This window comes from Ictidomys tridecemlineatus, unplaced genomic scaffold, assembly GCF_052094955.1.
Source record: "Ictidomys tridecemlineatus isolate mIctTri1 unplaced genomic scaffold, mIctTri1.hap1 Scaffold_630, whole genome shotgun sequence".
In the NCBI taxonomy this organism is placed as follows: domain Eukaryota; kingdom Metazoa; phylum Chordata; class Mammalia; order Rodentia; family Sciuridae; genus Ictidomys; species Ictidomys tridecemlineatus.
The window spans coordinates 5,598-149,776 of NW_027524349.1; the positions used below are offsets into that span (position 1 = coordinate 5,598).

The 144,179-nt window shown below is 37.5% G+C and overlaps 1 protein-coding gene, 1 long non-coding RNA gene and 1 other non-coding gene across 7 annotated transcripts; all 3 read left to right on the top strand.

The window, feature by feature from the left end:
* Positions 1-5,693: 5,693 nt before the first annotated feature.
* Positions 5,694-5,800, top strand: LOC144374252 (U6 spliceosomal RNA). The gene has a single exon (XR_013433700.1). It is a non-coding gene; the product is annotated as a U6 spliceosomal RNA (small nuclear RNA).
* An 11,833-nt stretch (positions 5,801-17,633) lies between these two features.
* Positions 17,634-34,397, top strand: LOC144374250 (TATA box-binding protein-associated factor RNA polymerase I subunit A-like). Of its 4 annotated transcripts, none has more exons than XM_078037171.1 (5): positions 17,634-17,775; positions 19,666-19,798; positions 22,810-22,979; positions 27,177-27,290; positions 34,322-34,397. In XM_078037171.1, the coding sequence occupies exons 2-5, from the start codon at positions 19,678-19,680 to the stop codon at positions 34,388-34,390; spliced, it is 474 nt and encodes a 157-aa protein (XP_077893297.1). In that variant the 5' UTR covers positions 17,634-17,775; positions 19,666-19,677; the 3' UTR covers positions 34,391-34,397. The 4 variants fall into 4 exon arrangements, with proteins under 4 accessions (XP_077893297.1, XP_077893293.1, XP_077893294.1 ...); XM_078037167.1 differs by lacking the exon at positions 34,322-34,397 and adding an exon at positions 28,796-29,037; XM_078037168.1 differs by lacking the exons at positions 17,634-17,775; positions 34,322-34,397 and adding exons at positions 17,996-18,132; positions 28,796-29,037.
* A 9-nt stretch (positions 34,398-34,406) lies between these two features.
* On the top strand, positions 34,407-77,384 carry LOC120888252 (uncharacterized). Of its 2 annotated transcripts, XR_013433698.1 has the most exons (5): positions 34,407-34,452; positions 37,512-37,550; positions 67,100-69,273; positions 72,800-73,542; positions 77,114-77,384. It is a non-coding gene; the product is annotated as an uncharacterized LOC120888252 (long non-coding RNA). The 2 variants fall into 2 exon arrangements; XR_013433697.1 differs by lacking the exon at positions 77,114-77,384 and having other exon boundaries at positions 72,800-76,396.
* Positions 77,385-144,179: the final 66,795 nt, after the last annotated feature.

Genomic DNA, 144,179 nt, shown 5'->3' on the forward strand with positions numbered 1-144,179 from the left:
ATTTACAGTGTTACTCCCTTAGACATCTATTTGGGTCTTGCTTCTTTAGGCAATATGACAATCTCTGTTTTTAATTGATGTATTTAGATACTTTCCACTTAATAGGATTACTGCTGTGCATAGGTGTAAGCTTAATATAATCTTCTATTTGTTCCTTCTGTTCTTTGTTCTTTTTCTTTTCTTTCTGTCTTCTTTTGCAGAAATACCACTATCGGTATTTTTAGTGATTCCTCTATTGGCTTATTAAGCTATAACTCTGTTTTCTAATCTTAGTGCTTCAGGGTTTAGAATGTACATCTTTAATTTGTCACAATATACCTTCAGATGATACTGTATTACTTCACATATTCAATAAGAACGTTACAATAATTACTACCCTTCTGAGATTTATACTGTTGTCATGTATTTTACTTTACATGTTTTCTAAATCCCATACTACACTAATGTTTGTCTTTAAACAGTCAATGACTTTTTAAAATGTTCAAATAAGAAAAATTATTTTAAATATTTATGCACACAGTTACCATTTTCAGTGTTCTTTACTCCTTTATTCCATTATTTCCATCTGCTGTCTTGGTGCAAGTGTAGGGTGAATTCTTTCAGCTTGTATGTCAGTACAAGTCTTCATTTTAGAAAGATATTATCGGCCAACATTATTACTCTTCAAATATATTAAAGGTATCACTCCACTATATTCTCTTATGCCTAATTTCTGACAAGAAATCTGATGTCATCCTTAGTTCTTCTCTACATAAATGTTTTCTCTAACTGCTAAGATTGCTCTTTATCACTGGTTTTGAGCAATTTATTTATGATATAATATACCTTGATATAGCTTTATTCATGCTTTTTGTACTCTAGTTCCTTTTAATATCTTGGATCTGCAGATGTACAGTTTTCACAAATTTTTGAAAATTTTTGGCCATCATTTCTTAAAATATTTTTCTGAATACCTCTCAACGCTCAACTTGAAACTGTCCCACAGCTCACTGATGCTCTGGTTCACTTTTCTTTAACAGAAGAAATTTTCCCTGTGTTTCATTTGGGGTACTTCTCCTGTTATGTCCTCAAGTTCACTAACAATTTCATCACAAATGCTTATTCTGACATTAATCCCATCCACTGTGTTTATCATATATTTTCAACTCTAGAAGTCTGATTTTCTTAAAATGTATCTTCTATATCTCTTTTTACCTTTTTAACACACGAAATATTGTAGTAATAACTTTTTAAAAAATGCCATTACCTCATTCTAACATCTCCGGCAGTTCTCGGTTGGCTTTGATTGGATGATTCTTCTCCTCATCATTGTGGATTGTATTTTTCTTGCTTCTTTGCATGCCTGGTAAGCTTTGATTCGATGCCATACATTACAAATTACTATTCTTAATATTTTGTATACAATTAAATTACTGGAAACAATTTGATTCTCTTGGGTCTGAATATTTGCTAGGTATTACATAAATTGTAATAGTCAGTCCGAGGTAACGCCCTTCTGATTATTCTACCCAACTTCCTTAGATAGTTTTTTCCAGGTGCTATTCTGGTCCCTGTGTTAGGACCTGTTCCTTCTAATCACTTAAGATTGTTTCTCTGACTTGCTAAGCAGTTTCATCACACTTATGTGCAGATCAATACCCTGCTGAACACTCAGAGAGCCTTTCACAGATTTCCAGAATTGTCTCTCAATGTAGCAACCTTCTTTTGGTACTCCACCCTGTGAATTCTAGTCACTTCGGTTTTCCTGGAATCTCAGCACCATCTCTCAATTCATGGTATCCTCTGGTTCTGCCTGACTTCCCCTTCTTTGTCATGGCTTGGGAATCTCTTAACATAGTAAAAGCTGGGACAACTAAAGAGCTCACAGCATTTGTTCCTTATGTTTCCAGAATCATTCTTTGTTGCTTGATCTTCAATGTTGCTGGATCTTCAAATTTTATCTGTTTGTGGGTTTTTTTTTCATATTTATTTTAATTGTTTCAGTTGGGAAGGTGAAGCCAGTACCTATATAAAGCTATCATAGCTAGATGTAAAAATCATTTGCTTTTCTTTTTCTTTTTATGGTGCTGGGGATTGAACACATGGCCTCATGTATGGTAGGCAAGTGCTCTACCACTGAGCTACATATCCCTTTTCTCATTTGCTTATTTTTTTAATAACAGAATACATAATGAAATAAATTTTAAAAGTTAACTATAAAAGAGAGTAACATCAGGGTAGACAGAACTGGGACAAAAGCTAGAATTCTTTCAAAATCAGGCAGGAGAATCACAAGTTCAAAGCTAGCCTCAGCAACTTAGCAAGTCCCTACGCAATTTAGTGAGAACTATCTCTAATTAAAAAATAAAGAGGCTAGGTATGTGGCTCAGTGGATAGGAGCCCTGGGTTCAATCACCAGTACTAGAAAACAGAAACAACTTATTTTTACAAATTAACTTTGGCTCTTCTAAATATTTAAATAATTGTAAAATAAACAAAAAAATCTTTATAAAGTAATACCTAAATATTGAAAGCAAAAATGAAACAACCTGTGACATCAAGTTGGTGACAAACCACAGAAATGAATTAGTTCAAACATACCTTAGTGGGATATAGCTTAAAGACAAGAGAATTTCATTTCAGGAATACATTCCTGAAAGTATTTTAAATAACATAAATATAGTCTTGTGTTGCTTAATGATGGGAATAAATTCTGAGAAACACATCTTAGGCAATTTCAGCATGTAAACATCATTGAGCATACTTATACAAACCTAGAAAATATAGCCATTTCCACACGTAGGTATTCATATATGGTATATCATCGCTTTGGGGATAAAAACCTATAAGATATTATTATACTGAATTCTGTAGACAATTGTAACATTGTAAATGTTTATATATCTAAACATATCAAAACACAAAAAAGATATTAAAAATACTAGGTGACAAGAATTTTTTAGCTCCATTATTATGCACTAATGACCAAAATGTCATTAAGTGGCACAAGACTGTAAACAATTATACTGATGTCATTGAAAACTGGAACTCCAACATCAGAGAAAGAAAACACAAATCTAAGATAGATGAAGTGAAGTAAAATCTCTCCTGAATTTTCATGGGAATTATCTAAATGACATGATGAAAAATCCCCACATATTTCTGAGCTTTGTTCACTAAAAAGGCCTACAAATGACAGTCAATTTGAGCAATAAGCAATCCTAGTACTTGGAATGTAGCCTCTAAATATCATTTCCTATTGAAAGGAACCAAAGTTCTTTTAGAGAAATAGTTCCTTCAAGGTCTGGACAGGGAATGTTTAAGATGAACTTGGAATATCTCATAGTTCAAAAGCAAGGGAAATAGGTAACAATGACCACTAGGTGGTGGCAAAGGGTCCCAGGAGCCAAGATAAAGAGGCTTCTACAAGGCAAAAGGGGGAGAAATTGAGCATCAGGTAAGAACAATTACTATTCCTAACTGGATTAAACACACCAAATATTTTTAAATGCATGACGTCATATTGACTCTTAAATAAAAGTTAAAAAGATTTCAAAAGCCCCTTTGGGTATCATTTGATAATGCTAGAATACCACCTTACTATTCTGAAAAGTAATGAAGAAAAGGAATCAAATGTTTATCTCCTGCCTTAACTATACAAACCAAATATCTGTGTAAAGAATAATCAATCATAGCCAGGCGTCGTGGCACACACTTGTAATCCCAGTAGTTCGGGAGGCTGAGGAGGGAAGATAGCAAGTTCAAAGTCAGCCTCAGCAAAAGCGAATTGCTAAGCAACTCAGTGAGACCCTGTATATAAATAAAATACAAAATAAGGCTGGGGATATGGCTCACTAGCCAAGTGCCCCTGAGTTTAATCCCCAGTACAAAAAAAAAAAAAAGAAAGAAAGAAAGAATAATCAATCATAATTTTTTATTTGTATAGGCATCCCAGCCTTTAAATGAAGAAAGAAAAATCCCAGCAACTCAGACCATTGCTATTTTGCAACCTGTAATATATTAGCAAATCTCACCAAGGTCACTGTTGACTAGTAGTCAACATCAAAGGAGAGGACATGCAGATGTCAATGCAATATTTTATTAAGTTTTCATAAGAAACAGAATTGAACCTAAACCTGACTACCAATTTCCAAGAAATATAAAGCAACAGAGAAAGGCTGAGGTTGTTAGCTCAGCACTTGCCTAGAATGCATGGAGCCCGAGGTTCAATCCCCAACACCACCAAACAAACAAACAAAAAAAAAAAGGCAATAGAGAAAACAGGTTAAATTGTTGTACCAGGGGGATGTCATTTATTCACCAAAGCTACAATATATCCTAGAAGTCCCACAAACATATTTTTTCAATTATCGCAAAAAGTTACAACAAAAGGATAAATCAATAGAGAGTAACTTATATGAGACTTGTTCTCCCACTGAAAGCAACCAGAAAGTTGGAATATATATATATATATATATATATATATATATATATATATATTGTTTTTTGGTATCAGGGATTAAACTCAGAAGCACTTGATCACTGAGCCACATCCCCAGTCTCAGCCCCATTTTGTATTTTATTTAGAGACAGGGTCTCACTGAGTTACTTAGCACCTCACTTTTGGCTTTGAACTCATGATCCTCCTGTCTCAGCCTCCTGAGCCACTAGGATTAAGGCATGTGCCACCATGCCCAGTCAAAATATATTTTTAAAGAGCTATTTTTCAGATAGAAAGCCACAAGGGACATGCAACTGTCACCCCTAAGAGCAGGAGAACAAATAGATGAGCATTTCACCTGGAGGCAACCTCTAGACCTCAGTTTGGGAAGGGGAACCCAAATAGGGCATAACAGTCTCACTGAGGAGAGAGAGACCAGAGTTCCAGGAGATTAAGCAGCCAAAAATATGTAGAGAAAACTACCAGAAAGATGGGAGCCACAAAGAAAGAGAGTTCCAGAAATCTGCATGGAGGTGGTCTTCAGTTTGGGGCTACATTCTAAGCAGTACCTGCGAGGGCCAAGAACAACTATAAGCTAACCAATCCCACAGTTGGCACTGAGCTGGGAGAAGTCTGGATTCCAGCTAGCCAGAGAGAGTTGACATACAAAAACAGTATGGTCAACAAGCTCATGAAGAAGTATTTGATCCAGGCATCATGGCACATGTCTGTAATCCCAGCAACTCAGAAGGTTGAGGCAGGAGGATCCCAAGTTTGAGGCTGGCAACTTATCAAGGGCCTAAGCAAGTTAGTGAGACCCTATCTCAAAAGAAAAAAAAAGTTCACTCAATATCATTAATTATCAGGAAATAAACTCACAAAGACATACCCACTAGAATGGCCCAAGTGCTAGTGAAGATGAAGTCAAGTGGAAGTCTCCTAAATTGCTGGTGGAAGTATAAAATGATTGTGGTCATTTTTTAGCATGGCTTGACAGTATCACATAAGATAAAAACATACATTAAACGTAGGAGGCAATTGCACTCCTAGATATAAATGAGTCCATTTATAGTGGCATATATATGAAATAGTACTGTAGGAAAAATGAATCTATAGTTTAAAAAAAAAAGTTATCAGTGGTTGCCTGGAACAGGTGGTGAAGGAACTCACTGGGAAGGATCCCAAGGAAACCCCTTTTCTAGTGAAAAAACTGTTCTATATCTTGATTATGGTAGTTTTTACATGGGTATCTACATTTGTTAAAACTCAGAGTGTGCTTGCTTTGGCAGCACATATACTAAAATTGGAACAATACAGAAAAAATTAGCATGGTCCCTGAGCAAGGATGACACCCACATTTGTGAAGCATTCCATAGTTTTGTGGAACCAACCCTTCAACAGATGAATGGATAAAGAAACTGTGGTACATATATGAAATGGAATATTACTTATAGCCTTAAAAGAGAAAAAAATTACGGCATCTGCGGGTGAATGGGAATATCAGGTTAAGGGAAGTAAGCCAATCCCAAAAACCAAAAGCTGTATGTTCTCTCTGAAAGTGGATGCTGACCCATAATGGGGGTAAGGTGGGTGGTAAGAGGCATGGAAAGAATGGAGGAACTTTGACTGGGCAAAGGGGAGGTAGGACAGGTGACGGGGCATAGGGATAGGAAAGATGGTGGAATGAGATGAACCTTATTACCCGAGGTACATGTAGGAATACAAATGTGTTGTGTACAACTAGGAAAAGTTTTGTTCCATTTATATACAATGAATCGAAATGCATTCTGCTATCATGTATAACCAATTAGAACAAATTAAAAAAAAACTCACTGATATTAGCTATCAAGGAATTACTGTTAAGTTGGGTGATGGCCCGTGGGTTCATTATACTACTCTCTGTGCTTTTCTTTAAAGCTTTTCTAATTAAATTTATTTTTTAACTAGTACATAGAAACAAACATTATAATTATTGAAGTAGGTAACATGACATTTTGATGCATGATTACACTATGTAACATTTAAATCAGTTAAATATATCTACCTCGTCAAACATCATTTCTCTATGGTAAAACTTTCACAACCTTTTCTTCTAGTATTCTAAAATGTACAGTATGTTATGGTTACCTATAGTCCCCTACTATTCTCTCTGCTCTTATTTGAAAGTTTCCATGATAAAAATACTAAAAATAATTTTTAAATTAAGATATAACTTCAAATATTTAAAGGATTTCTATATAGAAAAGAATTCAGTTTTATAGAGGAAATCATGTGGAGGAAAATTTGGAGTCAATACAAGGATGAACTAGACAACAGAAGAACATATAGCCTTGTAAGAGAGTGACTCATGCTAGGAAATACTGGTGTACAGGCCTCATAACTACTCGTCAGGGCCACAGTAAAGAAAATAACAGCAATGAGTGAGAAACTAGACTAACAGCCTTCCAAGGTTTCTTCTAACACTAAGATTCTACTAAGATTCCATTGATCAATGAACCTGATTGGTGCACATCTCCCAAACACATCAGAGCCTATTACTCTCCAGTCCTATCAGATATCATACTACTTGTTTAAGATTTTACATTGATTTGTTCATAATTTTTGCATATATTTGTTAAGTCCTTTTCTTAAGGCTTTCAAAAATCACAATCATGCCTTACACCTGTTAGACTCTTTTAGTCCTCACACAATGTCCTGTACATACTGGGCCATCAAAATGCCTTTTTGAAATCTCCTTTCAAATCAGTCTTTTAACATTGTGCCTCTTCTTTGCCACTCACGTCTATGTCTTACCTATCACCGTACAATCACTGACACACCTGCACCACATTCGTGTCCCCTGACCTAGACCTAGAGGAGGGCTCTGTGCATACCTAAAAATATGAATAAAGAAATCCTTTCCATATCGTGAGGCTGTTAACTTTCCAAGTGATGCTGATTCATTCTGATAATCAAATTATGACTGTGGAAGACTGCTTTAATCACTGGAAATATCATTATTCTAACTGCCTGGCTTGTACATACTCCTTACCCAGGTGGCTGCCACCATCATGAACAAACATGGAGCCAACTGAAAAATGATTTGTTTCTCCCCACCACATCTTTTCCACCCTGGTGGTCTTTCCTCCCCAGGTATTCATTGATTTATACCACCTTCTGACTGCCTACATGAGAATTAGGGGGTGCGTAGGGGTAAAACCCTTCAAAATGCCAGACACCTCACCAGACATTTTACCTTGTCAAATCATTTAATTCTTATGATTGGAGTAAGCATTATCTACATTTTTCAGATGAGGAAAACTTTTTTCAAAAGTTTACTTATTTGCCCAAACTTCTAAATGATAACCTTGGGATTTGAAACCACATCTACCTGGCTTCAAAATCTATACATTTTACAAGGAAAACAACAACATCATCTTTCATACACAAGCCTTGAAATAACACAATCTACAGGAAACAACTTCAGTTGAGGAGGATTACTGTCACAAAGGCCCTAGGACCTCCAACCTCTAAAAGCTTTCTCATTCCTATAATTAAATTCTAAAAGTCCAATATCAACAAACACCAATGGGGGGGAGGTAAGTCCTAAAATGCTTAGATAAGCTTCTAGACAGATTAAATGTCTTGTTTGAATCATGATTTTCTTTAGAAAGATCAGCCTTAAGTGACTCTAAGAAACAGATCTAACCTAATTCCTTTTCATTCTTAAAACTTTCTAAGGATCCCCACTATTAATGGTCTAATGCTACTTTGGCTCATGACTTCAGTTAAGATTTGCTGGCCTCTCCAACAGGCCCATCCCCCTCCAACTTCACACTTTACAACACCAACTATTCACATTCTCCTGCCCTCCCCAAATATCCTTTCTTCATGTTTCCATTTCTCTGAACACATTTCTTCTGACTGCCAGCTTCCCCCACCACCCCAGCCTGTCTAATCAACAACAAACCACATGTCGGACTCCTGTTTGCCCTTTGCCTGTGCTTCAAACACATCTCAACCACTTTCTGACCTTATTGATCACCCTTCCAACCATAATAAATGCATTTATGGACAATAATGTTCTACCATCGAATAAATACCTCTCTTTCTGTCATTATCTTACTGTGTTTCAAGTGAATGCTGTTATCTCCCTGCCAGAATGAAAGGTTCTGAGGGGAAGAACCAAGTTTTTATAGGTGTGCAAATGTCCAGCCTTGGTAGACAGCAAATCTTCCTCATGTGCTAAACCAAGTAGCCATTAAAGCCACACCCCTATGGCTTTTGTTTCAGGAGCTATCTACTCAAAGGATCAGGAGTAATTTTCATAAAGACATTTTAAGTTCTTCACTTCATGACCAGAAGCCACTTAAAAACTAATAAATAATCAACATTCTAATTGAAGAAACTATGTCAAACTTACCATCTTAGACAAATAAAGCAAGAATGAATGTAACAAGAAAAGTATGGTGGTGGCATCTTCTGGCTCTTCCACCTTTATCTCTAGTTGGTTTTCTGTATCAGCAGCATCAACAGGAGTACCTTCTGTTATAAGTAGCTCTAAAATTGAAAGGGGAAATGGCTATTTTATTTTATGCTATAGAATAAGAATTGTCTCTCTTCAGTTTCAATATTCATCGAGTGTTTCACTAAATATATGAGTCACAGTGCCTGGAATATTTGGCTCTCCTAAAGACAATTAACACAGAGAAGAAAACTTCATAATCCTAATTAGAGCTATTAGACCCTTCAATTATAAAATGAACAATCTCTAGTCTACTCTCCACTACTTCAATGGCCATAGAACTGCTACCAGAACAATATTCACTCAAGGGAAAATTTAAAACCAGAGATATATAGACCAGGGTCACATTCAACAAACATGGATTTAGTGCTGGTGAAACCTTGTGTTTAAAACTTTAGGAAAGCTGAAATAGAGGGAGTCTTGGTTTGCAGATTTGCAGGTGGAATGAGCCAAGGCTTAACACAGTATCTGGCACCTGGCAGAGATACTCAACAATTATTTATTGAATGCACAGATGACAGCTATTTAAAAAGAACACAGTAATATCAAGAGAGACTAAAGGGAATTGGATACAGACCTGCATTGAGGCTCTGTGAATGAGGTAGAATTCCAGTAAGAACTGAGAGCTTGTAGGGGTGGAATTTCAGTATGAGTTACAGCCTGGGGTACGTTTGATTAAACAGCAGGAGTCCAACATGCAGTTATTAAGAAGTTGGACCAGTTGCTTCTAAGGTCTTTCTCAACCCTGAGATTCCCATTCACTACTATTTTTTTAAGCTTTTGCCTAATTTTTTTTAGTTTAGTTTTTGATGGACCTTTATTTTATTTATTTGTATGCAGTTCTGAGAATCAAACCCAGTGCCTCACATGTTAGACAAGCGCTCTACCACTGAGCTACAACCCCAGGCCCTCCATTCACTATTGGTCTATGAATTTGACTGCTGGTGAAGTCTGCACCATAGGCTCAGCATCTCAGCAACCTGAGCGGGCTGGCTGAGGCGCCGGCAGAGCCGGAGGGGACACACGCAGGGTACTGAGGCTCTGTCACTCCTGCGCCCCACCCGTCATCCTACGACCCCCTAGCCCAGCCCACGGGGCAGGGGACCGGGGGATCAGAGCCCCATGTGGCCCCAAAGAGCCACCACGGAGACCCTGGGCTGCCCGCCCACCTGTGGACTCACTGCTGCATTCGTCGTCTGCACAGAGTTTGTGCTTCCACAAGGGCCAGCCGGTGCTTGGGTCCAGTTGGCCCGGCACTCGCCAGGTCAGCCACAGCACGAACAGCAAGAAGAGCAGCACTGGCGCCGCAGCCATGTTGTGGTCACCTTGGGGAGTCGGTGACAGGGTGGAGTAGGCTGTGGCGGGCGTCAGGGGGCGGAGGCGGGGCTCAGGGGGGCGGGTGGGGTGGGTAGCAAAGCACAGAGGGGTGGCGCCCGGGAAGGCTTAAGCCTTTCCCGGGTGACACCTCAGCAGGGATATCTGGGGGTCAATCCACAGACTCTACTGGAGAACACACGGAGCTGGAGCTCCATCCTTCTCTAGTCAAGACCTTCTCATGGACTGAAGACCTTCTCCTCTAGTCGCTGCCTTGGCAACTAGAACTCTCCTTCTCGTCCAATCACCTGCCTTTGCTCCTGTGACCTCACAAGCGACCCTCCACATGATTCTAGTAGTCACCCACCCATCCCCCCCCCCCTGCCAACTGGTCCTTTCTGGCTTTCCTTAATGTCTCATTTCTGGTCCATCCTAAACTAGCCCACTCCACTTCACCATCACTCCCATCCCCCATTCCTGGTCTGGTACCTCCTTTTCTGAACTACCAAATCCCACCCATGTCTTGTCACAGCTAGTCTATGGTTCCAGGCTCCCTCCCCTTCAATCTCTTTGAGGTTCCTTGAAGCCCCACCCCAAGATCCCTCTGATTAGGAAAGGGGAAGGTGAATAGAACTGTGAGTGAGGGTGTAAACTGGAGACAGTGGCCTGCTTTTTTTTTTAAGGCGGGGACAGGTGGGGGCAGAGAGATGGACATTAGTCTTCAGGCTAAGATCTTGAGATTCTTATCTTTATCCGTAAGGGAAGAAATTATTTAATTCAAAAGCATATTTTTAATTCTCATTTTGTGCTACCAAAGCCCTAGCATGGTGTGGGAGTGGATGAAAATCAAAAGACAAGATATCTGGTCCTGGTCAGAAAAAGTGCACAACTTAGTGGGAACCAACTGACAAAACCGATTGTCAGAGAAGAAAGCTAGTAGCTAACATTTCTTGAAAGCTTTATGTCCAGTTGTTATTCTGAAGGAAATTTTATTTTATTTTTTCTGACCTCTAAGAGGGATCTTACATTTTTCTACTTCCCTTTCCAAGACTATTCCCTCTTTTGCACTGTGTAATCTTGAATTTAAATCTGAATTAGTTGCATTGATTTTCCCTTGTGTTAATAGTCAAATTATGATACAATTTGAATTATTGAAATGCATATGGAGGGGTTTCTTTTCTTATTTTTAATGAAAACTCACGTTTTTTAAAATTAGCACCTAGGGGACTATAGGTGGAGACTTAATATGTAGAGTCATCAGCATGATAATTGTGATTAAATAAACACAAATCAGTTCATGACAGATGATTTCACTTACTATTATAATCAGCTTTCTCCTCTATAAAACAGCACAATTAGTCCTAAATTGACATTCACTAATTGTATATTAGAGTTTCAAGGAAAACAATGAAGAGTTGGTAACTAGCATAATGATTGAGATGTGTTTTGACATCAGTAATTATTATTATTTTTAAGATGGGGGTCTTGCTATGTTGCCTAACCTGATCTCCAACACCTGGACTCAAGCAATCCTCCTGGCTTGGCCTTCTGAGTAGTTAGGACTACAAGTCACCAAACCAGCCCAGTAATTATTGTTTAGTAGATCTCTTTTTGGACACTAAAATCACTACTAATATGATTGTATATGTTTGAAATTGGTTTTAGGAGCAACATACAGATTTGATGCAATTCCCATCAAAATACCCATGAATTGGTGTGAATATACTTAGTATACAATGAGAGATATGAAAAATTGTGCTCTATATATGTAATATGAATTGTAAAGCATTCTGTTGTCATATATAAATTTAAAATAATAATAATAATAATAAATGTCATTTTTCCAGAACTAGAACAAACAGTCCTGAAATCCATTTGGAAGAATAAAATATTCAGAATAGCCAAAACAATTCTAAGTCAATAAAGCAAGCTGGAGGCATCATCACAATACCTGACTTCAAATTGTACTACAAAGCTATGGAAATAACCACTGCATGGCTCTGTCATAAAACCAGATACATAGACCAATGGGAAAGAAGAGAAGACACAGAAAAAGATCCAACACAGTTAACACTCATCTGATTCTTGACAAAGATGCCAAAAACATATTGGGAGAAAAGACAGGCTTTAAACAAGTGGTGCCAGGAAAATTGGTTATCCATATGTAGACAAATAAGATTAGACCCTGTACAAACTTGAAAGAGATCAAAAGCCCAGGAATTAGACCAGAAACTATGCAAATCCTTGGAAGAAAATATACATTTGAGACTCCAGCATATAGGTACAGGCAATGACTTTCTTATTAGAACTCCTAAAGCTCAGAAAATAATGACAAAAGTTAATAAACAGAATGGCATCAAATTAAAAAGCTTCTGCACAGCAAAGGAAACAATTAGTAACATGAAGAAAGAACCTAAGGAATTGGAGAAAATATATTTGCTAACTACTCTTTTTTTTTAAGAGAGTGAGAGAGAATTTTTTAATATTTATTTTTTAGTTTTTGGCGGACACAACATCTTTGTTTGTATGTGATGCTGAGGATCGAACCTGCACTGCATGCATGCCAGGCGAGCGTGCTACCGCTTGAGCCACATCCCCAACCCTGCTAACTACTCTTTGACACAGGATTAATATCCAAACTATATAAGAAACTTTTAAAAACTTAACACCAAAACCTCAAATAACCTAGCTTAATTGGGCAAATGAATTAAACAGATACTTCTCAAAAGAAGAAATAAAAATGGACAACAAATCTATAAAAATGTTCAACATCATTAGCAATTAGGGAAATGCAAATCAAAACTACAGTGAGCTTTCATCTCACTTTAGTCAGAATAGCAGCCATCAAGAATATGAACGATATGGGGCTGGGGTTGTGGCTCAACAGCACATTGCTTGTCTAGCACGTGCAAGGCCCTGGGTTCGATCCTCAGCACCACATTAAAAATAAATAAATAAAAATAAAGGTATTGTGTCCAACTACTTAAAAAAAAGAATATGCACAATAATAAATGCTAGAGAGAATGTGGAGAAGAAGGGACACTTTTTTCTCTGTTGATAGGATTATAAATGAATATAACCACTATTGAAATCAGTATGGAGGTTCCTCAAAAGACTAGGCAGGAGACCAGCATATAACCCAGCTATACAACTACTCAATGTTTATCCTAATGAATTAAAGTCATAATACTAGAGTAGTACATGCATACCCATGTTTATAGCAGCACAATTCACAGTTGCCAAACTATGGAACCAAACTAGGTGCTTATCAAGGATGAATAAATAAAGAAAATGTGGCATATACACACAATGGAGCTTTATTCAGCCATAAAGGTGAATTATGTCATTTGCTGGAAAATGGATGAAACTTGAGAACATTCTGTTACACAAAATAAGCTAAACTCATAAGATCAAGGGAGCCTATGTTTTCTCTCGGATGTGGAAGCAAGAGAGGAAAAAGGAAAAAAAAGTGAAAATCAAATGGAGATCAGTAGAGTGTAGGAAAGAGACCAGGAGAGGGAGGAGTGAAGGGAAAATACTGGGGAATGATATTGGCCAAACTGTAGTGTTATATTGTGCATGTGGAAATATGTAACGAGAAATACTGCCATGATTTACGACTATAATGTATCAACAAAAAAAATGGAAAAAATAAAAGAAAGCAAACAAAAGAACAAAATTGCTTTCATGTATATATGTATGTATGTATGTATGTATGTATGTATGTATGTATGTATGTATACAGCCTAGCCAAACATCTATTGTGAGCATAACATTAATACTCTGGAACAGTGTTGAGCAAATCATAGCTGTAAGCCTGACACTGTTTTTTTAAATTGTTCCCTTTATTCCTTTTTTTCTCTTTCTTTCTTTCTTTCTTTCTTTCTTTCTTTCTTTCTTTCTTTCTTTCTTTCTTTCTTTCTTTCTTTCTTTCTTTCATTCATTCCTCTCTCTCTTCCTTCCCTCCTTCCCTCCCTCCCTCCCTCTCCCTCTCTCCCCCTCTCTCTCTCTCTCTCTCTCTCTCTCTCTCTCTCTCTCTCTCTTTCTTATTTCCCAGGCTGGCCTGAACTCCTAGGCTCAAGTAATCTTCCTGCCTCTGCTTTCTGAGTAGTTGTGACTGTTGGAGCACACCACGGTGTCCAACAATGACACTTGCTTTTGTAAACAAAGTTTTATTAGAACACAGAAGCTTATATTATTTACCCATAGTCTAGGCTGTTTTTGTGCTACACTGGCATTTGAGTGGCAATTAAGACTTGCCTACAAAGTCTAATATGTTTATTATCAGTCTCTTTTCAGAAAAAGTTTGTTGATCCATGATTAGATTATAGACTAAAGTCAGCAGAATGAATACATAAACATTTCTTTTCTTACGACTAAAATTGGCTGTATGAAATGAGATAAATGATCTATTAATTGCCAAGATATATGTCTCTTCCCTATAGAAAGTGTGTATTCAGGACTAGAAATCTTGGCACTGTGTCATGTCAAATGTAGGAAAAAACCTGGCAGTTCATTTTGATGAGACTTAAGAAATTTCTTTTCCAGGGCATTTTGAGGTGTATCTAAAATTTGTAGATAATACAGGGAAGAACATTTTAATCTGCAAATAGATTATGTTCATTATTAGTTTGTAATCATTTCACAACTATCATATAATATTAAAGCATCATAAGAGACTGCCTATCATAATAGAAACTTTTATGACTCTAGCCATTAACTTGTATTTTTCTACTTATTGTAGACCCATACTTTTAAGCTAGTGCTATTGGTAAAATATATGATTATTTAACTCTGATTGCCTTACTAATTTTGACCAGTTTATTTTTCAGATATCCATTTTGGGGTTTACTCTTTCAATTAATTTTGGGTTCCATGGGCAATGAAATTGTTGTTGAGTATGTAAGATGTTGCAGTTTCTATGTAAGTTCACCTAAGTGCTTCTACCACTATTGATGGGCAAGGATATAACTAATTTAGTACTTTTACTTGAAACTGTTATAGTTCTACTGTACGGGATTTGTTTTCCTGACACAAAAGAGTATAAAACTAGAAAAACTAAACATTTTCAGGTATTAATTTCAGAGAGATGAAGCTCAAGTAAAATGGTGGTCATACTGAGTTAAGAAGAAAATTATCAAAGTGCAAGATTATCATAGTGGTTGGAATTTTGTGGACAAGAATGTCTGAGCTATTTATGGTGGGTGCAATGTGATTATGTGTGTGTGTTAGAGAGAGAGAATACTAAAAGCCTGGAGGAAATTTATTTTTGATATGAATGTACCAGATAAGACTCTTTAAGGCTTAGCAGAGTTTGACTGCTATAAAGGAGACTGAAGATGATGCTAAATGGCAATGTTGGAAGAAATTAGGTTTTCAGCAGAGTCAGGTTGCAGCAGCTTCACTAATATATCAGGTACTTAATTAAGAGTTCATAAATAAGCCTTAGCAAAAAAGAACCACACAAAAAAGAGTAAAGGGAAAATGGTAGACCTAAATTTGAAACCAAAATTTATTCATGCTGAAAATGTATGAGGCAGCCAGAAAGGAAAAAGGAAAAGAAAGGTGTGTGTGTGTGAAAGGAATCTGAGGGCAATCAAAGGGAGATCAGTAGAATAGAGGAAAGGGATCAGGGGAGAAAGGAAAGCAGGTAAAAGAGAAATACTCAAGAATGATATTGGCTAAGTTTTATCACTATATTGTACATATGTATGAAAACATAACAACAAATCCCACCATTATGTACAAGTATAATGCACCATGAAATATGGAAATAAAGAAAAATACCAAACCTAGTGAGGCACAGAATATGCTTATAATCCCAGTGACTCAGGTGGATGAAGCAAGAGGATCACGAGCTCAAAGCCAGCCTTAGTAAATAGAGGTGCTAAAGCAGCTCAGCAAGACCCTGTCTCTCAATAAAATACAAAATAGGTCTGGGGATGTGGCTCAGTAATTGAGTACCCTGAGTTCAATCTCTGGAACCAAATAATAATAATAATAATAATAATAATAATAAAAATAATAATACCAAATCTAATATGATCAAAACAATTCACCAGTAATTAGCCTGCATGACACATAAAACAGAATATCCTTTATAGGAAGAAAACATAATCCAGACTTCCTATGATGTATCATCTATAAATGACCAGAATATAATTAAAAATTTTTTTTTGGTACCAGGGATTGAACCCAGGGGTGCTTAACCATTGAGCCACAACCTCAGCCCTTTTTTGCATTTTATTTAGATACAGGGTCTCATTGAGTTGCTAAGTGCATCCCTTAGTTGCGGAGGCTAACTTTGAACTCTTGATCCTCCTGCCTTAGCCTCCTGAGTCGCTGGGATTATAGGCATGTAGAATATCATTAAATTTTGCCAGAATGCAAAGAAGATAGAAAAATGAGAACCACAAGAGAAAATATCACATATAAAAAAAGTTCCGTGAGCTGACCCAGATGTTAGGATTAGCAGAAAAAATTTAAATAGTTTTTATAACTAATTTCAAGGAGTTAAAGAAAAGCTTAATCATAATGAATATGTAGATATGGGTGTCAACATATAAATGAAAAATTTCTTTTAAAAGAAATAAAAAGTACGGTATTGGAAACGAAAAATTCATGAAACAAATCTATCATCAGATTGTATAGTGCAAAAAGAGCAAAAAGTTAACTTGGAGATAGACCAATAAAAATTATCTGGTCTAAAAATTAGAAAGAAAAAAATAGAGACTTGGTTACTATCAGTACAAAGTGACCTAACATACATATAATTACATTTCTAGAAGAATAGAGGCATAAATTGTACAGAAAAAAAAATATTTAAGACAATGATGACTAAAATTATCCCAAATTAACAAAAAAGATGTCAAGAGATTTAGGAAACTCAGTGAATACTAAGGTTAGTTACAAAGCAAATCACATCTAGATGCATCAGAGTCAACTGTAAATGATCAATTAGAAGGAAAAAGGTCTTGAAGGCAATTAGAAAAAAGTGGTGTGTTATGCATTGGTAAAAATGACTAAAATGATAGCTGGCTTCTTATCAGAAATGAGAGGTTAAAGTTAATGGAAAGGTTTAAGGTGCTAGAAGACAAAAACTGCTAATCCAGGATAAATCTCTTCAAAACTGAAAGCAAAATAGACATTTTAAAATAAATAAAAAGTAAGAAAATTCAATACCAATAGATCTCTACTATTAACAATGCTAAAAGAACCTCTTCAGGATAAAAGGAGATGATCCATCAGGTAGAAACAGATGCACTGTGTGTTTTAGTTAACTGTGTAATAAACTTAATGGTTTAAAATAAAAATTCTTTGTTATTTTTTCCTTATTCTATGATTTGGCTTTACATAACCTGATGAGTCCTTTGCTCTAGGTATTTATTACTGCTTACGTGGTTTCCTTTCGCAGGGATTGTTTAACCAAAGGTAGAACTGACAAAATCCTCCTACCTCAGCCTCCTGAGCTACTGGAATTACAGGTGTGCACCACCACTCCCGTCGGAAAGCGAAGCAAAATCCAAAGGACCACCAGGTAAAGTGACATCTTACTCCCCTAGTCCAGCTGCCGTCCCCTCTCCACAATCTCTATTTGCAATGGAAATCTTACACCTTCTGGATGGGACAGAATGATGCAAATCTCTGGCCAAACAAATGGGAAGGCAGCAGCCTATAGTCAGTTCTTGGTTCACTTCCATTAGCCGGTACCGGCTCAAGGGGCGGGCAACTTCGTTCCAACCTTCAAAGGAGGAGTTGGGGCGGGGCTAGGTTTTGCGCATGCTCCCAAGGCAGGTTTTTGGGGCATGCTCAGAGCAAGCGCACGCTAACAATTTCCGGTGAGAGCTTTCTTCTGGAGTGGAGGCGGTTTCCTGCGGAGCCCCGCCGTAGGTGGGTGAGTGCTGCGAGTATAATTGCGAGCTTACTTGTTTAGAAGACAAAAAGGGTGTGCTTGGATTTACTCGTGTTTTCCTTCCGAGTTTTTTCCCCTTATGCTCTAAAACCTTGGGTTCTGGGAAATGAGAGCCAGCTGGAGAAGCTTTGGTTACTGTGGCAACCATGTGTTACTGATTCTGGTTTTTGAGGATTTGAAAAGAGAATTTGTGTTATAACTCCTCAAAGTACATTCTGGGTCGCATTCAGAGTCACATATTATTTCAAACGTAGGTGTTTAACCCCGGAAATTGACTTTAAAGGATTTAATTCTGGTAATAATGTGGAAAAGCAGTATTTTAGGCAGGGTAACTAGTTAGAAAGCTAATGCAGTGATTAACACAATTTCAGGGTGTTGTAGAATTCCAGAGAAGAGGAAATATTGTAGAAATTCTAGGTGGTAGGATCAGAAGCTTTAATGCTTGGGTCGATGTGGGAAATGAGGGAGAGAGACACTGAGCCTCTTGAGGATTAATTCCAAACTCGCTTTTGCATTTGTATTTCTAGTTTCGTTTGCCACCTGCAATATCATTGCCTCCTACCTATCTCTTGTCCTAGTTCTAGTCATGCCTAGTAGTTTTATGTTCTCTGAATTTCCTTGTCCTCATTTTGTGTGTGTGTATGTGACCTTGGACAAGTTTCATAATTTCACTCCCTTAGTTTTTTTCAACATAATGTGGAAGAAATCAATTAGTATGTAGTGTGAGTGTGTGTGATGCTGTGTGGGAGGGATAGAACCCAGGGCCTCATGCATACTAGTCAGGCACTTTACCACTGAGTTACATCCCTAGCCCCAAATTAAATAATAGACCAGGTATGTAGTAAAGATCCAATAAATATTGGCTACTACTATTTGTACTGTATTTGTTATTTGCATTTTGTTGTTTCTTTCTCTAGGCTTGAATTTTTTAAAATTAAGGGGAAATATCTTTATGTGCTTGAAACATAGTAATAGTTGAGTAATGGATTATTTATTTTGGCTGCTTCTGACATAATTAAATGCTTTTTGGGTGTGTGGGGGGTACCAGGTGTTGAACCCAGGGGCACTTAACCACTGAGCCACTTCCCCCAGCCTTATTTTGTATTTTATTTAGAGACAGGGTCTTACTGAGTTGCGTAGGGCCCTGCTAAGTTGCTGAGGTTAGCTCTGAACTGTGATCCACCTGGCTTTAGCCTACTGAGCTGAACAGATTACAGGCCTTGGCAAATTTATTCTTTACTTTAAAAGAACTGCCAGTTGCAGGTTGGAGTTGTTAAATGGGTAGAGTGCTTGCTTAGCATGTGTGAGGCACTGGGTTCAATCCTTAGCATCACATAAAAATAAATTAATTAATAAAGGTATTGTGTCCATCTACAACTAAAATATATATATAATTTTAAAAAACCTACAATGCAATGGATCTTGCTGCTCAAGTCATATTTATTATTGGCTGTTTTTCTGTACAATTCAGAAACTTGTGGATTAAGATATACCAAAAGTAACTGATATTCTCAGTTTGTAATAGGTATGAGTGATTTCAGTGAAGAATTGACAAAGACCATTTCAGAGGATGACCAGGTGGAAACATCTGTGCTCACTGGTACAGGAATGTATTTTCCTTGGCTTCAGAAGCATTTAGAAACTGTAGGTAAGTAAAATAACAGAACCATTTTAACTTTAGTGCAAGGAAGTAGTAGATTCAATATGTATACAAAATGAACGATGCTGGTTTAGTTTTTAAGAATATATAAGTTGTTTTCTTGTTCTGACTATAAGCAGAAAGGGAAGCATAAGAAATACTCTTTTTTGTTCTGGAATCCTTTTCTTTTGAATTAATATACAGTCTATATTATGTTGCAGCCACATTTTTTTCAGCAGTGCTTTCTGAGCACTAATATCTAATATATAAGTCTAAAATATTGGGGACTTATACATGAAAAAGATATAGTCTCTTCTTTTGAGAAGCACATAGCTTTCAAAAAAATAATATTTTTCCTTATTTTTATCTAATGTAAATACAAGCAAAATTTTCTATAGGATACATTTCTTAAAGATATATACAAGAATCAGTTATTTGTACATTGCCATGTTGGGTGGTATAGCCCCAGGAATACGTTTGAATCAACACTTTCTTTATTGCATCAAAATGTCTCTCTTATCCCAGCCTTCTTTCCCCTTTGACAGTGATTCCTTGGATCCTAGGATTAATTCCAAATTCACTTTGGCATTTGTCTTTCTTGTTTAGTTTGCCACCCGACATATCACTGCAATGAATCTTGCTGGTCAAGTGATATTAATCAGATGAAAAGGTGGCTGTTTTTCTGTACAATCCAGAAATTTTTAGATTAAGATAAAAAGTAACTAATATTCTCAGTTTAGAATAGGTATGAGTTATTTCAATGAAGAATCCTAAAGTTTAGCTCCCATTAAAAAAAATTTTACTCTTTTTATTTGATGATCTCAGTTAATCCTCAGTAAATTTATGTGCTAGGCATTTTAGTATGAAGAAACTGAGTTTCTCAAACTTATACTCTTAAGTATTGCTATTAGGAATCATGTGTATCTGATTTTAGAGCATTCACTTCTAACCACTGAGATGAAGGGAACTTAACCTGAGTATAATATTCTTTTAGATGAACAAAGAATATTTCAAGGAAAGTGTGTTTTGTTAGTTTTCTGGGCTAGTTGCCAGAGATTGTTGCTGATTAAACAGCTTGAGTATAGATGTTGTTAAATGAAGTCTCTGATTTGGAGATCTGGATGGGGCATATTAGTCTGCATTTCTAATTAGCTTCTAGGTGATTCTAATGTTGCTAGTTTCAGAACCACATACAGTAGCCAGGCTCAAGATCCCAAGGTGATTTATATGTACCTTATTAGTGATTTATATGTACCTAGATCAATATAGTCTTTGACCTTTTCCACTGTAATATTTCTTTTTTTTTAATCTGTGTCCTACTTTGCACAATTTAAAAATTTAAAAATTTGTCTTCTAAAAAGTTTATCAGTTGCAAGAGATAAATTTCCAGCACATGATGGTGTTTTAATTACATTAAATTAAATTACTTTAAAAAGTAGATCTGGTAGAATCTAAATAGCAGAGATGTAATGTCCTTCCATTGCCAACCTTAAAACATTCAATGAAAAAACTTTTTATAAATGGAAATTTTGTATTGTTCCTGTTTTTGTAGTACATTTTACAGTAAAAGTATGTCTGTATTTGCACTTAATTTTAACGTCCTATAATTTTTTTAAGTTTTAAAATTTCTTGTGGGTTGAGATATGTGTTTTAAGTATTCAAGTAAATTTTAATTTTTTAATCTTAGCCCAGTTACTTCATGTATCATTAAGAATGTTAACTTTAGAATGAGAAAACATCTGGCATTAATTCTATATTTTAATGATGTAAACTCTGAGAAACTTTAGTCACATAGGGAAGTAGAATGGAGTTTAGTTAAGCAAGTATCAGATCTTCGACTCATGAGTTACTCACAAAAAATTACATGTTCTATTTAAAATTATTAGAACATTCTACAGTTTTGATAAAAGAATTGGGAATCACTTGACTTGCAAAAGTAAATATTAGAATCATTCAGTTTTCATCATGTGTTGAAAATACCTTCAGGTAATATGTAATGATTTTGATTGTGAGACCTTGATTATGGGCATAGCACTCTAGGAGATTAATTTCAGGAAACAATATACAAGGAAGTAGAATCTGCAGATTGATTGCTTTAAGAGGATCTTTGCTTTAAGAGGACCTATTGGTCTATTGTATTTGCAGGGCTAAGGGTACCCAGCTAGAAGACTGCTAGCCTAGAGGGATCTGGTAGTTGTATAGGAAGGAAAGCATAGTAACCAGTCACTTATATAATGAGGTTGTTAACTAAGTCCAGATATCCTTAAGGGAATTGCTAATACTTAAGGGATACAAATGCTAATGTCTATAGCTGTTTTAATTTCTTGTGCATTTAATATCATTGTGTTACTGGGAATTGGTACTTAAAATATAAAAGCCTAGCTAGGTGAGGTGGCACATGCCTGTATTCTCAGATAGTTAGGAGCTGAGGCAAGAGGAGGGCAAGTTTGAGATTCAGCCTAGGCAAGTAAATTAGCAAGACCTGTCTAACAAAAAAAAAAGAAAGAAAGAAGGAAAGACTATAACTGCTCAGCAGTGGTAGAATACTCCTGGTTCAATCCCTAGTACTGTAAAAATAAACAAGTTTATTTGGAATTTTCAGAATATTGGTGGATAATAAAGACTGTGCTTGCATAGGGTGACTGGTGATTTTTACCTATTCTAATTACCAGGGCTTGTGCTTTGGGGGATCTTATTGAGAGATTCTCCTCATTTCCTCCATGGGTTGTGTACTTGTTTTCTACTCTTTTGTTCAAAAAATTGCTTAATGCCAAGACAAAAAGATTATTGAATGAGATTTGAAGGATCTGGTGATTGTAGTAGCCCAAGAATGTAATTTAGATTTTTAGAAATTTGCTAAAAAACAGTATGTGTGTAAGAGTTTGTTTCAAATGAAGTTGACTTTGATACTTGGGGATGGACTGGGTCAAGTAATACCTACTGTTCTATTTATCAGAACTTAAGTTTTTGTAATAGTTGAATTGGAGTCACTGGGTGACCCTTATCCTTCATCTTTACAGTGACAGGAGGGAAAAAGAAGAAAGATTTTGCTCAGACAACAAGTGCTTGTTTAAATTTTATCCAAGAAGCCCTTCTGAAGCACAAGTGGCAGCAAGCTGCAGAGTATATGAACAGCTGTTTGCAGATCTTGAAAGATTCAGACACCTACAAAAAGCATGCTGCACCAGAGGTAAACAAAGTGTGAGTCTGCTGAAAGAAACAGCAGATTTCTGAAAGATTTTGCCTCTAGCTCCATTCACAAAGCTTTAGGGGGATTTCAAACTGAATTTACTAAAAGCTGCTAAAAGTAATGTTGGATGTAGAAATTATATCAAGACTAAAAATAGTCTTGAGTTGTGCATTCTCAAATTTCCCAGTATTCATTCATTCCAATAATAATTCCTTCTTACCTTGTATTATTTTACCCTCGGTATAGGGTAAAATTAACACCTTTGTAGATGAGGTTAAGAAAAGATCAAATGGGAAAGGGTGAGCACATCACACAGGAACCCTGATTACAGTGTTTTTTAGCAGAGGAGTGAATGAGGACTTAAGGTTTTAAAAGGTTCACTCTACATCATTAGACATTAGGAAAACAAAAATTTTAAAACCACGATAAGATATCACTTTAAAACCACCAGGATGACTAAAATCAAAAAGAGACAATAAGGCAAGGGTGTAGAGAAGCTGGAACCCTCAACACCTTTCATCTACAAAGGTGTTAATTCTTTTTTTTTATTAGAAATCATTTTAATTTTCACTTACTCCACAGGTTGTGCACCTGTTTTGTACTCTCGTTCAACAAAACTTGAAAGTTTTTTTCTCCAACCAGAGTGTTCTTTTTGTCTTTTTTTAAAATAGCTTTATGGAGACATTAGAAAACCATACAATTCACTGACTTGTACAATTTAATATTTTAAATATTTTCACAGAGTTGTGCAAACATTAGCCACAATTTAAATTTAGGATAGTTTCATTTTCTACAAAAAGAAAACCTGTACCTATTTGCAGTCTTTCCTCATTGCTTCTCTACTGACTCATAGCCCCTGGAAGCTACTAATCTACTATTTTCTATGGTGGCCATTTTATATAAATGGAATCTTATAATGTAATGGTCATTTGTGAATGATTTCTTTTACTCTGTAAAATGTTCTCAAGGTTCATTTATGTTGTAGTAAAAATATTCGTGCTTTTTCCTTTTTATTGGCAAATATTTTATATGGACATACCACATTTTATATATCTATTCATCAGTTTGTTAGACATTTGGGTTGATTATACTTTTTGGTTATTGTGAATAATGCTTCTATAAATATTCATGCACAAGTGTTTGTATGTGGATGTTTGTTTTGACTTTTCTTGGGTATATTCCTAGAGTAGAAATTTAGATCATGTGGTAATTGTATTTAACTTCTCAAGAAACTACCAGACTATTTTCAAAAGTGACTCCACCATTTTATATTTCCATCAGTAATATTTGAAAGTTCCAGCTTCTCTACACCTGTGCCTTGTTGTCTCTCTTTGATTTTAGTCATCCTGGTGGTTTTAAAGTGATATCTTATCATGGTTTTAAAATGATTTTTGTTTTCCTAATGTCTAATGATGTAGAGTGAACCTTTTAAAACTTTAAGACCTCATTCACTCCTCTGCTGAAAACACTGTAATCAGGGTTCCTGTGTGATGTGCTCACCCATTCCCATTTGACCTTTTGTTTTCTTAATCTCATTTCCTGTTACTTGCTCACCTGTATTTTCTTTTCCAGTCTTACTAGCCTTGCTCTTATTAGAATAAGCCAGGCATATTCTGCCTCAATCTTTACCTTATTTATTTATTTATTTTACTTGGAAAGATCTTTCTTCAGCTATCATCATGTCTGCCCTTCTGTATGACCACTTTTCTTTGACTTCTGTGAGGTCTACCTTGATTATTTAAAATTACAACTGCATTTCTTGCTTTCTTATTCCTACTTTGTACTGGCACTCTTGAACTCCATGTCCTTCTCACGCTCTTCCAGTAATATTTGTCAATATAATTATTTTTCTTGTGTCTTGTGTGTCTCTCCATATCAAATGTACATTTCTGAGGGAAGGGGTAAAACAGTGCCTGAAAGGTTGCCTGGCATATACTGCTAAATTTGTTTAGTAAAAAGCAGTTTCTCCACAAATAACTTTACTTGACTATTTCAGGTGCTTTTACTAATATAGTAACCAGTGCATCAATCTAATGGAGCCAAAACCAAAAATACCAAATAGTACATACATGCTACTTGGTGTGTGTGTGTGTGTGTGTGTGTGTGTGTGTGTATGTGTGTGTGTGTGTGTATGTGTGTAAAAAGAAAATATAATTATTGACAAATTTTAATTTAGGGACTAAAGTTACATATATCTGTAAATCATTAGTAATGATTTACATTACAGAGAGACTTTTTTTTTTAAAGAGAGAGTGAGAGAGGAGAGAGAGAGAGAATTTTTAATATTTATTTTTTAGTTCTCGGCGGACACAACATCTTTGTTGGTATGTGGTGCTGAGGATCGAACCCGGGCCACACGCATGCCAGGCAAGCGCGCTACCACTTGAGCCAAATCCCCAGCCCCTACAGAGAGACATTATATACCTCTCTTTTGTCCAGATTTTGTTTTATAAAATGAAGAAATTAAATGAGTGGCTTCCAGATACTTGTTTGAATCCTTTTGAACTACCTAGGGCATGTATTGAAAAATACAGATTCCATCAGTCACTGTGGAGTACAGCTGAAATCCCAAGCAGCTCGAGGCTGAGACAGGAGGATTGCAAGTTCAAGACCAACCTCAGCAACTTAGTGAAACCCTGTCTATCTATTGCATGCGCGCGCGCGTGCTCTCTCTCTCTCTCTCTCTATACACACACACACACACACACATACACATATACATACATATGTACGCATGTATATTTTATTTTTGGTACTGTACTCCTGGGGCTTTTAACCACTGGCTTAGCCATTTTTATGTTTTATTTTGAGACAAGGTCTCACTAAGTTGCTTAGGGCCTTGCCGAATGGCTGAGGCTGGCTTTGAACTCATGATCTCCTGCCTCAGCATCCCAAGCTGCTAGGATTATGGGCATGGTGGCTTAGAATATTTATTTTTAATAGGTGCCCCAGGTAATTCTTATGACTGGGTTTAAGAACAACTGTAGATAACTATAGATAATGGATAATCTTTAAGTTTTTGTTTTGGTGATGCTGGGGATGAAACCTAGTACCTGCCTTGCTAGGCATGCTTTTACCACTGTGCTACTCCCCAGCCCTCTACAAGTTTCTTTAAGCTCCTCAATGCTACTTTTGATATTCTACAATGAAGTCGTGATCTTTTTTTTTTTTTTGTAGTTGCAGATGGACAGAATGCCTTTATTTGTTTATTTTTTATGTGGTGCTGAAGATTGAACCCTGTGCATCATGCATGGAAGGCAAGCGCTCTACCACTGAGCTGTAGCCCCAGCCCTGTTGTGTTGTTTTTTTTTTAATTTATTTTTATTATTTTTTTAAGAGAGAGAGAGAGAGAGAGAGAGAGAGAATTTTTTTAATATTTATTTTTTAGTTCTTGGCAGACACAACATCTTTGTTGGTATGTGGTGCTGAGGATCGAACCCGGGCCGCATGCATGCCAGGCGAGCGCACTACCGCTTGAGCCACATCCCCAGCCCTTGTGTTGTTTTTTTTTTAATTGGAAATATGAAGTTATTGTACCAAACAACCAATGTGTGCCTTCTAGAACTAATTGACTTTGAAGTTCACTTTAAAGTTGGTATGGTTGAAGTACTTTAAATGGGGGTAAGAGAAATGGACATTTGCTTCCATGAAAAAAGAACTCCCAAGTTCTTTCACCAGGATTGGTGATCTGAAGAGAAAATATTTTTTATTAAAATTTGTTTATATTTGATGACAGTTCTTAAATTTGTGTTGTAAATATTGGAATAAATATACTCAATATTGATAAGATCTTAAGAAACTAGTCTGTTGCACTCATTTTGCTGAGAATAAAGATGAGGTTGAGACCAGTTAAGAAGCCAATATTACCAAAACCTAGTTTCTGACTTATTCTTCCTATACTAATTAATTTTTATACTTAATAATATCTTAACTGCCTCTTCCTCTTTTAGACTGCTAATCTAATAATGGCACTGTTATACTTACCTAGAATTTAAAAACTAGTATTGAAAAGATTTTGTTATGCAAGATCTAACTTTATTTTTACTGGGTAAAGTACGATAACATAGACAATTATGATATCTAGGGAAAGGAATTTTAGGTTGTTTTTATATGTAACCAGAAAAACAAAACTTACAGGAAAAATAGAATAAAAGCAGGGTTGGACTTTACATTGGGTAATAATTTCTGCTTTGACAGGTTATTTGGAGACTTGGAAGTGAAATTCTCTTTTATCATCCCAAAAGCAATGTGGAGACTTTCAATACCTTTGCTGACCGGATGAAAAATATTGGTGTCCTGAATTATGTAAAGGTAAGAATATAGACTTTGTGAACTTATATTTCCAGTGTTCATATTGTTTTCTGAATTGTTTGTATCAGTGTAAAGTAAACAATAATGAAGAAAGGGTAAGATACTGGGATAAATAAGAAAGAAAGCAGTGTTGTGCCAGCCATTCCTTAGTTTCTGATCACCTTCCATGTTGTCTGATGGGAAATACCTCCTCTTTGTTTATCTCTGGTTGCCAAAACCAGTCCATCAGATGTTGAAGTTGTGCTTCTACTGTTTGCCCAAGTTATTTGTGCTGAGTTGGTATTTTTGGAAAAAGCGAAACAAGTGGGGAATTTGAATGTGTAAAAACATTTTAATTCCTATTTGCATTGAACCTTGTCTCCAAGTTAATGTTTTATTAAAAGTATTACCAAAAGGGCTGAGACATTTTCAAGATTATCTCTCTCTCTCTTTCTCTCTCTCTTTAACTAACAGAACACTTTTCAATAAAATTTTATAATTTGCTTTTAATTATTTTTCAAGGCCATAAGGTTTTACTGGAATACAGCCACACACATTCATTTCCATATTGTCAATAGCTGTTTTTTAATGAAAATGAGTAATTATGAAGAAGTCATGTGCCATGCAAAGCCTAAAATATTTACTTTGTAGCTAGTTTTAAATTTTGTTTTGTTTTTACTTTTCCTGTTTTCTGGAATTTTAAATTGTGGTTGTATATAATGGACCATGCTATCTTAACCATTTTAAGTATACAGTTCTGTGGTATTAACTATATTCACTATGTTGTAAACTATCACCACTATTTCTAAAACATTTCCATCACTCCAAATAGAATCTTTATATTTATTAAGCAATAGTTTCCCATTTTCTCCTCCTCCCCATGCTACTGACAGTCTCTAATATCTTTTCTGTTTTTATGAATATGCCCATTCTAGATGTTTTAGATAAGTGGAAGCATGCACTTTCCTTTCCATTGGAATTGACATCATTCTCCAACACTCCCTGTTAAGGTGTTTTCTTTTGAGCTGATTTAATATATTTAAAATAGTTATATTATTGGTTGTCTACTGTAGCCCAAACTAGGAATTAGTAGTATGCAAAAGTTAAATCTCATTTAATTTTTTAAATTAATATTAAATCTCATTTAATCCTAACAACACCCTTCTGAAGGATTAAGAATTGCCTCATAAAACAGGTCAGACAAAAGGACGAATTAGTTATTCAGATTTATTTAGCATTTAATTGGCATATGAGCCAGGTCACTGTCTTCAAAACCCCTGTTTTTTATTGTTGTTTTTTCACTATTGTACTGTTTTCTGTTTGTAAGTTTACATAGCTTTCATTTACATAGTGTCATTTCATCTGTCTGTCTTCTTTGTTAGGTTGAAATTGTTGATGACAGGGACAGTGTCTTATCTTTCATATCCAATCAAGGACTTAGTCCATCATATATTTACTGTGTTTTTTGAGTAATAGTTATCTTAATGACTTCAGTGACAGTGGGCTTTTTCTTATTACTGGTGCAGATCTCCTTACAACATGCATTGTACCTTATGCATCATGGAATGCTTGAGGATGCAAACAGAAATCTAAGTCAGGCAGAGACATGGAGATATGGTGAAAAATTGTCTTCCCAGGAAATATTAATCAACCTTGTTCAGGCCTACAAAGGGCTTTTGCAGTATTATACATGGTCCAAAAAGAAAGCTGAATTGTCAAAGCTTGGTGAGTGAATATGAATAAATTATTTTCTTATGGTGAAGAGACTGAAGAGCAGAAGGGATCTTAAGGAGTAATCTAGTAATCTATCTACTGACTTCATTCAGATAAATTCTTGATCATCCTTTATGATATTTCTGATATATCATAAAACTTCTAGGTCATAAATGAGATGATTTATTGCTAAATTCATGACCATTTTAATGATTTTTAAAATTTTGGTCACAGGTAAACAGCTGGACCTCAGTGGTGAAAACACATTCAGTAGGTTAGGAGCTAAGCTCCATTGCAGTTTGTATAGAGGTGATTCAGTGTCTTAAATAGAAAAGTTGGGGGGATGACAGTGCCTTGAGTAGAGTAAGAAAAGTGAAAAATTCTAAAGAAGGGCAGTCCATGTGAAACCCATCTGGATTTACTAACTGGGTTTATGCAAGTGAGGCATATACTCTCCCACAGAGAGTCAGGAGCCCTATCTTTAGAAGTGTTGGCTAGAACAAACTAAATTCTTTAGGCAGCCTTGAGTATACCCTTTAAGGAGCCCTAAGGTTATCCTAGGGATATAGCCTCGCATTAGAAATTATCTTAGTGTTTCTTGGGGCTGGGGTTGTGGCTCAGTGGCAGAGCACTTGCCTCACACATGTGAGACACTGGGTTCAATCCTCAGCACCACATAAAAATAAATAAAATGAAATAAAGATATTGCATCCATCTATAACTAAAAAATATTTTTTAAAAAAGAAGAAATAGTGTTTCTTAAAGTCTTTATAGGTAGGCCAGGATTGGGGCATAGTCCAAAGAGGGACTAGGCTTAGAGGAGCTGGTTGGAGTTTGATCTAGGAGAGAGTCTTTGAATTTATGAGAAAGGTTATAAATTTTCTTTAGCAGCCATTATTGCATGTAATAAACTCTTCTTCTTGTGTGTTTAGAGTAGAGTTTAGTGTGTTCCATATTATTGTTCCCCAGAATAACGTTTAAAGAATACGGCAAGATAAAAAGTAATTTCTGTACAAAGGTTAAAATGCAATTTTTTTGATTTACTGGCCATACCAAAAATTGAGCACTCAGTTCTCAGGCTGAGTTCCCCTTCTCTTAACCTTCTTCGGTGATATCATCCTCTCCTACTCCCAGGTATACATTCTTTGAAGCTACATGATTCTCTGCACTTTTCTTTCCCTTGTGTAGTTTTCCTCCATAGCTTCTCTAGAATTAAGTATTTTCTATTTTCACATCCTTCATCCCAATTTTAGCCCTGGTATTTATCACCTTATAGGTGATAAACACTATTTCCTTATTATCCTTATGTAGTAAGTAATATTTCTTTTGTCCCTAGGCATGTAGATTTCACCAATCTCGGTTCCCATCCTCCTTCTTGTGTTACCTCTTCTTGTCTCCCAAGATTCTTCTCGAAGGCCCTAATGTTAATCTTGTGACATTTTTGCAGTTTCTTCATCTATCATACCCTCTGTCCTTTAAGATTCTTCAAAACCTGCCCTGGCACCTGATTCATAATACTTTAAACCTTCTATATCAGCTGCCTGTTCAGCCTATGTCATTTGGCTTTTCATCTCTTGCTTTTTAATTGTTCTAAGTTTTTTCAGGTATATTTTATGCTGTATCTTCTTATTTAGATTAAGCCATCTTTTGATGTCACGTGTTTGTCTTCTATTTCTTTTAACTTTGCTATCATTTCTGATATAATTTTCTTTTTTCCTCTATTTTAACCTTGCTGTCATTTCTGGTATAAATTTTCCTTTTAAAAAGGCTTGTTGATATTAATTTATTAGGTGAGTTTTACAATCATTATTTACTTTTTTTATTACACATGGTTAGAAAAATCTTGAGCAAATATTTGACTAAAGCAATTGTAATATGACATTTAGACTGTCACTCTCATGACTAGATTCAATACTTTTATGCAACTGACATTTTGTTCTCTGGCTATAAGAGATGAAGGTGAGATACTGTATAAAGCAATATGGAGTCCATATTGGTTCACTTAGAAAAGAATATCAACACCTGTTTTTATTGTGGTATTATGTTATGCTTCTACTAGTTGTTGCTGTTTAAACCTTAATGTTATGGAATATAATGTAGACAAGAAAAACATATGAAATAAATGAGTGCTGTAATGCATAAATTTAAAGTTGCATTCCTCTAACTACTATCCAGATTAAGGAACACAGCATTGCTGTCACCTTAATGTAAAAGTTTTCTATGTATGCTTTCCTGATCATACTTCATCCCATTCTGTATCACGAAAATCATTGTAAGGTCTTTTAGGGTTTTCATTCTCTTGCTTTTCTTTAAATGGTAAACAAAATTGGTTTTGCTTATATGTGAATTTCTTGGCTATATATAATTTTTTTACTGTGTTTATTTTTGGGGCCTTGCATATTTTATTCAACATTGGTTTAAGACAATTGTATTGTTGAATATAACTCTAGTTTATTTTTACTGCTAAAAATGTATGTTATCACACTAATTATTCTTTCTGTTATTGATGGCCTTTAGTGTATTATAGTTTAATGCTGCTTTGAAATTAACCCTTCATAAGCATGCATTGCTAGGAGTAGAATTGTCATAAAGTATATGCATCTTTGTCAATGTATGAAATACCTTAGGAAGCTAACTTTACAAAGAGAAAAGTTTATTTAAGTTCATAGTTTTGGAGATTCAGTGTCCAAGATTGGGTGGCTCTACAGTAGGTAGAAGCAAGTGGTCACATCTTGAATATGAGTGCCACAGAAAAGGAGGGTGGAGCCAGGTTGTTTCTGTTCTAACAATCCTCTTGTGAGAACACAGGAGGCTACATGAGAATTAGCCTGAGGACCTGAGGACCTCCCACAAAGCTCCATCCCCCACTGTTTTCATCTCCCATAGTACCACACTGAGGCCCAAGCCAGTAATCATAGTGTGTTTTTGGGCAACAAAAACCATGGCAATATATAATATGCTAAACTCTTTCCAAAGTAGTGCCAATTTATATTCCACTGGTAATCTGATTAGGGTTTTCTTTTGTCAATATGTTCCTTAACATTTGTTAATTTCAGAATTTTTTTATATCTGTTAGTTTATTGGGTATAGTGGTATCATATTTAAAAAAATAATAGCTTTATTGAAAATTGAGAATATAGTTTATATGCCACATAAACATACCCACTTAAAGCATATAGTTTTTAATATATTTATAGAGTTGCCCAGTAATCTTTACCACAATTAAATTTGGAACATTTTCATCACCTCAGAAAGAAACCCTGAACTCTCCATTTCTTCGTAAGCTTCTAGGCAACCACTAATCTACTTTCTATCTTTAGAGATTTATTTATTCTGGGAATCTCATGCAAGTGGAACCATTTGTACAATATGTGCTCACTTAGCATAATGATTTTAAGGTTGCAAGTAACTGTATTTCATTCCTTTTTGTTGTTGAATAACATGCCATTGTATAGAGATACCACATTTAATCATTCCACGTTTATCAATTGATAGACATTTGGGTGGTTTCTACTTTTTGAATAATATTGCTGTGAATATTTATGTACAGTTTTATTTTTCTTGAATATGTTCCTAAGACTGAGATTTCTGGATTATATAACTATGTTTAACCTTTGGAAGGAGCACTAGATTGTTTTCCAAAATAGCTGCACTATTTTAAATTACCACCATTATCAATGGAAGGGTACTAAAGTCCATGGTATCTGTGATTTTAATTTGCATTTTTATAGGGACTAATTATGTTGAGCTCTTTTTATGTGCCTGTGAGCCATTTGTATGCCTTTGGAATAATTTTTATCTTTGCATACACTTTGATTAAACCATTAATTTTTAGTTATTGGGTCATGAGTTCTTTATATGTTCTAGACAGAAGTCTCTTAATAGGAGATATTTTCTCCTATTCTGTAGTTTGCCTGTTTACTTGCTTGCTGATGTCCTTTGAAACACACATTTTTTTTTTATTTTGATGAAGTCCAATTATGTGCTTTTGCTTTTGTTGCTTATGGTTTTTATGGCATATCCAAGAAACCATTGCCCACTTCAAAGACACAAAGATTTTCACTTACAAGAGTTTTATAATTTTAACTCTAGCATTTAGGTCTTTAATCTATTTTGAGTTAACTCTTGTGTGTGATATGAGTTAGGAAACAATCTAACTAAATTATTATGCATGTGAATGTCCAGTTGTGCCAACATAGTTGTTGAAAACAAGTATTTTCTTACTGAATTGTCTTGGTACCCTTCTTGAAAATCAGATACCATAAACATGAAGGTGTTGTTTCTCTACACTCAATTTTCTGTCATTGATCTATGTATTTTCCTCCTTACACCTATATCATACTGTCTTGCTTACTGTAGCTTTGTAATAAATAAATCTTCCAACCTTGTTCTTTTAAAAAAAATTTTATTCTATTCTCAGTCCCTGGGATTTTCATATAAATTATAGTTAGCTTGTCCATTTATACAAAAAGATTACCTGTGGTTTTGATAGGAATTATAGGACTCTGTAGACTAGTTTAACAATAGTGGTCTTCCAACCTGTGTATCTGAGGTGTCTTTATATTTATTTGGGTCTTTTGAAATTTGTTTCAACAATATTACTTTTCAGATGGAACTTTTCATCTCTTTCATAAAACTTACATCTTTTATTTTTAGTTTTTGATGCTTTTACAAATGGCATTGTTTTCCTAATTTCATTGTTTGCTTCTTCATTGTAAATTCATTTTTTTGTATTTATCTTGTACCTGGCAACATTGATGAATTCATTTATTAATTCTAATAAATTTTAATGGAATTTTAGAATTTTCTAGACAGAAAATATAGTTTTCCTTTTCAGTCTAGACGTCTTTTCTATAATTTGCTGAAAGCCTTAGCTAAAACCTCCAGTATAATGAATAGAAATAGTGAGAGGGGACATTCTTATCTTGTTCTTGATTTTAGGGAAAAAAGCATCCAATCTATCACTATTAAATTTCATGTTTACTGTGGGTTTTTCATAGATACTGTTTAATCAGATTGTGGAAAGTTCCTAGATTGTCCATGGTCACAAGATGATCATGTAGTTTTTGTTCTTTGGTCTGCTGATTTGGTTTAGATCAGTAGATCTTTATTTACATTAATAGATTTTCAGTTGTTAAGCCAACCTTGCATTCCTAGAGTAGATCCCACTTGAGCATGATGTATTATTCTTTTAACAATAGCTCAGTTTACTATTGTCTTAACAGAAGTTCTCAATACTAAACGACTTTTCTCTCTCTTTTTTGTTTTTTTTGTGATGCTGGGTATTGAACTCTTGGCCTTCACCAAATGACTTTAAAAAATATTTTATCTTCGGGCAGATGACAATGATTATGCATACAGTTCAGCAACTCAAAGTATGCTCAGTGACAGCTGAAAGACATCTGTAAATATTTGTGGATTGGTTAAAACTCCTGGAGTTTGGGACCCTGTTGTGAAGAGTTATGTAGAGGTAAGTAGACTTTTCATAAAATTGTATTGGTTTTATTTTTGTCTTAAGCCTATGCGAGATTGCATTTCTAACTATCTTTATTGATCAGGAGGAAATTTAATGGAGAAAATTGTTAGGGTTAAGGGTTAAGGGTTAGGGGGTGGGGGTTAGGGTGTTAGGGTTAGGGTTAGGGTTTAGGGTTGGTTAGGGTTAGAGGGTTAGGGTTAGGGTTAGGGGATGGATTTAGGGGTTAGGGTGAGGGTGGGGGTGAGGGTTTAGGGTTAAGGTTAGGGTTAGGGTGGTGGTGGTTAGGGTTAGGGTGGTTAGGGTTAGGGTGGTTAGGGTTAGGGTTGGGGGTTAGGGTTAGGGTTAGGGGGTTAGGGTTAGGGGGTTAGGGTTTAGGGTTAGGGTTGGTTAGGGTTAGGGTGAGGGGTGGGGTTAGGGTTTAGGGTTGTTAGGGTTAGGGTTAGGGTTGTTAGGGTTTAGGGTTAGGGTTGTTAGGGTTTAGGGGTAGGTGTAGGGTTGGGGTTAGGGTTAGGGTTAAGGTTAGGGTTAGGGTGTTAGGGTTAGAGGGTTAGAGTTAGGTTGGGGCTAGGGTTAGGGTTAGGGGTTAGGGTTGGGGTTGAGGTTAGGGCTAGGGGTTAGGGGCTGTGGCTAGGGCTAGGGCTTAGGGTTGGCGTTGGGTTTAGGGTGAGGAGTGAGGGGTGAGGGTTTGGGGTTAGGGTTACGTTTAGGGTTTAGAGTGAAGGTGTAGGGGTTAGGGTTTTGGGTTGAGAAATGAGGGTGAGGGTTTTAGGGTTAGGGTTAGGGTTTTAGGGTTAGGGTTATTGTTAGGGTTAGTGTTAGGCGTTAGGGTCAGGGGTCGTGTTTAGGGTTAGTGTTAGGGTTCGGGGTTAGGGTTGGGGTTGGGTTAGGGGTTTAGGGTTAGGGTTTTTAGGGTTAGGGTGGTTTTGGTGGTTAGGGTTAGGTTTAGAGTTAGGTTTAGGGTTTAGTGTTAGGGTTAGGGTTGGTTAGGGTTAAGTTGAGGGTGAGGGTGAGGGGTGGGATTAGGTTTTAGGGTTAGGGTTTAGGGGTTGGGGTTGGGTTGGGGGTTATGGGTTTGGGTTTGGGGTTAGGGTTTGGGTTTAGGGTTAGGGGTTATGGTTTGGGGTTAGAGGTTAGGGTTTCAGGTTAGTGTTAGGGTTGTTAGGGTTTAGGGTTAGGGTTTAAGGTTTAGGGTTAGGGTTGTTAGGGTTTAGGGTTAGGGGTAGGGGTAGGGTTGGGGTTGGGGTTAGGGTTAGGGGTTATGGGTTAGGGGCTGGGGCTAGGGCTAAGGTTATGGGTTAGGGTTGGGGTTGGGGCTAGGGCTAGGGGTTAGGGGCTGGGACAAGGGCTAAGGCTTAGGGTTGGTTAGGGATGGGGTTGGGGTTAGGGTTTAGGGTGAGGGTGAGGGTTTGGGGTTAGGGTTAGGTTTAGCTTTAGAGTTTAGATTGAGGGTGTAGGGGTTAGGGGTGAGGGTTCGGATGAGGGTGAGGGTTTTAGGGTTAGAGTTTTGGGGTTAGGGTTTTAGGGTTAGGGTTAGGGTTTTGGGTTAGGGTTTTTGGGTTAGGGTTAGGGTTTTGGGGTTAGGGTTTTAGGGTTAGGGTTAGGGTTTTTGGGTTAGGATTTTATGGTTAGGGTTAGGGTTTTAGGGTTAGGGTTATTGTTAGGTTTAGGGTTAGGGGTTAGGGTCAGGGGTCAGAGGTCGGGGTTAGGGTTTAGGGGATAGGGTTTAGGGGTTAGGGTTAGGGTTTAGGATTCAGGGTTAGGTTTAGGGGTTAGGGTTAGAGGGTTAGGGAATACTCTCATGGACAAAGCAGATAGCAGGCAGTCTTTAAAAAATTTTTAAATTGAGTTATAATTAGTAAATTGGAATATACGGACAGAATGTGTCAAAAATGAATTTTTGGAGGTCTGTCAAAAAAGCAAAGTATTATTCACTGTATCGGTTTGAATTTAATCTTGATTTTTCAGATGATGTCTAAATGTTTATTTTCATAATAAGCTTCAGTTTCTCATTTTTTGTTGTCTATGTGAGGGGAAATGCTGAAATATTTAGTTAAGAAAAACACTTTCAATGGAAAAATTTTAGACAACCAGTTTGGATGTCATGCATATTTTAAAACCAACATTGACATGATTCTTGGACATAAAATGATTCAAGCATAGAAACCAGAACTGTTATTACCCAGACAAGGGATTTAACTGCATACTTCCCGTGATACTTCCTAAGAAGTATGACAACTATTTGTTTTCAGCTCTGACCCAGTGTTCAGGAGTGCCTGTTTCTTCAAAAAATCTCCCCAGCCCCTCAAGCAAGAGAATGTTGACCACGAAGGCAGCAAGCAAAGAGCTCAGAAACAGAAATTCAGGACCTGAAAGCCCTCAGTTACATTACTCCCAGAGTGCTAAATACCTGGAGGCCTTTAGGTTACAGGAAGAAAGTTCAGGAGGGCTGCATCCTTTCAACAAGACTGTCAGTAGCATATTTATAACCTGGATTTCTAGTTACTGTAGACCAATAAATAGACTGATGATTTTTTGCAATTAATTATAAAGACCCTGATATAGAGAACAGATCAGCCCCATATTAGACAGCACCAGACAAGAATGGTTTAAGACACACTGAACATAACCCTAGACCAGAGTCATTTAAACAAAGACACAAATCCTAGCCCAACCAGAAAATATACAAAAATATTAGTACAAAGATGTGATTGTACATCATACAGACATCTCCTGAAGTGGAGGTATTGTAGTGCACTAGTCTGAGCAGAGTTGGCTCAGATACCAGCTTTGGCATTTTCTAACTATTGAACCTGAGAACAGGAAACTAGCTATTGTGTGTCTCACAGTGGGACTTACTTTACTTTATTTGAAAGCCTCTACTCTGGTACCCACCAGGTTGCAAATGGACAGCAAGTAAGACCTATTTTTCTTATGTTCCTCATTCTCTTGTTGCCCTAGTTACTCCTTTGAGATGAACGAGTAAGATACTGTATATGGTTTTCATTCTGCTGTGTCATGTTCAAATAACCTTTATGTTTTCTTCCTAACTGCAGAGTTTAAAGAACTCCTCTGGTCAAAGTCAAGAAGCAAAAGTAAGTAAGCAATACCTACTCCAGAGAGGTGGCCTAACAAACCAAGGTATTTTGGGGGGTGCTAAGAATATAATGTTTAGTACTTAAAAGAGTTCAGGAAAAAGGAGATAATTGTTTGAAGTGGGTCACAAAAGTATTACTTTTACTATAATTTCTATATCAAAGAATACTAGACAACAGGATGTTTAAAACATCCCTTAGAAAGGGTTCAATATAAAGTATATAGTGGCACTCTAGATTTATTATATCGAGTATATGTGGAATTGAAAAACAAATAAAATAGGAAATGAAAAAGGAAGTACAAAGTAAGTACATACTGTTTTATCATTCACAATGAAAGAAATGAAAATTATGTCTACCAGTTACAAAATAATCATTTTACTTATTAAATGAAACCATGTACTGGTCTCCTAGTGACACTAAATACAGCTAAATTCCAGAAATTCTAGCTAACAGGAAAATAGAAATTATAGCAAAATATTTAAGATTAGGATTATTTTTTAGCTTCTAGGGATCAAACCTGGGTCTCAGGCATGCTATACTAACATTTTTTCCACTGAGCTACACCCTAGTCCCAAGATTGGGACTTGACACTTTGAACATTTTAATGAACTTATGCCATTTAATAAGTGAAGCAGCAGAATTACTGTAACTTCACTTGATCTGGTGCTACTTAAATAAAACATAATTTGCAGGAATGTTTGATTTTCACTGTCACTAAGTATATACTAAGAATATGTTATTCACTTCTGAGAAGAAGGGGAATGAGAGGGTCTGAAGCAGAGGTGACAAACAGCATCGTAAACTGCTGTCACATCCACATCTGCATCCCCTGCTTCCACCTCACTATTACTGTCCAGAAGGGAGAGGTGTCACTGCAGTGAATCATTTGGGCCCCTGAAGCACAATGCTGAATCCATGAAGAGGGGTTTTCCTCCTTGATTTTTTTGGTCTGATAAGCTCTTCAAAAATAAAATATAAAAAGACAAAAAAATAATATAAAATACTAGAATAAGTTCTAGATCATAGCCACCATAAAGAACAGTTCTGTGTTGCTGTGTGTGTGTGTATGTGTTTCTTATTAACTGCTCTTATGTTCCCATAGGTAGTCTGGGTTCAGATTTCTTTACATATGAAAATCTACAAGCTCAGAGATGGAGATGTGGCTCAGTGGCAAAGCACATGTTTAGCATGTGCAAGGACCTAGGTTTGATTCGCAGCCTCTCAAAAAAAAAAACTAAACCAGATATAAATACACAAACACACCCCACATTCTATATATATGTGTATATAATTTTAGTTAGCTTTTCCATTCTTATGACCAGAGATCTGGCAAGAATAATGAGAGAATGAAAAGTGCATTTTGGCTTATAGTTTCAGAGGTCTCAGTCCGTAGACAGCTGGGCCTAAGGTAAGGCAGAACATCACGGTGGAAGGGCATGGAGGAGGAAAGCAATCAAAAAGAAGGGGGTGCATTCTAAAAGAAGAGGGTGCTTACTGTTACCATGCAGTCAATCCATATCAGTGGATTAATCCACTGATTAGGTTATAGTTCTCATGATCTAATCATTTCACCTCTGAACATCCTTGCATTGTCACACACATAAACTTTTAGAGGACACTTCATATCAAACCACTATACACCACACATTTGTAACATTTTAATAAGCATTTCTCAAAATGGTCACCAGGTTAAACATCAGTGAAGTGATTGTTTTCTGCCCAGTTACTCATACTTTTAGATATCCAATGCAGTGCCACCCTTCATGTTTCTAAAAATAGAGTTGGGGATATTATTATTTTTTAAAATACACCTACAAAAGCAACATATGTTTTTACTATGTTAATTGTGATTTGTTACAGAAAATAATACATGTTTTCAAAATTTCTTAAATCTATCAAAGAATCTATAAACACTCCCAACAAATGGAAAAATATGACTTACTCTCACACTCTCCACAAGCTTCTCACAGATGTTAGAACTAAGAGACTTTTTCCCTGAAATTCTTCAAAGAAAGTTCGAAAAATTGGGTGAAAATGATTGACAGACTGTTTCCTTCAAAATAATTGACCTCCACATATAACTCAGTGCCATTCACATGGAAAGACCTTAACAAATGCCTATGATGGATGTGTATGTTTTAAGTAGATACTCCATTATGATCATCGATCCACATTCTTAGCACCATAATGCTTCAATTAAACAGAAGTGCCAGTGTTTTACAATTCTGGTTTAAATTTCAGTTAGTCAGTCATCCAGTCACCTGCTATTCATTTATTCATTCAGCGCCTACAATATGCCTTTGGGAGAATCAGCAGTGAATCCAATTGACAGTTTCCATTCCCCTACTGTCCTTTGCAGATGAATGAGGACAGGGGGCAGGGAGATGAAAATAAATGCACCTGTAAGACCATTTGAGTAGTGTTAAGTACATAAAACAGGAAAATAGGATAGAGTAGGACTTGAAGGAGAGGGAAGAACGATTTTAGACACAAAAGTGCTAACTGTGTAAGACAATGAATGGGATAGATTTCGACTTGAAGGAGAGGAAAGAACCTTTAAACTTTCCTTAGAGGAAAAGATTCTGACAGATTGACTTCTGAACTAAATGTAGTCAGCCATTCAAATACCTAGAGAAAGAAGTTTTCAGGCACACCAAAGAGTTAGGGCAAATAGAAGAAAAAGTATTTTGAATCTATCTAATTGCAATGAGAAGACATCTGAGAAAGGATTTTTTAAAATTATATATATTTTAAAAATTATAAAAAATATATAATTTTTAAAATTTATGTGTAATATATATTATACACACAGTGGATTGAACCCAGTGCTTTACACGTGCTAGGCAAGCATTCTGCCACTGAGCCACAATCCCAGCCCATGAGGAGGATTTTAATTCAAGTTTATTGAAGAATACTTTGCACACATGAAAAAATTATCACACTGTATGGATGTGATGTGATGAATTTTGTCAAATGTATATAATCTTGTAAACACCACTCCACTGCCACAATTAAGATATAAAATATTTCCATCACTCCAAAAAGTTGCCTCATGCCATTTTTGCAGTCAGTGTCTTCCCCTGCACAAGCCACTAGAAATCACTACAATTTGCCATATAAATGGAATCAAAAAGGCTACCAAATAAATTGCCTCATGTAAGTATATAATGTGTCACCTTCTGGCCTCTTTAACATAATACTTTCATTCATCTTATTGCATAAGATAACAAGCATTGGAATGATATGGAAGAGAGAAAGCCTTTTTGGTGGGGATGTAAATTGGTTTGGCTATTGGGAAATTGTATGGAAGCTCCTCAAAAAGTTAAAAATTGAACCATCACATGATCCAGAAATCCTGCTTCTGGGTATATCCAAAGGAAATGAGGTCAGTGTGTTGAGGAGACAGCTGTGCTTTCTTGCTCACTGCAGTATCATTCAGAATAGCCAAGAAATGGAATCAAACTAAGTAAACATCAGTGGATCAATAAATAAATGGTGAAGTGTTTTAGTCAGCTTTTTCACTGCTGTGACTAAAAGACCTGATAAGAGCAATTTTAGAGGAGAAAACGTTTATTTGGGGGCTCATTCAGAGGTCTCAGTCCACAGATAGCCAGCTCCATTCCTCCAGGATTGAGGTAAGGCAGAACATTATGGCAGAAGTGTGTGGTGAAGGCGATCATCTCACACATCTCACATCAAGCACTGATAGACTAAATTCAGCTCACCAAATATAGACCCCAAAGACTTGAACCCCAGGAACACATGTCTTCCAGCTACACCTTACCAGCCTACAGTTAACACTCCATTAATCCCTGTTAAGGAGTTAATTCACTGATTGGGTTAAGGCTCTCCTAAACCAATCATTTCACCTGTGAATATTCTTGCATTGTCTCACACCTGTGCTTTTGGGGACACCTACTATCTAAACCATACCATGATGTAGATATAAAATTTTATTCATCCTTCAAAGAGAAGGATATCCTGCCATTGATGACAATATAGATGAACCTGGAGAAGTTTATCCTAAGTGAAATAAGCTATGTACAGAAACACAAATACTGTGTGCCCTCACTACAATATGCCATCTGGAGAAAAAATCATACAAAAGGAGAACAAAATGGTGGTAACAGGGGCTGGTGCTGGGGGAAATGGGAGATGTTCAAATACATACGATTTTCATTTGTCAATCATACTTGAGTAAAGCTGGAAAAGAATATAAGTCTGGGCCTCAGGATAAAGTTAAGATCTAGAGAAAAAAATCTGGAGTCTCAACATCTGGATAGTATTTCAAACAATGGGATTAGTCATTATCCAAGGGGAAAATGGAGGACCAAGTATGGAGGCCTTCGGAGTATTACAATGAGGTCAAGAATCCAGAACATTGGGAAGAAATACCCAGTAAACAAGAAAGAAAATAATGTTAAACCAAAAAGGAAGCATTTCAGAAAGGAAAAAGATTGGTCAACTGTGCCAGTTATGGTGTAAAATGGGTTCTTATCATTAATTATCAAACTGGAAACTGTCAGTTACCTTGATAAGTACTTTTTTAATATCCCTGTGCCAGAAATTTATTTAAAAATTGGGAAAACTATGGAGACAGTAAAAAAAATAGTCACTGGTTGCTGGGGATTAGAGAGAGGGAAAATCAACAGGTGAAGCCCAGGATTTAGGGCCCATCACCACTCTATGATAATACAATGTTATTTTAAATTTGTCCAAACCCATAAAATATATAGCACCAAGAGTTATCCCTCATATAAATGGTGGACTTCAGGTGATAATGATGTAGCAATGTAGCTTCATCAGTTTTAATAGCTTCATCAGTTTTGGTGGGGGATATTGTTTAACAGGGAAGACAGAGAAAGGCAAAGGATGTTATGAGAAATCTCCATATCTTCCTCTTAGGTTTGTTGTGAATCTAGATCTTCTCTAAATAATATTATGCCTCAAAGTTTTTTTTAAAAAAATAAAGTACTTGAAATGCCACAGCGAATAAAGCACAAGTGATAATATGTTGGAATTTACAGTCTAATATGAACACCTTCAACTTGGTTATTTAACTGCATACAGAGATTGGGAATTGAACAAGTAGTTAATGGTTCAAAAAAAGTTTAGAAGTTCAGAGAAAATTTGAATTCTTTGGCTTTTCTTCTATTTCCCCCTCAACAAACTTTTAATACAATTACACTAAAGAAAAATAAAACATTATAATTTTTATGTTAACCATAGTAACATTATATTTAAAGAGAGATATTTACTCTTTAGTAAATTAATAATTTAGAATGTATTTGAAGACACAACCAATTAGCTGCAAGTAATTTGCATTTTTGTTTTTATTAGTTTACTAGATTCTTTTTCAGTGTTTCTATAATGTAAATATTATCTTTCAAAGGGAAATGATTTTTTTTATTTGCCTGGTAATGAGCTTTCTTTAATTATCAATTGGCAAATTTCATACATTTCAAAGTAAATATAGCCATTAGTGTTGAAAGACTAGCAAACAAACCCATGTGTATTCACCAGGGTTCTCTAGAGAAACAGAACAGGATATATACAGAGGAATTGATTTTAAGGAAGCGTTCATGAGATTATGCAGACTGGAAAGTTCAAGAGCTGCAGGGTGAGTCAGCAAGCTGGAGACCCAGGAGAGCTGATAGTGGGATTATAGCCTGAACCTGAAAGCCTACGACCAGGAAAGCCAGCGATAGTACAGTTACCAAAAACAGCAGGCTCAAGATCCAAGAAGAATTCATATTTCCGTTTGAGTCTGAAAGTAGAAAAAAATTAACATCCCAGTTTGAAGTAGTCAGACAGAAAAAAAGTGTTTTCCACTAGTTGAAGGCTGAGCCTTTTTGTCCTAATCAGGCCTTCAATTGATTAGATGAAGACCACCCACATTAGGCAGGGCAATAATCTTTACACAGTCTATAAATTTAAATGCTAATCTTAACCAAAAATACTTTCACAGAAACCCCCAAAATAATGTTTGAACAAATCTGGCAATCTCGTAACCCAACAAATTAATGCATTGAATTAACCATCACTCTGTGCACAGCATTGTTTCGTTCCTTAGCTTAGTAACAAATTATTTTTCCATTAAAAATGTGTTGCCAATTTTTCTTGTTTCTGTATTGTGATTATTTTTTATTTTATTGCCTTTTTTTTGAGCATCTACACATACTGAACACAGACCAAGAGTCATCTAGCATCAATCATGAACTCCACAAAGCATTGTAGACATGATTTATTTCATCCACACCACAGGGAGAAAAATCTCATTATTCCTTCCACCAAATGCACACAAATTTTTATTCTTGGGCTTAGTCTACCAGGGGCAAAAAAAAAAAAAAACTGAGATGTGTAGAGTGTATTATAAATTTAAAAGAAAAGCTTTAAAAATATAAATCCATAATTATCATTAATAAGTGTTTGGCACATTGGAAACTATATTAACCATCTGTGGTTTAATTGTTAATTGTTCAGTAAGCAAACTTTCACTCTAAGTGGTATCTTTAAGCAACTTAGGGGGCTCCTCTAATTACCTGGTTGATTAAAACTGGAAGGCAAAGGCTAGTTGCAAATATGTATAGATTTATGTTAACAAAATAAGTCTCCTAGTTCTTTACAGCAGCATAAAAGAGAAATAAAGTATAAGCCAAAATAAAAATTGAAAAGGACAGGCTCTTTACAAAACAGTAACTCAAAATGGATCATATAGACCTAGGTACAAAACACAAAACTCGTAGAAGATGACATAGACAAAACCCTAGACAAATTTGGGTGCTGTGATGATTTCTTAGATACAAAGAAATCAATAAGCTGACGTAGTTAAAATTATAATTTTAAAAAGTTAAAAGTTGCTCTGTAAAACACACTGTCAAGAGGAAAAGGCTAGCCACAGACTGGGAAAACACATTTACAAAACACATATCTGGCAAAGGACTGTATCCAACATATACGTGAAACCCACCCTCTAACCTATTCAAGACTAATAGCAGATGAACTACTTCCATTCACATGGATTACTGAGAAGCCCAATTTGGTGATTCTGATAGCACTTACCTTATAATAGCCAGTTCTGACCAATCGTTTAATGTCCTCTGCTAGGGGGTTAGCAAAACAGTATTGGGTTTTTTTCCAAGTGATACATATTTATCTGCTGCAGAAGGAATGTGTTTTTTCAAGGATCCTAGGGATCTATTCTAAACTCTCCTATCTGGGGCTTGGCCCAGGCTTCAGTGCAGCCTCCTTTAGCCCCACCCACAGACATCTCTAATACTGTGAAGTCTGCCTGATCATTTGGTCAAACAGCAGGTTCACCTGTGCTACAGCCTCAATGTGCAATGGAATACTTTTTTGCTCTTAGCCCCACACAAATTTAGCTATCTTTCACATCACCTGCAATATGGTTGCAGCAGTATCTAAAGTGCAGAATGTGCTAACTCCAAAACCTGAAGAGGCTTACTAAGTATTATCCTATTTTCTTATTCATATAGTGGGCCCTGAATGTATTATGTTATGCCTTCCACTCTCTGCAACACAAGTATCTTACTAAAATTTCCAGAGTACTTGCTATCTGTAGCTCTTTGATGGTTAATTTTAATGTGTCAACTTGATCAGGCCACAGGGTGCACAGATATTTGATTTAAAATTATCCTGGGTGTGCCTGTGAGGGTGCTTCCTGATGAGATCAACTTTTAAATCAGTAAACTGATTTTCCTCCCCAAAGTGAGTGGTCCTCTTTCATTTCACTAAAGGAGTGAATTCAATAGAAAGACTGAGTAATGGAGCCTTCACTCTCTGTATCTGGTGTCTTCTAGCTAAAAGACCAGTCATCTTATGCCTTTGAACATGGACTCAGATTGGAACTACACAACAGGCCTCCTGAATCTCCAGCTTGGTGCAAACTGTGAGACTTAGCCCCCATAATCACCTCAGCCAATTCCAATCAATCAATCAATATTATTGATTCTATTTCTCTTGAGAAGTCTTCCTAATTCAAGGGTATACTCTTACCCTGGAAATATCTTGCACTCCTGGAAGCACACACCCTTGGAAGATATTTAAATAGCAAATAAAACAAAGAGCAAGTCAAAGAATTGTGGAAGAAAAAAAATGTTTTTTTTTCTGTTTTTTAAACAAGAATCCCAGATGTTTTGTTTACCAACACTACTCGGTAGTTCAGTTCTGTAGCAGCAACTCCTGCTGTTAGCTCAGCCTGCAGAAAGAAGTGGCTACTAAGCTTCTTAATAATGCCAAGGTCCCCCTCACAGTGCATCTCTTATCACCTCAACAGAATATCCCCTGGGCCTCCCAAAGAATACAGTCATCCTGTGAGTTCACTGTTCTTTCATTTTAAAGAGACCTTAGCATGACTACTTCTCTGTGTCTGCTTGAACCCTTCTACTACAGTCTGTTTTGACATTTCTACTTCATTTCATGAGGACCATCACTTCTTCCAAGCTTCTGGATATCTACCCCAGAAACATAAAATAAATCATACCCTGGGGCTGGTCATAGTGTCACATACCAATGATCCCAGTTACTCAGGATGCTAAGGCAAGTTTGAGGCCAGCCTCCTCAACTAACTGAGACTCTATCTCAATAATTTAAAAAAAAGATAAAAAGGGATGTAGCTCAGTAGTAAAGTGTCCCTGAACGTTGAAGAAAGAGAGAGAGTGCACCCTTTCCAGGGATTAAATGCTGTATTATGAGAGAATGCCCCCATAATGACAGTTCTTTATTATCCAGCTTTATATTCTGACCCATCAACCCAGAACTCTCAGGAGCCATTCTTGAACATACCCTCCACTGATACAGATGATCCAGGTCCTTTAACAGTCCCAATAATTTCCCAGTTGGGTCTTGCTGAGATAAATCCCTGGTAATTGCTCCAGCAACCAGGAGAAAAGTTGGGAAAAGTCCTGAGAAAAACAGCATAGTTTTATAAAACATTTATTTTATTTGAGGCTTCTACATATCTTTGAGTAAAGGGATTGAGGGATCCTATCTTCCAATAAAGGGGAAGACCCAGAAGTTTCAAGAAAATCTGCCAGTTCAAAGTTCTCATCATAAACCCTGGGGTATACTCTTCCTCTCAGGCCCTGACTTTGATTCAGTTTTTAAAAAGCTATACCCTATAGAATGCATTCAAACACTATCAGAACTAATTATCATATTTACTATCAGAAGATCAGCCAGCCAACAGCTCAGTCTACATAGCTCCATGTGCAAAATTAACTTCTTCATTTGTTACACAGCCCTTGAGGTCTCCTGTTTCAGAGCTGGGTGGCTAACACCCCTACCCTTACAATTACCCAAGCTCAAGTCTCACATTTTTCTTCTGACTCCTCTTTCTCAATCACTAAACTCTCAGTGTTGCACTTCCATTTGTAATTCCTCACAGCCTCTTTGGCAATTTCTCATTGTCATTGTCACTTCTTTCACTCCAAGTTATGTTCTCTGTTATTGATTATAATCTCCTTAACTGGTCTTGCTACCCTCTATGCAAGTGTCATATTCATCTCGCATGTGACTGTCAGATTAGTCTTTCTACAAACCTCGTATGTCATAAGATGAGACCTTTCAAAACCCGCCAAGTATAAAAAGTCAAGATTCACCCTTTAGAAAGTGACTTGATTTCCTTTATGACCTGATTCTAGCCTAGTTTTATGTTAAAAATTTTCTTATTTACAATATCTTCTCTTCGTATATCTCTCTTTCTAAATTGTGTGATCTGACACCCCATGTTCCTTTCATCTTTTCCTATTTCTCTACTTGCTCTGCTAGTTCTCATGTGCAAAATCCACTCCCCTCATCCTCCAGGACACAGCCACTGAGGGTTACCACTGTGTGGTTAAGTGGCCAGACTCTAGAGCTGAACTGCAAACTGTTTACTGGCAAGTTATTTAACTTCTCTATGCAGTGGTTTTTCTTAATGGTCAAATAGGAGGAGGGAAGGGGAGAGAATGATAGAAGCTATCTCACAGAGTTTTGCAAGAATCAATTTAGGCTTATGACAACACAAGCTTGGAATATGGTTAGGAATTAATGGAGATTGGCTATTCCTACTAAATTTTCCTATCTTCTTATACTTTTCACTGATGCTTCTAGGAGGAAATAGCCTCTTTCTTCTCTTATATTGTATAATCAAATCTTTTCTATCCCTTTCTATCACTTCCTGCCATAGAATATTTATGTTGACAGCCTATTTCTCCATAGTGTGTGTATATATATATTTCAGTTCATCATTGTATATCCCAACTCCATAATTTAATGTATTCACCATTACATTGAGTGAATGGATTTTGGGTTGTCAGATTAAATTTAACCAGGGTAAGATTGATCTCTCTCTCTCTCTCTCCCTCCCTCCTTTCCTCCCTCCCTCCCTCTCCCTCTCCACTATCACTACAAGGAGAAAGTATTAGCAAAATACAATAACTATCTGCATGCCCCATCCCTGCCTAGATCCTCTTTTGCAATCTTGTTTCTCACCAAAACTTAGGCTAATTATTAAAAAAAATAGCAATGAGAGTGAACCAATAAAATCACCTTTCCTCTGCTCCCCATCCCTGTAAACACTATGGCAAACAAAACAAATCAACCAAGATCCAAAGAGGAGAGGTTTCTGGGGTTGCTTTCTTCTTCTTGTGAGTTTCTATCATGGGCTCAATAATGATACTTTTATTCTGTCTCCTACTGTAGACAACTGTATGCAGGCTATTCCAGCTCATGTTGTAACGATTAAAATAGAAGTTCCCAAGGTTATCCACAGATGCATTTATTTTTGTATCCCATACAGTGCCTTGCACAGTGCTAAAAATAGTTTGACTCAATATTATATATTTGAAATACAGAAAAAGGAATCTTGATTTTTGTAGAGGCTGAACAATGCTAGAATTGAAAGGGAGAATAGAAAGTAGAACAAATAGCCAAATAGCATGAAAGCAGTGTTGTGATCCAGCCCTCCAAAGGCAAATTCTCAGTTACCAAAACCTAGTGAAGGAATATAGACTTTGAAGTTGACCTGAAGGGGTGTTGAATATGTATCTACCATTCACTAGATATTTAAGTTTAAACATACTAGGTCCAAACTCTGAGCTTCAGAACCTCTTATGGGGAGTAAAAGGAATATCTATCTTGAAGCCTTGAGAGAAGACTCACATGAGGTAACATAGATGATAGACCTCAGTATATACAGCATATATAGTGTGATAATGGTAGGTCTGTCTATAGTGACTTCATAAGGATTAGTATGTAATAAAGTAAGTGAAGCAACTCAGACACCCTTTTGGAAATAGCTAAGAGATGACATCAGCAATTAATTGAGGTAAAGGAGACAAGATGCAGCAATACAGGACACAGTAGAAATAGGCCTTTCAGAATTGGGGAAAGACTAGATCTATGTGCTGGATATGCAAAACACTTAAGATAAAAAATAGGAATCAATTTAATCAAAACAATTCACAGAATAATTGAGCTAGAAAACGTTTATTTCACTTTTGCAGAGGTGATCTGTAAGAACATTCATAGCTTATGTAGAATTCTACATGGAAAGAAAAAACACAGAAGTGAGGTCTTGATCACTGACCACAGAGAGGGAGACTTGCTTCACCACAGTAGTAACCAATAGCAGGCATCTGCAAAGGGGACAGCCAATTAATAATTGCAATTGTCCATTGAAATTAAAAATATCAAAGCAGTTTTAAAAGTATACTCCGACAGGTATTCTCAACTTCCTTAAGCAAAGTAGAAGAGCAAATTGGACACAGAAAGGCTTGCTGATCTGCAATGTTCCCTTTGCTCAATGTTTTTTTTTTTTTTCCTTTACTCATGCCTGTTGATTCTTGTGCCTCTCTGGTCATGGCAACTGGAAGACACAAACAAAGAAGTCACCAACCAGGAAGTCACCAATACTAAATTTTCACAATTAGAAGGGTCTCACCACCATATTACCACTGACACCACCTTATCTCCCTTGCCTAACTCTCTTGCATCCCGACCCTCCCTCCTCACAAAACCAAAACTGCTACAGCAGAGAGAGATCCCTGGCTATAATTAATAGATAATATACCCAATACAGCAATGGGCATAGCAGTTGGACTTACAGGAGCTTTTATTAGAGGAAAGGTTTCCTGGAAGATTTCATCAAATAAGTTTATGAGAAACAATAGGCAAAACAATCATATGAAGCAATAAATAAAGCAAATAACTTAAAAACAATGATAACCAGCCTCTGTAATTAGGAGTGACTACATAGGCCATGACTTTTGGAAGAGAAAATCATGTTAAGTTTATAAAAGTGTAACTTTGAAGCCTAGTCAGTTGGTCATCTTTCTCTGTGCAAACACTAACCATTGCCACTTCACAGTCATAAGATACATCTCAAGAACCTAATGTCCCTCCATTTCAACCTTTCTTGTCTAATACCTTCCATAAGTGCAGCTTTCATCCTCATTTTAGCAATAACTCAAGCAGGAAAATGTTAGAGTCTACCAAAATCAAGCCAGTCACTTTAGTTCGGCACAGCCAACATTTTATTGGCTAAGTACCCATCCATTCTTGGCACCATAAACACATTCTTTTTCCCAATACAACACATGCTGTGTCTTTTGCCACAGAGAAAATGGTAAGTTTCTTCCCAGTGCTCTAAGCTTTATCATTAACAACTCACTAATACCATGTGTTTTGTACATTAATATTTTTGTACAAAATATTTATATGAGATCAGTTTACCAGTTCTAAAAGAAGCTTTCTAAAATGTATCCAGCTTCCCACAATTTTACACACCCCAAATCCCCAGACTTTCCCAAGTGGAAACTGGAAAGCAGCACTGTGAAATGAGCAGAATACCCAAAGGAAGCTTACACAGCCCAACTCGCTTCTCTTATGGTGAGCTGAAACAGAATCCCAGTGAGGGTAAATGGTTCTACTTGTTAACAAGCCAATAGATAAATTTACTCACTCAAATTCATTGCTGCAAATTCTTTCATGCAGGTGGGGGACAATCAGAACCACTAATTTTCCTCATCAAAATCAAGAAGGGTCCAAAAATTGGGGTGCGGGAGGACAATGATGACAGGAAAAAATGCTGTTTTCCTAAGCCAAGTGCTATGCCCTGAGCCCCTACAGAAACACACAGGGCAGGAGCCAGTGCGCAGGCCTTTGAGTTGTCTTCAGCAGATCACTGAAGCAAATTATTATTCTATAAACAGATTAGTCCAACTTCTATCCACAGCGCTATCTCACTCATAGTGGATACGTATTCTAAGATAAGGATAAAACCTGCAGACCAAAATCAAATTACATGTGCTGTATACTCCCCTAATTTGTCATTAGATTATTCTATGCTAATAAATCAGGTTCTCTGACTACAAAGTGGCTTTCTGATGGCTTCATCCATCCACCTAGGTGGCAACATAGCTATTTTTTGATACTTCCAATTAGTTATATCTCTTATGAATTGTTAATTGAGAAATGTTATTATTTCATGAAACTATTTCAGCATGGTTATTTTTCCTAATTTAGAAATTTTTCCAATCTCCAATAATTTCATAAGCTAAATTCTCCAACTCCATTTATTCTTTGGTCAAGTACTGGGTTTATTATTTCAAGGTTCATGTTTATTATTTCAATTAAACTAAACGCTGACAGATGTGTGCAGGAAGGCTGTGTGTGTGTACAGCTTGTTTTTAAAAGGGAACAGAATCCTGACGCATGGAGAAACTTAAGCCCAGAAACTGATTTGTCCAAATGAGACCCAGTGAGAAAGCTACATCATCAGCAGGGGCCATCTTAGCCTCCTCACCACAGCCCCACAGCCAGGGTCTACTACAGGCTAAAACCTCAGGGGTGACTCCAAAGTCTCAGTTACAGACACACACAACAGTAACAAGGACAACATCTAAACTGAATTAGCAACCAGAGGGCCATTAAAAGTGGTTGGAAGAAGAACATACAGATAGTTGTTCTCTTAATACAATTTCCCTGAGATCAAGAAGAAAAAAATTAGGATAAAAAAAAACTAGGATAGAGATTATTCACTGAGAATACGTCCCTCTGCTGTGGCTGAAATGACACAGGATTTTTATGAGGACTTTGAAAACCAGTGTACAAATTTCCAGAAAAGAAGATAATATTTGACTCCACTATAGGAGCAGACTTAAAAATAAAAATTAAAAAGTCATTAACAGATCATAAACCAAAGACATAATGATTTAGATGGTGAATATTAAGACATTCTGCTTTTCCCCAGATCGTTTTAATCCATTTCAGAGTGTCAACAGGACTTTTCTATGAAGAATTCATATGGCTCCCCAAAGTGGCTCTTAACTTAGTTATTCTTTATTTATTAATAATCAAACAAAATTCACAGGATGTCCAGTGCAAAATAAGAATCCTTTTGACACTTGTACTAAAAAGAAAGTGATTAAATTTTAGACAAGACTGTATATTCTTTCATTCAGAGTTGAATGACTTTCCCTCCAAAACTCTCATATATTAACATTCAACATTTGTTTCTTATTCAATTTCATTTTCTTTAAAGACATAGTCTTTCTATCTCCAGAAAGGTAAAAGAAATTGGCTTTTTTTACTATTATATTTCAATTTTTCATTAAAAGGCTTTCTATTGAATTATAATAACTATGATTAATGAAGTTTAAATACATATTTAAATTACTTTTGTCCACCATAAGTGTTGATTTCCATGACTCAGCAGAAGTATTTTATGACAAAAACAGCTAAATGCCAGCATTTATATCTTTAAGCTAGCAGTGGAAAAATGGTTGCACTCAACCACCTTATAAACCCTATCAATATTGCAATAAGCAGAGCAATTCAAATATACAAAGAATAAGATATTGCCAAGTAGTCACAAACATCCCTTCTAGATTTAGAATTGTAGTCAATAATTTTGTCCACTTATAATTAAGTATTTAATTTATGGCTGGATAAACAAAAACTAGATTCTGCAACTTTACACCCTAGTGTAGGATTCTGGTCATTTCAACTTCAAATACTAAGTATATATAGTAAATAAGCAATTGTGAATTTTATCAGAACTTCAATTTAGAGTTATGATTTTAATGTAGTTAACCATTAACCAACCAAATGTTTAGGCAGGTAATTATGCATGACAGGTAACTGTGTTTTTCAAAGAAAGTATGATTTTTTTCAAATTCTAAATAGAAATCACTACATAAGAAAATCAGATTATAAAAATTTAAAATATTGTTTGTGTATCTTATGTGTAGAAGTGTTACTTCAAAATATTTCCCCTCATTATTTATTCCTAGATGATTGTATGACAGTGAAATCAGTTTACATTTGAAGACATTCTGAATAATCCTATTAAAAACCAGTTTAAATGGCATAGCTCATGTTTACCTCTTTGGGTATATACCCATTAATCTCTTTAAGTGCTTCCTTCTTTGATGCAGCTGTAGTTCAAGAGCTGGCCAGCAGCTGGCCTCCATTTCTTTGGGTTTTTATGAACGCCCAGAATTCTTTTTAGCAAGTTTGAAAAATGCTATATGCCTCAACAAGTTTTTCATTACTAAAGAGCTTATAAAAAGCTTTCAAAAGGAGTCCAAAAGAAAATTTTCTCTTAAAAATAAAAACCAAACAAAAGAAAGTTACACATACTACAAAGATGTTCTATGTAAAACATTCTGTTTGGCAGATTTGAAACGTCTCCAAAAGGAGAAATAAGCACATGGTTTGGAAGCAACAGCCAAGAATTCATAACAGGTGGGTTAAAAGCCACCAGTGACAGCCATGAGGGAGATCTTTGAAGTAGATTAGGGGCCTTCCCGAGTCTCTCCATTCCTTGTATCTGGGACGTCTTCAACTATACCAACACAGTAGTTCAGGAGCCTCTGTACCTGGTCCTCTCTTCTTTTCTCATTTTTGCTCTGCTCTAATAACTTCGATCTTACTAACTATGATGCTTATGGAAAAAACCCTCACAATCTACATCTCTGTTTTTGCTACATCAGCTAAACTAATTCCCTACTTCCAACTGGTAACTTAAATATTTCCACCAGGATATGCCATCATTATCTCACACTTGATCCATACCAAACAAACATATTCATCTTTATCAAACCAATTACCTCATTCCTTGAGAACAAAGCCAATTTTTCCTAAATTTAGGCAATATCAATCCCATTTTTCTAGTCACTAGAAACTAAAACCAGAGAAGCAATCACTCATTGATGACCTCCAAACCCACATTCAATGGTTCAAGAGGCAGATTCATTTTTCAAAGATGGCTATCACAGTATCTCTCATCCATACATTCTTCTACAACATGATCTTGCCACTTTGCCATCAGAAGGTGAAAATTAATCCAGCCTGATCTAGAGACTTACTAATAACCAAAATGCTGTGAGAATTCCAACGCTAGGTCAGAAAAAACCAGATAGCTTCTGCCTGGTTCTCTTGGATTGTTCTCTGTGAGGAAAGCCTGCTCCCACATAAGAATTCAGCTACATCAAGACTGCCATGCTGAGTGAGAAGTCACACATAGTCCCAGTTAGGCCCAATCTTCTAGCTGTCCCCATCAAAGAAATGTGATCATAGCTGTTTAGATCCCTTCCAACCAGTTTATCTGCCAGCTAAATTCTACCCATTGAACTTAGCAAATATCCTGGGGAGAAGAACTCAGTTGAGCCCTGCCCTAACTCCTGGCACACAAATTCATAAAATGTAATAAAATATGTCCAGAGTTTTTCTTCTAATCACTCAATTTGTCATATGTGGAACCATTACTACCTGAGGTCATATGTTAACTGAAATGTCACATCTTTGTCTCCACCCTCACAGCCATTGACATAAAGGAAGCCCCAATTATCTGAGTTCTAGATCATTATAACTGAATCCAGACTCTCCTCACTATAATCTGTCATCACAATCTATCTAACCTAACACCTCCAACCAAAAACTATTTTAATACAACCAGCCCCACAACCAAAATAAATCTCACAGAATCTCACATTTGTAGGAAATTATATAATACAAAGAGTTGTTATAAAATCTATTTTATTTGCTACATACAACCAAAGCCAAAGAGATCTTTCAGGAGGGCAAATATTCTTTTTCTTATTTTAGAGATGAAGAGATAAGAAGCTAAGGAGGTTAACTTTTGTACCAGTTCACTACCAATTAACAGAATGGGTATACCAAGAAGAGCCTAAGTTACATCCCATCATTGTTTCTCTTGTCTATGACACTATGATCTGACTCAGATCAAAAACAATTGATGTCTCTCCCCATCCCTAACACAGCAAATTTACTTTCAAGGTTGATAAGAATTTGGCCTCAATCTATCTAGCTAATAACTAACCCCAGCAGCAGCAGCATCAGCAGCAGCACTACAAGAAGACTTAGTTACCTAACAATAAACCATGCTGATTCTAGCCTCTGAATGATTTTTCCTGCTTTCTTCTCCTATGCATTCAAACCTTACCCAAGCATGAGCACAAATTCTATCTCCTATGAAGACCTACCAGCCTATTCTTACGGTTTTCTCTCTCTGCCATTACAACAGAACGTCAATTTCATATAGAAATTTGGCAGTTTCATCTTATTCAAGTGTGTTGGTCTAATGTTCCAGGCTGCTGTGCAAGCAGCACACCCCCATACACACGGAGAGATGCTGGATGCCTATATCCAGTGTCTGTTCTAACCAGTTGGTGCCCACGGCACACCTTTTTTTAAACATAGTGAACTTCATCTCTGCTTATTTCCCAAATGAAACCATAAATTCTTAACAGAAACCATGTCTTATAAATAAGTAGTATATTCTCCAAAATAAACACAATGCCAAGCACACAGCTAACATTCAATATGTATTGGTCAGCTGATTTGAAGGAATGGAAAATATTGCATTGTGAGAAAAAATATTCATAAGTCATATCTACACTGGAAACAAAAGTTTAAAAGATAACAAAATATTTTCAAGATCAGCAGTTTAATGTCAGGGACATTTTAAAAGGATTATTTAAAGATATTCTGTGCAGTCCATAACTGCCAAGATGTTTTATAAATGTTTTCACCATGAGTGTGAAAGAAAAGTTTTAAAAATATTCAAGGCTATTTGTAACAGCCCAAAATAAAATGTTTGCTGAAGCTACAAGGCTGGCAGAACTCTGCTTCATTTCAAAAAGTTTCTAGGCAAAAGAAATGTTTTCCTGGAAAATACTACCTTTTATTTAGAGAACACTTGCCATGAACACTTAATCATTAAGTAATTTAAGGTTTCCTCACAAGCTCTTTGGAGAAAATCTATTTTATGAATGAATGAAACTACCAACACCTATGTCAAAAATACACATTTGGTTAAACATATGAAATATGCCTAAGTATTTTTCTAAGTAATGTGAAATAATCTTATCTTCTTTTTGCTCCTTTTAATTTTCTATACAACAAAATTATGAAGAAAAAGACAAAATCCTTAAGTGTTTTTCTCTGTCTGTAATACATACAAATGCAAAAACTCCAGGGCTTATTTTATTCCAAATGCCAAGTAATTTTCAAACAGACAAAACATTCATTTTGTTCAATGAAAAGAAATAGTAATTTCAAAGCTATTTTTAGCAAAAACTTTTGAGTTGACCTCAAATCACCTTTCAATGAGAGAACAACTTAGTATGGAAATTTCACTCAATCATCTGTAGTAAATCACACAATGAGACCTAAGAAAACCATTCCTTTCAAGAGTTTTGTAGCCAACTAAATCTTTATTCTTTTCAACATCAAAAGACAAAACTAAATTATACTCCAAGCACATGGTTTATACGTTTAGTCTTTTAAAAACCTACACAAAAAGATATTTGTTTTACCTGTTTAGTATTTCAGTTAGTTTCACAAAACCAGTGTAAGCCAGTTCAAATGCTCCTCTGTGCCTGGACTGTAAAATGTGTTGTTTAAAGTAATCTCCTATTTCTTTTACCTTTAAAAAAAATTTAAAAATATTCAATTTATGCTTACATTTATATGTATATAAGTAATATAACTTAGAACCTACCCCTAGATGTCCATCCACTTAACACTTACTGTGTGACAGATGATGTTTTAAGCATTTTTTATTATTATCTCATTTAATCCTCACATTCCATGAAATAAGTACATTTTATAAAATATTTTTTTTAGTTGTTAGTGGACACAATGCCTTTATTTCTATTTATTTTTATATGATGCTGAGGATTGAACCCAGTGCCTCACCCACACTAGGCGAGCATTCTACCACTGAGCCACAACCACAACCCCAGTACAATTATTATCTCTACTCCACAATGGGGAAACTGAAGTCCAGAAAAGGTAAGTAGCTTCCAAAGGTCACATGGCAAGTAAGTGGTGGAGCCAGGACACACAACCAGGCAGTCTGACTCCAGAGTCAGCCATCTTTAAGTGCCACACTAGAACTGCCTTCCTATGCCAGAGTCACAAACTTCACAGTGTGCTCCTGTCATTCAACACCAATATAAAATACACCAAACAACAGCACTCACATACGTAGGCCTGGATAAAATAATCATGCTTTCTATAAAAGTTTTTTTCCCCCTCTCTTACATCCATAACAAAACTTACCATTTTAACCATTTTAATTGTTAATTAAATTATTAATTAATTATTAATTTCAATTACAATTCAGTGGCATTAAGTACATGTCAGGAACATGTTGTATAACCAAACCCTCAAAATCATCCAACTATAGAATTTTTTCACCTTCCCAAACTGAAACAATACACTCAGTAAACAATAACCCCCAATAACTGCCTTCCAGTCATACACTGTTAATGGCAACATAAGATTTAGTACAAAGGATATCCTAAAAAAATCAACAGTTATCACTGTGATTCAGAATCATGGGATATGCTATAATGCCAGCCAATCACTTTCCAACACACTTATTCCCCATGCAAAATCAAACAAATTTTAAACTGATTATTTAAAGAAAACACAACTAACAATTAGTTGTGATTGTGGCTTTGGTTCTTATGATGTTAAACTGGTTAGTTTGATTGGGATTTATACCATTGTATCTGGTGGCTACTGGATTTAGAAAGTCCAGGTTTTGCACAAAACTCAGAACCAAAGCTGTTATCAGCTATCTCGTGATCCACATCTCCACAGATCTCAGTAGAGTGGAAGGCAAGTCATCCCAGGATACTTTAATCTGCTTACCCTGAAACAGCCTTCATGTCAGCAGAGTGACTAGATTAGTGTTCTGCATGTATCAGAGGTGATAGGAGGCACAAGGAGTAAAAAAGTGACCACAGGCAGTGTCTCACTTTCCTCATCTACACTTTAGGATTGTAACAGAACTTACCTCATAAGTTGTTCTGTTAGAATGAATAAATTGTCAAGTTCTGAACCAGCCCATAACCTATAATCTAATTTGGTTTGACATAAGCCTTCTGGGGTTCTAAACAGAGGGAAAGTATCCACGCTCATAGTGTTACCTGATTATGATGACCTAAGAAGTGATGTCATTAGAGAAAGAAGACTCAGAAACGAGGCCAACAAAGATCCAGAAAAGCAGTATAAAGTTAAATTTTTAAAATTCTAACACTTTCAGATCCCAAAGATTAATATATCATGTTCTTCAGTTAAAGCTTTCCTATAAACATCTAATGATTCACCTCATATCTCAATGTTACTCCTTTAGTATTTTTAAAGGTCACATTATATGAGGCTAAAGGCCACAAAATAGATCTTATTTCATCTTCAAAACAGTAATTGCATAATATATTTTGAACAAAATTATCAAGACTTAAATCTAAATTCCATCCTCAAAATAGATCTGAAGCTCAATATCTAATCCTACAAAATGGGGAACAGAAGAAACACCAGTTAGCTAACTCATCACATCCATCATTTCTATTATTAGAGAAATAAAAGATTTCTATGGTGTTTCAAATCAGAGAAAATTAGAACAGGAAATCATAGAGATAGTTTCTTTCTTAATTAATTAATTCTGTTTCCCAAAATGTCACAGATATCAAAACATACTTCAGGAAAACATAATATTATTAGAAAAGTGTTTCTTTGTGGACTCAGTAATGATTTGCAATCTCCTTTAGCAGTAATTCCACTTTCATTGCTTCCTTTATCCTAACTTCCTCCAAAGGGACCTAAACCAAAAGGCATATAATAAAGACCTTAGTAGGGTGACCAGTCTTCTTAAGATTGGACCTCTGCCTTAGTTAATCCTGGCCTCAGAAATCAGAATGACATTTTAAAGAAAAAGGTGAAATAGAGTCTTTCCTCATTTTATTCTACTCTTCATCTCCCAAGAAACACACACAGATAATAACCAAGCTTATTATGAATTTTTTGCTTTTGTAGGATATATAAAATTACTGTTAATCAGAAAACAAGTACTTCTTTGGAACCCTGCAAAATGCTTAGCAGCTTAATGGCTGGGGTAGATAAAGAAGATAAAAACAAATGTCTGTCTTCAGTAGGCTTTCAGTTCGGATTGGCAGAGGAAAAATCAATATGCAGAGAGGTACCCAGTTCTAAGAAATCAAAGATCCTTCTGCACTAGAATTAGAAAAGGCTTCATGTCCAGACCTTGAACAGGATATACACACTTGGGTGGACCAAAATGGAAAGGCATAATTGACATGAGAAGAGGCTGGGAGGCTAGAATGAATGAATAAACATTTTCTAAGCACCTGTTTGACACTGAGCTAGGTCTTTTTATCTAAATGGATGCAACATAAACAAAGCTAAGGCTAGCAGACCTGAATGAATGACCTAGAGGTTTCATGATACAAAACAGTTGATGATGGGGATGCAAGGAAGAGATGAACCCAACTACTGGGATGGAGTAGTGAGTAATGTGGTCTATGAGCAGACATAGAAGGGCCCTCCAGACATCTCCCAGCAGATACTCAGACTGGAGAACAAATTTTATTCAATCCACTTAAAAAGTAAGAATAGAGGAAGAAAAAAAATTTAATTAATTCTTAATTAAAAAGTTCTCTGAAAACTCCAACTCAATTGTCTTTTATTAGGTGCCACTGAGTTCCTATTTAAAGCTCATAAAAGCCTGTAATGGCACACACCTCTCATCACAGCCACTCGGGAGGCTAAGGCAGGAGGGTCTCTCAAGTTTGAGAATAGCTTCAGAAACTTAGGAAGACCTTGTCTCAAAATACAAGAAAAAATGTGGGGGGCAGAATAGTTCAGTGGTAGAGCACACCTGGCTCAAAAGAATCCATAAATGCCTTCTTTCTGAATGATGTATTTGCAAAATATTTTTATATAAATAGCATACATCTCAGGATTTTAAAAAAAGAATTATGCTAAAAATGCAGAACAAATGGCAATGATTTCTTTTTTATTATTAAATTCAAGGGGCTGGGGCTGGCGCTCAGCAGTAGAGCACTCACCTCACATGTGTGGGGCCCTGGGTTCGATCCTCAGCACCACATAAATTTTTAAAAAAAAGGTATTGTGTCCAACTACAACTAAAATAAAACTTTACATTTTTTTTAATTTTTATTTTTTTTAAAGAGAGAGTGAGAGAGAAGAGAGAGAGAGAGAGAGAGAGAGAGAGAGAGAGAGAGAGAGAGACAGAGACAGAGAATTTTTTAATATTTATTTTTTAGTTCTCGGCGGACACAACATCTTTGTTGGTATGTGGTGCTGAGGATCGAGCCCGGGCTGCACGCATGCCAGGCGAGCGCGCTACCGTCTACCGCTTGAGCCACATCCCCAGCCCTAAAATTTTTTTTTTAAATAAAATAAAATTAAATTAAATTCAAGTGACTGTCTTTTAATTTAGCATATCCTGATTTTAACTTTTTATAAACTTATTTCTGCAGGCAAATTAATATGCTTTTTGTATTTATAGCATGTAAATTGCCATAGGGAAAGACAGCTACATGCTATGTCTCCAGATATCTACAATTTATCACCAGACAAATCAGGGATGCTAAATGTTCATCTAGAATATAACACCAACAAAAGTCAAATGTAAACTCACTTTTTAAAATTTATTATTTACCTATACAATAAATATAGTAGACAAATCAAGACTCATTCCATTCATAAATACATAAACCCAAGAAGATTTAAGTACAGATGGGACACTTCTATCAAGGGCACATACAGTGGTTAAGATCTGAGACTTTGAAGCCAGGAGGGTGGTGAACAAAAGCCTACTTCACAGGATGATTGTGAGAAATAAATGAGATTAAGCATATAAGCATTTAGTAGAGTACCTGGCACAGCAGCAATCAAGAAATGTCCATTTGGGGCTTTATTTGTATTTTAAAAAATAAGACTCAATTCAAGACAAAGTCACTTCTTATAACTTTGAGAATGTCAACAGTTGAGTTTCAAATTCCACTTTGGTTAAATGAGATGTTTTACAAAAGTTTATCCTCCAGTAAGATAATTAATGTTTTCAACTGTACATTCTCTACTACAGTGATTTCTTCAAAGCTGAAACATTGTTTTCCTGAATAACAACAACAAAGGCCATAGTTTTCTGGTGTTCACCTATATCTTACCAGAATGTTGTTTATTCTTTGCTTTCTAGCAAATTCTTAATCTTGAGCCATTTTAACCATTGCCCTTTAGTCTGAATTTTTTTAATTAACTTGTCTTATGCCCCTTATTATCCTTCTAAGCTCTCTTAGGTCAGAAAAACCACAAATTATTATTTTTAATGTCCCCACCATACCCATATAGTAAGGTAGCCAATAAATAGGTGACTAAAAGATGTGGTTTCATGTTCAACTTCATTTCAAAACTTAAAAATGATAACTTCCAGCTAGGCAAGATGCCACATACCTATAATCCCAGCAAACTGAGAGGCAGGAAGATTGCAAGTTCAAGGCTAGCCTCAACAACTTTGCGAGGCCCGGTGCAACTTAGTGAGACCCTATGCAACTTAGTGAGACCCTGTTTCAAAATTTAAAAAATAAATTTAAAAAAAGGTAACTTCCATGCAACACAATTCAAATTCTAAAAACGAATCAATCTTGGGCAAAATAAAATACAAAGGCAATTACTTTTAAATTTACAAATGCTAATAAACACATACTTCATTTGTAGTCCATTTCAAAAAATCTAAAACCATAATGAAAAACCTAGAGGGAGTATATCAACCCAGTTAGCCCTGTGCATTATGCAAGTTATAACCAAATCTAAAATAGAAGTTCTTCTGGGCTGGGGATGTGGCTCAAGTGGTAGCGTGCTTGCCTAGCATGCATGAAGCACTGGGTTTGATTCTCAGCACCACATAAAAATAAATTGAAGATATTGTATCCATCTAAAACTAAAAAATAAATATTAAAAAATAAAATAAAAATAAAGTAGAAGTTCTTTTATAGGTGGCAATTATTTTTATTCGTATGATTTCTGTGCCAACAATTACGAGTAGAGGGAAGAGGAATGAAAAATTTCCACAAAAGCTTCTTTTTAGGAATTTCAGAAAAGATATGTAAACATATTGCTACTCCAGGTAGAGGAAGTTGTTTTAAAAAATCAGTAGGCAACAGGTATCAGATATCCCATGGAAAGAGGACCAAGAAAATGTATCAAGTAAAAGTCTGTATCAGCAAAACATCAAGCTAGAAACCTAGACACACACCAACTATCCAGGAAGTTGTGTGATAAGGCTGTGTGCACTGCCCACTCTGGAAGGGTCTCCACTTACATCACTCAAATCTGGTTTTATCTCTGCCTCTTATAGAGGGACATTATGAAAGAACCTTTCATTACATGGTTACAGTGCAGGAGGAAAGTCAGACATGCCACTGAATGAACACATTTGCCTTGTGGAGCAGCGGGTGTGAGCATACTGCTTCATAAAAAGTGATCTAAGGAAAAGATCATTTGTTAAAAATTTCAGTAGGGAATTGTCTTACTGCCTTGCTGCTTGCAAATATTTGCTTGAGTATTAGAAATAAAAAAATCAACTTAAAGAAAAATTAAATGAGCAGTTCAGAACAAAGGCAGCACTGTGCCATGTGAACATGTCTGTGAAGGAGAAGAATCAGGTTCCTATCCAGAGCTGCCACAAACCAGCTTTGTGATCTTGGGAGAACCAGGTAGCATCCAGGGGTTTCAGCTTCCTCCTGTCCAAAGGAGCTGGAGAATATCATCTCTGTGACCCTTTCCACTCCAATAGTTTGTGACTACAACACTGAAAACTCAGAATTATAAACAAGCCTCAGTTTTTCTCTTCAAACAGCAACAAAAGCCCTCAAATTGTAATGTTACTTCCTGTTAGCCTTATTATAAGATATACTCACATATGTGGAATTTAAGTGGCCACCCCCTTAAACAAAGGGCCATAAAATCAGGATGGTCTTGAGAAAACTGGGCTACAAAAGAAATATTCCCTGTCTTCTAGCCTCAAGCCATGAAATTTCAAATTATAATAGAATTATATTACTTTTTCAAAAGTGGAGGGAATAATCAGTATGCTAGTCTATATGGAACAGCGTCCTCCATTCATTGATGTAAAAGCGGCCATAGTTGTTATTGCTGGTACTATAAAACCTAGGTTTCACATTCTCCACCATGAGGCTGGAATTCTGCCTGCAAGTCACATCACTGCCTCAACGTGTTGAGTTGAATGTTGGAGTCACATTCACCTAAGGTGTTGACTCTTAAACTGGTAGTTTTGCCATCAGGCACAGCAGATCTAGCTGCAACAGGGCAACCATGCCCTTGGCAAGGTATACCTGAGGTGTGGCCAGCCATTCCAATGTAAATTACATTCTTCTCTGTCATTTATATTTTTAACTCTTAAAGGTATTAAGGACATGAGAGTATTTTTAAAGAAGCAAAAATTTTTGTTTAAAAACAGTCATGTAACTAATTTCTTGAAGACTTTGGATTTTCATGGACCAAATACTCCTAAACTGAGACATTTCTTTAAAGTCAGCAAGATTAAAGTTTTCCATAGAGAGAAGTATTTCAATGTTAGAACACAATTATCACGTGTATTTTTGATCCCTTGTTAAGCCATTAGTTTCTTCTCAAACTACAGTTATCACAGAACAATACACTGGAAAAATGACTGCAGGGCATTCAAATGGAAACTAAGGTTTAACCAAAAAAAAGTGAGAATTCTATTTTTATTCAAGCAAATCACCATTGGAAGTACTCTATAATTTTTAAGAGCCCGTCTTTTTATTATTGTTATTGTTAGTCTGTGAGTTTTTTTACAAACATCTCTTTCATCTTAATTCAGAATTTTTACATAGTTATTTCACATAAATTCACTTACATTGCATAAAACTTTGGATGCATCAGAAAAGGTGTCAAGGCAAAATAATTTTCATAGGAAGCTCTCAGGTCTGCCTCAGTTATAGTGGAAACAAAATGTTTCCCTTAATTTATTTTTAATACACTCCAACAACCCCCCCCAAAACTATATGTTTTAACTTGTCCTTGTAAAGAGAAGATGAGAAATCAAGGCATGTGTTTATTTCATAGCAAGATGGTAAACATCAGTGAAGTAATCATTAATCATAACTGATTCCTAAGCAAAGATGTTGGCATTGGCGCTACAGCCAGTTACCAGCAACCACTCCAAGTAACTCTAGAACATTAATGCCTATTTGATTTGGAGGAGAATAAGGAACATAATGCTGCCCACAGTGTACTGTTCACCTTTGCCTCTCTCCTTCCTGGGGCCTTGCAACATCACAGGCCAGCTGTTAACCAGATGCAAGCACATGAGCCACAGAGTGTGAGAATAAAAATATTAGCATTATTTCCATGGAATGAGTCATGTGGTGATTATAGAAATAATCAGCATTAGCATAATACAATATTTGTTTTGTTCTTGAATGTTGTAATACCCTAGGGGGAAAATTATCTTTATTTGAAAAAGGTTAAAAATGTAATTATGTGTTATATATCTTTGCTGGAAAACTATGGGAAATGGATTTGTTGAAACCACATGGAAAGGAAGAGGGAATCAACTAAAAACAGAAATCTAATAAATCTAAAATATTTCCAAATGAAATGCTTGTGGTAAACTAATTTCTTGTAAACACTGCACTCAAGTGCTTTGAACAGTCCCAGATGGTGAACTAACTTTGTGGTCTTATGATAAAAGTCAGCCAAAAAAACCAAAGTGACTACAACTTTATTATTGAAGTAGTGGGAAACATAAGATCCATAATCAACCAATATGTTACTTTGTATTCCTCTGCAAAATTAAGAGAGTTGGAGAGTTTTACTAGAGAGTTTCAACTAAAATTTAAGTTTATGTATGTTAAATGGAGAAAGAGAATTAAAATAATAATATCACAGTAGAAAGTAAGGTTAAAAACTCTGCTTATATAAAAATATTCCTAAAATGCCATAGTTTTGAAATGTACTACAGGTCTAAAATCCTAAGTTATTGTGAACTATTTTTCAGCTGACAGCTGTAAAATTTTATTCAAGAAAAATTAAAAAATGTTTTTAAAGTTGGATCATAAATAGAAGCTTGTGATTTACATCTTGACCAAAAATGATACCTGCTGAGCCTTACCTGATCCTCTGTTAATAATCCATCAAAAGATTCTGGCATAGACTGCATAGGTAGAAGCTGGCACAGTGTGCCAAAAGTAAAGCAACTTTCTTCATACTTCTCCAACAACACACCAGCACCATCTGAGCAGTTACATCACATGATTTTCCTTCTTTACCTTAAGGGAAAAAAAAAACTATTGCAACACTAGATACTCAATTACTCACACTCTAGGTTTCTTAGAACAAGCTTGTTCATAATTTCCCCAAGAATAATCCATTTAAACAAACCAATTTGTTATATGTTCTATTTATTCGGGAGAAAAAAAATCTAATATTTGTCAAGCATGTGCCATGAGGAGAAATCATGCTAAGTATTTTTTAATTTGTTGTTTTCAAAATCAATTTTTTAAAAAACAAAATATTCCTTCAAAACTTAAGTCTAACTTTTGGAAATTAATGAAACAAATTCTCTTAGGAAAGGTAGCAGAATACAACAGTTACTACTATGCATTATGTAAAAATGTGGATGTTTAACCGATGTAGTTCTGCAATCTTTGTAATGTTTTGAATAACCAATAAAATAAAAAAAATAAAACTAGGGAGCTCTAGACAACTGTACAAATAAATTATAAAAGAGAAAATGATAATTTGAACTTCATCAAAATTATAGATTCCTGGACCATGTTTTGAGACTGCTTCTTGTGGCATCAACATATACATAGCTCACAGTGAGAGATATTCTTCAAGAAAAGGCTTCAGAATGTGTCCAGTCCTCCTTTCAGAGCAGCACATATATGTGACTACTGTCCAATTTAATAAAAAACATTGCATTCCTCTGGGGCCAAGGACAGGTTTTCTTACTGATTCCTATAACATACCTTGGCTTCCTAAGGCTGAGTTCCTCAGACATAAGATTGATAAGTGCAGAGCAACAACCTGGATGTTCCAGTTCATCCCCAGAGGCTGTGTGGATGAGAGAATGGGTGTAAAGGTTTCAGGCTACCCATCTAATCCCAAGCAAGAAGTCCTTTTTATCTGATATAAGTCTACCTCCAACACCTATCACACCATTTAGACTGACTGGTTAGCTTGTTAGTAAGACACATTCTTGTATCTAAATGGTTCTTGATGATCAAAGTATCTTATGAACAACTTATTCTCAGAATACTCACAATATGTAAAGAGCACTCAAAATTTAGCAACATGAAAAAATAAATTTAAAAATGGGCTAAAATTTCAAGCAAAGAAGGTGTGCATATGGCAAAGGAGCATGTGGACAAAGGATAGCCATGTCACCCACAAAGAAAATGGGAGTGAAATCAAAATGAGATGTCACCCTGCATGTTTATTAGACAAAAAATTAAAACAAAAGCCAAAAACCCAAATAAAAATATGATAATGCCACTCACAGTCAGTCCTGGCCTTCTAGAACATTCTGAAGCCTAAGAGGACTATGTGACCTGAGCCACGCTGCACGGCCTAATTGATGGTGAGACTGAGATTGCTCAGCCCTCTGTAAGAGTGGAAGCAATGAGACACCTTATGTTGTATCAAAATTACAGGGAAATGAAAACATTAAAACAAATGTTAGGAAACTGGGATTTAAAACAGGAATTCTGAGAATTAAAAAATGTTCTACTTCTTTGTCCAAAACATGTTGAGTGATGTGATCAGTACTCGCTGCTTTCTTTTGGTCAACTCACAAAACAGAGGGAGTACCTTTCCTGGGCCCACAGGGATCTTCCACTACTCTCTAAGCTCTGTGGGTTTCCAGCACTCTGTCTTTTGCTCTCAGGGACAGGACACAGCTCTGGGGTCTCCAGATGCGAAGGACTTGCTACTGTGGCTTCCTCAGGGATGTTTCCATAGTGTCACCCTCCTGTAGCCACCCCATGGAGGTGGTCTGGTTGCACATCTGTGACAGCAGTGTGGGCAGGGCCATGGTCACACTACCTCCACCTGCCTTTGAATTTCCTCTCCCAATACTTTCACCTCAATTCATCCCTGTATTTTAATTTTCTATTTCAATTCTCCATTATTGAAAGCTGTTGCAGGTTCACCACTGGAGGAGAGAAGTAAGCACAACTGGACTCTCTTCTGTCAAGTGAATGAGAGACATTCAGAGACCGTCACCTGCAGATTCCAGAGAAATCACAAGATGGGCCATTGATAAGATGCCCAGCTGCCACTCACTAATGACTTCTGGACTGGAGATCTGGTGGCTAAGGTTGTGCCCTCTGTATTTCTTACTATCAGTAACCAAGCAGCTGGAGCTGGACCACCTTGTTGGAAAGTTGTGCTATTTAATTAAACCACAGTAGCTGAAAAGTGTGCACATCAGAACCAGGCAAAGCAGGAAGCACTTCTCTGCTGAGAACACGGAGGATCTTCCATCCATACTGAGCTGAGGGAATGTGCAATGGCACAGCCATGTGGAAACTGGTACCAGGCCTGCATTTTGCACAACCTCTTCAGGCCTACCTATTAAATCAACTGGCTTCAGTGAAAGCTCAGACAAAAACCTGCCAATTGTGTTTATAGAGGTTTTAGTTTTAATTATCCCAAATTGGATGATGATGCAACACTCCTTAGGAAAAGGACAGGAACTATTCTTGCCCTCAGGCTATGCATGCATCTCAATGGCATGCTGCAGAGACAGGAGGTTGTCACCAGGACTGGCAGTGGATGGCTTGGAAGAGGTTGGCCAGTCATATCACATAGCAACAGAGTCAATGATAGCAGATCACTCTTGAAAGTCACTAACAAGGTAGATTTTGAATGCTCTCATCACAGTAGGTGATAAGTATAGGAAGTTAAACAAGAAGAGTAGCTCAACCTGAGCATGCTACCGTGCCTAGTAGCAGTGTGTCCCTCACCATGGATACATCACAAAAAAAATTTAAAACAAGAAGCATCAAAAACACCATGAGGAAGGAGAGAAACTAGAGCTCAGGCACTGCCCCAGTACACTTCTATGGCATCTGGGAAAGGCAGCTCTGGGGCCTGATTGGCCTGTGTCCCAGAACACCAGTTGCTGTGACAGTGAACTGCATCCCAAAACCAAAAAAAAAAAAAAAAGAAAAAAATAGGTTAAAGTTTTCAATGTTAATTTTTTAAAAGTTGGAATTTATTTCTTTTTAGTTTCTTTCCCTGGGTGACTTTGGAGGCTAAAAGGATTTTGTGTGTGTGTGTATATATATATATATATATATAACAATACTGTTCAATGACATAACTTTTACACTGTAATAATTTGTGATAATAATGTAGCCCTGGAGGTGTAGCCATCTAAAATCAGGTTGCAACTGTGCATAGGAAACAAAAGCCCTAAACCCAGATTCCAGAGGGGCACATACCAGCAGTGACCAGCTGTGACAACTATATGATGGGTGTGGAGATTAGGAACACGTAATACAGGGTCAGCCGTGGGAGCTGAAGAAGCTGTCTGGGGCAGTAGGCACATTGTCAGGTGTGTTTTTCTTAACAACCGTACCAAAACTATTTTACAATTATGTGCATCCTAGTTAATAAACATAAGCCATTTCTAAAAATTAAAAGATCTAAATTGCATGTTGGCTTATAATAAAATATATTAGATCTACTTAATAAAATGAAATACAAATAGTGGTTATTCTGGGGAACTGAGTTATAAAATATGACTGTCTTATTTATTTTGCCATTTTTTACATTAACTTTGAAATGTTCTGTGTGATATGATTTTATTCCTACCAGCACATACATTTCTTTGACAATTCTTAGAGTGTGTGTAGGGGGAGGGGGACCCAACATCTGGACAGCCCCACGTGTTGCCACCTGTTGATGCTCTGCATCCTGGATGTGCCCCAAAGTTTCTGTAAGCCTGGTCTCCAAAACAGCAAGGGTCACAGGCAAGTCTTTAAGGAATGATTGGATGGTGAGTACTCTGATCTTTCTAGTGGCTCCATCCACTTGAGAACTTTCACTGATGGCTGAGTGGGCTCCTGGGCAATGGGACCTTCTCGAGGGAAGTGGGCCTCTGGGGAAAGGCTGGAAAGGTTTGTCTTTTCCCACTTGACTCTATATGCTTTCCAACTTTGGCCGAGGGCAGCTGAGCCAGCCAGCAGTGGCCTAAGACCTCTGGGACCATGAACCAAGGCAGATTTTCTCCTCTACATCATTCCTGTCCAGTATTTTGATCATAGTGATGGAAAATTAAGACACCATCATCATATTTTCTCCTGTAAGTAAAAATAATGACATGCGAGTCTCTGATATCTTTAATCTTATCCTAACATTCCTTCTTGAGAAGTTCCGGAGGTCTGTCTCTGTTGGGCAAGGTCCACGTGTCCATTTGAATTTAGATAAGCCAGTTTCTACAGTGTGTCTGTGTTTCAGTTTATGATTTAAAACTCTTTTAAGTGGATAAACTTGATTCATTTTAGTGTTTAAGTAAAACCACAGAATTAAATAATAATTTATAAATGTAAATTCTGTGGAACAAATTTAGATACAACTATACTTCTGTAAAAATAAATCAATTCAATTTAAAAAATACATTTTTGTATGTTTTTTAGTTTTGATATCAAATTGTTACCAGCTGACTCTAGTTTTTGTAACACTATATCCTGGAGATATGAAACTCTATAATTTTTAAAAAATGATTTGCATGTGTGTGTGTATTAAAAAGTCAAAACCCTAAGAGTGCATGGACTATAAACTAGGTAAACAGAATTTCCACTTGGAAAATTACCTGTTTATTTCTAATTTGTTTATCATTCACTCTGGGTCAACTTCAATGGTAAGTGTTCAGATAATAATCTTAAATAATTACTTAAATAATCATAAGTGTTCCGTTTTTTTTCCACCATTGGCGATGACGTTAGCTGCAGACTTTTCATAGTTCCTCATTATTAGATTATTTCTCTCTATTCTTACCTTGCCAAGAGATTTTATGATGGCTTTAAAATTTTATCTGATGCCATATTTTTTCCGCTTAAGTTGAGTTAATAGGGGAATTTTTTTTCCTTTTATTCTATGACTGTTGTGAAATGCACTGCTTTGTTTTTATATACTAAAGTAGCCATTCTGGAGGAAAGAACCCACTGTTTTGTGAATTTTTATATATTGCTGAATTCAATTAGCTAATATTTGTAAGGGATAATGGAGTCCATGTTCATGAGGGACACTAGTGTGTGTGGTTTGCTTTGTTTTGTTTTCAAATGTCCTTTATTGGTTTGAGTAGTAGGGTTTTACTGGTCTCACATTTTCACATGCAATTTGCATAAAACTGGTTTATTTCTTCTTTAACTGTTTGATGGAATTTACTATTGAAGCCCTCATAGATGAGTTTTCTTAGAGGAAATACCTTTTATATGAATCAAATTTAATTTCCCATATTGTGGACTAGTCACATTTTCTGTTTCTTCATGTGTCAGTTTTGACAGTGTGTCTCTTTCAAAGGATTTTCCCATGTCATCCAAGTTATTAAATTGAATGATTTAAATTGTGCATAGTATACTCATATTATTATCCTTTATACTGATATCTCTCTTCATTCCTGATATTAATAATTCACATTTTCTCTTAATTATTAAATTACTCTTGCCAGAGGAGTGTTAATTTAGCAATTAAATAGAGGCTTTTCAATTTTATTGATCTTTCCAAGAATCAATTTTTGATGTTACTGGTTTTTCTTTATTGTGTGTCTATTCATATTCACTGGTTTCTAATCTTGTCTTTACTATTTACTTCTTCCACTTAACTTAGATTTAATTTACTCTTTTCTTTCTAATGCCTTAAGATGGAAGCTTAAGAAATGGATTTTAAATCAAATTAAATTTCTTCTTTACTAATACAAGAATTTACAAGCATATATGCTTTAAAAAACTCCTTCAAATTTTACTTTGTTGTATTTTCCTTTATCAGTCAGTTTGAAATATTTCCCTTGTAATTTTTTTTTTAAACTCATGGGTTATTTGGGAGTATGTAGCTTTTTTCTACATTTGGGGGGATTTGCTTGCTACTTTTTTGGTTTTGTCATCTAATTTAATTCCATTGAAGTCAAAAAACATGCTGTGCTTTGTAATCCAGGACTTTTATATTTATGAAAACTAGATTTTGGCCCAATAGTTGGTTTATCTCTACTGTTTCATATCAAATAGAAAAGAATGTGCATTCTACTCTGGTAGGATTTCATTTTCTAAATATCAGTTAGATTAAGTTAAATCATAGTACTGTTCAAATTTATGCTATTTCTTATTTGGGTATCATCTGCTTATTCTATCAATCATTGAGAGGAAATTATTAAAATTGTCAACTATAATTGTGTATTGTTGATTGATCATTTTAATTCTGCCATTTTCTTTTTATTATTTTTAAATTGTCTGATAATGTACTCTTGTCTTCAAGTCCTTTTTATCTAATACTAATATTCATGCTTTCTTATGATTAATGGTTACATGTAATTGATCTGTTTATTTCTCTAAATAAATTGTCTCTAAATAAGCAGCATATAATTTGGTATGAAGTTACATAATTTTTTTGTAACTTTATCTCAGAAGCCTTAAGAACATAAACAAAGATAAATTTTAAACTTAAAAAAATGAACATAGAATGTTGACCCCTCTCTTCCTTTATTAATTACTCTCCAGAGCTCCAACAAACTCCATCAACACAGAGACTGGGTCCACATTTGACCAGAATAATAATCAATACACATATCTATATTAAGCGTGAATTGATGCAAACTCTGGGATCTACTGGGGGGACTGCAAATAATACTAAACTGACTGTCAATAATACTAAACACGTATTCTATTCATGCTAGATCTGGCATCAGATCACCATAGTTAACTGGTCAACAGGCCAGCTAGATAGTTGTTCTACCCAGTTCCAGATACCATTTGAATATTTTCTGAATGAAGTAGCAGCTTTGGAAGAATTTCAGACTCTTTGTTATTTGAACTGCAAATTTATCTCAAGATCCTGAGCTGCATCCAAGGGTGAACAGAGCACAATTGTAAATTCTGTTTTAACTCTCACACAGACACCACTGACATGCTTTCGTGTAATTATTTAAAAAATATAACTGGGGTGAAGGTCATGTACATGACAGAGAGCAGTAATTTATTCTCCCCCAGTGGCCGATTAGATTACTGTAGCTCTGGTCCCCTCACTCTTCCTGCAGACCCTCAAAGGAGTGTGTATAGGCAATGTTCTCACGAGCCATGACCTCATTAAAAAGCCACCCTACTGTGTACAGGAAATTGGTAGAAAAAGAGGTGGGACAATCCTAAGAGAAGGAAACCATTACAAGGAACAGACATCAGTGTCTGAACCTAGGAGAACCTCATTATCAATCTTGAAGAGTCAAACCATGGGAAATACCATCTCTGGGAAAATAGGTTAATAAAAATTACTCTGAATCTTTGATATTCCAAAAGATGGCATAGATCCTGGGCCTTCTTTATATGAGTTTAGAATCATATTGGAAGGACTTGAAGAAATAGACTCTTCTGAGAACACTCTTCTGAGAGTGGTTGTCAATGTCTTTTGCTTTTAATTCTTTTTGCAGGGGCAGGGATTAATCCCAAGGCCTCCTGCATACTAGTCATTCCACCAATGAGCTAAAATCCCAACCTCCATGTCAATGAATATTCACAATCTCCATCCAAGGTCTGTGGGCTCTTAGGGGAATCTACTTAGACGATCAAGTACAACCTTTGATTTCTTTCTTTCTTTCTTTCTTTTTTTTTTTTTTGATGCAGAAATCTCTTGGATGGTGACTGTTAGGGGTACTTTTGAGGTGGCTCTCTCAAATTAGTCGAAAATCTTGTGGTCCAGAACTCCTAATAGACATAAAAGAAGATTGTCATCTATTATAATTTTGGAAGACAGAACAATCAGGAATAAAAAGAAAAGTTACAACATGTACTTAAAAAAAAAAAAAACCTGAGGATGAGACTCTTCCTTCAGTGGTCTTTGGTGCCAAATTTGAAAACCCATTCTGAAACAGATGGACTAAACAGTCTCAACTTAGTCTATTTTTCCCAATAAATATAAGCAACTCAGAGCAAGTAGTAAGACATGATAGAACGAGACCAAATTTGCAGGATACTCTACTACAGTAGCCCATCAAAAAAAGAAAGCAGTTAGTCAATCAAATCACAGTTTGACACTTTGGTTTTCTTTTTAACTGAGTTGATCTATCAAACAGTCTGAAGAAAGTAGATCATGGGGAGAAAAATAGCACAAAGCCAGAAATCAAGATTTGAATCAGCTTCCACTTTTAATTCTCTGCAACTGATACTCCACGCAGCAGTGAGAATGTGGGCTTCCAATCACCAATCAGGGGATCTTGCACACATGCTTAGAACCCTGGAGGGATTTCCCATTGCTCTTCAAGTCTAAAGCGCATCCCCTTTGTCTTTCTGTTTTTCGAAGTTACAGGATTTTTGCATCAGATGGTTCCATTTGCACTGGAATGTTCTTTCTGGGCTCTTGGAAACAGGTAATTCCTTCTCATCACTCAGGCCTCAACTCAAATGTCACCTTCTCAAAGAGAAATTTCTTGAATAGTATTACCTCTTGGCACTTGGTCCCCTTCATATCATCTTAAGTTAATTCCATCTCTATCTGACAGTGTAATTGATCTGTATATTTCTCTATTGCATGTCCCCTGCCCTAGAATGTAAATTCGTGAAGGCAGAAAACTTGCTGTCCTGTTCTTCTGAGCTTAGCGTAACACCTGTCACGCAATAGGTGCTCAGTGAACACGTGTTGGATGCATGAGGCAAATCGTGTCTGGATTCAATTTCCAGATCTGTCACAAACATCACATGCATACGATTGTAGATCCATTTTCTATTCTGCCCTTGAGGGTAAATGAAACTTCTCTTTGGAATTACAATAAGTTATCACTCCCTCTTCTTCACTACCTTGCATGCACCCTGTAAAATATGAATTGGGAAATGAGGGCACAGAATTGTCTGTGAGAATTACATTGGAAGAAGAATCCATGATGGCTTGAATCCCAGATTTAAAAAAAAAATCAAAGAGGAAAAACAGAATAGGAAAAACTCTTCATGATTTGTTCAAATACATTTACATATCTAAACTTCCCAGCAGTACAAGTGGTCAAACCCCAAAACTTAGCTAAAGGAGAAAGTAGGAGGCATAGACTGGCATTTCCTGTCACTGTACATGGAAATCAGACAGCTACTCGAACCAACCGGATCATGGAATTCTGTAGCTCTGGCTCCACATTGGGGAAGCAGCCCTTGGATGATGAGTTAGTCAGATTATATTTGGTTTTGCTTACAGGGAGAGAATGTGCTGATCACACATACTCAAGAGTTTTCCAGTCATTGTGACAAGGGTCTGTCATTCATCGTAAATTACCAGATGTGTATTCTGGTATCTCTCTTGGTCTTGAGTGCTTTTTTTGTTCCAGTGAGTCATTTCTCTGGAGTCCCACCACCTCCGAGAGCTCGGAGAAGCCAGCCTCTGGCCCAGAGAAGAAGGCAGGACCTTGGACCTCAGTTACTGACCTCAGAGATAACTTGGTTTCCCTGCAGCAGGAACAACAACAATCCCATTCTAACCATCCATCCAGCATCCCAAGCATATGCCTGGGGCACTAGCAAAGACAGTGATCACAAAACAAAAGCAGAAATTTATTTTTTTTTAAATGGAAGTCATTTGAGATTCCAATATACAGAAAACAAATAGAGCATCATCTAATTTCTTCCAATTATTTTACAGTTGAGCACAGTTTGCATTTGAATGGTGGAGCTAGAGAGTAGAGAGGCAAGGCCTCTATAATCACCATCGTGTTTAGGTCCACGGAAGACCTTAATTCATTGCCAGCAACAGTGTCTCAAGGTGGCCTGCAGCAGCCTTTCTGATACAAAAGACAATGATGCTAAGTAGATTCGTCACCTTCATATAGCGCTGCATGGGACCCCATGAGAGAGGGAGGGCATCTCTCATACCCCACACCTGACACCTTCTAGGGGCTTCTATCATCTTCTACCTTCTTGCCCAGTCTCTACCAGGGTCTCATCTTAGGGAAACCCCAAGATAGCCACTCACTGAGTCTTCTGACCCTCAGTGATTCCAGGAAAGATTAAGGACATGAATGCAATATGGCACTCTGTGGCTGTCCTCTCAACCTTATACCCAAGTGTCAGAAGAGAAGGAAAAACTTCACTTTCTGTCAGCTCTTCCCCAATCCTCCTAAACATCTTGACCTCCCTCGGGATCCGGGAAAAGTCAGGCCTGAAAGTATAAATATTTTGTCAATTTTCAGGACATTCTGTGTCTACACAATTGGGTGCCTGATTTAAATCTCCTGAGCTGCTTTTAGAGCAACCTAAGTCCCTAAATTATTGAGAGCCCTGCATGGAACTCACTGAAGGCAGAATGATTAGTGATGGATGTAATTAGAGCAGAGAGACTAAATCAATGACCAAGGGCTTGGTGAGCCCCAAGTATGCTCAGATGACAATAATGTAAACAGAAAAATGTAGTGGAAAAGGGGGATGGAAACACAGGAAATAGAATCCTAGACAAAGGTACGGGAAATACAACCCTCTTTCTGCACCATCCAGGATGCTGAAATGTGTATCCAAGGTTTGAGCACAGTACTAACACATATGAGTTCCTCGAAAAGTGTTTATAAATTGAATGAACAGGATGAATGAAGCCATTGTCATGTGTTCAGAAGAAAAATGTCAATGGTCTTTTAAAGAAAAAAAATAAGTTTCCTATCTAGAAACTTTTCCTGAGATTTTTAGGACGCTCTCTCCACAAAAATTGACAGACAAGAAAGTCACAAAGAAACATAGATTTCATTTCTTTTTTGCTAGTATTGTGAGATTCTTGCCTTCAGAGTGGCAAGTCAAACTGAGTATGGATGGAAGGATCCAAGTTCTGCTAGCAAGATACCTTTTTGATCTCAGTCCCTTAGAAGTACAGATACCACCTGAGGTCTGCTGGCCTTCCATCCTCCACACCCTGGTGACCGAATCATCTGGACAACCTTCCGAACTTCCAAATGAGAGTCTCTGGAAGAGTGAATCCCTTCATAAACCGTAGTTTATAACTCTTCAGAAGTGCATTTTCCTTCTAAAGTCAATTTTTGTTTTATTTGTGAGGAAAACAAACCATGTGCCTTCAGAACCAAAGTGATTATTTGATGGTCAAAAAAAAAAATTCTTTTTGCCTCATATTACACCTGTCATGTTGGTGATCTCTCTTATCACCTGAGTTGCAACTTTAGATTTTCTATTTCTGTCTCTCCTTGGTGAGTACCTTGGAAGAAGTGACGACATTTTATTCATTTTTGTAGCATCAGAACCAAATAGACCTCTGCACATGCGTGGGTAGTCAATAAGTGTGTGTAAAGCCTTAGTGCCCAGAAAATATGGGAGGAAATAACAAATGAATGAAATAATGAATGAATGAATAGATGAATGAATAAAGCCATGTGTAGGTTATAGTGTGAACCAAGCAATGTGTGACTGAGTGCACCATGTGTTGAAGCAACTGTGACATTTAATCCTTTGGAATCTGGAACACATCTCCATTCAAACCACAAGGGAAGGTATAGGAGAGCAAGATGGGAGAAGAGAGGTATTTAGTTCATTTTTCACCTCTCAAACTCACCTGCCCTCCAAAGTAACCCTACCCTACCTGGAACTAAAGCCCTGTATTGTAAGCTTAACCTTTCATACATATTCTCGTCCTGCCCAGTCACAAGAGCGCTCTGCCAGGGAAAGATTGTGGGAATGAAGCCAGAAAGTCTCTTACGGCAAGATGTTGAGCCTCAATGTGCAAATACAAATACTGCACTCATCAAGTTAAAAAAAAGATTTTATAATCTTTATTCTGAGCAAAGTGCCAATTTGGCAACTGGCCACTTGATAAGAGAATAAGTCAAGTTGATATTACGGAATGGCATGAAAATCTAACATATTTACATGTATCTGCATAGCTCCAATGGGCAACCCTTCACATGTCATTTTGAACTATGTGACCCATTCCCAGCTTTTACTAACACCCATTTCTCTCTCTCCTAGATTTTACTCGATGAGATGGCTACACTGTGGGTGTGTGAAACACCAAGTAGATCAACCATATTTCTGCTTTAGAAATGTCTTGTAAAGAATGACATAGGAGGGTTGGGGATGTGGCTCAAGCGGTAGCGTGCTCGTCTGGCATGCGTGTGGCCCAGGTTCGATCCTCAGCATCACATACAAAACAAAGATGTTGTGTCCGCTGAAAACTAAAAAAATAAATATTAAAATTCTCTCTCTAAAAAAAAAAAAAAAAAGAATGACATAGGACATGCCTGGGGTCTTATTTCTCTTGCCATTGCCAAAACACAAAGCATTTTGGCCTCATGATACAGGTCAAGAGAAGGTCAACACAACCTGAGCATTGCAAGATCCCTGTCTCTCCTGCCCTTTTCTAGCATTATTGGCCTTTTAGGAACCTAGTTAGGATCCGTCAGTTTGTAGTTTTTTTCTTCAATTTTGCAGTAAGGGTATTACTATTAATATTTCTGTATTTCAACAGAATTTTTGTTTTAAAAACCAGGCACAAATGACCAGTAAGACTGAGGCAGGAGGATCACAAGTTCAAGGCCTGCCTGGGAAATTTAATGAGACTCGGTCGCAAAACACAATAAAAAAAGGTTGGGGACATGGCTCAGTGGCTCACTTATAGAGTGCTGCCTTACATGGGTGCGGCCCTCGGTTCTCTCCCTAGTACCAGCAAAACAAAACAGGTCAAACAGTCAAATTCACAACCCAATCCATCGGAGTCTGACAAATGACAACCATATCTCCAAGATTAGGAGGCATAGTTTTGGAAGAGTAATGAAGGTAGATTTGGGGAGGAAGTTGAGATAATTCTCTGTGCTAATATTTTACATCCCCACAGGGTTTTGGATGTTTTTTACCAGATTCCTTTCAGGTCTACTACTTCATTTAATCCCATATACCATAATAGCATACCTCTGAATCACTTAGGGTGGTTCTCATTTGTATAATATGATATATCTTCATTCTAGAGCATTAAAAAGGGCTATGGAATTTGCTGTAAAATTCATTTTTAACCACTTATAGAGAATGAATCATGGAATTAAGAGAAACGTTAAAACTCAACAAGGCTGGAGAGCCGGTAGATATCCTTCATTTATCTGCATGACATTCATGTCCCAGGAAGGTGAATGACTCATTCAAAGTCATAGAGCCAGAGAAGGTCAAAGCCTGTCCTCATTCCAGATAGCCATTTTTTTTAAACCTAAAGATATAATAACGACTGAACAAAATTGGGAAGTGAAAAGCCATTTGTCAGAAAAAAAAAGAAAGAAAAAGTCCAGAAAAATGTATGTCTTAGAGCAATTCTGCTACATTCAATTAGCTTTGGTGTAGCCTCCCAAGTCTGGTGCCTCATGGGGTGGTACCCACCAGGCATCCTGTCCTCTTGCTTTCTGTGAGTCCTTCCTGGGTTGCTCAATGTACACCTACTCAACACTTAAAAAGCGTCTCTTTTCTGTGTTTCACACTAGACTTTATTTTTAGTTTGATGTGCTTAATTCCCTAAATAGCTTTATTAGGAGGGTATTTTATAGACCATGACATTCACTCATTTTCATTTGTGTAATTCAGTGTCTAATTTACTAAGAGGTGCCAACCATCACCAGAAATCAGTTTGGGAACATTTTCAATGCCCTGATAAGATTCCTCGGGTCCCTTTAAGTTGCATCTCCATTCCAATCTCTTGGAAAGGATTGGATCTTTCTCTTCAGCTCTGAAAAGAAAGTCAAGAGAAACATTAATTGTTTACCTTGAGGGAGTTTTGATCTATTACATTCCCCACACTCCAAAGACTATTTTGTCTCCACGAAAATAGTTTTCCCATAGTGGTTTATCTCAGAGTGGGTCTTGGGTTGTTTGTTGCTGGGATAGTAACTCCCACTAAAGCTTTCAGATATGGGCAAGTCTTCTCTTGCCTTCCTAAAGCAAGATGGGTAAGATTGCTCTGGTTGTCCCTCTTCTCTTGCCCTGTCTCTAGTTCACCTCTGTTTAGTGGCTAATGAGTTAAACTCTGGACACAGGAAGATCAGTCCATTTCTCTGTTCACATAAATAGCAATTCCCCATCTGTTCACCTACCCCTCTTTTTCCTAGTGGTGGAAATTGAGTGTGTGGGAAGCAAGTGTCCATCAGCTCTTTTCTGGGTGGATGGTTATTTCTGTGGGTCACCTGCACTTACTCTGTAACTGGCTTCCTCCCCAGGGTATTTTCATAACAACAGAGCTCAGAGAAAACCGACAGATCTACCTGTTGAGAAATGGCCCCATGCATCACTGAGTATATATTTCATATAGCTACTAAAAAATATACTATCGGAACATTATTATTGATGGAAAAATGTCCTTGTGCCCACATATTAAGGGGAAAAACGAAGATACAAAATTAAATATATGGCATGAAACCCATCTATAACCAATGTAGTTAGATACATGAGCCTAAGATTATGTGTATAAATATATCTTTAAAAAAAAACAGTGGTAGAACACTTGCCTAGAGTACACGAGACCCTGGGTTCAATTCCCAGCACCGCCCTCTGCTACCACCACACAAAAAGACAATGGTGGTCATCTCTGCATGGCCGGGGTATGATTAATTTATAATGATCGATTTATGTGTTCCTGATTTTTCAAATGCTCCATGAAGAACACGTGTTACTGTTGTAATATGAGAGATGGAGCGAAGAAACAATGAGGGTTACAACAAGAAGAATGAAAGATCACAGCATCCTGGGCTGGGCGAGTGTCCTCTCTGTCTGCCATAACCAAGGTGCACTGTCAGCACTGGCTTCTTCTCATTATTAACATCACTGTTATTACTGTGCTAATCACAGTGTACATAACTCCTTCCCTGGTACTAATCATCCGCCACACCTGGGAGACAGATCTGGGTTGGGGAGACGAGGAATCCCGAGTAGACAGACAGTTTGGACTGAGTTCAGAGACGAGTTAGCCAAATGATCAAGGGAACAGGGAGGCCTGTTTCTGGTGAAGAGATGAAAGGATCTCCATTTTTATAGCTGGGCTGAGCAGAGGCTGGGCTGAGCAGAGACTGGGGGTGAGCTGGTGGGGGGGGAGGACTAGAAAACAGATCCAAAACATAAGAAAATCATGAGCAATAAAGAGTGAGGAGGGAGCCAAGCCGAGCCTGCTCCCCTTTGGTAATCGGATGCTCCACTGGCCGGAAATATGGAGTATGAACATCAAGGAGCCTTCCACTGGCACAGCCCATTCAGGTTCAGAGGTGATTCTCATGGGAAGGGAAAGCCCCACCATTCAGTAAACAGAACACTGATGTTGCACTACTGTGAAACCCTCTGGCTTCCCAGAGCACTTTGAGCCTTCAGTCCCACATTCCTCAAGGTGAGGAGAGGCCCTCTGGTTAGAAGCTCAGATGCAAAAATGCATCCATCAATTACAGCCCAGGCACTTCTGGGGGAAAAAAAACCTGGCTATGGCTCCAGCAGGCTCGGAGAGCTGCTAAGCTCTGAAGCTTTGACCCAGGCATCTCCACTGTTTATTTCTCTTTCTTGCACCCACTCCTTCAGCAGGATCACCCCAGGAGGCTCCTGTTACCCAGATCTGTACTAAAGCACATCTGAGAAGTTAACTGAACAAAAGATTTGACCTTTGCCCTTAAGGAGCTGGCAAGGCTCACGGTGTCAAAAAGATGACCTTCCTTAGGTGTTGCTGGCCATGCTCTGGCACCTCCTGAAAAAAAAAAATTCAGGGGCCCAGAGCTCGAGACCAAAGATGAAATGGGGCAACCCCAGCAAAGACAAGTGAGGGTCTCTCAAACAAAGCCAGTCTGGCTGACCAGGGTCAAGTGTCAGTCCGTTTGCACAAGCTCACAGAAAACATCCACTCCACCCGCCAAAGGAGGAGCACCTAGGTACGAGCTCAGGAGGCTTTGAGCAAAGGAATCAATGTATTAGCTCTTTTCTTTCAAGAAGACCTGGTGACAGGGAGGTAATATGGATGGACGGCAGAAGACAGGAAGCCTGGGGATCTATCAGGATCCTGCTGCAAGGGTGGGTGGCTTGAACGAAGTGGTGGCAAAGAACACAGGGAGAGCAAGAGATGAAATGCTATGCCAATAGGGATCCAACGGAAGGTGGTGACTGTGCTATTGCTGAGGATCAGGTTTCTAGAACCACTGACTAAGGGGTATTGATTCGAATTGGTGCCTTGAAAATCAGACAGGAAGAGTTACGGCTGTAGGGATGGCAACAGGTTCATTTTAGCTAGGTGAGTGTTGAGTCTCAGCAAATCATCTATTTACTCCAGCAGGCAATTGGAAAGATAGTTCTGGATCTTTCGAGGGAAGGGCAGGATCGAGAGGAATCTATCTGTAGGACACAAGAGTGTTGGGAAGTGGTCCATGGGAAAGAAGTACCAAGGATGAGGAAATGCTGAAAAGAAAACCTTAAAGAGGGCTACTTTGAATGAGGTACCTTGGTACATGAAGTATATTCAAAGGAAGAATTTATAATAAAAATTTGTAGGAATGAAGAGGTGGCCCATGGCTGCAGTTTAGATGCGAAGTGTCCCCAAAGGTCATGTGTTAAAGGTTTGGTTTCCAGACTTTGGTGACACTGTTAGATGGTGCATGCTTGAAGAGGTGGAGCCTAGTGGAATAACATTGGGGGGGGTGTAGCCCTGAAGGAGCTATTGGACCCCTACCCTGCCCCTTCCTGTCTCTCTATTTCACTTCCTGGTCACCATGAGGTAAGCACCTTTGCTCCTGTGTACCACCTGACATGATGTTCTGCCTCACCACAAGTGCAGAAGTCATACAGCAAACAAACCATGGACTGAAATCTTTAAAACAGTGAGCCCAAAGAAACCTTTCCTCCTTTTAAGTTGATTTTTCTCAGGTATTTGGTCATACCAATGGACAACTGACTAGGACACCCATAAGCGGAAGCCATATAATTAATTCATTTTATTAAGTATACACTCAAAGAGCTTCTTCTGTGAGTCAGGTACAATGTGATTCTGAAGATAAAGAAATGAATGACAAATGGGCCCTGATATTAAGGTGCTCATGGTCTAATAAGAGACACATATATGGGAATGTGACTGCAATTATTGATACAAGAACTCTCACAAAGTTAAAAATTGGTAAAAACAAAGAAGAAAATGATAACTTAGAATGGACAGAAAAGGGTTTTGAAGGATACGTAAGAGTTGACAAGACGACAAATAGGAGGAAATTATTGTAGACTGTGATAATAGCACACGGTAAGATAGAGGGTTAAATTAATAGTGTTACAAGGAATGAACAAAGTCTTGGAGGATGACTACAGATATAAAACAGTTGGATTCAATTAACAAGATTTCATGTTGATTTGTGTTTTTTCAAATTTTTTTGAATAATAAAAATAATAATTTTCATAATTTCCAAGCTATTTCTACAACCAATTTCAGATCAATCGAAGTATTCTATTTTCTAGATTAAATCATCTATCTTGCACCGGTCTTCAATGTTGGTTTCATATTAGAAATACCTGGAGAGATTTTGAAATGTTGGGTACTAGGCCTTATCCCAGAGGAATCTAATCACAGCCTGGGGCAGGGAAATGTTGAACTTTGGTAATTCTGTCTTATAAATGCCCATTCGTTAATTTTATTGTTTGGGGAGCAATACTTTCAAATCTTTAGTCGGCAATAGAATCTTACAGAAGTCATGTTAAAACAGATTTCTGGGCCCCTACTGAGTGTCAAATTTAGAAAACCAAGGATTGGGCCTCATAATTTGCATTTCCACTGGCCAAATTATGTTGTTATTTTTTGTGCATGTACAAATAGGTAACAACAAATCCCATGATTGTGCACAAAACCACCAACCAAAAATGTGGAAAAATAAGTCAATAAATTTTTTAAAAATTTGCAATTCCAACTAATTCCCAGAGGACTTTGCATTTTAAAAGTGAGGTAAAGAAGAAAGTACGCATTGTATAAAAACTAATAATACTTTGAAAGAGAACTCTAGAATGCAGCCATTGGTAAGCCAAAAGTAATTACATTTCCTTCCCCTGACTCTCTGGACTATCTTTTTTTCTATCAGTTAACTCTGGCCAAGATAATGCCGTATAACAAAATTTCTCAAAACTCAGTGCCTCAAACTATAATAGTTTATTCTCAGAAATCTGTGGGTTGGTGGAGACTGGTCGAGTCAGGTAGGTCTCAACTACCTGGACATGTGCACAAGTCTTTTGACTTTGTCCTTGGCCAGTTACTCAGGCCTGGACATATTCACTTCATGCTGATGACAAAGTCACAAAAACAAAACAACAACAACAACAAAAACAAATAGGAAATGCACAAAGTTTCTTGGTGTATACACTCAGAAGTATATATACATGGCTTAGGCCTCCATCTTTGGGCCCAAACACAACACAGTTAAGTGTCAGGGTAACAGCAATGTCACAGGACAAAGTGTATAGATAGAGGGAATGACAAAGAACTCTGGTCATGTGTTTGGATGTCACCCTAAAGTTCCTGTGTTAATTCAGCAATGTTCAGAGGTGAAATGATTAGACTGTGAGAGCTGTAGCCTAATTAGTCCATTCTATTTTGAATGGACTAGGTGGTAACTGTAGGCAGGTGGGGTGTGGCTGGAGGAAGTGGGATACTGGCTATGGGCCCTGGAAGGGTACATCTGCCCTGTAGCCCCTTTCTCTCTCTCTCCCTCTCTCTATGCTACCTGAGTAGTCTCCCTCCACGCACAATGTGCTGCCTCACCTTGGGCCCAGAGCCATGGAATCGGCATCCGTGGACTGAGACTTCTGAAACCATGACACCCAAAAAACTTCGCCCCCTCTTGCAGTTCGGAAGTCTCCCTTGACTGGCTTTGGTCAAAGGCCATGTCCTTATACTCAATTAGTTAGACCTTTGGCAGTTTAATCAAGGAGCACAATAGATCTGATTACCTGCGTAATGACGGATATAATCCTATCCTTTATTGATAAAGCCACTGCTCTGCACTCAACCATAATGAAAACCAGGGGGTGGAAATGATTCTTTTAGTGAAGACTAATCTATGTCTTTAAGATGTGGAATCTTTTAGGAAGGGGGGAGGTGACATGCTCTCCTTTCCATAGGTTTGCTGCCCACAGTGGTTTTGCCATTGACCCTTGAATTACAGTGTAGAGTTATTCAACATGAAAAGTATCCTTATGACTTATTTGGTCCAGCAATGCGACAGTTATTCTTTTTTTTTTTTAAGTAAATACAAAATGCCAGATTAATTCAGGTAAAAATCACAAGTTCTCCTTGTGAAAGGAGTGTCTGGATTAGTCCAGAGAGGCAGCCTGTTTAAGAGGGGGACATTATCACATAGTGGAAATAAGACCCGCCTGCCACTTGCTAACTGTGCAGAATTAATCAAGCTTTCTCAGTACTTTAGGGTTCAATTCCCCTGTGTCTACGTTTGAAACTCAAAGTCCTTTTTCTTTTCAAAATTCGATGCATCTGGGAGGTTGTTGAAGCTGGCAGCGGCTATAAGGGTTCAACTTAGACCCTGGAGGTTTGTAGCTAATTTTTAAGTTAGCAGATTTTTAGTTTTCTGATGGTCTCTGATGGCCACCAACTCTGATGGCTTGGCGATTGACGTAAATGTATTCTAACCTTTCAGACTGAGAGTCATAGCTTTGGTCTAGAAGAAAATGAGGCTACCCTTACTCTGAACTGAGGTGTCTGTAGGTATTTTTTACTGGTTACAAACTCACTTAACAAAATAAGAGGACACATCGATACACATGTTTATTCAGCCCCTTGAAACTAACCCCCTTTCAGCACCTTGGTCACACTGTTGTGAAAACAGCAAGGTAATTGCCAAGTTCAATCAGCTGCCATGACGTCATAAATGGAAAAGACCTGTGAATTGCTCCATTGCTAGGCATTAAGGCCGGGGAATGATGTCATTCTTTAAAAATAAATAAGCATAACCTAATGTTTTTTTATTAATAGTCGACTAATTGCTGCATCAGAAGAAGGAAAGCTTTGTAGAAGGGAGTGAGAAACGGCCTCTGACATCATACCAATGGCACAAGAGGAACTTTATTCTCTGGGTGTGTGTGCGCGTGCGCCCATGCTCACACACAGGTCAACTGGCTTGTTAAATAATGAATCCCTAGATAGTGCTGTAAGACACACGAAGGGGTGTCAACGATTTGATTGGTTCCCAGCTGGAAAGAATTAGAGACTGGAAAGGACAGACTGATATGATGTGACACAAGGTAGTAGCATTGGCTAGGGAGAAAGGGGGGAGGAGTGGAGCTGTGTTGAGTCACCCCTCGGGCTGTCTGTCACTGGGTATCCTCTGTTTCAGACCCCCTCAGTGGGACAGAATTTACTGTGTCCTCGTTTTCTTATGCACTCTACAACTGTGAAGCCTTGGTAAATTCACTGGATTAGATGAAAACAGAGTTGGCAAAACTGTATAAGTGAGGGACACACACACACACACACACACACACACACACACACACATCATTAATCAATAAGGAACATTTAGAAGTCACGGAGCTGTAGAGGAATCAGATTACCCAGGTATTATGAGCCTTAAGTAGTTATAGTTTTTGAAACATTTTTCTTATCAGTGCCTTTGAATGCAGTTATGTTTTCTCCCCAGGAGATTGAATTTGTTTCTATCTGTTTGATTCTGAATGTTTTTTTTCAATGATTTTTTTAGCAATGGGACAAAGAAAGATCCTTTCACAACTTCGGAGTATCTCCATTGTATTTCCTATGAATAGATGTCATAAAGTGCTTGCTTAGATTGAAATACATGATTAAGTCCTTCATGCATTACTTTATACATAACATAGATGGCCACATGCCTCTTATGTTCAGTCTGGGCTTTCTTGGTCTTTTTTAGGTAGGGGAAACATATCTACATGGATCATTATTATAAGGAAAAGAGGACTGGAAGTTATCACCAAGGAAACAAGTCTTAACATAGGTGGAAGAGCCCTTACCCAAAGTACTTAGAATTAAAAGTGTTTCAGATTTCAGATTTTTCCAGATTCTGGAATTTTATATGTATACAATGAGTTTAGTTGGGGATAGAACTCCAACACTATTCACTAAATTTATATACCTTATATACATAATCCAAAGGTAATCTTTTTAATAAACCTGCATTTTGACTGGTTCGTCACAGGAGGTCAGATGTGACATTTCAGTCTTTTAAGGTCATATCAGTTGATGCTCAAAACAGTTCAGATTTTGGAGTATTTTGGATTGGGTAGTTTTAGATTAGGGATGCTCACTATGTATTGGGTTCTCCATCAGTGTCCTAACAACTTGAGTAAGCTATGTCTCTAGGTTGCATTGCTCTTTGAATGTCCTTTGACACTGAGTCACAACTAGAGGATTTCTTCAAAAGAAATCTTTTATCAAGAGTAGGAAGTCATCCTATGACCCTTCATAACCAAGAATTAGAAATCCTATACCTCTCCCACCACTTCACCACCGACCCCCTATGAGATCCTAATTATCAACTGTGCATGAGGATGCAAAGTGACCACCCTGGCATGGTGGCTCCTCTGTGCTATTCCAACAGGACTCTGTTTATAAGTAATGAGATGAAGAAGGGTAACAGTGAAAAGGAGGACCAAGAGGGAGACAACCCTAGTGAGTAGATGCCAATATGAACCACCTTTCTAGTAGGCAAGGAGAAGTATTGAGAAAGACATTAGTCTTCAGAATAATAACAATTACTAACAACAGCAATAATAATAATTGAGAGCCAGGCATGGGGGCCTCTGCCTGTAATCCCAGTGGCTTGGGAGGCTGAGGCAGGAGGATTGTGAGTTCAGAGCCACCCTCAGATAAAGCGAGGTGCTAAGCAACTCAGTGAGACCCTGTCTCTAAATAAAATTCAAAATAGGGCTGAGGATGTGGCTCAGTGGTCGAGTACCCCTGATTTCAATCCTTAGTACCAAAATAATAATAATAACAACAACAACAATAACAACAACAACGATGATAATTATAGGGAATAAGAGACAAGATTTTTGTTGTATGTGACCTATTCTGGTTTTCAAAGAATGGTCCCATTGTGAGGAATGCAAATTCTCAGGCTCCCCCAATCCCTGAATAAGAAACTGCATACATGTCCCAACCATGTGTGATTTAACAGCTTCTCCAAGCAGGTTGGTGGTGCACACTGTGGTGAGAACCACTGGCTAAGAAATTGCCTCAAGTCAGGCCAGTTGCGATTTGTACTTTCTGTAATCTCTTCTTCCATGCTCACCTGACCCCCACGGTACTTGACGCCCCATCTTTGTCACACTCTCTTTGATCACTGCTGCTCACTATGAAGGGAGCCTGTGAGTAGGAAGAGATAGTCTGAGTGGTTTGATAGCTGATGGGACTTGGGACAAGTCCAGTCACTTTCTGAGCCTCAGTTTCCATTATCACCAAAATGAGGAACTGGCCTAGAAAATCTCTAAGGGATGCTTTAGAGTTAATATGATATGGTCCTATCAGTTGTCCATGCTATTATTCTGAACCCTAAATGTTCATTACTGCTCCACATGTTACAGAGGCACAAGAAAAAGAGAAGGGAGTCTGAAAATACTCTTTGACACAGCAGCACAATAAACAATGGGGGCCTTGTGGATAGAGACCCTCAGCCCCCCCCCCCAAATGCATATGACATCACTATCTGAGACAGCAAGGGTGATCTATAACAATTACACATGTCTAGATTTATCAGTCTGCATTTTTGGGACGTACACTAAAGATAGTGTATTAATATCATTACTAAGGCCAACAAATTCTCTAGACATGTTATTCTCAAGTAAATAAATATTGAATGATTAAACGGCAAATCCAAGCAAAGAAGCATTACAATGAAGTATCATAATAGATTTATTGAATAATGACTTGTAATAACAATAAATAGGAGATCCAAATCATTGAAAAAACATTCTAAAACCAGATGATACATGCATTAGAAAGGAGAGACAGTTCCAGGATTATTACATTATTTTATTTTATTTCATGTAAAAATATTTTTAAAAATTTTTTTTTGGTATGAAAAAAAAACTTAAAACAGATGAAAATAAGAGAGAAGAGAGTAATGAACTCTCAAACTTGTTGGAGCCAAAGTTTAGGGTGAAGACAGTGGTTCGAAATATACACAGTGAGGATCAGAGAAGCATGAGGTAAGACATTAAACCCAGAAAGTCACCAGCATATCAGGAACAAAATGCTCCCCTTGCAGATTTAAGTGAAGAAATTGTCTTAGGCTGGGCTCTATACAGTTCATGGTGAGATGAGCTGCCCATTGATTGTGTTAGACAGCTTTCTGTTACTATAATGAAAATGCCTGAGATAACCGATTTATAAGGAAAAAAGTTTATTGTGGCTTACAGTTTGGGGAGGTTCTAGTCCCTGATTGGATGGTTCTATTGCTCTGGGGTAGAGAGGAGGCAACACTTCATGGAGGAAGCACTTGGGGCAACAAAACTGCTCACGAGCGCTGAGGTCCCCCAATCTCCTTTGGAGCCACACCCCTAGAGACCTAAAGACCTCTCTATAGGCCCCACCTCTTCAGGGTTCTGTCACCTCCCAATAGTGCCACTTCAGGGACCAATCCCTGGACTGCTTTGGGGACCTTTGGGGGACATTTAAGATCCCAATTATAGCGTTGGTAATAGCAGTCACATATAATGTGACTGAGTTGATAGCGTTTCTAAATACTTGAGTCACTTACACTCCCAACACAACCTTGTGTGATAGCCATTGTTCAAAGAGGCATTAAGAGTTGAGGAGGCTCTCACATGCTGAGGAAGAATTGGAAGCCCAGCCGGTGGCTTCTATGCTTCTCCATGAAGTGACTTCTTCACCTTGGTGATATTTCCTTCTCATCTCCCCATTGTATAGACCCAGGAGAAGACAGAGCCGCTTTTTGCTGGCTGGTGAATCCTTCCATTTGTGTTGAGCAGCTCTGGAATGAAAGAACTGAGACCTCATCCAAGGCAAATTGAGTTCACATGTCAGAGTTTGGCCAAACTCCAGGTGATTCTAATGAGGAGCCATTGATAGTAGAAAGGCCAGGGGTCACTTTTTGAAATTCCAAATGTCTATTGATATCCCCTCACCTGTTATAAGGGAAATACATTTCAATTGAGATGAGTATAGTACCAACAATTTTTAAAGACCTCTGGCACAATTGGAAGAGCTTCATCAATTAATAGTTACCTTTTGGACTATTAGCTGCTGTCCAGGTCAAAGTGAGAAGAGTGGATTTTATTTTGCTTTGTGTTCCATTAATCTTAGTGCATATAGCTAGCATTCTAGGCTTCAGCAGCACTTAGGAGTATATTTGACGTGTCAAAGGAACACCCTACAGTAAGCAAAGCTGGTGATTGATAAAACGTCACTGCAATAACAAGTATAGTGAATGTCATTGCCTTCAGATGTCTGACGCTTGTAAGATGCCAGTAACTCCCTTCGGACCATTCAGGGAAATTCAAGTGCTGTGTCCCCCGATGTTTCTTCTACATTTTATCTGTGTGAATAAGTCTTTCTTGATGAAGCAAGTTAACCATGGCAAGGCTTAAAATGATTCATTATATTGGTTCAACTATTTTAAGGGGTTTGGGTAATCACGAAGCTGGTGGACTGTTATCTCTGTGTCCACAGAGAACGTGGCAATGAGACATAGATCTATGAAGAAAGAATGGAAAGTGTCCAGTTGCACCTAAAGAACACTCCCAGGTCACAGAGTGAAAATGCATGGAATCATCTATGGAAAGTACAGAACTGGCTCTCTCCTACCATGAAACAAGACCTGTTCTGGTTGGATTAGTTCTTCATACTCCACCATTTAACATTTCAAATTGACCCAGTGTCCAGAGTGACTTTGTAAACCCATGGACCTGAATGAAGGGCTGAGATTCTGAGGCTGAGATTCAAATCTTAAGAGAGGGGACATTTTCTTGTCAAATCTCTGCTCTCAAAACAAGCTCCTATCAATCCATCTCCAGCTGTGATTTATTACCCTCCCAAGAGGGGCCACACTTCTTTTGTGTTAATGTGATCACTCCAGAGAGTTTATATATATACATATATATCCTTCCATTGTCTAAAAGCCAACTTTGGATCCCTAAACACCTATATTTATACTACTCCAGAGCTGGAAGTGGCTGAGGGTAGGCATTCAGGAGAACATCTTGAAAAAGTGACACAAAAGTTTCAAAAAGGCCAAGTGATCTATCCAAGTCCAAGTGACGATTTTTGCTGGTGGCAGAAGACCCCCGCCCCATGTCCTTCTGCTGTCCCCGATAGTTTTTATTTTATTATTTCAATTTAAAAATCATTCTTTACAAAGAGGAAAATTTCAAACATAAGGGTAGATAAAATAGCATGGGAAACGAATGCTCAATATTTCAATTTAATAACTAACAATAATAGTTGGTCAGTCTCAGTTAACCTTGCTGATCCATGTGGGTCAGCCTGGAGATCATAGTTACTCTTATTTCTAAAGAAGTTCAGATCATAAAATCTCACTATATGGCATCTTAGACTACTTTGAAAAAGTGGCTGATGCAGAAAAGGAATTTTTGACCTTCCCCAAGAACCCTCATCTAAGACGTGCCCTCCCTGTTCCTGGGGAAAAGAAGCATCCTTGCCACTGTAGATACTGGTACATGGAAGAATACGGGCATTAAGCCTGGGCAGTTTATTACCATCAGACCCTATCCTGTTTGGAGAGCTCTTTTTCTCCATAACTCTCCATTCTTCATCAGCTGTGGCATAAGAGTTCAGTCAGTCCACATGTCTAGAGTTTCTGCAAATGGGTTCACCAACTGGGCTTGAACACAGTAAGGAAAAAATTGTACCTGTATGGGACATGTACAGACTTTTTCTGTCTCATTATTCCCTAAATAATACAGTACAGCTATTTCCCTACTACTTACACTGTATCAGGCTTTGTAAGCAATCTAGAGATGATTTAAAGTGTACAGGAGGCTATGCAAAAGTTATACACAAATACTGCACCTTATTATATGAGGGGCAGGAACAGCCATGGACTGTGGTATCTTCAAAGGGTCCTGGAACAAATCCTAGATCCCAGGGTGTTGAGAAAAGGATGACTATATTCACTATATTCACTTTAGTTCCTCTCATGCCAATAAAACTAGGATATCTTTGCCTTTCTTGTGTTAGTCTGCCCGTTGTTCTAAGGACATAGAACTTAGGATGGAAAGAAGGAACGATATTTTTCCTTCCCTCCATTTCATGTATATCCAAACCCAATTTCCCCTCTCCTGGAAAAATTTAAAGCAAATCCTAGACATTAAATTATTTTATTTATAACAATTTTATTTATGTAAAAGAATATGAGTTATATGACGGTTATGTGTCCCTCATAGCCACATAACCGTCATACTACTATCACACTTAAATATTCACAATATTTCTTTGGTATTACCGAATATGTAATTTTCAACTGTCACACAGGCATTATTTTTTATAATATTTCAGAACTACTATTTTAAAGTCATAAGAAATGTAAGACATTGTGCATCTGTAAATTCCAATCTGGCTGAATGACTTCAAAATAAAAGACTACTAAGAATAGTGTTCTAGCTGATAGATATTTTACAAAATCAGAGAGTAGGGTCGATACTCAGTCTTATGCTTAGGAAAAAGAAAAAGTAGAGGAAAGTAAAATTTTACCTGGGACTTGAAAATTAGGACTCAAACAAGCAGAATTTGAAATAGAAAAATTTGGAATAGGAAGAGATGTGCCTCAAACCTCAGATACAAATATGTATTAGAGACATGAATTGGTGAATAACATAATCATGACAGCAGAAGTTTGGTACCTTTACAACAAAATAATGAATGACAACATGAGATATTTCAGTTGTGTCTGATTCTGAAAGGTCTTCGGTATGAAGCTCAAGAGTTTTCAGTTTATCTTTGCATCCGAAGGCCCTTGAACTATTATAAAAGCAATTTGGCTTCATGGGTAGTGGCAAAACAAGAATGTAACATTTTGTCATTATACAAAATGAATTGAAGTGAAAGTAAAACCCATCTATCTTCATACCACCATCAGAAAATATAATTAAGGAGAAAAGTATCATTTAAATGATCACCACTCAAGCACTGAAGATATTAAGATTTTTTTCCATGGATATTCTAACATCATTTGTCAACAGGCATCAAATTAAATTGGAAGAAAAAAAAAAGAACATGACCAGCTTGTGTCTCCAATAAAGATATTTGAAGTTGTTTATTGAACTGGAATTCAATCTCCATAATTCTGTGGCTCCCTCTTTTCATCCATAATAATTCATCTCTATAATTAAAGCCTAATGAACCAAACAATTTCTCTCTTCATAATCAAGTTCAGCTGTGTGAGTGTCCAACATTTAAAACAGAATCTTTGCAGTAATCGGATTTAGCACTCCTCCTATAAAAAGAAAAAAATCTTTTTCTCTTGAAATTTTACATTAATTCTCATTAATTAGATTTATTTCCTTAAGAATGCCAGGAGGTCATGAAGAGTAGCAATAGGGATTCCTCATCACCCTAGAGCTACAGCAAAGCTACATTGTTATTAAATTAATTAATTGATGCTACTTGGAATATAAGAATGTGCTGTGTCATTGGTTATCTCTTCAATTCCTTTGTTTCATGATTTGTCATTTAATAATGCTCTTGTTCTTGGGAAGAGAGGATAGATAAGCAAGACAAAATTTCTACCCTAGAGTCTTCATTTAAAATTTAACTATCTCTTGGAAAATGAAGGCGTGAAGCCATTATCATCTAATGTCTTTGAATTTGAGTAGCTGATATCCAGCTGAGACCAAAAAGAAGATTCAGAAGAGGGGCCTGTTGGAATGGAGGAGAATTTAGAGTAGAGCAAAAAGGATAACTTTGTCAGTCCCTGCATCCCTGAAAAATCAAGCCAGAGAGTCCTTACCTTAAAATAAATCACATCCTCCATGTCCAAAAACACCAGACACTGCCAACCCCAAGAAATGACCACTGCTGTGGAACACTATGAATTGCTAAGAACAATTCTAAGAAATATATCTTCTATAGATTGTAATTATATCTTTTTCTATTTTTTTTTTGGTACAATGGTTGTACACCTTACACTGTGATTTTTGATCCATGTATATATTACATAATCATCAAATCATGGTAATTAGCTTATCTGTCACCATTCAGCATTTATCATTTCTTTGTGGTGAGAACATTGGAAATCCTCTTCTGCCTATTTTAAATACATAAAACATTGTTGTTAGTTATAGTTATCCTATAGAGCAATAGAAGACGGGAACCTATTTATGTTAACTGTGATATTGCACCTGTTGATCAATCTCCTCCATCTCACCATCCCTACGCCCCTCCCCAGCCTCTCTTAGACACAATTCTACTCTCAACTTCTGTGAAATCAAATGCTTTCGATTCCACGTGTAAGTGAGATCATGTGGCATTCATCTTTCTGTGCCTGGCTTATTCAAAAATAATGCATAATGCCTGACTTTGTTTACCACAATACCCTCCAGGTTCATCCCAGTTGTTGCAAATACAGTATTTCAACATTTTTGTGACTGAGTAGTATTCCATTGTATATACAGAATATACCACATTTTCTTTATGCATTTATCCATTGATGGACACTGACATTGGGCTCTTTTCTTAGATATTTGAACAGTGTTGCAATAAATATGGAAATGCAGAAGTCTCTTCAACATACTAACTCTATTTTCTTGAATACACATCCAGTAGTGGGATTGTTGGATGATATGGAAGCTCCATTTCTAATACTCTGAGTATTCTCATGTTGTTTTGCACAGTGGCTGTCCCAGGATATGGTCTCACCAACAGTATAGGAGAGCTCTACATAATAATATATTTTCTACTAGTTTATTTTTCTTTTTTATTGATTTTTTTAAAATAAATGATAGCAGGATGCATTATAATTCTTATTACACATATACAGCACAATTTTTTCATATCTCTGGTTGTATATAAAGTATGTTGACACCCAATTCCTGTCTATACCTGCAGAAGTACAGTCTATGCCGGGGTGGGGGTGTTAGCATGTCAGAGCAGTGCTGGTGAAATCCTAAAGTGGGAAGCACTATCTAATCTTCTGTTCTGCAGGTGAATTGTTGGAGTATTTTTAAACCCTAGTGGATATGCTGAGGATCCTTAAGAAAGACAGTTAAATAAACAGAGTGACGAGGAGACAGGTGAATTTATTTTTAGCCTCTCTCTGTGTGGAGAAGGCACCAAAGACAGAGAACAAGAAATTGCTCTGCATATTAATGGGAAAGCTTAGAACCGATAACGGCTGGAAGCACATGGTTTGCCTTCTCTGCTTCCCTAGCAGGACCCTATGTGTAGAGTACCCCATCACCACGATCCTACTGAAAGAGGCACTCCAGGTGTGCAGAGGCACACGCAAAAATGCTCCCTGAAACTGTAAAACTTAGGAAACCATGGAAATGTTTATCATCAGGGGACTGGATGACCAGATTGGAGCCCACTCATACCAAAGTCATAGTGTGCAGCCATTTCAGTGATGGATGCAATTTTGTGTGAATTGACATGGATGGATGCCCAAGAAGTGTTGCTTAGAGAAGCAAGCAAGTTGAAGTACAATGTTGCATTTTTTTCATTTTTGTAGAAACTAACAATGATTTATATGTATATACATATATGCATTATGCTGATACATTATGTGCATAGATGCAGACTGATGTCCATCCAAAGTGCAAAAAAAAAAATCACAAGAAATAATGTCAACATGTTAATAAGGGCTGGGGAGAATTTCATGCTTTAAGTTGTGCATTTCTAAAATGCTATAATGTTCACAAGGTTTCTATCATGTGCAACCAGAAGAATGAGAGATTATCATCCATATATGTATGATGTATAAAAGTGCATTTTATGGTCATGTATAACTAATTAGGACAAATTTAAAAAGGCAAATCCTTTTGTCAAATGCTTTGGCTTTATCATAAAGGAGTCAAACTTTGTATTATATGTTTGTTGTGGCTCCTCGAAGAAGTATAATAAATTTTTTAAATTAAAAAAAAAGAAGTGATCATTTAAATGAAACAAAATAATCTTATCTGTATTGCTGTTGTCCCCCGCCCCCAGCCCCAAACAGCATGAAATACCTGGTAGGGAAAGAAGAAGCTTCTAGGACCCTATCATTATCCTGCTAGGTGTCAGGCCATCTGGCCCCAAACTGCAATTTTAGGTCACCCCTAAAGTGAAGTTCTGGGGAGAGGTCACAGAACCCGCCCTGGCTGTTTCAGGGGGCAGCATCCAGCCTGGAAATTTGGGAAGATGTTTGATTCTCCTTCTCCCATCTCCCTAAGGTGGCCCCTAATTTCTTTTTCAGAGTCCAGATTTGGGGGAAAACATATTTCTGGGCTGCTTTCTGAAGCTGAGAAAATAATAATGGGAGATGGTTCACCTGTTGACTCTGTTCCTTTCTAAGGAACAAAGCGGTCTCCAGCTCTATGCCTGGACACCCACACACAGTACCAGTCACACATGGGCCTACCAACACACCAAGTGACCAAGGCAAGCAGCCCAGAACTGCTCCCACCCCATGGCACAAAGCTAGAGGCACAGGGCCCCAACCCAGACACACGGACACATGCAATCGGCACCTGTCCCCACTCTCTCCAGTTTGAGAGAACCCCCAGCCCCTCCAGCAGACCCATCACAGAACCTTCTTTACTTGAAGGTTTCATCTTGCCCTCTTGCTAGCCCTTTCCCTTTTCTGCTCTTCAGTTTTCATCCCTACACAAGATTTTTTTTGTAAGCTTCCTTTTTTTCATTAGTGCCAGAGGCTAAATGATGCAGAGGCAGAAGTAAAAGCTGGACCACAGATTAATAGCTGCCTGGGGCAGCAAGGACCAGACTTTGTCTTGTTTGTTTTTCTTATTCTCCTGTCCCTCCTTCCTGTCCCCTGCCCCTCCCAAACAATAAGCTGGCAACTGAAATGTCTCTCAATATGAAACACAGCACCCTGCCCCCCCTGGATTTCTATCTCCCATTTCCTGCTCCCAGTTCCTTCACTTTCATTGATTTGGCCCCCTATGGCCCATTCTGGCTACCTCCAGGGCTCCCTGGGTGGCCTCACTTCCACATACAAAGGGTGAGTTTGGAGAAAGAAGAAGGAGGGATGGGAAGGAGATGCTTAGAATCAGAAAGGGACTCATATATACTAAATATGCTTTTTTTTTTTTTTGAGAGAGAGAGAGAGAGAGAGAGAGAGAGAGAGAAAGAGAGAGAGAAAATTTTAATATTTATTTTTAGTTTTTGGTGGACTCAACATCTTTGTTTGTATGTGGTGCTGAGGATCAAATCTGAGCCGCACACATGCCAGGCGAGCACGCTACTGCTTGAGCCATATCCCCAGCCCACTAAATATGCTTTTGATGGGATGGATAGGGAGATATTTTTCATGTACTTTTCCCCCAAGTTCCAATCAAAATTTGGGCTGGTTAAGGATCTTTCCACTCTTCACTCTGGTGCCAAATAAGAGTCACACTTAAGAGTCACTGCAAAAACCTCATGTTGTCCACAATAAATATATACAATTTTATCTGTCAGTATAAAATAAATAAATAAGTAGCCACACCTTTGTTAACATCACTGAGAACACTTTGATTGATGAGTGTTCTCTGCCAAGGGTGTTACAAGCAAGAGCCTACAACTGTGCTATTTGCATAAGTGCAGGCAGCCCTGGTTTGCATGCCCCCGTTCACAATTATTTGGCATTTTTTGGAGACTCCTATGTCCTAGGTATGATGTTGGGATGGGTCTAGGACCTACACTCTAGGAATCATGGTGGAATAGAGAGATGGGTGTGGTGGATTGTCCAATGTCCCAAACTCAGAAGGCTACTGGTTGAGAATGTCTTGATTCTGCCTGGGGAATATTCTCCCTACTTCCTAGCTGTACAAGAACATGGTTGCATAAAACAAGCCAAAATTACCAGAGGATGAATAGCCCAGGACCTGCCCTCAACCAAGGATAGATGGGGCATGAGTGAGTATGTTCTAGTTTAGATGTGAGGTGTCCCCAGAAAACTTGTGTGTGAGAAAATGCGAGAAGGTTGAGAGATGAGAGGATTTGGTTATGAGAATCTTAACCCAATCGGTGAATTAACCCACTGCTAGGTATTAACTGGGTGATAATGATCAGCAGGTAGGTGTGGCTAGGGGAGCTGGGGTGTTGGGGGAGTGTCCTTGGGGTGTATAGTTCGTCTGTGGTAAGGAATGCTCTCTCTCTCTCTCTCTCTCTCTCTCTCTCTCTCTCCTTGGAGTCCACATTATGACCTATTTTTCTCTGCCACACACTTCTACTGTGATGTTCTGTCTCAACTTGGGCCCAGAGCAATGGTACAGACCATCTATAGACTGAGATTTCTGAAACCATGAGTCCTCAATAAACTTTTTCTCCTCTAAAATTGTTTTTGTAAGGTCTTTTGGTCACATCTCTGAAAAGGTTGACTAAAACAGATGTTCTCCCAGGTCAGCAGTTGCAAACCCTGAGGATTAGTTCCTAGGCTCTCCAATTGGACTGGGGGTCACAGGCTTGGTAAGATACCTTTTAGAGATTTCTTCCTTTTCTTCCCTTTCCTTCCTCTTTATCCAAAAAGAATGAAAAGAGGTCATTACCAAAGTCCAGTGAGTAATAAGAGGAGAAGACACCGGGGGACACATACTCCAGACTGCAGGTGTTGAGGAGTGTCCCAAGGAAAGGATGGGGGACAAGCTGGTGACAGGCAGAGGCAGGGTGCTTTCAGAAGATGTAGTCTGCTCAAGAGACACAAATGAGGTAATGCCTGTGGAAGTGCTTGGTAAACTGGCAAGGGGCCTATTGTGTGAAAAAATCACTGTAGAGAAACAGGACCAGACGGAGCTCTGACCTCATCTCTCCTGGGTCTGCACTGGGTAAAATTGTGAGGTCAGGCAATTTATCTTCTAGCCATAGCCTCCCTTTCTGGGCCTTTTTCTAGAATTCTGTAGTCCTATTACTCTCTCTGAACCTTTTACTCTCTTACCTCTTTCAAAATCTACTCTAAGAAGACTCTGATGTTTATCCTATACCCTTCTGGGTGACTTTCTATCAAAAGTTTCCCTCTCTGAGGTCCCTGAGGAGTCTATTTACTGTTGACTGAAATTATCAAAGAGGAACTTCCTTGAACAACTACCTTCTTGGGTAAGGGGAAATGGGGGCTGCTAACAGTGTGACACAGGAAGTGCTATGGCATCCGTGTTTCTTCCTAAAGGAGACCTCATTTCAGCTCCAATAATCAGGAAGTGACTTCTCTCAATAAAAGGAAGTGGCAGAAAATCTCCCTTTTGCCCCACCGATGGTGGACAGAAAGCTCAGGATAGAGAATACCCAAGCAGAACAAAGCTCTCCCTGGTTTAACAAATGGAGCCCAGCAGCCAGAATTTGGCTGAGCTTCCTGGAGGGAATAAAAACCTCTGGGAAAAAAATCAATGGGTAATGTTTATACTTAAAGTGCCCTTTAAGAAATTATATTAGCAGACCTGGAGAACAGTCTGAAAATCCTATCAGGAGTCCCAATATAAGGACTGTAACAGGAGCAAAGATTACCAATGTATGAGTATTCCTCGGCCATCACCCCAAGAACCTGGGGTGGGGGAGGATTTTTTTTTCTTAAAGCTAGCTAAGTCAGATTCTGGCCTGTGTCACATGCAGAATAATCAGGTGAAAGAATGTTTAAAAAAATCACTGAGATGTTTGATCTACATAATAAATATGTAAGGGAGAAGAGAAACAGAAGTGAGGAGATGAAGGTGGGGTGGGGATGAGCTGCTATGAGGACAGAGAGATTTGGGGTACATGATGGCTTGGAAGAGATTATTTAGGAGAGTAACAAGGGATGAGAGGATTTAAAATAGATTTTGTTTGAAGTAAGAATGTACACTCACTTTTTGCATTTTGTTAAAACACAAATTAAAAACAGAACACATTTAATTATTCTTAGATTGCCAGTCTGTGTTTCTTTGTGAATAAAAGCAAAAAAAAAAAAGCACCCCGTGATCTACCTACCTGAATTAGACAACGGATCCCACACAGGGAGCTACCTGCTCTCAGCATCTGGAACCTGACTGTGTCAGGCAGGAAAGGGCAGCAGGGTTTCACCCCTGCACTGCCTGTGAGGGGCTCCGTGGAGAACGAGGCAATCTGACACTGAGTGAACATCTGAGACTGCAGATGGCCTGGGTGACACATAAGGATCAGCAGAGCCCAGAAGAGGAACTCAAATCAAACTAGCACAGAGACTCTTTTAGTGACTGTCCTTTTAAGAGCACTTATCAAATTCTTAGTGGTGAGAAACTACAAGAGCCTCTCGGGATCCCACTGAGTAGTAGCCTTCAGAGTTTGCAGTAGGAAGGCGCATCAGTGTTAACTGGGCAGGAAAGCACACGTAGTCCTCATTCCAGAGTGTGCAGCCAGTCAGTCTTGAGGGGCGCCTTGGCTCTCTCCAGAGCCCCTCACAGGCAGGGCTGAGCCCAAACCCTGTTGTTCTCTCCTGCTGAGAGGTTCCAGCTGCTCAGAGTACACAGGTTCATGTAGGCAAAGCCCTCACAGTACCTGTCATTCTGGGTTTACTATACATTACACGTGTACTTGAGTTCCTACTTCAGAAAAAGAAAAACCCTGTCCCTAGATAAAGAAATGGCAAGTAGCACAGCCCCCATGGGAGAGGTCTTCTTGAAGCTCTGAAGTAACTTGCTTTGATGCTGAAATTGTGCCTGGTAGGGTCAGGCTGCCGACACCCGCAAGGGGAAGGATGATCCATGAAAGCAGCTCTTCTCTTGGGCCAAAAGAGTGGCTTCCTAAGTCCTTCACAGGATCTCCTGCTTCTAGCCCTGTTTTTTCATTCCAGCATGTACAGATCTGTCCCTCTGTCCAGCACCAGACTATGGACAAGGCTCAGAGAGGAAAACTGAGCAGATTGAATCTTGTGAAATAAAAGCAGCCATGTCATAGCTTGGATTTGCAGTGTCCCTCAAAGTTCTTGTGTTTCCACAGAATTATTAAGAGGTGAAATGATCATATTGTGAGAGTTGAACCCTAATCAGTCCATCCTAGTATGAATAGACGGGGCGGTAACTGTAGGCAGGTGGGTTAGAGCTAGAGGAGGTGGGTCACTAGGGTGTGCCCCAGAAGAGTACACCCTAGTGAAAGCTACTGTAACCCATTTCTGCTATTCTATAGAACATCAGCACACTGTCCCCTGTATCATGCTCAGCATATAACACAAGCTCTGTTCTTATTCCAATGACACACAGCTTTGAGCAGTGATGTTCTCTGCCACCATGGTCTCATGCATATCAATGCTGGAGGGGCCTTGGAGATTTAGCATATAAGGGAACTGGACCAGGGAAGCTCACAGACTCACTTGGGGCTACACAGCAGGCTGGACTGACCCAGGACTTTCCCCAGCAGTCCAGACTCCTCATCCACTGCTCCTCCTACTCAGAGCTCACAAGGACACACAGTAGCACAGGCAGAGTGTTCCTCACTTTGTCATTCTGGAAGCTCTTCATTTTCCAATTTAATGGTATCCCTCTAAGGTATAGAAAAACACAGGCACCTCCTTGAAAGTGCTAAAACTTCACTCCTTCCTGGTTGTACCTGTGAAGCTAGACAGTGAGGGATTCCTGGTGGCTGGGCAATTCAAAGTCAGGCAGCAATGCCATTAGCACCAGTCAACTTGGTCCACACAAAAGCAGCTGATAAGAGATAAAATAAGCTCAGTCTCTTCATTTGTAAGATGGGCATATTAACAGGATCTATCACACAGGACTGTGGAAAGAAGGAAATGAGACCTACCAAGATCATATATATTTTTGCACAGGACAATAAATTTAGCTATGTTTATAAAGTTCACTGAGATTTTGAGTAAGGCAACTAGACTGTGATGGTCAGATTGATATCTCATAAATGATTTCAAGCAGAAAGTAGACAGTGCTGTAACTTGGGGCCATCAGAGGAGCTAGAAGAACCCTAATAGTGAGGGCTGTCCACTGGGTTTCCACATGGGAAAACTTAGGACTTACTTGATGCTGGGCTTCACCAAGAAGAGGCAGAGGACATGAATTTACACCCTCATCCTCCATTGGGAGTGGCTTAGGAGCTTGTACTGGTCTCAGCTTGCAGCAAGGGGCCCTGATGACCAGGTCATGCAGCTCTGGGGAAGACAGAGGTGGGGAAACAAAGTGGACATCCACCCAAAGTCATTTCTAAAGTCAGATCCACTCTGATACCCAATCTGATCTCCAGCAGCCTTAGCGTAATGCCTGGCCTCCATGGTGCTCCATAAATAGTTGCTGAATGAGTCAATCAACCAATGATATAGACCAAAGTCAAATTGGAACTCCAAACTCTAAAATCGTTATCCCCTCACTTTCTATAATGAAACCTGCCTGTCCAAAGCCAGGATTCACTTTGCAATGCCCTGGGCCAGGCTTTTAATCATTTTACACAGTCTCTGGCTCTAAACCTCATGAGTGTCCCCTGGGGATTATGAATTCCCATTTGATCATCCCCCAACACCTCAATTAATTTATGTGATGATGTCCGGCCAGGACCTTACTTCCGTGTAAAGTGAACCTGAGAAAGGAACACCTCCCGGGTCACCATCCTTGAAATGCCAAGCACCTTCATTAATGCTTGGCCCTGGCACAGGGGGAGAGCTGTGAGCCTCACTGAAGCATGGCTGCCCAAGGGCCAGGTCACAAGGCAACTCGCTGCCGGAGCTCAGCCAGGGCTGTCCGTGGCTAAGCACACTAATTGGATGTCCAGGTTGGGTGCTCTTGGCAGCTCCAACCACTTGTGTGGATGCCCAGTCACCTTTCCCATCACAAAAAGCTAGAGGTTTTAAAACTCTATTGACCATGACCCATGGTAAGAAATGCACTTCTTAGAGTCACCCAGGTGTGTGTGCATACAACGTTACCCCTACTCTAAGACTTCTTCTTTTTTTTGCATTTTAACATCTCCTGAATTTGGCCATGTCTTAACAAAATATGACATATTGCCACTAATTGGAAGCCTTTTTTTCTTTCTGAGTGGTCTATACATTTTGTGTCTTCCAATTGATGCTTTTGACTCAGTGGGGGTAGGGCAGATACGGTACTAAGTAGTTTTTACTTAAAAATCTGCATGATGAGCTATGGTAATTTTTTATGGGCTATTTTTATTTCTTTTCTTTTTTTTCTTGTACTGCTGTTCACCATTGCCCACTTAGTCTCACCACCCTCTAACAGGTCTCCTTTTGCTGTCTTTGACACACTGAAGGTGTCAGTGAATTCGTGATTGAAGAGTTTTCAGGAAAAGGTCAGACCTGAGATTTACAAGGATTGAGTTGTTGGATTAGGAGGTGGAGATGGTTATAATTAGGAGAGTGAGGAGGAAAGATAACATGTGTCTGTGAGTCAGAAAAACCCAAGTTTCTATACATCCCTTATTTACCAACTATAGAAACATGGCTAAGTTATTCCATTAGTAGTCTCTCAGTGTGCTCACCTGTGAGACACTGAACAGAGCTCTTCCCATTCAGAGCTGTAGTAAGCACAAGAATTGAAGAGTATGAAGCGTTGATCCAGGGCCTGCATGTAGAGGTGCTCAATGAAGGATAATAATCATGTAATTGGTGATGTTGATGAAGTTCAAGAAAACGGAGGTGTTATTATTGAAAGTAGCTAAAACAGCTTGCATCCAATGTAACAATAACTGGTGTGTTAGTCAGCAGTCTGTCACTGTGACAAAATATACCCGACAAGAACAACTTAGAGGAGGAAAAGTTTACTTTGGGCTCCTAGTTTCAAAGGTTCAGTCCATGGTCAGCAAACTTCAATGCTCTGGGCCCGAGGAGAGGCAGAATATCATGGTGGAAGGGCATGGCGGAGGAAATCCACTCAGCTCATGGCACCTGGCAAGCAAGGAGAGAGAGGGAGAGGCCAGGGAGAGATGGAGTCCAGGCCCCACCCCAGTAACCTAGCTCCTCCAGCTACACCTTACCTGCCTACATTTACCACCCAGTTGTCCTTTCAAATTATTAATCCATCAAACAGATCAAACACATCAAGTTACCATTCTCCTAACTGAATCATCCTACCTCTGAACATTCCTGCATCGTCTCACACCTGAGTCTTTCAGGGGGCACCTCATCTCCAAACCATTGAAGCTAGCCCAAAGAGCTTCACAATTATTTTCATAACTGAAACTTACTTTATTCATTTAATTGTATTTCCTTGGCACCACAATGAACACTCTTATTCTTATGTAATGTGACACTTAGTGAATCTTCTGAAGACACATGTGGGTCCCCAGTGGTGGGAGAACTATGACCAAGTTGCCCTTTGGGGCAGGTTCTCTTGCTTTTGGTGTATGTCCATCCGAGTGTAGGTTCCAGACTGTAGCCTTTCCAACACAACCCTGGTAGACTTGCGTTTGACATATTAACGTGTATCCAATGAATTGCTTTGTTTGCTTACTGTGGCAACGCATCTTTCCTGTAGGACCTCCCCTCTCGTTAGTTCTTAGGGCCTATTGACTATTTGGTCCTCGTACTGCTACTTGGTCACCTCTCCATCATCCCACTCCCTTTCATTTCCACTTACCCTCCTGTTTTATCCGTGTTCTCTGTCAATCCTGATTGGCCTGGGTGTTCATTTTGGTTTTAACATCTATTTGATCTCCTCTCTGATGGTTCATTAGCATTTCTTTTATAGTTTCTTGAGGTTATTTCCCATGATTCAGCCATTATACACTTCTTGAAACTTTTAAGCCTTTTGAACAACTGAACGAATTGCTCACAGATGCAGAACCGTATTTGATTACATAAATTAACCCTAGGAAATGCATTCAATTATGAGGAATACTTTAACACATTGTATTAGGTTCAAAATAGGTGAGGCATGTTTAAAATTACATGCCGAGGAAATCCTAAGCTTCATTTCAAAAGCATTAAGTAAGTTGAGGGTTCAGAGATGCATTTAATTTTAATAAAAAGGTTACTTCCCACCTGTCACCTGTTACCATCAACATTTGCAAATTATCAGGCATGGTTTTTCTGGTGAATACTAGGTGATTGTGTGCACATTGGCATGATCTAATATGGGAAATGTTTTAGGCAGTGTGTAGGAAGGTAGGTAAGAAGATAGGTAGGAAGAAAGGACCATAGCAATCATAGGTAGGGGAGAGAGAGAAAGAGAGAGGGAGAGGAAAAAACAGGAATGGATGGATGAATGGATGGTAAAAACAATTCAACAATAATAATAATAATTGTTGCAATTATTATTTGATTATGATGATGATGATGATGGTGATGATGATGATGATGATGATAATAATGATGATTTTTGCTTTGGTTTTCGGGGTACCAGCAAATATCATCTGTTTTGGGTGTTACAGGTCTTTTATTTTGCCAAAATCACTCACCCTAATCGACTCCTAAACATTCAGTAATAGAGGCAGAATAAATATTCTTACCTGACAAAGTAAGGCATCATAGAAGCTCAGAGAGGTGAAGGGATACAATGCCACACTTCAATGGCAAGTCTGAAACTCAGTCCCTGAGCTCCTGATTCAGTGCTCCTTCTACTCTACTAGGCAGGCAGAGGAGATGAGGGATTGCTGAAGGCAACAAAGGGTACTCCTCTCTGCATTCCTCCTGTGCCTAAAACATTCTAGAACAGGTCCCAGTCCTTGGTCCAAGCCTTTTTGGCTATCTCAGAAAGCAGCATTAAAGCAAAATGGCCCTAGGTCACCCCTTGTGCAGTGGCCCGTGTTGGTGCCAGACAAGCTTGTGAAGTAGAGAAATCTTACTTTCCAGTTTTTCTGACCAGCTTTGCTGGAGTCCTGATCTTGCTTCTTGTGAGTAGGGACACTGAGCTATGAACTGCAACATTTTGATGTCTAACGATTATCTTTATGAGATATTTGACCTCTGCCCTTTACAGGTGAAAAGGTCAGTCCCTGGTGAGTTCTGAAAAAGTCAATCCCCAAGTGCTTTTTGCTGGTCCTCTCATCTCATCTGTGTCCATTCTTTGTTGGGCACTGGACTGCCTTGTTTTGATCTCTGGCTGTCAAAATGCAGCTCAGTCCTTCAAACGTAAGGCAGCCTTGATCAATTAATTGGCTCATTTCATGGTACATCTATATCATGCCAGCCCTTCATATCATGTGATTGTAATTCTCAATCAAATCTATGAGGTTGGTATTATTAGCCCCACTGTATAGGCAGGAAGCGTAAAGCTTGAGTAGTAGTCATTAGTAGTGAATAGTTAATGCCTGGTACAGCTAAGATTCAAATCCCCATTTGGCTGATGCCAAAGTCTATGCTCTATGTTATCACCCCAATTGCATTAATTAATTGCTGTCATTGAGCAACTGAGGACTTAGTCTTCAGATCCCCAGCTCATCAGCAGAGATTTGAACCTACATTTAAAAGAACACTATCTTCCAACTCAGTTCTTCAGACTAAGAACAACAATCTGTAGCAGTGTGAGAAATTTTTTCAGCCACAGGCACAAAGTTCTCTGAAACCTGATACAGATCAGAAACAGGAAGAAGATAAGAGGTGTGTCTATTACAGATTATGGGCAAAAGCCTTGGATAAGGAAAAGATTCCTCTGTACTGAGAAATGACTTTATGCAAGGCAAGAAAGAAACACATCACCTGTTGGCCAGGTCTCAAGAAGCTGGTAAGGCAGTGCAGGTAGAAGGGGGAAGGGACTGAAGGGCAGAAGGACAAGAGTGCTGGGCTCCCTCTGCCCTTGGATAGTGCAGCGGCTGGGTGCACCGGAGGATAGCCAGGGAGCAATAGTAGAGATGCCTATGGAGTGGGCAGAGGGCCTTGGACATTGCTGGTTCTTCAGCTTCTGTGTTTCCCACGGGACAAGCTTTGATAGACTTTGGTTTCCTTTGACTTTCAGGTATTAAAAACAGAAATAGAAACAATTCAGGGATTTCATAGACTCAGTTCTACTGAAATCCAGATTCTCCGACAAGTTGGCACAGGGCCATGAGCAAGCCACAGGCCTTGCAATTACAGGTTCAGGGTGCAGAGCAGCTGCAGTGGGAGGCCAGGGCGGAGGGAGGAGCCGAGTGTTCTGTGCCCCTGCCGGGCTTACCATCAGCAACCAGTGATGGAAACAGAATGACCCAGCAATGACGAAAGGAAGGGAGACAAAGCCAACCCAAGCCAGGCTGGGAGAGCTGAGGGCTAACGGAGCGCTGGGCAGGGGTGGGTGAGAGAAGACGGGAAATGAGAGAAGGCTCCCTGTGGATGTATTTTGAGTCTTGGAAGATGAGGTAAGTACAACCCACATGCAGAAAGAAGATGGCATTGCTGGGTGGAAAACCTGCTGAGGAAAGGCACTGAGGCTAGAACCCCAGGCCATAAACCATTGTTTGGGTCAGTATGGAGACATGAGTTCATTGGTGTGTGGGGAAGAGATGGAAAAGTGTCATGGGAAGCACCTTCCCGGGGGGCCATAGCACCTCACTGCCTGTTTCCTAATCTGCAGATTGGAGAAATAATCCCTGCTGTATAGAGATGCCAGGAGGATTAAAAGACATAGTATCTGTTAAAGGCCCAGTTCCCTGCTTGTCAACCTACAGGTTCTCTATAAATGGAGACTTTCTTCATTCCTTCAAAAAGGGCAGATGATGGGTCCTAGGGGCTCTTCTCATGTATGTTTAGGTGGGTCCTTCTCAAAAAGAAAATAATGCTCCCCAAAGAGTCAGCTAGAGAACTTTATAGGTATCCTAAGTGACTCCAACTTCTCTTCTTCCTTTGGCCTGTTCCCCAAAGATGAGGGGGCAGACAGGTAGAGGCTGAGGTCTCATGCTACCTATTCTTTTTTTCTGGTGGGAGGTACCAGGGACTCAACTCAGGGGCACTGGACCACTGAGCCCCATGCACAGCCCTAGTTTGTATTTTATTTAGAGACAGGGTCTCACTGAGTTGCTTAGCACCTTGACATTGCTGAGGCTGGCTTTGAACTTGAGATCCTCCCTTCTCAGCTTCCAGAGCCACTGTAATAATAGGCATGCACCACCACATCCAGCTCATGCTACCTATTCTTTTTATTTTTTAAAGACTTTTATTTTATTTATTTATTCTTATGTGGTGCTGAGGATCACACCCAGGGCCTTTCACGTGCTAGGTGAGTGCTCTACCGCTGAACTACAACCCCAGCCCACATGCTAACTATTCTGATAGCCTCTGTCCCACTACCTGAGTATGCATGTGTGTGTGTGTGGAGGGGGGGGAAGGGTGCACAAACTAAAGAATGGGTCCCATGCGCATGTATTTCGGCTCATGTATATCCTTTTCAGCAATTCTAAAGCCTAGATAAAGACAGAGGAGGGGCAAAATTAAAGTCAACGTTAATTGTCATTGATCGATCTACTTAATGGTCTGAAAATGCCCAATTAAAGCAGTGCACATGGCTGGCTGCTGAGCTAGAAGGATGAAGGATGAAGGCCTGAAGAATGCCCTTTGGATAATCAAAGTTTGCTGCATGGAAGACTGTTCCCAACTCGACCTCTTCCAGCCCCTTTCTGCCTCTCTGGGTGACGGGGCCTGGATTCCAGGCACTGGGTGGGGGTGTGTGTGGCACAGCCCCCACTGTACCCTGTTGTCAGTTATTCTGAATGGCTTCCTGGTTTTATCTTAGCTTAGCATGCCTGGATGCTCACCGTCATGAATCACGTGATACTTTATTTCCTAAGAGCTTGCTTTCCTTTTCGCCTATGACCTGAAGGTGAGGTGGTGAATGACTTGGTTATCAGGATGAAGAGAATCCAGAAGAGCCTAGAGAGGGGGACTCCATCTAGTGGCAGCCACCTGCCATTCTGAGGGACCATGGCTTGCTTTCCAGCTCTACCACACCTGCTCACTGAGACTGAGCAGAAGCAGCACAAGAATAAAATCTAACAAGTCTGGTCCTTTCTGTTTAACGGTCCTGGGTAGATCCACCATCATCCTCCAAAGGAGTTATGAAAAGTGGAGGCCTCTGTCTGTTATTCACTGTAGCACCCCATCCCCTGGCACACCAGCGCCTCACATCTAGGAGGGACTTGGTAACTACACATCAAATAAATAAGTGAAAGGCAAGCCAGGGGACTGCCCAAGACCTAAAATCTGCAAAAGCCTTATGCAGACACGGGTGTGAGCCAAGGTCAACTAATGCGACCAAAGTGAGCATCTCCCACAAGGGGCAGCCAGAACTGCACAACTCCCCAGGATCTTTTTGTATAGAATACAGTGCTATCTGTGCCTCTGAGACTGCAGTGTTGGGGCCCAGCCAGACCTCTGTAGAACAGTGAACTTTAAATCCTTGTCCATGAAGTCATTCTTGATTCAGTCACAAAACTGTGGTCTCTGTAAACTCTTCAGTACATGTGGGCACTTTTAGGAGAAGACATGTTCACAGGATTTTCACCTTTGATACTAGGTAATTATGTTGTTAAAATATTCTGAGAACCCATTTTTGGTATCAAAAATTCTCAGGAAAATAGAAATAGAGAGAAGCTTCCTAGAATTGATGGAGAGCACCCTATGACACCCTACAGCTTACAAGTTTAATCATGAGAGATAGCACACTTTCCTCTTCAGATTTGAAAGAAAAATATCTACTTTCCCCATTTTTATTCAAACAGTGCTATAAGATCTAGATAGTGCAATAGGAAGAAGAGGAAATAAAAGGAATGTGGATCATAAAGCAAAAGCTAAAATTATCCCTATTTGAAATGGCATGATTATTAACCTATAAAATTGCAAATGACCTGTGAAAATTCATGGAACTAATAAAAAAAAGAGTTCAGCAATATTGTAAAACACAAGATCAACAGACAAAAGTCAATTATGTTCCTATACAGTAGTAAAGAACACATGGGTGCTGGCATTAAAAATAAAATCAAAATGTGCATCGGATTTGTAGGTTTAAAACTACATATTCTGAGGAAAGAAATCAAATATCCAAACGAATGGAGAGATATACTGTGTTCACAGATTGACTGACTCAACATAGCAATTCTTTTCAAATTGATACAGAGGTTTAATTCAATTCCTATTAAAATCCTGGAAAGATATTTTTGTAGGTATAGTTAAGACTATTCTAAACTGTATATAGAAAGGAAAAATAGCTCTAATCACTAAAAGAGTTTTGAAACAGAATAAAGTGGTAGGAATCAGTCTATTCATTTTCAAGACTTATTATATAGCTACATTAATCAAGGCTAGATGATACCGGTGGAACGATAGACCCACAGATTGTTGCAACAGGAAAAAGAGCCAACAAACAAACCCACACAAATATGCCCAACCGATTTTTGACAAAGTAGCAGAAGCCATTCAATGGGGGAATGATAGACCGTTCAACAAGGGTACTGAGGCAAGTGGAATTCACAGGCTAAAATATCACACACCTAAGCAAAAATTAACTGAAAGTAGATTCCAGACTTATGGTAAAAAGTAGAACGATAAAACTTTTAGGAAAAAAAATAGGAGAAACTACTCAGGACTTGTTACTAACAGCATGATATATAAAGAAAAAAATAATAAAATGGATTTCTTCATGATTTAAAACTCTTGCCATTTGAAAGAGCTCACTCACTAAGAGAGTGAATACAGCAGCTACATTGTGAGATAAAATATTTTCAAATTATATATCAGATAAAGGATTCTTATATGACATATATAAAGCACTCTCAAAATTCCACAGCAAAAACCAAAAAAAAAAATCAACTAGAAAAATGGACAAAGGGCATTTCACTGAGGATATGCTGATGGCAAATAAGCCCATGAGAAGATGTTCAACATCATTAACAGTTAGGAAAATGCAAACGAAAAGCACAAGAAGAAATCACTATGTTCAAAATGATTACAAGACCACCAAATACTGGGAAAGATGGGAGAATCTGAATCACACAAATATTATTGGTGGCAATGTAAATTGGCTCAGCTATTTACACTCTGGAAAATAAGATGTTTCTTTAAAGAATTAGACATGCAACTACAATATAATCCAACAACTATACTTCAGAGCATTTATGCCAGAGAAACAAAGACATGTTCACACCAAAAAATCTGGATACAAATGTTTAGAGCAGTTTTATTCATAACAGCAAAAACTAGAAACAACTCAGATGTCCTTGAATGAGGGAATGGTTAAAAAAAACTGTGGTACATCCATATCATGTAATACTATTTGGCAGTAAAAACAAAAATGTTATATTGACAGACAAACAACCTATACAGATTTCCAGAGAATTATGCTTAGGAAAAAAAAACTAAAACCAAATGATGACATTCTTGAAATGACAAAGTTACAAAAAACAGAAAATATTAGTGGTTCCAATGGCTTACAAAGGGCTGGGGGAAAGAAGGGAAGTGGATGTAGCTGTTTTTTTATTTTTTAATTTGTTTTAATTAGTTATACATGAAAATAGAATGCATTTATTCACTTTGATATGTCATACATAGATGGGATATAATTTCTCATTTTTCTGAATGTACAAGATGCAGAATCATATTAGTCATGCAGTCACTTATAAAATACAATGATAATGTCTGTTTCATTCTACTATCTTTCCTGTCTCCACATCTGCTCCCCAGCCCTCCCATCACTTCCCTCTACCTAATCTAAGATAACACTATTCTTCCCTAGTGCCCCCCGCCTTATTGTGAATGAGCATCCGCATATTAGAGAAAACATTCAGCCTTTGGTTTTGTGGTATTGGCTTATTTTGCTTAGCATGATATTCTCCACCTTCAATGATTTATTGGCAAATGCCATAATTTCACTCTTCTTTTAAGCTGAGTAATATTTCATTGAGTATATATACTACATTTTCTTTATCTATTCATCTTTGAGGGATGCCTAGGTTGGTTCCATAGTCTAGCTATTGTGAATTGAGCTGCTATAAACATCAATGTGGCTGCATAACTATAGTATGCTGATTTTAAGTCCTTTGGGTATAAACCAAGGAGTGGAATAGCTGGGTCAAATGGTGGTTCCATTCCCTATTTTCTGAGGAATCTCCATATTGCTTTCCATAGTGGTTGCACCAATTTGCAGTCCCACCAGCAAGAAAAGGGCAATATAAGGGATCTTTGCAATGATGGGAATGTTCCATTCTGCATTGATGCCCAAACCCTGGTTGTGATATTGTACTCTAGATATACATAATGTTTTCATTAGGGGATACTGGTCCACAGGATCTCTGCGTCACTTCTATAGCTGTATGTGAGTCTGAAAGTATCGCAAAATAAAAAGTTTAATTTAAAAAATAAAGGGGAATGAAAACTACAGATATAATAAGTCTCATAGAATTCCATGCACACACAGGAGTGCATTCAGAGCTGGTGACATCTGAGCCAAGTCTATAATCTAGTTAATTGTATTGGGTTAGTCGAATGTATTGTGCCAATGTCAATTTCCTGCTTTTGATAATGTAGCGTGTTATGTAAAATGTTGAGAAAAGCTGGGTGAGTGATAAGTATATGGGACCTCTCTGTTAATTTTGCAACTTCTTGTGAGTCTATAATTATTTCCAAATAAAAAAAAAGTTTTTTTTTTCCCAAAGTGCTGAGAACAAAAGAGAAACCATATATTATTAGGAGGGTTGTGTAGTTCCAACACTGACAGTTCGGTGAGAGCAGTTCCCATAAGCCATCCTGCTAGTGATGTCTGCAAATAGGACTCAATGGATGTAGCTGGCATGATGCTTCCTAATGCACCTCAGGGAGCTCATGCTCAGTTCCTGCATCAGGAGAGCTGGGGTTGAAATGTGCTTCCTCTAGACCTGGGCTCACTTTTCAAGGTTGAGGAAGGCAAAGCCTGACCTCAAGGGACCCCAGTCCACTGCAGAGGATAGGCTGGGCAACAAGACACCTGCACCAGTTGTAGCCTTGTTAACAGGACTCTGTTCCTACTTTCAGGCAGCTTCCTCGTGGCAATCATCAGAGAAATGAAAAGAAAAACATGGAGAATACAACCCTCCTGCTCCTGGAAAAACTGTTCTGGGAGAGCATGCACTTTGAGTCAAATGGAGATGAGGCCCTCACATCATCCTGATATGAGATGTCAGGCATCCCAGAGTGGCATTTATGCATCCATGTGCACACATGTGTGTATGTTCATTTTCTGTATATTTTCTGTGTAGTTCATCCATAGCTTTGCTATTCACAGTCTGATTACTGTCTCTTAAAATTTAGTTTTCTTTCAAATCTGTCATTGAAAATATTTCCAAATTTAACTACCATTCAGCTTTTACATAACATATTCTAAAACTCAGGGCTACAATCTGTTGTTTCCTATAACTGCACACTTTGCAAGATATCCTTCCAAAAAAGAGGTGGAGGTGGCATCTATTTACTGGTTCTTAGATTCTGTGTTGTCTGGTGACTTTTTTTGGCCATAAGTATGTGTTGGCAGTGTTGATGTGTTACTTTCAAGTCAAGCCCTCAGAACATCTTCCATACTATGCTCCAAGGTTGCTTAACCAACATTATCTGGGAATAACATGTGGAGTACAAAAGGGACAATGCATTTGACATAACTCTTACCTAGTGTGAGGTCAAGAATGAGATAGGCAGTTTGGGCATCCAGGTGGCATTGTGTGGGAGCCACAGAGTATCTCTTCTGGAAATGGCAAATTATTTTGATAGGCTGATATGTAGTAAGGATTTGTGTGAGGAGGAGAGTGCAATAGTTGAGTATAGAAAATATCATTTGAGAGAGCTTGTCTTGTAGCCGTGAGTTTTAGAATATGGTAGGTAAAAGCTTAATTGGCATCCTGGAGGAACTGTACAATTCCAGGGTATTTTTACCAAAATAGGAGAAAAATAAGTTAAAGTTGATGAAAGAACGGAGTGATAAGAAATAAGGGAGGTATACTGGGAAATGAATTGATGGAATCATATTGTTATATCGTGTATGTACAAATATGTAACACTGAATTCCACTATTATAGTGCACTAATAAAAATTAAAATAAACAGTAAAAATAGAAAAAAAATAGTAGCTTTTCTATATACCTATAGTGAACTTGTTGAGAAAGAAATCAGGAAAACAATTTCATTCATAAAAACCTCAAAATAACAAACACAAACAACCAACCAAATGATTGAACAAACAAAAAAAACATGGGAATAAACCTAACCATGGAGATGAAAGACCTCTACAATGAAAATCCTGTTAATTGCATCAACATTATATTAAGTGAAATAAGCCAGCCTCAGGAAGACAAGTACCTCATGGTCTCACTTATATGTGAAATATAAAAAAGCTGATCTCACAGGAATTTAGAATAGAGTGGTGGTGAACAGAGACCTGGAAGAGGACAAGGAGGAGAGAGATGGAGAAGGGTTGATCAAAGGGTAGGTAGTAAGTTTCACTTAGGAGTAAGAAGTTACAGAGCACAGAGTAGGGCGAATACAGGTAACGATTGTGCACTTAGAATACAGATTTTTTTTAAAAGAATTTTTTTTTAGTTGTTGATGGATCTTTATTTTATTTATTTGTATATGGTGTTGAGAATCAAACCCAATGCCTCACACATGCCAGGCAAGCACTTTTCCACTGGGATTTTGAATGCCTTTGCCATAATCAAGTGATAAATGTTTGAGTAGATAGATGTATTGAAACATCACATGGTACTGTATTAATATATGTAATTTATGTGATTTTATACACAGGTTAAAGATAAATTTAATTTTAAAGGAAATTATATACATGCCACCTAATGTTTAAGACCATTATCTCCTTATAATTACTTTGTGTTTAGAGCCTTTGAGTTCCTCCTTTTTAGCTAGTCATAAAATATGTAATAGGTTATTGTGAATTATAGAACACTAAAACTTACAAATTTTATCTAACTGCACTTGAGTACTCACTATCAAACCTTAAATCCACCAAGTGTATAGTTGGTTGTACAAAATTATGATATTTGTGGTATATAAACATGGGTGTACCATAGCTGTAAAAAATTAAATCTTTGTTAATATTAAATAAAATACCAGCACTATCTGTCACTTTTTTAAAAACTAAATTTTATCAAATTGTTTCTAATGGCAGAGAAGAGTAAATGTATTTGAGTGAGAATATGTACACAATGGATGGATATACAGTATGCTTTTGAGAATATTAGTCTAAAGGGAAATTATAGAATTTTAAGGTCTGTAACCTATTTATTATTTCACTATTTACTGACTAGAAGGCAGATGACAAAAATATGTGTCTAGTGTGAGCACCTGAGAGTCTCACTTGGTATTTTATGTGACCAGCTATGTATAGGTTTGAATTCACAAAAGTCCACTTTTTTCAAATCAATATCATATTTAAAAGAAGATTCAGATATATAATATATTCCCAGAGGGCTTTTCCCCAAGGTATGTTTAAGAGAGAGAGAGGGGGAGAGAGAGAGAGAGAGAGAGAGAGAGAGAGAGAGAGAGAGAGAGAGAGAGAGAGCAGAAGTTAGCAAATTGAAGATCTTCAAAATGTAATACATTTTTTTAGTATACTTGATTTCTCAAAATATTAAAGTGAAAACCTACCTCACTGTAGTAGATTTTAATAAATATAACTATGCTTGATAAAGCTTTAGTTATATTTTTGAGATTTCAACAATATGAAAATTCTACCAAGATTTATTTCAGGATCCCTTATTGCCGCATCCCAGGACCCTTAATTCAAAACCAATGTGCTGTACTAAGATTCCTTGAGTCTTCTCTTTGGTGGTATCTTTGATGCTTGAGGAATGTACTTTGGCTATTTCTTGGGAGGTATCTCCTGCTGGGGAAACCAATAGTGGGTAAGTTTTTCTAAGGTCTGACTTATGATATGCTTTCTGCTGAGCTCTTGAGTGCTACCTTTATTTTTTTCTTTTAGGAAATTAGATGCCTTTTAAGAATCTTTTTTTAAAGAGAATTTTTAATATTTATTTTTTATTTGGCAGGCACAACATCTTTGTTTGTATGTGGTGCTGAGGATCGAACCCGGGCCGCACGCATGCCAGGTGAGCGCCCTACCACTTGAGCCACATCCCCAGCCCAAGAATCTTTTGATTATATGATTAGATTCAAAAGTTTTTGCTTGTTGGAAAATTGTCTGTTAGTAACAATACTGTTTCCTCATTTATACTTGTCATTATTTGCAGTAGAGGAAATTCGTAGAGACAAGGTTAGGCAAAGACCCTTGAAGTCTTTTCTTCCACTCAGTCCTGGGACCTGAGAAGTTCAAAAGATCTCTCTTTAGAATGACATCCTTCAAACACACTTTGCCTTTCAATTTGCTAAAAATTGTATGAAAATGACTCATGCTTGTCTTAATTTCCCTATCACAGTCTGGCTTTGGAAAATATATCATCTTCAAGCTTTTCATCTGGTGGAAAATGCAAATATTTTTTCAAGTTATGCCAATAGGCAACCCAATAATTAGGTTGGGGAGTCTCAAGACTTTGAGGGATACAAGTGATGTGTTCAACTGATTGTTGTCTACAATATGAACTCTTATCAGAGGTACAATCAACATGGATGATTTTTATTATAGTCATCAAACTCATCAGAGCTTGCCAATTAGCCAGTGATGATAGTTAATTTATACTTTGATAGCAGGTATGAGTTTGAAGTAGTCCATGATTTTGTAATGTTGAGAAATGAGAGTATATTCTTTAAACTCTGTAGGCATTCTAATGAAAAACAGTCAACCCATTTAAGAACTTTTCAGTGCTTTAAGGCTTACAAAGAAGGTAGCTATCATAAAAGTATGGGTCTATACACAAAAGCAGAATGTGTAGGCTAAAAGAAATGTCCTGGTAGATGACTGATCATGCCTGACAAGCAGCCCTCTTTGAAGTACTGCTCCCATTATAGTATGAGAAGCTATTTAGAGGGGTTCTAAGAGGCTATCATAAGATGCCAGACTTTGGGGTTGTGGCTATAGATCCGTGACAGAGCACTTGCCTAGCATGTGTGAAGCACTGGGTTGGATCCTTAGCATTGCATAGAAATAAATAAATGAATATTAAAATAATTATTTTAAAAATGCCATTCTTTTGCCCCAATTATGAAAAAGAGTTGCTGGTAAAAAGTCTTGTAGGGAATTGGACAAGGATGATGTCTGGTGCTCTCAGGAATGTGCTTTGTGATGCCAGATGTTATAAATATGCCCCCCCAGAAAGAAAAAAAATTGGCTGTTTATATCCAAGAACCCATTGTGAGGGGGAATATTCAACCTCAGGGCTGCAAATGCCCCAATCATACTGTTTACCTATCCCAAAGAAAGAGATTTTGGATATTTTATCTCTTACTCCTTTGTCACAGCCAGCTGGAATACAACAGAAGGCCACACCACAATCACGAGCCAGGCAGAATACACAGGATAGGATGTGTGCCCACTGCACAGGTAGAGTTCTTCAGGTGTTTTATGACTACACTGTTTACTTTACAACAAAGGTCATTCTGTTTAGACCCTCTCTGAAAGACTGTAGATAAGGGAAGTGGCCAATTTCCCCTCTCCGTTTCATTTTTTATCACAATCTTTAGAGATTTTCTTTTACTGCAAGTTGTCTTTAGCACTCCCAACAAGAGAGAATTTTTACAAAAGCAGTGATGTGTCTTTTGTGCATATCTCATTGATTGACACATTGAAAAGTTATTTTTTCAATATTATGTGATAAAAATTTTAAATGAGGTCAAAGAGAGGCTGTCAGCACTGATCCCTTTTAGACAGAACCCGAAAATGTGTTCTTTCACCACACCTCAGTGTGAAAGTACAATGGAAAGAGAGAGAGAGAGAGAGAGAGAGAGAGAGAGAGAGAGAGAGAGACAGAGAGAGAGATGAGACTTGGGTTTAATCCTCAGTACCACATAAAAATAAATAGATATTGTGTCCAACTACACCTAAAAAAATTTTTAAAAACAAATATTTTATATATATATATGTATGTGTATATTTAATTTATTTTTAGTTATACATAACAATAGAATGTATTTTGATATATTATACATACATGGAGTATAACTTTCCATTCTTGTGTTTGTACATGATATGGAGTTTACACTGGTCATGTATTCATATATAAACATAGAAAAATTACATCTGATTTATCCTACTGTCTTTCCCATTCCTATACCATCTCTCTTCCCCTATTCTGCCCTGTGGAATCTGGTGAAACTCCCCTTTTCCCTCCTCTCTCATTCCCACCTATTGTGAGTGAGCATCCACATATCAGAGAGAACATTCACTCTTTGGTTTGGGGGGATTGGCTAATTTCACTTAGTGTGATAGTCTCCAGTTCCATCCATTTACTGGCAAATGCCATAATTTCATTCTTTATTAAGGTTGAGTAATATTTCATTGTGTATATTTACCACTTTTTCTTAATCCATTCATCTGTTGAAAGGCACCTAGGTTGGTTCCATAGTTTATTGTGACTTAAGCTGTTGTAAACATTGATGAGGCTGCATCACTGTAGTACACTGATTTTAAGTCCTTTGAGTATAAACCTAGGAGTGGGATAACTGGGTCAAATGGTGCTCCTATTCCAAGTTTTATGAGGAATCTCCATACTGCTTTCAATAGTGGTTTCACCAATTTTGCAGTCCCACCAGACATGTATGAGCGAACCCTTTTCCCCACATCCTCCCCAACATTTAGTGTTTCTTGTTTTCTTGATATTGCCATTCTGACTGGAGTGAGATGAAATATTAGAGTAGTTTTGATTTGCATTTCTCTAATTGCTAGAGATGTTGAACCAGTCATATTTCTTCTGTGAAGTGTCTATTCTGTGAAGTGTCTATTCAATTTCTTTGCCCATTTATTGATTGAGTTATTTGTATTTCTTGTGCTAAGTTTTTTGAGTTCTTTATATATCCTGGAGATTAATGCTGTATCTGAGGTGCAGGTGGCAAAGATTTTCTCCCATTCTGTAGGCTCTCTGTTCATATATTGATTGTTTCCTTTGCTGTCAGATTTTAGTTTGAAACTATCCCATTTACCGATTGTTGATTTTACTTCTTGTGCTTCAGGATTCTTTTTGAGGAATTTGTTTCCAAAGACAACATGATGGATATTTGGGCTTACACTTTCTTCTAGTAGGTACAGTCTCTGGTCTAATGCCTAGGTCCTTTATCCACTTTGAGTTGAATTTTGTGCAGGGTTAAAGATAGGGGTTTAATTTCATTTTGCTACATATGGATTTCCAGTTTTCTTAGCACTATTTTTTTTTTGAAGAGGCTATCTTTTCTCCAAAGTATGTTTATGGTGCCTTTTTCTAATATGAGATAACCGTATTTATGTGGGTTTGTCTCTGTGTCTTCTATTCTGTACCATTGGTCTTCATGTCTGTTTTGGAGCCAATACCATGCCATTTTTGTTACACTAGCTTTGTAGTATAGTTTAAAGTCTGGTATTGTGATGCCTCCTGTTTCACTCTTCTTGCTCAGGATTGCTTTGGCTATTCTGGGTCTCTCTCTCTCTCTCTCTCTCTCTCTCTCTCTCTCTCTCTCTCTCTCTTTTAATTACTCTCTCTCTCTTTTAATTATAGTGACAGTTTTGATGTTCTTTTTAGACACAAACACATATTTTTAATTGTTGATGGACATTTATGTTCTTTATTTGTTTATATGTGGTGCTGAGAATCAAACCCAATTCCTCACACATTCTAGGCAAGTTCTCTACCACTAAGCCATAAACTCAGCCCTCGGTATTTTATTTTCCCAAATGTATTTTGTGACTGATTTTTCTATTTCAATAAAGAATGTTATTTGGATTTTAATAGGAATTGCATTGAGTCTGTATATTGCTTTTGGTAGTATGGCCATTTTGATAATATTAATTCTGTCTATCCAAGAATATAAAAGATATTTCCATCTTCTAAGGTCTTCTTCAATTTCTTTCTTCAGTATTCTGTAGCTTTCATTGAAGAGGTCTTTCACCTCTTTTCTGAGATTGATTCCCAAGTATTTTATTTTATTTTATTTTTGGAGGCAATTGTGAATGGAATAGTTTTCCAAATTTCTTTTTCAGTTGACTTGTCATTGGTGTACAGGAATGTAATTGATTTACAGGTGTTAATTTTATATCCTGCTACTTTGTTTAATTTGTTTATGATTTCTGGTGGAATTTTTTGGATCTTCTAAATATAGAATCATGTTATTGACAAAGAGGGATAGTTTGAGCTCTTCTTTTCCTATTCAGATTCCTTTAATTTCTTTCTTTTGCCTGGTCTGAGATTTTAAATCAGTGTACCTCCAGGACCCAGCCAGACCTCACTGGAAGACTGCACCCCAGGGATCTCCCCAGGTTCTGTTCTTGTGGTTGAGGAACCATTTCTTAGTCTACTCTGTCACCTGTGGAAAACACATTTCCTGGTCTCAGTTTCAGTCTCCAAACTCAATCTCCCTTTCCCTGCCTTTTCGAATTCCTGACTAGTTGCATCTCTCCTAGTTCATCCTGCAAGCAGCCAGATTGGAGGGGAAGGGAAGAGCTAAATGGGTTTCCACGACCATTTGTCCTCTGGATAAACCTTTCTCCACGTCTGATTTTCTCCTGGTCACTTAGGCACACTCTATGTTGTGCAGTGAGAGTCAGATGAGCCTGTATTTCAGGCCAGACTCAGGTTTGCCAGGAATCAGCTCCCCCAGCTGCCACTGTGGCTGCAAAATGCTACCTTCGTCTGTACTTAGCTTGCCGCCAAGAGAGATGCATTTTTTTTCCCTGTACAAGGCTATTGTGCAGCACACCTTTCAGTTTAGTTGGGCAGTGTCTTCGATTTCTATACTCTCCTTACCCAGACATGGCTCAGGCCTTCTAAAAGTGCAGTTTCTTTTAATGCCCTTATCCCTTCACTGTGCTCGCAGAGGGATAATTCTCACTGGTGCCTTGGGCTGGAATTTCTTTCTTATTTTATTATAGCCAAACTTCTGAATCTCCAATCTGCTTTGAGTGTTCAGTATTAAATTTCAGTAAAGCACCCCTCCCCTCCTTTTTCCACCCACCTTGCTAAGAAACTACCTGCTTGCTTTCTTGGTTTCATGCCACAAAGAAGCCAGGAGTGTGACCTTCTCTACTTCGCCATCTTGAAACCCAACCAAGATATATATATTTTCACTTAAAAGCTTTACACGCATATAATTTAGAAGTCAAGGTATAATATAAAATTTCTGTTAGCAGTCATACTCTTAATTCTTTCAGAGGAAGCCACTTTCTGTTTTATTCAAAGTTTGTTTCCATATTTCTAAATGATGTAATTTTAAAGTTAGTTTTTATGTTTTCAGTTTTGATACTTAAATAGTTAACTATTTATTTAGCTCTTTTACATGTGTCTGTCACCTCCACTAGTTTTCTTCCCTCCATCTTCCCAAGGGAGTTATAATTGATGAAATCAATACTTAATTTTTATGTTATTAAATATTTCAATATTCTCATCTGAATAACTTACTATATTTATATTTTTCTCATTTTTTAAAATTTTCTGTTTTTCCATGCACCTATGACTAATACATCCCTGAATATTCTGGTAGAACTGCAATCTCTTACCCATATATTCAAGTAGTAATTTTGTTTGTTTCTTTGTCTTCCTTTTTAGATATTCCTTAGAGTTCCCTATCTTCCTGCACCAATTTATACTGGATGGCTCTATATTCCACTGAGAGAATCCTGAGATTTCTTTTTAACATCAATCTGGGAATTCCCTTTACCCCTTTTCTTTGTTGGATATCCTGTATCTTAGATAGCAAGATTTCATGTTTTCCTCAATTTACACTCACTGGAGCAGATTCTACTTGAGAAGTGCTATAACTTTAGAACTGGTGGTTTTCTATTTTTGAGATGTTTTGGGGTTCACCTTCCTTCTTGTTAGCTTCCTCCACAGCATCTTTTGCTTTCAGATTTTTCTCATGGTGATGTTAGCTGCCACTCATCCTTCTCCTTTCTAAGTCCTAAGATGTTCTTACCTCTCTTATCTGCCATTGCTTCCTACCTTGTTTTTCTTAATCCTTACATGTCACGATTATGCTCTTCCTTTACTGTCATTTTAGTGGGATTTTCAGAGGAAAGAAGTAGCAACACATTGTTTATTGTATCACATTAGTTAGAGATCTCTCATAGTTTTAGTTATCAGCAGTCTAGAAAGACTAATTCAGTGTCTATATAATGAAGGGAGAGGTAGCTTAGGAAAGACATTGAAGTGATCAGCTGATATAAATTGCTACTGTCAGGTGGAAATTATGTATTGCTTATGGTTGGGTATATTGTGTGTTTCTTGGCCTTATTTCATTTTTATCTCACTGAACAAAATGGACACTAGATGGCTCTATGAAAGCATACATATTCAGAAAAATCTCATTTAGTTCAGAAATTTAAAATTTAATATACATAACTTCTATTAGTTACGAGAAAATAGCTAAAACTATGAATAGCCTTTAAGGAATAAATTAAAAATTTGTAACTTTTCTAAGTGTTATTTGTTGTCAGCAAATATTTATTGAGAATATACCAAGTGCAGTGGTGGAGCTATAGTAATAAGCAAAACAAACATGTCTCTGTCCACGTGAAATTTGCTGGCAAAAAGTAAACAAATAATTATAAATATTAACTTAAGAAGTTTCAAATGTGCAGAGTTCTGTGCAAAGATGCAAGGCACAATTGGAACATATAACAGGATGTCTAACAGATGGGGTCAAGGATGGCTTCTCTGAGGCTGAAATTTGCAGGATGAACTATTGAAGTAGTTGGTTGAAACAGTCTGCCCAAGCTGAGAAACTGCAAAGAAGGTCCTCATCATGTGGGGAGAGTACTTGAAACTTCATTGGGGATTCTTTCAGGTTCATAAGATATTGAATTCCAATGCTAAAATAATAAGACAACTATGCATTTTTCCAGGAGAAAATTAGTTTCCTTCTGGTAGCACAGGAATCTGGTTCACAGAATCATGAAAGATTAGTGGAGGCATCTCTATTAGCAAGAGTAATAGACAGCATTATGGTTTAGATATGAGGTGTCCCCCAAAAGTTCATGTGTGAGACAATTCAAGAATTTTCAGAGACAAAATGATTAGATTTTGAGAGGTATAGCCTAATAAATGGATTAATCCACTCATGGATTCATGGATTAAACTATAGGCAGATAGGGTGTGGTTGAAGGCAGTGTAGACACTGAGGATGTGACTTTGCTGTTTATATTTTGTCTGTAGTGAGCAAAACACTCTTTCTTCTTCCTGGTTGCTCTGTCCTGAGTTGCTTTCTTCCACCATGCCCTTCTGCCATGATGTTCTCACCTAGGGGCCAAACATATGGTGTTAGCCATCAATGGACTGAACCTCTAAAGCTGTGAGCCAAAATGAACTTCTCCTCCTCTAAATTTTTCTTATTGGGTATTTTGGCCACAGTGATGAAAAGTTGACTAAAACAGACAGTATTTAAGTGCCAGTAGGATGCGGGCTTAAAGCCATCACAGTTGTCACAGGACATAGGACTGGTGTGGACTTTGGGGGTCCTCTGCTATATAGGATATTATCTCTTTAGTTTCTGGATCCTGAGTTGGCTAAGAGGAACGTAAATGGCTCAGAAAATGACCACTTACCAATTACTACAGAAATATCTCAATGTAATGATGTGTACTGGCTGAGATTCAATCTGTTATAAGGATAAAAAATCTTTCTCTCTGAAAAATGTGGAACTAGAAATTTGTCTGTACTTACTGTATTTGTTTCCTTAAACATTATCTTTTCCTCTTTTTACACTCCTGAAAAATTGATCTTGGATTTGCCCTTGGGACTCAGTTCTCACTCTGACTCACGACCCTATCTGTGCCTCTTTCCCACACTAACTCAGATTTTAGGTTCTGTTGGATCAGTTATTTGTTATTTTTTTTTTGTGACTTACCTCAGTTTATTGCTTTCTGATCACTTTGTCACATTTTAAAATTAATTTTGTTAGCTCAAGAATGCTCTATCACTCTATGGTGAAAAAAATATGTGGAGAGAATCAGACCTTTGAAAAATTAAAAGAGAGTTTTTTTTTTCAGATGCAATTAATGGTTATAACCTAGTAAATATTTATTATATAAATATTATTATTATATAAATATTTACTAGGGTATAACTAGTATAGACAGTAAGTAGCCACAAATTTAGACACTCTTCTAAAAACAAAAGACTTAATAAGCCTTCTAGGTTAAGTAAAAGTTTATTCAAGCATTGTTTAATTAATTTAAGAATACTTAAAATTATATTTAGTTGTATATTTTCAACCTTGCTTTAATTCAGTATTTTCCTACTTGCCTAACCAAAAGAAGCATATAGGGTACTTATAGGGTACTTATAGGTACATATAGGGTACTTATTAAGAAAATACTTACACTTCCTTTCTCATTCCATAAATGAGAATTTCCTGAAAGATGACTGAAAAAATTTGGATATTAAGAAAAACCCTTGTTAAATCTAATGGACAATCAATTTAGGAAACACAGTTCTACTTTTTAAATCATGTTGTTATAAGGCAATGTTGAATAACAGTCAGAATATTTAGTAGGATGCCCAGAGAACAGACACACTGCTAAATTGATAGAAGTAATATTTTTGTGGAAACTACATTAGTGCTTCAAAATGTCAATTCATTAGAATGACATTACAGGAAAAAATAGTGAAAGACATAGAAATGAACAACAAAGATCATCTGATGTCATCAACGGAAAACTGGGCATTGTCTAACACACACTTTACTTCCAGGTTATTTATTGTAGATCTCAAGTTGTTTTATAACTTTGTAAGTAGTAGAATTCTGGTATTGATGCGATGATTCTTTTCCAGCAAAGGAATTTGTCTCTCAAGATGATACAGTTGACAGTTCAATTTCTGTCTACCCATTTTCCATGTTTTCAGTGTATTTATTATTTTAACATACATTAGACTCAAATACACAGAGACAAGGTCTTTGGATTATCCTTCAAACAGGTTGTAATCTCTTACTGATTTTTTTTAAGAATTAATGAGTCAAATAATAACTCTAAGAAATCTTCATTAATATTTGTGTCATATTCATAATTATACTCTTAAAAATGATCAGTGAACAGTATGCTATTCACATCTTTTTATCTACCCTGAGCAGCACCAAGCCATCAGTTTTCATGCTGTTTTTCACAGGTACTACCTACCCAAAGAGTACTCATGCTGCCTGGTTGAAATTAATCAAACACCCCAGACTTTGCCTTTTAAAAAGCACATCGGGTGTTACAAAGTCAGAGGAATCGAGAAAACAGTTCCTGGGGCAAGCCTGGTCTAGTGATTTCCTATAATGTGTCGGATAACGTGGCTCACAACAGTTTTTAGAGCAGGAGGATTACTGTTGAGTTACTGTAGGGGAATCTAAACTGGGTGCTCCGACATTGGTCTCTATATCCTTCCCTGAAAGAGAAAATCTCTAAAGCATGCTACAGTCTGGGTTGCTCAAGATTGTGGGATACAATCCTGACTCCATGTTGTTTAGTTTTTCAGAGGTACTTTTGGCATATTATTTGTGGGTCTAGTTCTTGAGTTGAGTGATAAGGGACATATAAAACATGCTGTCTGCCTCAGTGACTCAGTAGAGGCAGACACATAAGTCTATTATATTATTAATAACAGAGAAAGGTAAAAACTATAAAATTAACACAAAATTATAATTAAATGAGCAAAGTATCTGGAAATTTTAACAGAAGAGGTAACATTTAAACGTGGACATAAATTTTCCCCCAGAATATTTAGCCTTTTAATTATAAAAGTAGTACCTGAATCCTTTCTGGTTGCAAAAAAATGTCAAACATTAAAGCAAAAATTTTAAGGATGAATTAGGGAGATAGACAAATTTGTGAGTGAGAGGTGGGTGTAGAGGGAGGAGTATATGCTGGGAAGTGGAAATGTACCATCAAAACGGAAGAACAGGCCAGGTGCTGTGGCACATGCCTATAATTCCAGTGGCTTGGGAGCTGAGCCAGGAGGATTGTGAGTTCAAATCCAGCCTTAGCAAAAGCGAGGTGCTAAGTAACTCAGTGAGACCCTGTCCCTAAATAAAATACAAAATAAGGTTGGGAATATGGTTCAGTGGTCGAATGTCCCTGAGTTCAATCCCCAATATCTCCCCTCAAAAACACACACACACACACAACTCCCCCCCCACCACACACAAAAAAACCCAGAGGAGTAGGACGCATGCCATATTTGGGGGCTGCAATAGGAAGTTTAGGGTAAGTAGGACACAGAATATTGTGAGGAGTAATTGGAGATAAATTGCAAAGAAGTTTGGGTCAAGGTTGTGAAGAACTTTGTGTACCATGTTTAGAGGTTTAGGTTTTTGCCTTTGGGCCTTAAGAACCATCAAAGTGATTTTGGCAGAGGGACTACCTTTGGTCAGATCTGAGAGAGATCACTTTGCGAAGTGACTAAAGTAGGGAGGAACTGAAAGCAGTCTCATGGTTTATTTTAAATCTCATAAACGCACAGTCATGCTTTTTCCATTTTCTGAATGAAGAAATTGAGACCAAGAGACATAATTTTTTCCCCAAGGTCATGAATCAGTAAATAATGTAACCAATGCTTGCTAACTCAAGCCCAGGTTTTCTCTCTAGTCTTTGCTGATGTTTTAGTGAAGTTATTAGAATCATTAGGTGAGAAATGGGGAAGGCATGAGGGCAGTTCAGTGAGCATGAAAACAGTCAGGAATTAGGCAGGGACAACAGTGTGCATTACTGAGGAGTTGTGGGATAGTGGTTCTAAGAGTTTTGAGACAATAAATTAGAAGACCTGGATTCTCATCCACCTCCCTCTAATCATACCTAAGTGGGGAATTTTGGAAAGCCACTGAGACGTTCTGTGGTTCCATCTCTTCTTCTGTAGTGAGGAGTTTAGTTCCAATAATTTATAAGAGATCTTTTTAAAAAAATATTTATTTTATTTACTTATAATACCTTTATTTTATTTATTTATTTTTATGTGGTGCTGAGGATCAAACCCAGGGCCTCGCATGTGCTAGGCGAGTGCTCTACCCACTGAACCACAATCCCAGCCCCTATCACAGGGCAGATAAGGCTATTTATTATTTCCATTTCAATTTAAGATGTAGTGAATGTCCTTTCTGTATTTTTTTGACACTATATATTTTCCTTTAATGTAAGACATATCACATAACATTGTAATTGCTTACAAGGGTGATAGTTAAAAATATTTAACAACCAGTTTGGTGTAGATACTAGCCAAGTAGGAGGAACTCAGTTGTAAAAGAGTGGGATGGTCTTGCGGTGCATGCCAGCTGAATATATGTTCTGAGGGCTTCCATGCTTGAGTCTCCTCTACACTGTGACTAGAGGGCAGGAATTATATCTTTCTAATTTTTTATTCCAAGTCCTAAGGCAATAGTAACCTCTTAGTATGGGCCTAATGTATTATTATTATTATTATTATTATTATTATTATTATTATTATCATTTTTAGTATTAGGGATTGAACCCAGGGGCACTTTACCAATGAACTACATCCCCAACCTATTTTATTTTTGCTTTTGAGAAAGGGTCTCAATAAATTGCTGAGGCTGGCTTTGAACCTGTAATCCTCCCATCTCAGCCTCCCAAGTCACTGGGATTATAGACATGTGCTACCATGCTGGCCCAAAAAACAATTTTTTTGATGAAAATAAATAATTTCTCCTTTGTGTCTGACAATTCCGTACTTTTGTTGCATGAGTTTGTAATGAGACAAAGGATACTTAAATAGCTCTGCCTTCAAGAAGAAACCTGCCAACCCTGGCAAGCAGTCACAGAAATACCTGATACTGAGCATACACTAATTTCCAAAGACTTTTTTCCCCCATGTTCTTAGCAAGTCAATTATATTATACAGCTTGAGCTACTCTTTCATTTTTTTTTCTCAAAAAGACTATTTCAAGGGCAAAAAAAGTTCATTTCTTCAAACTTATAAGCTGTGGCTTTTTCCAGTACCAGTTAAGAAAAATAAAAAGTAAGTCAATGTAGGCTTAAGTCTTATCAGCATCTCAGGACTCTCCTTTCTTAATCTCTCCTTGACAATTTGTCCTTTCCCTGATTATCTAATCATATACGCAGTGATTGTGAGTCTCCTGTAAGTCCAAGATGGCTGAGGAGTCATTCTGTACTTATCTTGGAAGATGTTATAAAAAAACCACACACACTCACACACACACACATGCCCTCAGCCAAGACATGTTGATTAAAATTCTTTGTTCCATGAATTGTACAATCTCAATTCCCTTGTCTTCATGCTGCTCTAACTTGAATATCAGTGTCCAATTAAGATTGGTAAAACAACTATATTAAAGATGGTGTTTCAAACCAATGTTTAGAAAATATATATTTTAAAATTTCTTTTTTAAAAATCTCAACAGTTTTTTTTAAATTAATGCATGGTAATTATACAGAACGTGGGTCTCATTGTACATCTTTAAATTTCAAGTGACTTTTTTATTGTTTTAAATTCTGTGCTCTGAAGCCAATTCCTCTGTTTTTCTTCTGTTTTATAATATTAAGATATCCTCTAATGTATACAATTTATTTTTTTTTAATTTCTTTGGCCAGGATTTGACTGTACTCCAATTAGACATTCTAGTATCTATCAGGACCCCCCCCACACACACACACAAACACATTGTTCTTCCATGTTCTGAATTAATGTCAGGTTTGTAAGCAGAAATGTGGTGATGGATGGTGACCTCTGTGACAGAGGTATACAAAGGCATCTTAAGAGCATTGGCTCTAGAAGTTGCAGCCTGGATTCAAATTCTGCCTCTGTCCCATTCTGATTGTTCATATTTGATCAAGTGCTTTACTCAAGACTTGGTGTTTGATACTTAATGTGGGGTATTAATGGTATCTAGTTCATAGAATTCTTATAAAGCACTTAACATAAGATTCAGAACACAGTAAGCTCAATGTAAACATTAGCTTGAAAAGTAAAACATGGGAACTCACACAAGAGCCCTTTATTATTATGCATTGTGAATACAAAGGTAATCCAATGGTTACACTGGATTTTGTTAGTCTCTGGTCACTCTTCCTTAATTATGTAAATAGTGTCTTGGGCTCCTTCACACCACGAGGAGTTACCTAATATCTTTCTTATGCAACTCTTTCTCTGATCTTTACTAGCCTGCACACTTCCCCTGCCTTGTTGGCTGTACTCATATCTTATTCTCTGTTCCTCATTTCTTCCTTCACTCATGCCAATTTTCCATGATGCAGTCCTTTTTCCTTCATTCGCTCACAGTAGTACACAGATGAAGCATGTGTGTGTATTAGATTTTTGATTTCTTGAAAATTTGGAAGGATTTTTTGATATTATGGGATAGTGTGTTAGATGACATAAAATTGGATATTTCATATTTTTTTCATAAGAGGTCCTCTGCCCACTAGGGAATTTCTCTCTTTGTTCTTGAATCTCCTACTTTCCTGCCTTGAGGGTGTGCTGCTCTCTCCAAGGCTCTATATTCATTAATCTCCTCCTTGCATAGTCCCCAGGGCTCAACCTTTCTCCAACTCCATTATGAAGAATAATGCAGCTCTCTGTCTTTCTTAATCCATTCTGACCACATCCTGAGGACATTATTTTTCTGAACAAACATTTTCTCCCCAAGAGACTACTGCTGGCTTTAAAATAATATTCCCTCACCACCCTTAACTCAAATATTAATAACCTATAATTTTTGCTCTTGTAAACTTAGCTTATTCTCAAGAGAGTAATGCTTTTAAATAGTGAGTCAATTCACTTCAACCTCTGGTCACAGCTTGTCTGTGGCTTCCAACTCACTCAGGGAAAGAGTCAAGGGCTTCGAAAGGTCTGCAGTGATTCAGGAGCCCTCTGGTTGTCTCCCTGATTTCATATGGTACTTCTTGTCTCTTCATTGTTCTACAACATCATGGGCTCTTTTGTTGTTCCTTGAAACTGTCACAGGGGAGTGGAGAGCTGAAGCTCCAAACATTGGTTCTTGTGTCCCAACAACAACAACAAAAAATTTAAAGTCAGACATGAAAAGCCAAGCAAGAGAATTTTATTATGAGTGAAACTAAAGCGAGGCTCATGTGAAGAACATACTCTCTCTCAAGAGTGGGTCATATCTGAGCAGAGAATGACAAAGGAAAAAAAGTTTTGTTTTTTTTTTCCAAATTTATTACTGTTTGATGTTCACCAGGAGAACTGGGTTCCACCTTCTGCAGTCTCCAATCAGAGTTTTATCTCCTCCTTCGTATTGGGCCAGTCTTCTCCAGAACTGTATTGGTGACCATCTCATTCAGGAGACTTCATCTGCAAGTCAGTTCTATGTTAATATGGGTTCTGAAGTCAGTGACCAGGTGACTTCATCTTAGTGCACCTGAACTGATGAAGAAAATTTCCTTCTAATATACATTGAGAAGCCATAATTTCTAACTTTATAATGACCCTAGTAGACCCTGTCAGGAGTTAGCTAGACCTATTGATCTTTTCTTCTTGCTGTATTTAAAAAAAAATTGTTCCATTTGTTTTTATGTGTGTGTATTCTCAGGGTTAGTATACCAGTTGTTGTTCTAGTAACAATCAAGTTACTTGATTGTTCATAAAGGAAATTCAAAGAAACCCTGTGGTTCTGCTATGTTACTGGTTCATATTTCACTGCTCATTACTAACCACTACCTAACAAACCCCAAACCTACCAGCAACATATTCATTAAGGTCTCAAGGCTTTCCTGCTTCTTGGAAAGCTCTTCACTCAGATATCAAATAATTTAAAACTTCACTTTCTTTGATTTCTTTTCCACTGGACAGTTGTAAAATAGCCAGTTCTTCCCCAAAACATTGTGTCTCATTTGAAAGAAATTACACTCTACACATTTTCTTCTGTGTTTGATTATTGTCTACCTGCACCTACTAGAATGCAAACTCCACGATGTTACAGACTTTGTTCTGTTTACTGCTGTAGCCCAACACTGTATCTGGCATACCGGAGATTCTCAGTACATTTTGATGATTGAACCAATAAATGAAATATTAATGGTAGCCTCTAGATACTTTAAAGGCACAAAGCAGTGAACTTTGTTTAGAGGTGGTCAGGGAATGCTCCTTAAAGGTGAAAAAATAAACTGGATAGTTATAAGCAAGGAGAAAAGAGAGCTTTCCAAACAGGCAGCTGCATGTGTATATTCATGAAAGAATGAGGAGTTTCTTAATATGGCCAGACTCTAAGTTCTGTATGTGTATGCAGGACAGCTTTGCTCCAGGTATTGGGTGCAAACCTAGCTCACTGGGACAGATATGTGGATGAGCTTATGCAAGTCCAGGGTCACTAAGTTGCATGAACGGAGGAAAGACCTTAACAATGTGTCTAGAAGGCTCTGTAATTTTGTAAAATTTGCAAAGGTAAGATTTTTAAACCACGATTGGCTAAGACAGGTATCTCTTTTCATTCTGACTTACCTCTGTCACACTTCTGATTTGGGTAGTACTGGAATGGCTGCAGACAATTTTGGAAAGATGAGCTGGGATACTTTCACTTTGATGTTAGTGGAATAATATTTCATGGTTTACAGTTATTTATGTGGATAATTAAACTGTTGTGAGCCATCTTTGGACAACTTTCAGGAGTACTAAGACCCACTGCTCCAACTCACTGACATCGAGACATGAAGGTGCAGGGCCCAGAGTCCTAATGGGTATAAATGGGTCCTTGGTGTCCAAATCCAGATAAAGCAGGATAGTAGGAGGAACAAGTGAGAAAAGTCCAGGGCCAGAAACTAGTCCACAGGGTATTCTTCCGTATCTTCTAGCTTATGCACAATAAAAATGTGACATTTCCCTCCCATTTGAAAACAATCTTAGCAAGTGGTGTGCATTCATTACCTGAGCAAGCAAGCATACTGCTGCTGAAGAGATGTGATATGCTTCCTTGCAGTTTGTTGACAAAGACTAGCTAAATGGGTCAGAGAGCACATTGTTTCAAACTCTCCTCCTTCTCTTCTTTTTCGTCTCATCTTTACCACTGTGAGATTGTATCTCCTTGCTTGAGAGTGAGCACTTCATTTTTGCTGCAGACTCTTGCCTCTGTCAATCCAACTGAAAAATGAAGAGGAATGGACCCAGTAGTTCCAGTGAGTATAGGGGATAATATGAGAGATATAAGGCAAATTAGTCTAAAAGAATTTAGTGATGATTTAATGTTGGAGGATGGTAAGGTTGGTGAATTGAAGATGATTATGAAGTTTTTCACTTGGGTATTAAATAAGTTATGGTGCTGAATAGGAAATTTATATAGTAGGAGAAATGAGGTTTAAGATAAATAATAAAATTAGTTTTAGAATTATTGAATTTTATGTGTCCTGGATGAAGGAGAAGAGAAGGAGAACAGTTGGAGAAAAAATTACTCTGGAGAGATTGTAAAGTGAAAGTGAAGCTTGTTAATACTTAGGGAAGACAGACTTGGGTGTGATTTTAGGCCAAGGATGCAAAGAATTAGGAAAGCAAAACATTTCCAGGGAGGAATAGACAACTGTGATAAATGACATAAATTACTTACAGAGAGGGAAGCTTACAAAGCAAATATTCTGTTTAATAATTAGAAAGTTGCAAGTGATCTTGCAAGAGCAGCTTCCATGGAATGACCAGCAAAGAAGCCCTGACACTATGGGTTCAGGGGTGAAAGGTCATTTGTACTGCACATCATCCCTTCCTTTGTTTTCTTGGTTTCTGCTTTTATGCTATTGATCATGAATCCGTGCAGAGGCAACCTTGTTGATAGACATTCCAATTTCCTATTGTCTAATAGGAGGGCCCAGGATGTTTATCTTCAGTCTATGTATCCATTTCTGATTAATTGCTGTCAAGTGTCCCCATAAAAATTATTCTAAATTTTAACAAGACGCTAATCCACAAGACATCAGCAATGTCAGATTGACACACAATATAGTTACCAATTATCCCTGTTTGCTCATGCCTCTCTCTCCATCTATAGTGACCCTATTTAATCATATATTTTATTAATCCACGTTGATGGATTTCCTTTAACGGATTCAAATCTTTCATGCATTTGTAGGCTTCTGATCACTTACCTTTATCATTTTCCTCTGTTACCATGTCTCATGAACTGTGTGATGTCCTCATGAGGTTAAAATTCCAAGTTGATAGAGACTGTTTCAAACAGAGCTCTTTGTACTGATGGTGTGTTCAGAGGAGGTCTAGGTCAAATAAATATTTGTTCAAATATTTATTCATTTTAATTTCATGTATTTGAGACCTGAACCATTACTTTAGAAGCTTTTGGAATGGCATTCTTCTAGTTGCTGACTAGAAGGCAAAAGTGCACAGTCACCAAGTGGCAGTGCTCTGGAGTTGTTTGGTAACAAATAGGAATGTCATTAAGACATTTTCTGATCTTATTCATTGAAAATCACAGCGTCATAGATTTTAGCTTTGCAAGGTCCTATGGACCCTTCCATCTTACATTACAGTTGAGAAAAATGAGGAAACTGAGGTCCAGAAATAAATCTCTCTCTCTCTCTCTCTCTCTCTCTCTCTCTCTCTCTCTCTCTCTCTCTCCCCCCTCTCCCTCTCCCCCACCCCTTTCTCTCTCTCAGAGAGAGATAGATATAGATATCTAGAGAGGCTTTTCAAGATTTTCCAGTTGTTTACAGATAAGGAGAGTGAAGTTATAATCATGAAGATGCATTAATTAGAACATTTTTGATTGCAAGTGTCATCAATTTAACATCAATATTAAGATGAAAGTCAGGGTGGTTCTTATTCAAGGATCTAAAGGGCCTAGGGAGAGGCCTGGCTCAGAAAATGAGGGATCTGAGGATCCAGTCTCTCTTTGTTCTGCTTTCCTCTGTGGGGTGGTGGTTCAAGCTTTGTACTGGAGTCCCCAGCTGCTTTTGGTTTATATTATCCCTCATGAAGAGTACAGAGAAAATAATTGCCTTTTCAAAACGATTTCAACAAGAACCCAGAAATCGAGTCTCATTGGGCAGATCTGTTTCACACGTTCCAGCTGGAATTTAGGGAAATTAGGGAAATTAGGGAGTTTAGAGAAATTAGGGCCCCCAGTTAAGAACGAGGAATGAGGATAGTGTGGGGCAAAGTCAACGAAGAGTTTTCAGAATATTCCCTCCTGAGAGGTCCCCCACCTCCCCTCAGATGGTGACTGAGGGCTGAAATTCAGCCTGAACTCCACTGGCATGATCCATGGGGACTGCATCTGCTTAGATGGGAAACATTTTCTCAGTTGCTTAAGGGCATTGTATGAGTTAACATCAGTTTGGCTTATTATCAGAAGAATGAATGAAAAACAGGAAGACCTAAATAAAATTATTCACTTCAGGGTACAATTTTTAAAAAAATCATCATTAACTTTGATTTTATTTTTCTTTATTCTCTCTTTTTCAATAGAAGTCTGGGTTGTGTTATGCAAAATGTGTGGGATTTAGAACACTAAGGTTAAAATATTGCCTTTGCCACTTTTCTTGCTGTGTGGATTTAGAGAGTTTTAACATTTCTCAGTCTCAGTTTACTTATAAAAAATTACCAAATTTCAGAGAAGTTAGAATATTAAATGAAACCTAGGAGTTCGGCACAGAGCCTGAGATATAATAGCAATTTAATTAAATTTTAATTAATTGTGCTGGTTTAAAAACCTGGACTCCAAAATCTTAGACACTTTTCCAAGACAGATGTAGGATCTATGCCTCCTTTCTTGAGAGAAGGAATGTGTGTAAATGCATTAATCAACAGGGTGACATCATCATGAGGCATCTGAGCGTAGGTCATGAAAAATCCTAAAGTTTTCTCCGGGAACGATTTCCAGAAGTCTCTCTTGGGAACTCTCTTTGAATCTGGCCACCATGCTGTGAGAAGCTCTGACACAAGGAGAGAAAGGTCTCCTTACAACCCATCCTTGGAAAGAATGCGGTTATAGTTAAAACATGAGGTGTCCCCCAAAACTCATGTGTGAGACAATGCAAGAAAGTTTAGAGGTGAATGACTGGGTTATGAGAGCCTTAACACAATCAATAAATTAATGCCCTGAGAGTGAATAACTGAGTGGTTAATTGAAGGCAGGCAGGGTGTGGCTGGTGAGGTGTGGGTCCCTGGAGGTATGACTTTGGGATATATATATATTTTGTATCTGGCAAATGGAGTAATTTTCTTTCCACTCCCTGTTGTCATGTCTTGAGCTGCTTTCTTCCACCATGATGTTCTGCTTCATGTCGAGCCCTGAGGAAGGGAGCCAGACTTTTATGAACTGAGACCTCTAAAACCATGAGCCCCCAAATAAAAGTTTCCTCCTCTAATTGTTCTTGTTAGGTCTTTTGGTTAAAGCAATGAAAAAGCTGACTAAACCAAATGACAAAGAACTTCAGGGCCATGATTTTCATATGCCATATATTTTGGAAAATACAATGATGAGTGTGAGTTTCCTACAAGTACTTATTTCTTTAAGGCTTGAATTTGTATAAATTTGGCTAACCAATTCCTAAAAAACAAATGCCAAATGTCTTCTTTGATATAAGGAGAACAACTAAGAACAGAGCAGGGAGAAAGAGCATGAGATGAAGAGTAACATTAAACAGGGACGAGAGGTGGGAGGGAAAGGGAGAGAGAAGGGAAATTGCATGGAAATGGAAGGAGACCCTCATTGTTATACAAAATTACACATAAGAGGAAGGGAGGGGAAAGGGGAAAAAAACAAGGGGGATAAATGAATTACAGTAGATAGGGTAGAGAGAGAAGATGGGAGGGGAGGAGAAGGAAGCGGGGATAGTAGAGGATAGGAAAGGCAGCAGAATACAACAGACGCTAGTATGGCAATATGTAAAACAGTGGACGCATAACCAATGTGATTCTGCAATCTGTATACGGGGTAAAAATGGGAGTTCATAACCTACTTGAATCAAATGTATGAAATATGATATGTCAAGAACTATGTAATGTTTTGAACAACTAATAATAAAAATTAAAAAAAAAATTTGGCTAACCTATGGTGTCCACTTGTTCAGTTAGACACTAATATAAATGCTACTCTGATGTTTTTTTTAAAATTTCATTTATTTATTTTTGTTTTAAGAAAGACAGCTTTATATTGCTTCTATTATTATAGAATGAAAATTCAATCTAAAAGTAAATAATAATTTTGAAAGAAAATAAAAATTAACATTGGTTCAGGTGTAATCATGTTCTAACTTAATTTTTAAAAATTAGTTATACATGACAGTAGAATGCATTAATGGAGTATAATTTCTCATTCTTCTGCTTGTACATGATGTAGAGTTACACAGGTCATAAAATCACATATGCATATAGGGTAATAATGTACAATTCATTCCACTGTCCTTCACACTCCCTTTTCTCCCTTCACTTCCCTCTGTCTAATCTAAACTACCTCTATTCTCCCCCACCCCTTATTGTGAATTAGCAACCACATATCAGAGAAAACATTTGGCCTTTGGTTCTTTTGGGATTGCAGATTACACTCTATAAAGTGGGTGGATCTAATCCAAGTAGTACTCATAAGGCCTTAAGAGTAAAGATGAGAAAGTTTTCTGAAGAAGGAATTCTCAAGACTGCAACATAGAAACAACTCCCCTTGGGCTGAATTTGAACCCAAGTCTACACAGCCTGAATTGCTATTACTGCAATGCCAGTCTGCCATCCTATTCTAATTTTCAGACTTGTCAGAACCCACTATGGCACGAGCCGGTTCCCAATTACTTAAAATATTTCTCTCAAATACACTAAATCTTATTGGTTTTGTTTTCTAGAGAATCCAGTTTAATACAGTAACTACACAATACTAACAATGACTGCAATCTTGCTAACACAGAATAATATAATTTCAACTATTGGATGATTTGGGTACTTGATAATTCAACCCATTCTTTAGAATTAGAGTGCTTATGTGTTTCTTAAATTATTATACATATGTGTTTAACTTTGTAACCTAAATAAGAACAGAAGCCTCATGATTCCCAATGATCATCTTATGTTTTCCATAACTCCCATTGAATAGAACCCAGCTCAGTAAATCTCTAGTGATTATTCTCTGGCAATATGTGAGCAAGTTTCCATGAGGAGTATAGAACTATAATTGTGAGGACTATTGCTCCCAACTAATCACATTTTCAACTGACTTTTTTTTGTTCCATTGTCTCATTATGTAAATGTCATTATTGTGCAATTAATATTTGCAGGTAAGAGTGGAATAATCGTTTCCCCTGTTTACAGAGAAATTTGTGATCTGTCGGTTGGAGATATTAGGTGACTCACACATATTCTCTGTGGGGGGTTTATTAAGGATGTAGCTTTATGAATTAATGAATTGCTTCAAGTCATCCATCCTCCCCCTCATCCTTCACTGACCTTTATGGATCCTGTGTCTAGCTGATTTTCATTTTGTCTCATCTTTACCTAGCTGACAGAATCAACATAATTTCCCCAAAATTTCTATGTAATCCTTCCTATTAAAAATATTAAAACTGCATTTTAAAAAGAACAGCAAATGTTATAATGCAAAAATTTACCAGAAATCAGAAGACCTAGGTGTTGGTCCTGGATCTAGTTTCTTTCACTAAACAGATAGGAGTCTCTAGTCTCACATCTTCACAACCTCAGTTTTAATCTGAAAAATGACCAGTTTCAAGATTTGGATTCTATTACTTGGTGACTACTAAATTTTTACTTGGAATCATTTCTAAAGCAATCTTTTTGCCAAGCTCCTACAGGGAGTCATTGCAAAGAAGTTGCTAGGGAAAAGCAGCTGAGATGTATCTAATTCATGATTTATAATTTATTATCAACAGTTTCAGGGAAAGAAAAGCAACTAGCAGATGGTGGGATGGAGGAGTGAATTTTTAGAAGGTAAAAAAGGGATTATATGTCCATATCTTAAGTAAATCATATAATTTTTTTAAATTAAAAAAGGAGTAAACTGGACAATTGCTCCTGGGGTGCCAGAGATATTATAGCAAAAGCATTAACTTTTGCTGGATAAAAAGAGCAAAGTCCCAACTTAGGGACTTCTAGGTGACTAAATAGTTGAAGCATTAATAGGGCTGTAAGAAAATTTTTCATCTAAGGAAGAAGTTTAAAGATTTGGTGGCATTAATTTCATTGATAAAGGGAGGAGATTCTAGAGTGCATCCATGTGAATTTGCCTCAGATCTTTAGGATTAAAGATCTTGAGACTATTTTGGAAAAAATGGAATAAGTTCTCTTCTTCCCTTTGCTCCTGAATGAACACTAGCCCAAACTGTTTTTCCAGTATTCTTTCTGAACTAGTGGACTGGAGTCCTTTCTGAATATCTGGCCCATTGCCTACCAAGCTTTGCCTTATGGCTTTATTTCTTGTTTAGAATACCACTACCCAATGGGCATCTGCTGAATCCTAACTGATCTGAAGCCCAAATGGGCAATCTAATTTCCTGACAGGGAGAGTCCATGCTATTAAAAATTCAGTTATTTCAATCTGCATCTGTTTAAAAATAGGAGGTTTCTTTTAGCATGACTACTGGGAAGATACCCGTGGCAGTATACAATCTATAAGTTCAACATGTGTTCTAAGCATCGAAATCTCTTTGAGATGTCTTTGGAGATCTGATGAAGAAAGACAGCCTATGAAATGCAAGGCTCTTCACATGCATTTGCATATTCTCACAGTTATTTTGAAATAGATGTTGTTATGCTCATTTGACAAAGAAGAAACTGAGGATGAAACTGAGGGGCTGGGATTGTGGCTGAGTGGTAGCATGCTTGCCTAGCACATATGAAGCACTGGGTTTGATCCTCAGCACCACATAAAACTGAAATGAAGATGGTGTGTCCATCTACAACTAAAAAATAAATATTAAAAAAAGGAAGAAGAAACTGAAGCTCAGAGAGCTTACAATGTCAGAAGTTAGAAGTAAAGAAAGGGGTCCTCAGTGTTCAAGCATAGCATGCTGAGTTCTTTCCCTTGTGCTGCTAGGCCTGCATGTCTCTGAATGAATCACTTCATTTGCTGTGTCATTTTGCTGTGACTAAATTAAAAATTATAATACATGGCTTATAAGATTGTCATGTATTTAATGAAATATAGTTACAATGGGCTAAATCTTGTAAGGTTAACTTTTTGAAAGAATCCAAAGGTAGCTAGAAGATCAAGTCATTGAGCTAAAAAATATCTTTTTAAAAAAACAAAAATCACCACATTCATTTGAGGCATTTATTTATTAATAAAATAGTTTGCCAAGTTCTTAACTTTGTGCTTTATGAACAAACTACCTTCTATTCCCCTATTCTACATTCCCAACTGTGAAGAGAGTACATTACTTTATTCTCAGGTTTTATGGAGGAGCCACTTAATTTCTAATTCTGACAAATAGGACTCTAAAATGATATACCCATGACACTTTTCAAGTACTACTGACATAGTCTCCTATGACTATGATTGACTTAGACTGACAGCATGGTAAAACTATTCTTCCCTCCTCATTTGCTCTTTGTGGTAGACTAGGTTCTAAATGGGTGTGTTTACTTGAGTGTTGAGCAATACTGCTGAAATAATGTCAGAAGAATCCCATTTTAAGAACTGTGTTTCCAGATTACTTTAAATATCTCCCAGTGTGTTAATAAAATGCAGAGCTGAAACTAGGCATTTTTGTGCTGGAAGAAATTTTTCTCTAGAGGAAAAATTGCTTTATTGACAGATTCCTTTGAAATCCTCAGAGCAAAACTCGTTTGAAGCAAGAATCATTTCTTGCTTTTTTTTTGAATATGCAAGTGAAATACCTATTTTGCTTAAGAGATCTTAGTTTTAATAACTTTATTAGCTAATAATTGGTATGGATTAGTACTCAGCTAAGCATTTTTCCTTTATTATCACAATCCTATGGGGCAAGTACAATTGTTTTCATTTATAGAAAAAGGAAGAAAGGATCAGAGAAGCTGATGTTTTGCTTGATTTGACACAATTACAAAGTGTTAGAGCTGCAGTTTGACCCAGGCATTTTCATTTTCAAGGTCAGCACTCTTACCTCTGTGCTCTGCTGTCACTTTCTAGGGCCTTGTGGTCTCTGTGTTGCCAGATCTTTTGAACCCAAGACCATCTTCCTGAGACTTACAAGAATAAGTTTTAATTTTCTTTGTAACATTTGTTACATTGTTTGAAAGTAATGATGCTTACCTCTCAATTTCTTTCTCTTTTTCTTGGACAATTTGAAAGAATTTTTAGTATTTGAAATTGGTTTTAGTGATTTACACATATTTTGGTTGATCTTTTTTCACTATTTTTTTCCTTTGTCTTCCATGAGTATTTCTTATATATTGGTTCACGAATCACTGAATGGGAAAATACAGTTACTGAATTGAAATTCAACACTAATGACATAAAATGTAAGCAGTCAGTTTAGATTTTCTTGGTTTAAATCACAGGCTTAGAATTTTTAAAGCTATTTTTATACAAAATAGTCATATAACAATAAGAATAAATGAACTAATAAATACAAAGTCAGAAATTATTAGCTTTGAGTTATCTTTGAATTTTCCTTTTGTTTTATTTTGTACAGTAGAATAAATCTTTGGCTCCTTTTACATCTTTTTCTTCTCCTCTTTGTTCTTTTTCTCCTCCTTATTGCTTACATTTTAACGCCTACAATGAACCATGATGTGATTTGCCATATCTCCATAATGATTTTATAAGGACTGGCTAACTAATTGATTTGTAGGAAAGAAATGTTACCACCTAGTGGAATGAAATACTTTCTCTATTCTTTATGGAAGGAAACTTTTGCTTATAAAACACAATTAATTTGGGGGAATAATTGCTACAGGTAGCTTCTTAAAACAAGCCTTTCTAGAGAGTGTGGAAATCAAGCCGAAGAAAATTCTTTATATGTTATACCATGATTTTTTTTAAAGAGAGAGTGAGAGTGAGAGAGAGAGAGAGAGAGAGAGAGAGAGAGAGAGAGAGAGAGAGAGAGAATTTTTTAATATTTATTGTTTAGTTCTTGGCGGACACAACATCTTTGTTTTTATGTGGTGCTGAGGATCGTACCCGGGCCGCACGCATGCCAGGAGAGCTCGCTACCACTTGAGCCACAACCCCAGCCCTGTTATACCGTGATTAGAAGTGAAAAATGGAGGGTGGAAAGTACAGATACAAAATTATTAACAGAGGTTTCTTTTGGGTCATGGGAATGTTTGGTGTGCTGACAGGTACCACTTAACATTATGTATTTAATATAAATTATTATTCTATGTTTATATATCTTATATATAATTTTACATACTATATGTGATGATCATTTATTAATTTCTAATACATTCAAATTCTGACAAATTTCATAGTTCTCTGAAAAATATTTACGCTAAAATCAGAGAGAATCATGTTTAAATTTTTTCTATTTCACTTCTGAACATGAATTCATTAATGTAAACATAGGGCTTTGAATATTATTTTAGAAATTGGGTAATCTCATTTCTGTGCAGAAAACCTAGATATTTTTAATCTAATAAAATAATTGAGTAAAATACAACCTTAGTTTTATTTGTAGTTTTATTGATATTAATGTCATGTGGCAATTATATTTTGACAAACACTAAATACTATGTAACAGAGTGTGTTGGAGGTAAACATAACTTTTAGGTTGCACATGGATACTAAACATAAGGTTCCACTTAAAAGTTATTATGATATTATCAAGTCCATCTTTCCATAATATCAGTTTTGAAAGTTTTTCTTATTGAAAAATTGTGTCATTATCACTGCTGTGGTGAATGTAAGTTGTCCTCTCTAAAACCCATCTTGAGGCTTTGTCTTCAATGTAACAGGATGGAGAAGGCAGGGGGCCATTTAAGAGGTAATTAGGTCATGGAGGTTACACCCTCATAAAAGGCTTAATGTCATATCCTGTGAGAATAGCTAGTTCCCGTTAGGAAGTGGGTCAGCTCCTTTCTTCCCTTCCTCTCACCCACATTTGCCTCTCTTCAGCATAATGCTGCTTGCTCTTCTGCTATCTTCCAGGAGCTGAGCTGCCCCAAGATCCTCCCCAGAAGCCAAGAAGATGCCTGTTCCCTGCCCTTGGACCTCCAGAACAATTAGCCTCATTTCAAGTCTAAGATATCTTGTTATAGCAAGAAAAAATGGTCCCAAACAGTTGCCATAGACAAAATTTTACCATAAAATTGAAAATAAAGATGAAGCGAATATATTTTTCTAATTTATGAGAACTGCTACTCAGGTGAACACAGGAAAATCAAGGAACTCTTAGATGAAATTTTTGGAGATTTTGTAAAATACAAAAAAAAAAAAAATTCCCTTAACAATAGCCGTAGCAGTAGCAGCAATGGCAGCTAACATTTATTGAATGATTGTTAGTGTGGTGGGTGCTTTTTGTGTATTATTGTATTTAAGTTAACAATAATATTATAAGATAGGCTGTGATATTATCCATATTTTATAGATAAAGAAACAGAAGCTCATCCAGGAATGCTGGTTGACAGATGAATGAGAAGCTTTGTGTACTCAGTGCCAAGGGCAGGGCTGTGAATCATCACACTTGTCGCCAGTGTTGTGGTGTAGTGGCATAGAAGACTGGGTCTTCCTCAAATTAGCCTTTTCCTTCCATATATACTCTGGACTTTTAACACATGAGCTATATTAAGGCCATATGTCAGAAGATGGCCATTGTTTAAGGTGTTAATAACATTTTATTGAAGAATTAATGAGTATGAGAACATTATGTACATTAAAAACTACTTTTTTTAACGCATTTATGGAGTTATAGCAACATGTTTCATGATTAAGTTTGGAGAAGATTTATCTTCTTCACTGTTGTAAATAAAATCCATGGCCAGTCTTGTGTGCAGAAGAGGGCTGGGCTTACTAATTTCAGAGAGGATGAAAGCATTGGAGACTTTACAGCTGAAAAAAAGTCATCAAGACAAAATTATTCTGAGTTTTCTAGACAGAGGCTTATCTCATTTTTCCTTGAACACCTCCAGCAATGAAATATGCTCTTCCTCCTACCACATCACATTTCATTTTAACAACTCTTGTTCTTTTTTTCAATTGACTCCAAATATATATCTGTAATTTCCACCTCATTCTTCCTTTTTCCCCCAATGAATATCCCAAATGTTTTCTTCTTCTGGCTTTCATTTCCTATTTCTCCCACCCTCAATTATTCCCTATATAACTGGTTTCTAGGTTCTGTGTCATTCTGATTGATTTTCACAGTATATGCTCCATATTTTCTAAACATCAACAACAACAAATCGTGTATACGGCTCCAAGTCAAAGTGCATTAAGTACTGTTAGTACATTGCAGAATAAAATAATGCTATCATTTTCCTTTATCTGTATACTGTATAGATAATTTGTAGAGACTAAATAATTAATAGAGACTGAAAATGATAATTTCCTGCAAATATTCAAAGGGCTGCTTTAAAAACTTTAGGTATTAAGAAATATTTATGAGGGAATTGGGACTGGAAAAAGGATTTAAGCTGTTGCTTGATGGAATCATGAAATCGTTGAGAAGTTTGAGAAGGAATCTTCTGAGAGGAAGAATCTCTTTCATATACTGAGTCTAAAGAAAATGTCTGACTATGGTATCACCATTAATATCTCCTTTTGAAGATCGGAGACCTACAAAGACCTTGTGAGTCCCATTGATATCCTAGGGCATCAAGAACTAATATCAGTAAGTTGATTATAGACATTTCATTTTGTTGCATTTACATCTGGCTTTTGAGGGAATATTTTTGTTCTGGTTTAACCAGTTCTTAAGAAAATTTAAACACTAATAATAGCAGAACTATAAAGTGCAGCATAATATTTCTTTAAACAGTTTCATAATACAGCCTATCACTTCATACTGAATACTTAGATTCATTTTAAAACTTGTCAGGGTAGCTTTAATCTCATTTTTAACCATGATAAATGGAGAATTCTTAATATTAAGAACTTAGTAATTGTTAAATGTTATAATGTAATGAATTACATAGAATCAATTAAAGCCATTTAACAATACTTCCAATAAATAAGCATGATTAAGGTCCACAAAATTTGTTTTCGAGTTCAGTTAATTAAAAAGAAAGGAGGTCTTCCTTCATTGTTTTCAACAAAACAGTTATTTAATTCCTGCCAGTAGAAATGATTGTTTCCCCAGAATTCTAATTAAAATTCTACTTTTGTAGTTTATTCTTTTTTTTAAAGAGAGAGAGAGAGGGAAGAGAGAGAGAGAGAATTTTTTTTAATATTTATTTTTCAGTTTTTCGGTGGGCACAACATCTTTATTTTATTTTTATGTGATGCTGAGGAATGAACCCAGTGCCCCACACATGCCAGTAGAGTGCATTACCCCTTGAGCCACATCCCTAGCCCCTGTAGTTTATTCTTTTAACCTCTAAACAATATACTTCCTTAATGTGCATTTGAACATGCAAATTACAGTTCTCTATAACATATGGATTTATATTTTCCCAGTGTAAGCTGAAGTTTGTTTGTGTGGAAATAGTATGTTGTTTTCCTCCACTGCGGATTTTCAGATGGGCAAGGGTATGAGGCCAGGTTTATCTTGGAGGGAAATTTGTCTTCAGTGTTTCTGTCTTGTCTATTACAAGCATAGTTTATTTTTGTGTTTGACAGATTATCTTCCTTATGAAAATTTTTTTCTGTCACCTAACCACTCTGTTCATTAATTTCTTTATCTGTAAAATGGGAAAAGTGATTCCATCCTCAGAGCCCGCTGTATTAAATTTTGAATATATTCTGGCACATGATGAATAAATGTAGCTTTCATTATATTTATTGGAAACTGGTGCCAGGAGTCCTGAAACAGGATACCAGCTGAAGCCATGCTACCTAATCAATATGACAGATATTCCCCCTACAGAATCCATTTATAATGGTCATTTTTCTGACATAGAATAACAACAATTTGGTGTCTTTTCCCCCCTCTGTGTGTTC

Bases quoted from the DNA above. Each gene is read 5' to 3' on its own strand.
- LOC144374250 (XM_078037167.1), top strand. From the start codon at position 19,678: ATGAGTGATTTCAGTGAAGAATTGACAAAGACCATTTCAGAGGATGAC. The intron at 22,980-27,176 runs GTAAACAAAGTG...CTGCTTTGACAG, and splicing joins AAAAGCATGCTGCACCAGAG to GTTATTTGGAGACTTGGAAG. The intron at 27,291-28,795 runs GTAAGAATATAG...TTACTGGTGCAG, and splicing joins GTGTCCTGAATTATGTAAAG to ATCTCCTTACAACATGCATT.